We start from the raw sequence: 117,907 nt of genomic DNA, 5'->3' as shown, positions 1-117,907 counted from the left end.
GTATAATTATTACATGTCAACTAAAAATAAAAGGGAAAAAGTCAGCAGATAGAAAACTATCTTGTAAAATTACAAATAAAAGCCAACGAAAGTTTTCAAATTAAAACAAACAAAAAATTGTTTAACAAAGAAAATGCCAGTACTGATAATATCCATGTCATTATAGGGACAAATCTTTAGAGATATCCTACTTTACTGACTTATACCTTTGAAATCTGAGGAAGAAGGGCCAGGCATGGTGGCTCACGCCTGTAATCCCAGCACTTTGGGAGGCCGAAGTGGACGGATCACCTCAGATCGGGAGTTCGAAACCAGCCTGACCAACATGGTGAAACCCCGCCTCTAAAAAATAAAAAATAAATTAATTAATTAAAAAAAAATAAATCTGAGGAAGAGGTAGGGAAAAGAGACTGCTGGATAGCCCAAGGGCTGACAACAATTTTCAACATTTATAAGTTTGATGTCCATGGAGGGAAACTTTTAAGAAACAGAAACCTTCCCCCAACAAAATAAATTTAAAAAAAAAAACTGCCATTATACAAGCAGACAAATTGGTAGTCCTAAGCCACAATATTCTCCCACAAAGAACATTTTCAAATACCACTCACAATTTTGGGGAGAGTTCAGCTCCGACTGGCCTACCAGTTTTTGACTTGGGCTGTTCCAGCAAAGGCCTCTGATCTGTGTATTCTGGCCTATCCAGAAGTATCTGTTGATGCAAGTCTTCAGGGGCCTCATTCTAATAGGAAGATTTAAGAATTTCTCTATTTAGCTTTCTTAACTCACCATTTAGCTGTCACAATAAGGGACTCTTCCTTTTGATGATAATGGCAGCCCTAATTATAGCTTCATTATATTTAATAACCTGACCAAACCCAAAACATACATATAGAAGAGTTATTTGTCTACACAGAGTGAGACAGCTCTCTTCCTTCCAAATTCTGCACTGAATTAGATCAAGTTCCTCAGGAATTTCTAGAATAAGGTAGGAATATCTAATGAAATTAAAACCTGGTTAACATACTACCTCTTATGGCCAAGAGTAACAAGGACTGGATTTATCTTCCCGCCTTAAACAACTAAGAAACTGGAAAGACCTGTGATTTTCAGACACTGAAAAACAGCCAGCACAGGACTCCAATCTCCCAGAGAGAAGGAAAACAAAAACAAGGCAAGCCCTATGATTGTCACAGCTTACGGACTAGAGGCAGATTCCAGGTCATAGCACAGGGAGGAGAAATCCTAAGAGTTAAGGAAGGTCCAGGTGGCCAGAATTTGGGATAGAAATAGTTTATGTTTCCACCACCCAGACTGCCCTCATGATACAGAGGATATCTGGTAGAATCTTCAGAAGGGTGTTTTCTAGGGATAAGTTAACCCTAGACTAAAGACTGCTCTGGATCCAGACTAATAAAGCTTAAAGGCAGGTCTTTTTTTTTTTTTAACTTTTAGGTTTGGGGGTACATGTGTAGGTTTGTTATATAGGTAAATCTGTGTTACGTGGGTTTGTTGAACAGATTATTTCATCACCCAGGTACTAAGCCTAGTACCCAAGTTGTATTTTCTGCTCCTCTCCCTCCTCCCACCCTCCACCCTCAAGGAGCCCCCAGTGTCTACTGTTCCCTTCTTTGTGTTCATGAGTTCTCATTATTTAGCTCCCACTTATAAATGAGAACATGCGGTATTTGGTTTTCTGTTTCTGCATTAGTTTGCTAAGCATAATGGCCTCCAGCTCCACCCATATTCCAGCAAAAGACATGATCTCATTCTTTTTATGGCTGCATAGTATTCCATGGTGTATATGTACCACATTTTCTTTATCCAATCTATCACTGATGAGCATTTAGGTCGATTCCATGCCATTGTGACTAGTGCTGCAATGAATATTCACATGCATGTTAAAGGTAGATCTTAAAAGGAGCCAAGCGATTCCAAATAACTTGACTGTGTACCAGAATAAAATTCAACATTACATAAATGAATTCAATGCAATTCACCATGCAACAATGACATGCTGACATGGAAATGAATACAATACAATTCAGCATACCACAATATAAAATTCACAGTATCTGGCATCTAGTAAAAAAAATCATCTCTAGACATGTCAAAAAACAGAATAATATGATCAATAACTGGGAGAAAGTGCAATCAATAGAAACAGACCTAAAAATGACAGAGAGAACGGAATTCTCAAACAAGGACAGTAAAACACCTATTAAAAATATATTCCATATGTTTAAGAAAGTAGAGGAAAGCATGAACATGACGAAGAGAGAAACTGAAGGTATAAAAAGACCCAAATAGAATCTCTAGGGATAAAAAATAGTGTATTTTAAATGAAAAACACACCTAGATTAGATTAATCACCAATTAGGCAAAAATAAGTTAGATGTAGGAGGGAGGCAAGAAAAAAAACAAATAGACATCAAATTCCTCAAGAAGTGAAGGGAAAATTTTCCTTTTCAGAAATAATTCTCTCTAACCTGTCATTAAAATTCAAGGACAGTATATAGATTTAAGGTTAGTAGTAGTAGTAAGAAAGACATAGAACAATCACTGACGTTTCTTCTAAATTTAATCTTTGAAGACTGTAAACTGAGATCCCGATTGAAAGATCTGAGACAGCACTTTTCAATACAAATATAATGCAAGTCACATATGCAACTTTAAATTTTCTAGTGGTCACATCAAAAATAAAGATAAATGGGTGAAACTAATTTTAATAATATATTTTATATCTAATATATCTAAAATATAATTGTAATAGCATTAATATAAAATACTTTACTTTTTGTGTACTAAGTCTTTGAAATCCAATTTGTTCTACAGTTAGAGCACATCTCAATTCTGACTAGCCACATTTCAAGTGCTCAGTTCCCACATGTAGCTAGCGGCTAACATATTGAAAATTATGAGTCTAAGCAGATGCATTAGTCAAGGTAGTTCTGATGTAACAAACCCCCAAATCTCAGTGGCTTAACACATCAAAGACTTGTTTTCAATTCAGGTTACAGTCCAGGGAGGTCAAGAGGGAAAGGAATTGCTTCATTCAGAGACTCAGGTTTCTTCCAACCAGTAGCTCCATTGCCTCCTTTTTAGAGACTTTATAACTGGATTCTCTCCATCCAACAACCTGATGAGCAAAAAAGAGTGAGGGCATGTAAAATGTTTTAGGGTCCATGCCTAGAAGTTGTGTATATCACTTCCACCAACATTCTACTGGAATATAACTGACTTGAACTCAATCACATGAAAATCCAACTCCAAAGAGCTGGGAAACACAGAAAAGCATGTGGAAACAGTGATGCTGCCACAGCTTAGTGTTTAATGAGAGTGGGGAGGCTTTTCTGCAGATCAGAGCTGCAAAAACAGTTAATTTTTTCCTATCTGATTAGATAGAAGCCCAGCTGACCTGCACAGAAAGCACTGGCTATGAAGAATGCTTCTGTTGAACACTAAGACCCTGTGGGTTATTTTGAAACTTTCTGAGTAAGTTACTATTCTTCTATGGACTGATGTTCTTCCATATTGTTTTAGAGAAACATATAAGAATCTGCTCCCCACTCTACAATAGTGACAAAGGTGATCTCCTTGAGCTAAGAAATTTTAGAAGGAAGAAGAAGGAATATAATTTGTGAAAATCGCATATGCTCAGAGCAGCCCTGAGACTCTGAACCTCAGAAGTAAGGAGGATTTTAGAGATCTATCCCAGTCCTGTCTCTCTCTTCACTTTACAGGGCAGAAAACTATAGCCCAGAGAGAAAAGATGACCCATCCAAGATTAGAACTAATTTGATCATAATTGTAAGTCACTGGGTTATTATTTCTAGCCCTGTGTCCATCTTATTGCAACAAGTAAATGTTGACTTTCTGATGTGCATCTCAGCTAATGCTACAACAATGCTGTCTATATGTCACCTGAAAAACTCAGTGGCTAATAGCAACAAGTATTATTCTCATGATCATGAGTCTGCAGGTCAACTACAGTTTAGCTAACCCAAGCTGGGCTTGGTAGGCATGAAATGGGTCATGAAATCAATCAATCTAATTGGTTGGTTGCAACTAGCTTTAAAAAAAAAAATGGAATGGATCAGAATAGAAGGTATCAAAGTGCATGGGACTGAGTATTAGGCTAAGTGATTTTTTTCTACAATTTGAAATTTCAATTATATGCATAATGTGTAAACTAGGTCATGATGTACCATGTATTTCCTACTGTGGATTATAGACAATACAGTTTGAACGTCTTTAACATTTAGAAGTCAGGCCATAGTGGCTTATAATCCCAGTACTTTGGGAGGCTGAGGAGGGTGAAATGCTTGAGCACCAGAGTTCAAGACCAGCCTGGGCAACATAGAAAAACCCATGTCTACAAAAGATACAAAAATTAGCTGGGCATAATGGCGTGTGCCTGTACTCTCAGCTACTCAGGAGGCTGAGGTGAAAGGATCACTTGACCCCGGGAAGTCAAGACTGCAGTGAGCCATGATGGATCCACTACACTGCATCCTGAGCAACAAAGCAAGATTCTATCTCAAAAAAAAAAATAAACAAATAAATAAAGTCTTCTGAATTGGTCAGGCTAAGTATAATCTCAAGTGTGTGATAAAATTATCAAAGATTGAGAAGACTGAGTCTGCTAAAAATATTTTAAAGAATCCTTTAATTCAAGTGGATCACTATTCTCTGACCACAAATTCCCAATCTTGCATCTCTCTCCCAAACCATATTACCTTCTGTCACTAAACCCCTTCTGTTTTTTGCTCACGTAATTTAAAGTTGTTCTAGATGCTGGAGATGTATTAGTGGGTGAAGAAAATGTGTGAACTCATCATTATGACACATCTTAGGCTAAGGAATAGCTCACCAGCACTCCTCATGTCCCATCAATATTGTATCTATCTAATTTTGTTCCCACATCTGCTCAGTACACCATTCCTTTCAGGTCCCGTCTTTCCACATAGTTGATAAATGCAGAAACAAAAATTTAATTAAAAGAGCCTGATTTCAAAAATACATCCTTGTCTGGGCATGGTGGCTCACACCTGCAATCCCAGCACTTTGGGAAGCCGAGGCAGGTGGATCACCTAAGGTCAGATGTTCAAGATCAGCCTGGCCAACGTGATGAAACCCCGACTCTACTCATAATACAAAAATTAGCCGGGTATGATGGTGTGCACCTGTAATCCCAGCTGCTCAGGAGGCAGTGGCAGGAGAATCGCTTGAACCCAGGAGGCGGAGTTGCAGTGAGCTGAGATTGTACCATTGCACTCCAGCCTGGGTGACAAGAGCGAAACTCCATCTCCAAAAAAAAAAAAAGTACATTCTTAATGATTCCATTTTTATCAAGTTCTAGAACAAGCAAAACTCATCTATAGTAGAAAAAAACAGAACAGTAGCTGCCTTGGAGCAGGGCAGTGATGGAGTACAGGGACTGACTGGGAAGGGACAAGAGGAGGTTCTTGGGATAATGGAAATGCTTCACAGCTTGATAGAGCTGTGGGCCACATGGGCATATCCATTTGATGAAATTAAGCAGTTAAGATTTGTGCATTTCAATGCATGCAAATAAAAGAAATATAAAAATAACCTAGTGGGGGGGCAGGAAGTGAGGAGGTATAATAAGAAAGGCAGAATGCTGAGAGTTGTTGAAGCTGGATAATGGTACATGGATTCATTATGTCACTGTTTATTATGTGTTTGAAATTTTCGTAATAAAGTTTACAAAATTATTGCAGTTCAGGTCTTTCCAATTATGCCACTTTTATTCATGGTGGCAGCTATCATAGGACATATGAATGAGATTCAATATTCTGATCATCTTCAACAAAATCTGAATCAATAAAAAGGCAACATCTGAGAAACCCATTATAAATAGATGTTTTATCTATAAAAACCTAGGAATTTCTGAATTTGAAGATATACATATTCTATGTCTGTAAATGAAGATGTCCAATAATAGGGTACAAAATCATTTCATCTTTCCCACAATTTACAGTAACTATTTACCCCCATAAACCATTAATCAGTCAACTAAAATAGAAAATAAATTCTAATATCTTGATAACTATCACTAACAGGACCAGGTTGTTCTAGTCACTAGTTTTGTCCTTGCCTTCATTAAATTATTTGGTAGAGATCAAATGCCTCCCCCTGAGAATGTACATGCCTTACCTCTGCTCCTTTCTACTTGTCACATAAGGAGTGGAGGAGATGTGCAATTAAAATATTTCTAAGCACTGTTCTCTCACTGAAACACAATTAACCTCTGGGCTCTAGTCTCTCCATTTGGCACATAATCTCCCAGATCATATCAAGGAAAAATTTCCTGAAGTCAGCCATTTAGTGGCACTGGCAATGTAATGTTTTGGGGAAGGAAAAGTACTCATCCACTTAGGAAAATAGTTTAAAATAACTAACGGAAATTGATTCCCTCCCTTGGAAAAAAGCCCACAATCTGGCTGCAACTGCTTACAAGGACCCATGATTTTTTCAGCATTAAAGATGCTTCAGGAAGCTTATATGCTCCTCATCATCTGTACTTTCTGCACAACCAGGCCCATGTTCTCTATACCCACAATTTTTTTAAGTTCTCAGAATTCTCTGGGATTCACCTTTTGGATGCTCTCCTACCTAGGATCCATGTACCTATCATAAAAATTTTCCAGTGTGATGCATATGAAACACATTTCCTTTTAAGTAACTCCTTTCTGCTGCTTTATCCCAGAGGGCCTGTTCTTTCCCAACTTTCCTGATGTTATTGATTTTACTAATGTGTAGTTGTCCCTAAAAAATCAGCTGGGCATGGTGGTATGCACCTGTAGTCTCAGCTACTCGTGAGGCTAAGACAAGAGAATTGCTTGAACCTGGAAAGCAGAGGTTGCAGTGAGCTGAGATTGCACCACTGCACTCCAGCCTAGGTGACAGAGTCTCACTCTGTCAAAAAAAAAAAAAAAAAAAAGAAAATCAAAATTAATAAATGTAATCCATCATGTCAATGAGCTAAAGAATAATAATCATATGATCATACTGATAGATGCGGAAAAAGCAGCTGACAAAATCCAACACCCATTCATGATTAAAATCTCAGTAAATTAGGAAGAGAAAGCTAGCATCATACTTAATGATGAGAAACTGGAAGCTTTCCCACTAAGATCAGGAGTAAGAGAAGAGTATCTCCTCTCACCACTGCATTTCAACATTATACTAGAAATCTTAGTGAATTTAGTAAGACAAAAAGGGAACTAAAAGGTATACAAACTGGGCAGGAAGAAATAAAAGTATCTTTGATTAAAGATGTCTCTTCTTCCCAACTTGATCTTTAGATTCAATGCAATCCCAATCAAAAACCCAGCAAGTTATTTTGTAGATATCTACAAACTAATTCTAAAGTTTATAGTAAGAGGCAAAAGACCCAGAGTAGCCAACATAATATTGAAGGAGAACAAAGTTGGAAGACTGACACTACCTGACTTCGAGATTACTATAAAGCTAGAATAATCATGGCAGTGTGGCACTGGCAAAAGACAAAAATAGATGAGTGGAATAGAAAAGAGAGCCCAGAAATGGATCCACATAAATATAGTCAACTGATTCTGACTGATACGGTTTGGATGCTTGTCCCCTCCAAATCTCATGTTGAAATCTGATTCCCAATGTTTGAGGTGAGGCCTGGTGGGAGGTAACTGGATCATGGGGCAGATCCCTCATGGATGGCTTAGCACCATCCCCTTGGTGGTAAGTCAGCTCTTGCTCACTTAGTTCACATGAGGTCTGTTTGTTTAAAAAAGTCTGGGACCTCCCTCCTCTCTCTCTTGCCCCCTTCCTCACCATGTAATACCACCTGTTCTCCCTTTGCCTTCTACCATGATTGTAAGTCTCCTGAGACCTCACCAGAAGCAGATGCCAGCATTATGCTTTCTGTACACCCTGCAGAACCATAAGCCAATTAAACCCCTTTTCTTTATAAATTACCCAGCCTCAGGTATTACTTTAGAGTAATATAAAAACAGACTAATACATTGACAAAGAAGCAAATGCAATATAATGGAAAAAAGATGGTCTTTTCAAGAAATGGTGCTGGAACAACTGGACATCCACATGCAAAAAAATGAATCTAGACACAGACCTTACACCCTTCACAAAAAATGACTCAAAATGGGTCATATACCTAAAAGTAAAATGCAAAATTATAAAATTTCTAGAAGATAACATAGGAGAAAAATCTAGATAACCTTGGGTTTAGCAACGACTTTTAGATATAATATCAAGGCATAATCCATGAAAGAAACATTTAATAAGCTGAACTTCACTAAAATTAAAAAGTTCTGCTCTGCAAAAGACACTATCAAGAGACTGAAAAGATAAGCCACAGACCAGAAGAAAATATTTACAACAGATATATCTGGCAAAAGAATGTTACCAAAAATAAACAAAGAACTCAAACTCAACTACCAGAAAACTTGATTTAAAAATGGGCCAAAGCCCTTAATGGGCATCTCACAAAAAAACAAAAAACAAAACAAAAAAAACCAGACAGATGGCAACAAAGCATATGACAAGATATTCAATACCATATTTCATCAGGGAAAAGCAAATTGAAACGAGGTATCACTACACACCTATTAGAATGGCCAAAATCCAGAACCCTGACACCACCAAATGCTGGCAAGGACGTGGAGCAACAGCAATCTTTGCTGGCAGGAACGCAAAATAGTACAGCCACTTTGGAAGACAATTTGGCAGTTTCTCACAGAACTAAACATATTCTTAACATAGGATCCAGCAATCGTGCTCCTTGGTATTTGCCCAAAGGAGTTGAAGACATGTCTACACAAAAAATCTGTATACAATGTTTATAGCAGCTTTATTCATAATTGCCAAAACTTGGAAGCAACCACATCTTTAAGTGAATGGATTAAAAAAGCTTGGTATACATAGTGTATTTTTCAATGCTAAAAAGTAAGCCATGAAAAGATATGGAGGAAACTTAAATGCATATTAACTACATGAAAACGATCTGAAAAGGCTACTACTATATGATTCCAACCATATGATATTCTCTGGACAAGGCAAAACTATGGAGATAGTAAAAAACATCAGTGGTTACTAGGGGTTGGGGGCAGGAGAGTGGAAGGGACAAGCAGGCAGAGCACAGAGGATTTCTAATACAGTGAACACACTCTGGATACTACACTGGTGGATTCATGTCATTATACATTTGCCTAAACCCATAGAATGTACAATGAGTGAACTATAATGTAAAATATTTGGTGATAACAATATGTCAAGGTAGGTTCATGAATTATAATAAATGTAACACTTTGGTAGAGGATGCTCATGATGGGGTAGTCTATGCATGTATGTGGGAGGAGGGAGTATATGGGAAACCTCTGTTCCTCTCAATTTTGCTTGAACCTGAAACTGCTCAAAAAAATAATGTCTTAAAAAATAGTCTATCAAAAAAATAAAAACTCTATATACTCACAGAGTTCCTAAGCACAAAAAGCTCACAGTCTCCCACTATGCATACACATAAACCAGTAACTATCATACAATCATCAGCCCTGGCCCATAGGGCTGCAGGCCACTCCTCCCTTAAACAGCTCCCTTCTTTTCAATTACTACAGTTGAGTGTGGTGCATTTAAACCTCCTTTTTGACTTCAGTGCCGCAAAGACGGAGCTTCAAGTCTCAGGGTTTTTTTTTTTCCTTGATATACATTGTAGCCAAGAAGAGACACAAATCAGTAGGATTTAAACTCCATTTCTGATCTAGCTTTGTGTCTTAGGATACACGACGCAGAGATGGCCAGCACACTCAGATTCTTTGGTCACTAAGTTTCTAGTAGATTTACTGTGTTTCTGGCATCTTCAGACATCTATAAAGGAAGCGCATGATGGAAACAATGATCTGCTTTAAATGCTCTGCTCAGCCTAAGGTGAAAGCAGGGGATATGGACAGGCATCCTGAGAATCAATCAATGCTATAATTTGTCTGAAGCCAAAAAAGTTCTCTCTGACCATCATACAGAAAGAGAAATAGCACTACCTTTACTTTTAACCAATTAGACAAGATTTTGGGGGGGGCTGTAATGAATAAATCATTCTTTTCATCCCATTCCAATTGCTCCTGCTCTTTTTAGCTAATGTCAACCAAATTACTGATTAAATAATATTACTTAATATTCAGCTACTCAGTTAATAAAGAACATATAGACCAAAAGACAGTACAGATCACTTTGTATTTATTACATTACTGAACTTTTTCTAATTATAGAATTCAACTCCAAAATAAAGTAATAAATGCCTATTAAATTATTATTCACTTGCATTTTTCTCTCCTAAAATTTTAACACAGCAAAACATCTTAAAGACGTGTGAATAGGTTCAGTGCACTCTCAGTGGCTCACAATTATGAGGCAAATATCACATTTATCCATAAAAATATAAGATAAACAGATCAATATTTTAAAATATTGCTGACATAAAAGGAAAAAATAAAATACTACACTTTTACTACAATTATTTTGGTAGATGATATAACATTGTTTAAAATAATGCTCCTCTACAGAACACACGCTGTGGTTGGTATACTTGGCACATTAGCAATTGGTAACTGCTCAGCTTCTAGCTGCAGTTTCTCTAGCAGGACCCTTACTTAGGCCCACTTTCAAACCCAGAGCTCTGATCTGCCTTCCTCCACAGGGACTATTCTGGTAGGAGTCTGACCCTTCTTCCTCCACCTACTCTTAAGGCTTTTTTGTCATCCCTTATATTCCCCCAGATTCACACTCGCTGCCATTTCCATTTTCAGCAAAGATGCCTGGCACAAAATTCACAAAGCTGAGCATCTCCTCCATACCCCTTACCCCAGATGTTGTCCCTTCACTGACTAAATTATGACTATTAGGTAAAGAGAATGAGTTTACCCACAAAAATAATTCAGCCGGGCATGGTGTCTGATGCCTGTAATCCCAGCACTTTGGAAGGCTGAGGCGGGCGGATCACCTGAGGTCAGGAGTTTAAGACCAGCCTGACCAACATGGAGAAATCCCGTCTCTACTAAAACTACAAAAAAATTAGCCAGGTGTGGTGGCGCATGCCTGTAATCCCAGCTACTCAGGAGGCTGAGACAGGAGAATCACTTGAACCCAGGAGGCGAAGGGTGCGGTGAGCCAAGACTGCACCATTGCACTCCAGCCTGAGCAACAACAGCAAAACTCCATCTCAAAAAATAAATAAATAAAATAAATTCTCCTTACTTTATAGTCACAACTCCTGCAATGCAAAAATAAAGGTTGATGATGCCTGATTTATAACTCAAAACATTCAATGAGTTTAGACAGAATATATACTGCTCTGAAGTTCCTTAGAATCTATTCTTCTATTATTGTTTTTAAAATCATAAAAATATAAAAACTGTAAACATTCTACTAAACATTTCAGTAGAAACCCTGTTACCCTACTTTTCATTTAGTGGGTTCAGAAAGAACAAAAGTGATACCACATTACTTTGGACAGACCCAAAATCATGCTCCCAGCCCTAAATCTACCATTACATGTCTCCCACCCATTAGACAGCTCTGTATGCCAAGCATGTCTCTCATGACAACTGCAGCTACCACTCACAAATACATCCTGTAACGAAGCAGCAGATCTCTCTGGTAGCAGTCCATGTGCTCTCAGCATCTTACACACTTGACCTAGCCTCAGTAACTAGGCAAACACAGGGAAGTAAGGAAACAAAAAATTGGAGCACCTCCTTTGTGACATGCTGAATTCCTTTGCAAAGTGAGAAGGCACTTCCTCTCTGTCAGAGTCATAGCAGAATCAGGTAAGGGGAGAGGGATGCTGCTGACAGAGGTAGGAATAAGGAGGGAGCTGATAAGGCTAGCTACCAGAGTCCACCGCACCCCTGGAGTCAGCATACTCCGTTCATTATGACACCGCTGAGAGCCTGGGGATGAATCTCATCTATTTAAAAGGAGGAACCTATTATGCAGGAAATTCCAGTCACTTACTACTCTTGTAGCAAGATTTCAATGTATGTTTTTAAAAGAATAAAATTAACAAGATGTTATATATTTTTTAATGACTAACTTAAAATTTGAGAAAGAAAATACTGGTTTTGTTTTTAGGGAGGAATACTCTTGACACAAATGACTAATGAACTCTATCAGCTCTGAGGAATATCCGTAGCTTCTTTATCAGCTATGATTAATGAGATAACCTAAAATCAGAATTCCTGACCTGGGTGACTAAAAGTACCAATTAACCAGATTATTAACTGTAATGACTTAAAACTGTAATGACTTACCTGAACAGTCTCTGTGGTGAAGTGTCAGAAAAAGTGAAATAATAAATATTTTCCACAGCACCATAAGATTTTATAAAATAATATTTCAGTTAATATACAACCTCAATATTTTGGTCCATCATTCATATAAAGGCTTAACTTCTTTTACTGATAACGGTTCTGACAGAGGCCACACAGGCATAACTATAACATGAAAATGATATATTTTACTGAAGAACCTGTATGCTATACTTAGACAGTCTCTGCTTCAGCTATATCCATTGAGTACTAGTGGATTCAAAGGCCAGGAAAAGATGGTTTTGCCATTTATACTCTAATCACAAATTTTAATTTGCCAAAAGGACCTAAGTGGTAACTGACTAAAATATTTGTTATAACTAAAAAGTCCTTTTTGTATCTGTTTGCTTTGTTACTGTGTGCTCTTATGGGTTTTGTTTCCATATGGTATTTTGAAAATGGCTCTGAGTTTCAAAAATAAGAATAGAGTGATTTGCTTTGAATTTTAAAATAATCCAAGCGTAAAACAGACAAATTTCATAACCAAATTATCTGGAATTACGTGTAACAGTTATCTATAATAAAAAAAAAAAACACCACAGATTGGATCCCCTCAATATCCAGCATGCTCATGGATCTTCTACAACTGTTAGTGTATGCTATGCCAACTTAGTTCAACACTGATCTAAGCAAAACATAATCAAAAGTATTGACTTGCCTACCAAAAAACATACACTGCATTCCAAAGCCAAATATGAATTAGGTTTGAGATTATCAATTTCATGTCTCCCTTCAATTAATGCAGAAAACTGAGACTTGGCTTTATTACAAATTAGCTAGCACTAGAGTAAACTTGCTATAAAATTATTTATAACAAAATAAATATTTTCAGTCCCTCTACACACTAAGTGGTATATAAATCATTAGCAGTTTATAACATTAGCTTAGGTCACTTTTTGGGGGACCCAAACATACTGTACAATCCTGAGTTAAAGGTTAGGGGTACAGTTTGGGGGATCTTTCTTGACCAGGAATCAAAGAAAACATATAAACCACACTTGTAATAATCCCCGCTTTCATTAGAAGTACCATGAGTTCTTTTTTACTTTGGTAAATAAGTTTATCTATGTAAACCATTGATCTTAATGAAGTAAAATTTAGCAGAGCTTCTGCTAGGATCCCTCCATCACCTTTTGACACTGATACAACAAATAGTCAGAAAGAGTAGAGCAGGAGGATCTGAACCACAGGGCTAATATATTTGCATGAACTCGGCAATGCAGTAAGCAGGGGATGGATGGCAGCAGCTGACAGGCCAATAGCCCTTCATTGCCTACAACAAAACAAAAGTGAAAAATGATTAAATGCAATAGGAATTAAACAGACATTTCGCCAAGAAGATACACAAATGGCTAATAAGCACATGAAAAGATACTCAGTATCACTAATCACTAAGGAAACTGCAAATTGAAACCACAATGAGATACTGTACTTCATACCCATTAAGGTGGCTAATATTAAAGAAAAAAACAGATAGTAACAAGTGTTGATGAAGATGTGGAGAAACTGGAACCCTTGTACATTGCTGGTGGGAATGTAAAATGGTACAGTTGCTGTGAAAATAATATGGTGGTTTCTCAGAAAATTAAATCTAGGCCAGGTGCAGTAGTTCATGCCTGTAATCCCAGCACTTTGGGAGGCCAAGGAGAGCAGATTATTTAAGCTCAGGAGTTCCAGACCTGCCTGGGCAACATGGTGAAACCCCGTCTCTACTAAAAAATACAAAAAATTAGCTGAGCATGGTGCCACACACCTGTAATCCCAGCTACTCAGAAGGCTGAGGCACAAGAATTGCTTGAACCTGGAAGGTGGAAGTTGCAGTGAGCCTAGATCGCACCACTGCACTCCAGCATGGGCGACAAAGTAAGCCTCTGTCTCAAAAAAATTAAATTAATTAATTAAATCCATAATTACCATATAATCCAGCAATTCCACTTCAAGCAGGGACACAAACAGCGATATTTGTATAACCCTATTCATAACAGCATTATTCACCAAGAGCCAAAAAGTGGAAGTAATCCAAGTATCCATTTACAGATGAATAAACAAAATGTATCACATTCACAACATGAACTAGTATTCAAACTTAGGAAGGAAAAAATTCTGACATATGCTACAACATGGATCAACCTTGAAGACATTATGCTCAGCAAAATAAGCCTGATACAAAAGGACAAGTATAGTATGATTCCACTTACATAAAGTACCTAACGTAGTCATGTTCATAGAGACAAGAGGTAAATCGTAGTTGCCAGGAGATGGAGAAGAAGGGGAAAGGCGGAGTTAGTGTTTAATGGGTATAGTGTTCCAGTTGAGGAAGATGAAAAAGTTCTAAAGACAGATGATGGTGACAGTTGCATAACAGTGTGAATATACTCAATGCCACTTAACTATATTTTTTTTAATTGTTAAAATGGTATATTTTATGTATGTGTATATTCCAATAAAAAAATTCTTTAATATAGTCTGAAAAACACACTCATCTGAAAGACAGTGGCAACTGGAAATAAAGCTCTAAGAAATCTGATACTTGTAAGAGTTTGTGTTCCAATTGTAAGAAAGCTCCTATAAATACGGAATTGCCTTTTTGTAACTCTACGAACCTATAATGTCAACAACATGGAGTCTTAATTTCTGTTGCAGAGTCTTTAGTATAGAAGGCAGTGCAGCTTGAGATTCTGACATTTTTACATTTTGTTTCACATCATTTGCGAAGGATAACCACAGTTTGCCGAAGTCTTCACTTGAGATTTTTAATGGTCTGAAAATAATGTTTAAAATTAGATATATATCAAAAAAAGTGAAATGATTCTAAACAAATTTCAAATGCCTCATGAGAATAAAACATCATTGTAAATCTGGGTCCCATAAGATTTATGTTTTTAAACCCAAATATGCTAAAAATAATTAGTATCATCCTCTAACCTGATGAAACTACTGAAAGCAGGTAATACTATTAAGTTTAAAACGTCATTTCAATAAATCACTCAGTTCTCTCTACTAGTCATTCCAGTAAGATTTTACCAAGTAATTTCATAAATCATTCAAATATAATATGAACTTTTCTTTCATATATAATTTGAATTTGGGGATAATGGGATACTTTATCAAAGTTATGTAAAAGAATATGAATATAAAGATCTAGCACCTTAAATAAATTAGACCAAAAGAAACAATTTTCACAAATACATTTTTTAAATGGTTCAGGAGACTAAAGATCAAATAGTTAAAACTGGGTATCTCTAGGGATAGAATAACAAAGAACTTTTATATTCTACTTATATTTTTCTATAGCATTTAAGTTTTATAATAAGTATCTATTGATCTGACAAGAAAGATATTTTTCTTAAAGATACAGAGGATTTTATTAATACACACAGAACAAATGTCTGTGTTATATATACCATGCTTCTTCCGATTACTAAGGTTCGCCATGGGATACACCTCCACAATCACAGAATATAAGTTTTTTGAAGGCTGGATTTTATCTTATACAGTACCACAGACATACAGTACTCTAACAGATGGACAGTTAAGTTATTACTAAAAGATTTTAAAGAAAAGGAAAGGCTGGGTATGGTGGCCCTCACCCCTAATCCCAGCACTTTGGGAGGCCAAGGCAGACAGATCGCTTGAGCCCAAGAGTTCGAGACTAGCCTGAGCAACATGACAAAACCCTGTCTCTACAAAAAACACAAAAATTAGCTGGCATGGTGGCAGTCCCAGCTACTCAGGAGGCTCAGGTGGGAGGGTCACTTGAGCCTGGAGGTCGAGGCTGCAGAGAGTCATAAGCGTGCCATTACATTCCAGTCTGGGTGACATGGTGAGACCGTTTCAAAAAAAAAAAAAAATGAACAAAAAATTAGAGTACTGTAACATAAGTGACATGTGGAGGTTAAAAAAATATAGATATTCACTGGAATTCTGTACTCTTGGTTCAGGCAGCCTTCATTTTTTTGATGTTCAAGAACAGTACAATACATTTATAAAACAAAATTAGAGCAGATAAGATATTGTTTTCAATTACTTTGGTAACACCGCATGATACCTAGTATAATGGTAAAAACTGCATGTTTCATAAAAATTTAATAACTATGTTGAGCAATTTTCTCACAGTTCTCTAAGGCTTAACAAACAGATGTTATGAAATAATTGAATAAAATACAAATGAGATAAACTTTTTTAAAAGCCATGCAGAATCTTTGGAGTTATTTAGTTTAAATTTACTTTCTCTCACAAGTTTTTCCAGATCACCAACCAACTCCAACCTAAATTAGGTCTCATATTATAATCCCTCATTGTACCATTTATTTTCTCTTCATAGCACAATTCATAATTACATATATATTTATGTAATTGTTCCATGTCTCCTCCATAGACTAGAAATTCCTCTAAGGTAGGAAATTATGTGTAGTTTTTAACTGTTGTACTCCCTAGCATGCAGCATACTGCCTCCATCCAGAGAAGAGATCTAAAAAATAGTTGCTGAACAAACAACTTGAATTAACATTTCACAAAACATTTACCTAATGAAATCTAATAGTGATAAGTTTACAGAAAATTCCAGCTGAGTAGAATGAGTATCCATCATATGATAACTAATAAAACCAGAAAGATTTCCTTTTGTAAAAGGTTTTTCTATCTGCACACTATATTGAAAGCTTTTGGTGCTTTCTGCTTCCATTACAGGCAAACAGCATCCAGGTTGCTCAGTGACCTGCAAATAAAAGTAGTAAAAGTGTTGAAGAAGTAAGGGATCAATACAGACTATTGTAAGACTACCAATTTTCTATTTAATTCAAGTGGCACAAATCATACTAATGTGGGAAGTTAATAACAAACTACGTGATGAAGATGACCGACAACTTCACTTGAGAAAAATTCACTAGAACAGATAATGAAGAAATAATAATTATACACATGTCAAAATTATGTTAACAAATGGCATTATAGTTAAAACTCTAATTATCCTGGCTGGCCCTAGGTTTTTAAAGACAGGAGAGTTTTAAAATAATTTTAAAGAGAATTTAAAAATAAATACAAATACATGTGTCATCTGTTTTTATTCTCTACCCCCAAGCTCTGGTGGTAGAGTTAAGGCAACTGGGATCAGTTTTGTCTGGTTTTTTTTTTTTTTTTTTGAGACAAAGTCTCCCTTTGTCGCCCAGGCTGGAATGCAGTGGTACAATCTTGGCTCACTGCAACCTCTACCTCCCGGGTTCAAGCCATTCTCCTGCCTCAGCCCCCTGAGTAGCTGGGATTACAGATATCTGTAACTACGTCTGGCTAATTTTGTATTTTTAGTAGAGATGGGGTTTCACCATGTTGGCCAGGCTGATCTCAAACTCCTGACCTCGTGATCCACCTGCCTTGGCCTCCCAAAGTTCTGGGATTACAGGTGTGAGCCACCTCACCTGGCCCCAAAGGTGATTCTAATGCACATCTAGTATCAGGAACTTTTGCTCTGGTCAGTGGCACAGACCATATCCCATTCAACACATTCTAGCTCATAGAAGAATCTGGGCCAATTTTGTGGAAGGTAAATATATTGGTTAAATCCCTTTATAACTCCACCAAGGACATTCATACAATAATGTAATTAAACATACTTCCCGCAATCACAATGGCAATCTCTGTTAGAGCTGGGGAAGAAACAGAACTGATACCTGAGCACTCAGTATATAACAATAAACTGGTGAGAGAAGGAAACAATATACATATTTATTCTTCAATAACTTTACTCCTTAATGTTCCACTTTGCTAAATAATTTGAGAATTTCATTTTAGTGTTTATGACAAAAGTGAATGAGACATTTAAAGAGTACAGGAAAAGAGAACACAAAATACACACTGAAAATAAAACAATAATACCTTGAAATTTTACCTTGAAATTTTCTGCAGGAAAAATTTCTAAGTTAGCATTTTTCAATTCCAAACCACTCTTATTAGTGACTGACCAGACCATCAATAAACAATCATCTTTCCAAACTTTGTTAGAAGACACTGATATGGTTTCATTATTACAGACTTCCGTAACATCTGAGTGTATGTATTCAGTAGTTTCTTCCAAAAAAGATGAAGCTAAAGAGCTTTCTTTGGCAACTGAGGCTGCAGTAGACTGAGGAGGGTGAAAAATTTCCATGTTGTTATCAGCAAACAACGAAGGTGTAGACAGACTGCAGTTTGAGAATTTCTCAACCAAGGGCAGTTCTGTGAGTGACTCAGAATCCAAAAGTTCCGAATTGAGAGAAAATTTCTTTAACTCTTTGTCTCCTCTATCATGCAAAGTATTCAAATAATAATTGTCTTCATATGCCACGTTTGACAAAGAACTAAAGGAAAAACAGGTCATATTATGAGTAGTGGTTGTTTCACCACTTTTGGCGTCCTTGACTTTTGATTTCCTTCTGAACTTGTGAGAGACAGTATCTGATTTTCCCAGCTGCAAAAATAAAACATAATAATATAAAAAGAAACCATTCTACTAGTCATGAGTTTTAAATATTCATCTATAATTTCAAATAAGTAATATACCAATTTGCTAAGGTTCTATCTATAAAGAAAAAATTAGCAAAGAATCAGAGATTAATAAAATGTTAAGTCCTAAAATTCTGACAGCTATATAACTTTGAACTATTAGCTAAATCTTATTTCTCATAAAAAACACATGGAATCAGAAAAAGAAATAAGGTTAAAAGGTCACTCATGAACAAAAAACTTTTTAGATTTCAGAATAATACAGTATAGAACTGAACAAATTAAAAAACAGTGAGAGACTTGGCCATTTTTTGAGTTGCCATAGTTGTTCTGTAAGTCTAAGTTACTCTTGAATGCAGGGATGACCCAACCTCTGTTTTAGTCATCTATAATAATCATGATTTCATGGCCTGTGAGTTAGTAAGCAGGAAAGAAAAACTGGTTTTCCCTCAATAATTAATTGGCAGTAGCTGACTGGAACACTCAGCAGGAAAGAATTCAATAACTGACTAGTGATGTTTGCCACACATTCAGGAGATAGAACAGCAAACTTGCCATCCTTGGTCTAAACCTTCTGAAGAATGGTCTGTGAATCTATGTAAGAGAAGTGATGGTTCAAGTGTTTCCTTGCCTCACAAAGTTCTATGTAAAATCAGTACAGCAGAATGGCACTACCCTATACCTCCACCCCCCGGGGGGCTTCAAAGCTACACAGCATCCTTTACATTCTAGTTGACCAAATTCTAGTTCTCTTTTCATACCTTCTCCATCACTCTCCTCAAGCCCCAACACCTTCTTCAACTCTAAACAGATGATTTTTATCTCTCACCTCCAAATTCAGAAGTCCCCAAACAAGAACTAACATTTTATTAACACAAAAACAAGGGGGAACAAAAAAATACAAAAAATAATTCCTATTAAATAGTGGTTATTATTTAAATAGTAGTTATTTTCAGTAGTTTGGAACTCAAGTTAGATGTATATTAGAGGCCAGGCATGGTGGCTCATGTCTGGCCCAGCACTTTGAGAGGCTGAAGTGGGTGGATCACTTGAGGCTAGGAGTTCGAGACCAGCTTGGCTAACATGGTGAAACCCCATCTCTACTAAAAAAAAAACAACAACAAATTAGGCATAGTGGCATGTGCCTGTAACCCTAGCTACTCAGGAGACTGAGGTGGGAGAATCACTTGAACCTGGGAGGGGGAGGTTGCAGTGAGCTGAGATCATAACATACACTCCAGTCTGGGCAACAGAGCAAGATTCCATCTCAAAAAAAAAAAAAAAGATGTATATTAGACTGCCTGTTACGGTTCCCCGAGTTACTGATGCTTTCTATTCCTTTTTTTTTCTCTTGGTCTTTTCTGGTCTTTTTTTTTTTTGGTCTATGTTTCATTTTGAATAGTTTCTATTACTTTGTCTTCAAGTTTAATGATCTTTCTTCTACACTGTCAATCTGTTGTTATTCAGAAGCTATACAGGTCAAAGACATTGTAGTGACATCTTCGTTAAAATACTTAAAGAAAAGAAACAGTTTAGCACTGCATACTCCAAAAAAAAAAAAAAATGGCTTAAAAATGAAGGTGAGGCAGGGCCTAGTGGCTCATGCCTGTAATTCCAGCACTTTGGCAGGCCGAGGGAGGTAAATCATCTGAAGTCAGGAGTTCAAGACCATCCTGGCAAACATGGTGAAACCCGTCTCTACTAAAAATACAAAAATTAGCCAGGCACGGTGGCATGTGCCTGTAATCCCAGCTACTGGAGAGACTGAGACAGGAGAATTGCTTAAACTTGAGAGGCGGAGGCTGCAGTGAGCCAAGATTGCGCCACTGAACTCCAGCCTGGGCAACAGAGTGAGAGACGCCATCTCAAAAAAAAAAAAAAAAAAAAAGCTGAAATAAGAAGCCAAAGGTTAAAAAAAAAACAACCTTGGCCTCTACAGTGATGTAAAAAATTAACCCCAAATGGATCACAGACCTAAAAATAAAAGCTAGTTAAAACGAAATACATCAATAGAGCCTTGATGTATGTAACTGAGAACTCTAAACATAAGAAAAAACAGTAGGCAACAGGATTCCTGGAGAAAAACAGCCACTCAGAATGAGGCATGACACAGAACGAGCACCTTCAGTTAGTCCCAATCCTGTCTGCTTTGCCCTAGTATCAGAGGAAGCATCAGGGTTAAGAACTGAGAGGACACATGCTAATTTTATGTCATCATTAACTGCTCCTCTTTCTTTATGATGCCATCTCAGTTACAACACAATTCCTCATGGAATTCAGGGTCTCATTTTTCTACTCTTCAGTGATAGCTGGGTGGGAATTAGGGGGAAATATAAGGGGTAAGCCAAAATGAATTTAGAATCATTAATAGAAAAAACATCTTAATAATATTTCTGATTTCAAACTCACCACAAAAAATCTGATTATCACCCTGAATGTTCCCCTGAAAAAAAAATCTAACTGAAACCTATGCACTTGTTAAATAGGCAGGAATACTTATATCAGCAATGAAGTTCACAAATCAGGGTTCTATGAGCCTGGGTGTAATCTGACTTTGGTGTGCTCTTATTAGAGCATTCGTTGGTACTCTCTCATCACAGCCTGTCAGAACACTCAAAAACCCAAGATCAGTCACTTTGCTAATGATCTGCAAATGTCAACTCAGAAAACATTAAGATACACTAATTATTAATATTTTTAGGCTGAATTTGTTTTTTCTTAAGAGAGAATATCAGGTGTAACAGAAATAGGATCTAGACTGGTGAGTCTAGAAAAGAAAGAGACAAAAATAAACAGTATAAAGTATGGTACACCATCCTGTCTGGTACTGACAGGAACAAAGGGGAAATTTCACCCTGGGAGGAGGAGAATGAAAGAGCTGGGATGTCACTCTAATCAAAATTTTGTACAAGATAGGTTCATTAGCCGCCAAAAGGAGGATACATTCATTACATGGTATTCTCAAATGCTCAAAAACACCACCTGTCCTTCACTCCAACTTGTCATTCTTTTACTATGAAAATAATTTCTCAGTATTAAAACTTAAAAAATCACTATAATCTTAATTATCATTTTGTATAATTCCTTTCGGCCTTAGGTATAAACAAGGTATAAATAAAACTTTGTACTTTTTGTTTAATATATCATTTAAGTATTTTTTCTTTTTATAAAGCAATATTATTGATCTTTCTTAGAGTTGGAAAACGTTCTGGGAGAATACAATTTATGTCACCATTCTCCTACAGTTAGATATCTAAATTGATTACTATTTTTCACTACAAAAAAATACAATTTTGAGGAATACTTTTTACAAAGATACAGTTCAATACAGTTGAACTATTATTATTATTATTATTATTATTATTATTATTATTATTCATCCCCCTTCTCTTTGAGAACTGCCCCATCTACCCACAGGGGTGAGAGTGGCCGTGATCATATCTGTAACTTTATTTAGAGCCTGACCCTTGTCCACTGACTGGGCTAAAGAGAACACCTAACTGAAGTTGAGCCAACTGCATTTTCTCTTTCAGGAATATAAAAGGTGTGTGTCATTGGTGGTTCTAGAGCTGGGAAATGATGGAGAGTAAGAACTGGGGAAGCCACTTCTCACCATATATATAGATGACAGCCAGAAGCTTTCACAGAGCCAGTTTTTTGGTACAAACAATGACAAAGATTCTTAGAGGAATAGAACCGATTACTTACCAGGTTGACTGTACTTTCTGATCCTAGCCCAACAAATAATGATGATGCCAGCAGCTGCTTTTCTTTCTCCTCTTTAGATTGGGTAAGAACTTGAGATTGATCCTTTTTTGTTATAGCTTGATCTACATTCTCCATTATACTCTCTTGAGGAATAGGCGGAGCTCCACTTTCATCACCAGTTTTGCTTTCCTTCTTGGGAAGATAGCCTTCTTTCCCCCACAATTTCTTTATACCTTCCAGCTTCAAGCTATTTGTCCTAAGGAAGTTGATAATAAAATCAAGTCAATTTAAATAACTGCTAATAGTCACTTTCTTGAGGCATTCTTTCAAAACACATCAATGCCCATGACCTTTTAAAAACAACTGTCACATTATATTCTATACACCAGAAGTAAAACCTAGATCTCTAGATTTTATTTTAGTTATAGTCAACATCCTTCCACCCTCAAGTCAAAGGATTTGATTCAAGGCTGCAGAACTCTAGACTTAGTTACAAATGTCAGAGCATTTATTTTTCACTTAATTGCTTATATTATACAAAAATAGAACTACTTTAAATCAGTTCCTTTTCTCTACTAATTTTTCAAAAAATACCTTTAATTCTGATGGTTAAAGATGAGAAATTATTCAAATTTCTTAGCAATATGAAGGAATTAAACCTATATAAATTAAGAAAAATCCTGTTAAAAGCAAAAACATCATTCGAATGTCCTCCTATGTATAAATTTACATTTTATTTATTTATTTTAACTTTACAACCCAGGAGACATAAATTCAAGTTGCCCTGAATACATGCTCCCCATAAATTTACTTTAATCCAAAAGGTTTTTCTCACTATGCACACAAGCAACCTTTTCAACTATTATTAGGTATACTTTTATCAAAATGAAATGAGGTTTTACCTATAAAAGAAAAATGTAAGATTTTAGGAAAAAGCATGAGGCTGATGAATTTTTACATCTGAGTTGGAAAAGAATTATAGTGTTTAGGAGCCAGGTGTCCTACCCAAATGCCTAGAAAAGGCATCTAGGCAATAAGTCCAGGGTCAAATTTAGAATCCTAATGTTGTCCCAAAAGTTGCAGCCATGAATCTGGAGTGATTAACAAGTGCGGGCTAAAACAGCCAAGGATTATCTCTACTATTCTCATAAGAGAGCTATGTGTCCATTGACTAGTTTGATTGTGGTAATCATTTTACAATGTATATGTATATCAAAACATCACACAGCACACCTAAAATACATACCATTGATCACTGAACAATGGAGAGGGTTGGGACACTGACTCCTTGTGCAGTCAAAAATCCACATGTAACTTTTGACTCCTCTAAAACGTAACTACTAATGGCCTACTGTTGATTGAAAGCCTTACTAATAACACAAACAGTTAGTTAATACATAAACAGACTAATATCTATATATATTTTATGTATCCCTGACAATCTTATTGTTTCTTAATTTTTTTATATTCCTGGACTACATGGTTTGCTGGAAATTTTTTCAAATTGTCTCAAATCTGAAAAACTTTTCCCAATATATTTATTGAAGAAATCTGTGTATTATGTGAACCTACACAGTTTAAACACATACTGTTTAAGGATCAACTGTACAATTTTTATTTGGCAATTATATCTCAATAACACTGGAATTTAAAAAAAACAACAACAACTATGTGTCCTTGGCACTTGACTCATTTAAGCATCCCTGTCATGGTCCAAATTAGCATTAAAAAAATAATAATTTCTACTACAAGATGAATAGATTATGAAATGAACAAAAAGGAAGACTCAGAAATATTTCTACTAATTATTATTAGTATTGAAATTGTTGGAATCATGATCAATTTGATTTTGAGCCCAAAACGAAACAAAAACAGGTTACTACACTTCATATTGAGTGAAGAATTAATGCTATTAAGAAGTAAGTAGCTAAAGGAAAATCTGAATGTTAATTAAAAAATGTCCTTTGGGGAATTGGTTCACTCCTTCTTAATGATTTTTACTGCTGAGTACCCCGTTACAAATATCTTCATTTCCCCCTTTCTTCCTCCAGGTACCAAAAGAGTTTTCTAACGGAAAAATAAAAAAAGAAGGTATACAATAAACCTCTTAGACAGAAAAAAAAAGGTATACAATAAACCTCTTAGACAAAAACTGGTTGTACTTGCCATAAGCAGATCCAAAGTGGTCATGGGAACCACTAAAATAATCCCTACCATTTCTAGAATAGAATTCTCAAAAGAAGCACCTCTAGGAAATTCATGAATACCCACAGTAGTATTATAGTATCTTTGTACTCCCTTTAACCAAAATATTACATTCACAAAAAAAAAAAAGTCCCTAAATTTTACTAATAAATGATTTAAATATCAGTTTAATAACAACAGGTGTGGAGGCAGGGATGGAGGACAGTGGGCTGCTCCATCCAGATCCCTCTTCAGTGAAGGACTGTTGATCATCTGTTGGGAGTGCTGTCAGCTCTCAGCCCCTTCAGGGATTGCCTGAGCTGCAGAGGGCTACTTCACCCAAGATCACACCCCTTCCAAGGCAGTCTATATCCAGTGATGAATGAATGATAGTATTAAGTTCTCGTCATCCATCTTGGTCCAACACAGTACAACTCTGAAGGGTCATTTCAGCTCCAGAGCTCCCCATGGGGTCAGCAGAGGTTGTCACTGGCAATGCATTGCATCTCAACTTCTGCCCAAACCTGCTTCTTTTCCCTTCCTTCTAAAGATGTTGATCCCAATGACACTCCTAATTATTCTGCATACTAAATGCCATCACAGAATGTGCTTCCCAGGGAACTCAATACACAACTGGCAAAAAGGGGTAAAAGGTTCAAAAGGAGCCTAAAAGGATCCTCAAGCTATTTTAAAGATTTGTCTTATTTATTTCATCTGCATACATGCTTGTGATCAACACAAACATTCTGTCACGCATACATATAGACCATCTAAAAAGTAGTAAAATATGGCCAGGTGCAGTAGCACAAGCCTACAATTCCAGCACTTTGGGAGGCCGAGGCGGGTGGATCACTTGAGCCCAAGTTCAAAACCAGCCTGGCCAAATTGGTGAAACCCCACCTCTACTAAAAACATAAAAATGAGCTGGGCATGGTGGCAGACATCTGTAATCCCAGTTGCTTGGGAGGCTAAGGCATGAGAATCACTAGAACCCAGGAGGTGGAGGATGCAGTGAGCCAAGATCACACCACTGCACTCTGGTCTGGGTGACAGAAGAGACTTTTCTCAAATAATAATAAATAAATAATAAAAATAAAAAGTGGTAAACTACATAAGCAAGCAACATAAGGCCACTCATTTTATATACAAAATATGCTTCTTAATGACATGAAACATTATAAAAAGAATATTTTTAAACATGAGTCATCTTTGCCCAGATTTTGATAATACTATTATATAATACATGGTTTTCTATGGTGTGTCCTTATATTATTTTAATTCAGACCATTCAAACATAGATGTAAATCCTGACCAAGTAACTAACCCTTGAAAGATTAGTGGTGTACTTTAACTCAGCTCTAGTAATTCCCATTTGAGATAGGGTGCTGCCAGGTAAGAAATTATAAATTAGGTTACTACTTTATTCTCAGGTTGCCAGGGACTGTAAGAGAGCAACTATCTTCCCTCTAAGATGATTCACCTTGCTAATTACTAGGTTCCTCTTCTGAAATAATGTGTGAGCTAAGTTCCCCTTTGGAAGCAAATTTTAAATTCATTCCTCATCTTCCATTTCACAATAATACAGTATATATTATATAATTCCTTAGCAGTTTTCCAAAATGCCATTTCTCTGAGGGTAATATATGTATATGTATAGCATTTACAAGGCCCTGTCACATTCCCTAGATCCTAGTTAAGTACTATAGTAGCAGATGCTGTCACCTGTTACACAGGTAAAAGTGTGTAAGTTCCTTCCTGGGTTTGAAGGGTTCCTGTCTTTCCCTTGTCCCTTTGGTCCCTGTTTGGGACACTTAATTGCTGTCACCTTCATCATCAAATGCACACAAACAATAACTGCTCCCCATGCTTGGAGTACCAAAATTAAATATCTGGGAAAGAAAATAAGGAGGTTAACAGAGCAGATAAAAACATATTCTACATTCCTCATGATCCATTATTAGTATATTTCTTCTAATAAATATTTATAATATAACCATTGACAAATGTAAGGATGAACATAAGATGATTGACTTCTTAATACAGAAGAACTCAAAATTCAAATGTTATCCTTCTTAGTTGTCACTTTTGAGATTTTATCACATTTATTCCAACAATGCTGCCATTACTTAAAACATTTTTAACTCTATTAGATGCGGCTTCTTCACAAACAAGAAAGCCATTTTCATTACTTTACTCTCGCATCAGCATACTGACCAAAATTATTCAGAATGATCACAAATTTTATTTAGTAAACTCACCTCTTGGATAATGAAGACAATCACAATAATGACAATCATTATTAATAACAGCAACTACCATTTATCCATCACTCACTATAAACTGGGCTGTACTATGCACTTTATACATATCATCTCATTGTATTCACTTAATTATGTTTCTAAAGGTAACTTAATTATGTTTCCGAAATCAAAATATACCTTACAAGGATGAAATCTGGCTCCAAATAAGACATTTAAACAAACACATCACCAATTTTCAAGGTAGCTGGAAAGAAACTCTGAAAGCATTTTCAGCAAAGTATACAGCTTCCTCAGATGAGTACAGATGGTGCCTGACCTACAATAATTCAACGTAATGATTTTTTGGCTTTACAATGGTGTGAAAGCAATAAGAGTTTAGTAGAAACCATACTTCAAATTTTGAAGTTTTATCTTTTTCCAGGCTAGCAATAGATCGGGCACGGTGGCTCAAACTTGTAATCCGAGCACTTTGGGAAGCTGACATGGGTGGATTACTTGAGGCCAGAAGTTTTGAGACCAGCCTAGCCAACGTGGTGAAACCCCATCTCTACTAAAAATACAAAAAATTAGCCAGGTGTGGTGGTGGGCACCTGTAATCCCAGCTATTCAGGAGAGTAAGGCAGGAGAATCTCTTGAACCCAGAAGACAGAGGTTGCAGTGAGCCAAGTTCATGCCATTGCACTCCAGCCTAGGCAACAAGAGCAAAGCTGCGTCTCAAAAAATGGTAACAATAAAATAAAATAATAAATAGTAATAGGCCAATAATCAGCAGAACTGAGTTCTAGACATGGATCTGGTGTTTGGTGGATCACTTCTGATTTATGATATTTTCAACTTATAATGGGTTTATCAGAATATAACCCCATCATAAGTTGAAGGGCATCTGTATTATGCCTTCTTTGGATGACTGACTACATGGCTTCCTCACATGAAATCAATCACCTTATTTTATGTTCACCTCTGTATCTGTCAATGTTCCAATGAGAGAGTTACAAGATACAGTTATCATAAGAATGAGGAATGTAGAACAGTATGTTAAATATTAACCTGAATGTATAAATTCTAACATTATTACTATGTATAAAGCTTGTATACATTTTATGCTGTCTTAGACAGTAGATAAGTTCTTAAAGTATAAGAGCATACTGTACAATATAAATACTTTAAGAGCAATAAGTAGAAACCACTGAAACAACAGCCCATACAGAATTTAGCCATTTAATATAATGGCTTTCTTAGAAAGTCACAAGTGTGCCTCTCCCATTGAGAATTATCTGAAAACCACTGAAACAACACACTTCTTGAAAGCCACCCTAAAATAAGCAAATAATGACCATGATGATACAAGCCAGGAACAGAAGGCAAATGGAATGCTAAAAGACATTTAAACACTCCCACAACCTCAATTTTAATAAGAAAGGAACTTACTCTTTCAGTCCCGTCTCAGCACTATTCCCAGATATATCTGAACCAAGAGAAATGCCAGCAGGAGACTGTCGTTCAGTGAAGCCAGATGAAGAAAAGGAGAGTCCATATGGTTCAAAATTGAGAACTAGAATTTTAAAACAATAACAGAGGTTCATATTTAAAACAAAGCAAAAACTGTGAAAGTTACCAATCACTACCGAAATAATTGAAGACTGTAATCTAACAACAATTTTTAAACTCTAAGGGACTTGGAGGATGATCTAATCAAATACTTACAGTAATAATAATAAATCAGCTACCATTTGCTAAATGTCTACCATAAGTCTTCATACTACTAGGTGATCAAAGACAAACTATCCTTCATTTTTATCTTTTTACCTCCCTTAGAAGCTAAAAAAAGAACTCAATTAGGAAAGATAACTAATAAACCAGGTCTACTGAAAAGTTGCTGCTCCTGTGCAAAAATGTTTAATGAGTTATGAATGAAGAAATGACCATGTTTTACTGAACAAACTGCTCCTAGGTACCTTCTTGTACCAAATGGACTGATAGAGCCATCAATGTGAAATCTCTCTAAGATTAACTCAGAGTCTGATTCCTTTGAATCTGTAAAACCTAACGAATTCAAAAAGAGCCATGAAAATTCACATTGTTATTTTGGTAGAACAGATGCCAATTCCATTCTCCCTTTCTTTCTATGTAATAAACCCCTCAATTCTTATCTAGATCATGACCACCCAGAGACACTTCCAGACACCTCTGCCATATGACTGAGGTGTCTAACCTATGAAATCAGGCATACATTTGTTTGCAACTTTTGGAAGGAGTCATGGAAGAAAAGACCATCCTTCTTCTCCCCCTTCCTCTTCCCAGCTGGCTAGACTACAACACGATTGCTGGGGTGCAAGCAGCCATCTTGGATCATAAAGTGGAACACCAAAGATACCAGAGCAGCAAGAGAGGTGAAACTTGGGTTTTTTGATAATCATGAAGCCATCCTCAACCCTACATTGCCTACTTCTGGATTCCTTTAATGGGAGAAAGCAATAACCATCTATCTTGTATGAGGTCGCACTTTGTTTATTTATTTTTTAATAGGCTAATTCACTAAGCCTAATCTTAACTGACAAATTTTGGACAGTCTAGATTATAAAAAAGGACCTTTTTATATTAAGTGTCAAATTCTGTAATTACTATTCTCATTTTACAAATGAGAAAACTGTGGTGAAGAGTTTGTCCCAAATTACAAAAAACAGAAAGTGACAGAGCCAGATATGAACTCAGACATTCTAGCAGCAGAGCTGTACTCCCAACTATTACATGGCCTCCTCCAAAGGAAATATCACCTATTCCAAAGAATACTAAATAAATGGCCAGGTGTGGTGGCTCACGCTTGTAATCCCAGCACTTTAGGAGGTCAAGGCAGGTGGATCACAAGGTCAGGAGTTTGAGACCAGCCTGACCAATATGGTGAAACCCCGTCTCTACTAAAAATACAAAAATTAGCCGGGCATGGTGGCATGTGCCTGTACTCCCAGCTGCTCAGGAGGCTGAGGCAGAAGAATTGCTTGAACATAGGAGATGGAGATTGCAGTGAGCTATCGAGCTACTGCACTCTAGCCTGGGTGACAGAGTGAGACTCCATCTCAAAAAAAAAAAAAAAAAAGAATACTAAATAAATGCTTGTTAGTTACCTAAAAAAATGATACAGCAGAATCAATGTAAAAAATAATAATGATGGACTAATGATCAAGAGAACTTCGTTCTGGACATCGATTTGCTGTTAACTAGGTATGTGAACTAGATCTTCATTTCTTCATCTGTAAAGTGAAGAATTCAAACTATGTCAACAGTTTCCAAATGCTGATCTGATGATAAGGATCAAGCTTACTTCACTGAATCTCCCAAGGACCTTTTTATACATACAGTCAAGCTTAGAGAGATTCAGATACAGAAGGGCTCAAAAAAGTCTCATTTTTAAAAAACTCTTCGTGATTCTGATTCATAATCATGTTTGGAAACCACTTATCTAAATCTTTTTTAAGGTCTATTCCAGCTAGAATATCCTCTCATTCTAAGTTTTTTAATCATCTAGCTTAACATTTCATAGTCCATTTGATGTTGCTGTAAGACAATGCAACAGAATGGGTGATTTATAATGAACAGAAATTTATTTGGCTTATAGTTCTAAAGACTGAGATGTCCAAGAGCATGGCACTGGCATCTGGTGAGGGCCTTTGTGCTGCATCATCCCATGATGGAAGGAAGGCAGAAGGGCAAGACAGCACACGAGCAAGAGAGGGCCAAACTCACTTTTTAAATGACCCATTCCCATTATAATGATATTAATTCATTTGTGAGGGCAGAGCCCTCAAGACTTAATCACCTCTTATTAGGTCTCACCTCCCAACACTGTTTCACTGGGGATTGTTTCTGACACATGAACTTTGAAGTACACATTCAAACAACAGCATTCTGCTCCTGCCCCCATAAAATCATGTCCTTATGATGCAAAATATATTCATTCCATTCTAATAGTCTCAAAAGCCTTAACTCATTCCAGCATTAACTCCAAAGTCCAGAGACATGTAAATCAGATATGGGTGAGACTCAAAGCAAATTCCTCTCCAGCTGTGGGACTGTGAAATTAACAAGCTATGTGTTTCCAAAACACAATAGTCGGGCAAGGATAAAGTAGATGTTCCCATTCCAAAAGGGAGAAATAGGCCAGAAGAAAGGCATAAGTGGTCTCAAATAAGTCAAAACTCCAACAGAGGAATCAACATTAGGTCTTATTAATCCAGAATAATCTATTTTGACTCCACATTCCACCTTTTGGGGACACTGAAGCAGGCGTTGGACACTCAAGGCCTTAGGCAGCCCCACACCTATGACAGAGTCCTATGACTTTGGGGCTCAGTTCACCCAGCAGCTCTCAAGGGATTGGAGTCTCCTGCCTGCAACTCTCCCAGGCTGGTGCTGCAAGCTAGTAGCATCAGTTCTGTGATTTCGGGGTGACCCCACTCCCAAGGATCCACTAGACACTGCCCTAGTAGGGACTCTCTGTGATGCTTCTGATCTTGTATTTCTGCTCAGCATTGCCCTAGTAAGGGCTTTCTGTGGTGGCTCCACACCTGTGACAAGTCTCTGCCTAAGCCCCAGAAAGTCCATTACACCTTTTGAAATACTGATGGAGGACACCATGACCCCATGGCTGTGTATCTACAGAATTAGCACCACATATGCCACCAAGGTTTATGGCTTGAATCTTCTGGAGTAGCAGGTCAAGCCACACCTGGAACCACAAGAATAGGTGAAGCAACCACGGAATGCTGCACCAGAATTCGAGGAGCAGAGACTGGAGGTGGCTCTGGGCAGCAAGCCCATGAAGGGCACCCTAGTCCCACCCACCAAAAGCATTCTGCACTCCCAGAGCTCTGAGCCTGTGAAGAGAAGGGCAGCCTCTGAGATCTCTGAAATGCCTTTAGTGTTACTCTCCCAATGTCTTGATGATCTTTTCTATCTGTACTAATCACTTCAGCAGACAGTCACTTGACCAGATCCTTGGCCTGGTCTCCCAAACTATTTTCTCATTCTCTACATGGCCAGGCTGAAAATCTTCCAACTTTCTATTATGCTTCTGTTTAATTATAAATTCTATCTTTTTTTTTTTTTTTTTGAGATGGAGTCTTGCACTATTACCCTGGCTGAAGTACAGTGGTGCAATCTCGGTCACTGCAACCTCTGCCTCCCAGGTTCAAGCAATTCTCTTGCCTCAGCCTCCCGAGTATCTGGGACTACAGGCGCACATCACCATGCCCAGCTAATTTTTTGTATTTTCAGTAGAGACAGTGTTTCACTATGTTGGCCAGGCTGGTCTTGAACTCCTGACCTTGTAATCCACCCACCTCAGCCTCCCAAAGTGCTGGGATTACAGGTGTGAGCCATAGCGCCCGGTCTATAAATTCCATCTTTAAGTCATTTATTTCCTTTTATGTCTTACTGCATGCAGTTAAAAGTAGCCACACAGCTCCTTCAATATTTTGCATAGAAATTTCTTCCACCAGATTTCTAGTTCATCACTCTTAAATTCTGTCTTCCATAAAGCCCTCGAGCATGAAGAGACATAACTCATCCAAGATTTTTGCCACTTTATAAGAAAGGTAGCCTTACTGTAGTTTCCAATAGGATTTATTCCTCTTTCCAGTCTGGGATCTCATATACTTAATGAACTTAGAGATTATTAAGTATACTTAATTAACTTAGAGATTATTAAGAGACAGTGAAGTCCGTATGTCTAACAACATTCTGATCACGAACACTTAATAATCTCTAACTTTCAGATTTTCCCTACAGCTCTCCTCTTCTTCTCAGCCCTCACCAGAACTACCCTTAACATTGTTTATGGCAATCTAAGATTTTCTTAGCCTGCTCCTTTAAATTCTTTTTTTTTTTTTTTTTTTTTTTTTTGAGACGGAGTTTCGCTCTCATTACCCAGGCTGGAGTGCAATGGCGCGATCTCGGCTTACCGCAACCTCCGCCTCCCGGGTTCAGGCAATTCTCCTGCCTCAGCCTCCTGAGTAGCTGGGATTACAGGCACGCGCCACCATGCCCAGCTAATTTTTTGTATTAGTAGAGACGGGGTTTCACCATGTTGACCAGGATGGTCTCGATCTCTTGACCTAGTGATCCACCCGCCTCGGCCTCCCAAAGTGCTGGGATTACAGGCTTGAGCCACCGCGCCCGGCCTCCTTTAAATTCTTCTGCTCTACCCATTACCCAGCTTCAAAGCCATTTCCACATTTTCAGGTATTTGTAATAGCGACAGCCTCACTTCTCGGGACCAATTTTCTGTCATAGTCTATTTTATGTTGCTATAACAGAATACCACAGAATGATTAATTTATGATGAACAAAAATGTATAGCCAGGAGGTAATTTCAGCACTTTGGGAGGCCAAGGCAAGTGGATCATTTGAGGTCAGGAGTGTAAGACCAGCCCAGCCAACATGGCGAAACCCCGCCTCTACTAAAAATATAAAAATTAGCCAGGAGTGGTGATGGATGCCTGTAATCCCAACTACTCAGGAGGCTGAGGCAGAAAAATCGTTTGAACCTAGGAGGCAGAGGTTGCAGTGAGTCGAGATCATGCCTCTGCACTCCAGCCTGGGTAACAGAGCAAGACACTGTCTCAAAAAAAAAAGAAAAGAAAAATTTATTTGGCTCATGGTTCTAGAGGTCGGACTATTTAAGAGTATGGCATCAGCATTTGGCAAGGGCCTTCATGCTGCATCATGAAGAAAGCAGAAGGGCAAGAGAGTGTGAGAGCAAGAGGGCCAAATTCATTTTTATAACAACCCACTCTCATGATAAAGATATTAATCAATTCACGAAGGCTGATTCCTCATGGCCTGATCACCTCTTTACAGTCCAACCGCTGAATACCATCCCAATGGCAATTAAATTTAAATACAGTTTTGAAAAACACATTCAAACCATAGCACTTACCATCCAACAGTGGTATCTTTTTAATAGCATCTGTGACAGTGAGTCATCCAGCCACTGCATTAACACTTCCAGTAGCAGTGACTACCTCAAGAAATGTTTTCTATGCACATTAAAGATAAAGAGTTTAAACCAAGAGCAGAAAGAAACTCAAAATTAGAAGGACAAAGTTTGAAAGCAGAGAGAATAAAACAGACATGGAAAGGAACAGTATTTTGAGAGCAAGCAGAAAAAAAAAATCAATTCCGAGTCAAAAGAATTGAGACTATCATCTAAGGAAGGGCTGGAAAGGCTCAAGGTTGAGAATAAAGTTCAAACCACATTATTTTCATTCTTCAGTGAAAACTCCCCAAGACCCATATTGTGATGAATGCCTAAAAGAATAAAGATGCTGAGGAGTTAACTACATGTGCAAGAGCTCTATGCACATGTGTGGAGCAGAAGGGAAAAAAATAGTATGCAGAAAGAGCGAAGAGAAGGAAGAAGACAGCTGACTTACAACTTAGTGAATATGTAGAATTTAGCCAGATAAAGAATGAGGGCAATTCACCAAAAGAGAAAACATGAGCTGGAGGCAGAGTCCTTGGAGTTGGGAGCCGCTGAAGTATTCTAAGTAAGACATAATAAAGTATAAACTATCCTGGGCATAAGTGAATAATTCAACATTTAACCTATTTGTATCCCTTATTATTAATACTTTAGAGGTCCCGGTTATACGTACACTCATTTAGCATACTTCATACTGAAATTCTTTTACACTTTGATGACTTGGTTATATTTCTCTAACCATCCTCAGCTGTTATTAATTTTTTAAATTAGTTAAGTAATTAACTTTAGTTATCTGATTATTGTTATTTTATTTTTTGAGAGACTAACAACTTCACGTTGACATGACTTTCCAAAAGCCGTAGTTAGTAAATATTGTTTTGCCTTATTATTTCTGGTTATCTAGTGCTGGAGTTATAACACATTTGATTAACTTTTTAATAGAATAACCCACACTGATTCTGAAATGCTTTCTTTGATGGAAAATTTTAAGAAAGTTTGTTCCCCATCATCTCACCTATTTTTGGTAATTCTTAATATCTCATGGTATATTCCTGAAGTTTATTCATTTTTCTGACTAAGAGATCAAAATATCACTTATTAAAGTAACATTTAACTACTACTCTCTATAAATATTTATAGAAATCTGAAATAAGATTAGTACCAGAACAGGCTGGGTGTGGCGGCTTGAGCCTGTAATCCCAGAATTTTGGGAGGTGGAGAAGGGCAGATCACTTGAGGTCAGGAACTCGAGACCAGCCTGGGCAACAGGTGAAATGCCATCTCTACTAAAAATACAAAAATTAGCTGATACGGTGGCATTTACCAGTTGTCCCAGCTGCTCAGGAAGCTGTGGCATGAGAATCTCTGGAACCTGAGAAGTGGAGGCTGCAAAGAGCCGAGATGGTGACACTGCACTCCAGCCTGGGCAACAGAGTGAGACTCCGTCTCAAAAAAAAAAAAAATTAGTACAAAACAGATAATGGAAAGATTCCAGAATTAACTCTTTATGCATAAAATACCTATTTCCTCTACTCTTTATTTTCTGTCTTAGAGTCAATCCCAATTCTAAGATATATAATTTTATGATTTACCCCACAAGTATACTCGCTATTTCCTGTCTCATAACCAATTTCCTTTTCTATACCAGTCTATTGAAATTTCAATTTTGCTTTACAGGACTTCTGAAAAACAGATTTGGGAGGAGAGAGGAAGAATCTAGTTTGAGAACTTAATCCCATTTACAATGATGGCTCTATGGGGAAAAAAATGTACTTGGCAAAGGACTGCATAAGCTTGGAGAATTCCAGGGTTCTTATATTTGGGTCAGCAATTTAACTTATTTTAAGAAAGAAAATAAGCAGTGCCAGGAAACAGTCTCCCTATTCTATCTCCCTTTCCCTATCTAACCCTTGACTTCAGTAATGGCAAGTGGTGGCCCCCAGATACTTGAACATAAGGAAATATGACAACTGAACCAGACCTCCCACTGTGGAAACTCAGATTTTCACTCTATGTCCTGAATGTCGTAAGGCCTATATATGCAGCACAGCCGCAGGTTGGGCAATTATAATTCAAAAGTTTACTTTTTCCCCAAATATATTCTGCTAATATATAAAAAGTTAATGAAAGGAAACTGATTACACTTTGAAAGAAAGTTTAATTTTTATAGTCTATTAGTTGTCACTTTGATAAATAACATATAAAAACCCTTAGAAGAAAGGGATTGCATGGAATACATGTGCCTTCCAATCCATGAACACATGATGTGGGTTTCCATTTATTTGTGTCTTGTTCGATTTCTTTAATTAATGTTGAGTGGTTTTCATTAAACAGAACTTTCTCACCTGCTCAAGTTTATTATTAGGTATTTCGCTCCTTTTGGCGCTATCATAAATTGGGCTGTCTTCCTAATATCCTTGGCAAACAGTTTGCTTTTAGTGCATAAAAATGCAACTGATTTTTGCATGTTGACTTTGCATCCTGCAACTTTCCAGAATTTGCTGACTACTTCTAAGAGTTTTTTGATGGAATCTAACTTAGGGTTTTCTATAAAGAAAACCGTATTATCTGCAAAGAGGAACAATTTTCCTTTCCAATCTGAATACCTTTCTTTTCTCTCTTGCTTAAATACTAGCTCTGGCTAGTATTTCCAGTACTGTGTTGACTACAAAATAGAAGAGTGGGCATCCTTGCTTTTCTCCTGATCTCAGAGGAAAAGCTTTTGATTTTTCATCATACCATGTTATAATGTTAGCTGTGAGTTTATCATATATGGCCTTTATTATATTGAGATATTGCCTTCTATTCTTAGTTTATCGAGGTTTTTTTTTTTTTTTATCATGAAACGGACTTCAATTTTGTCAAACACTTTTTCTACTTTTATTGAGAATCGTATGGTTTTTATCCTTTATTCCATTAATGTGATGACACATTAATTTATTTTCAGATGTTGAACCATCCTTGGATCCCTGGAATAAATCCCACTTGATCATGGTGTATAATCCTTTTATTGAGTTCAGTTCCCTAGCATTTTGCCTTTATTCATCAGGGATATTGGCCTGCAGTTTTCTTTTCTTTTTTTTTTTTTTTTTTTTTTTTTGTGGTGGCTTTGTCTGGCTTTGGTATCAGGGTAATGCTGGTCTCATAAAATAAGTTTAGAAATGTTCTCTCCTCTTCAAATTTTTGGAAGAGGTTAACAAGAATTGACATTCTCTCTCTCTTTTTCTTTTTTTTTTTTGTAGAGATGGGGTCAAGCTATGTTGCCCAGGCTGGTCTCAAACTCCTGGCTTCAAGTGATCCTCCTGCCATTGCCTCCCAAATTGCTGGGACCACAGGCATGAGCCACTATGCCCAGCCCCAATATTAATTCATTAAGCATTTGGTAGAATTCACCAATGAAGAACCACTAGAGACCATGAATACTCAAATTAATCTTGAGAACAAAGAGCAAAACTGAAGGCATCACACTTAATGATTTCAAAATATATTACAAACCTACAATAATCAAAACAGCATACTACTGGCATAAAGACAGATATAGAGACAGAACAGAGGGTCCAGAAATAAACCCAAGCATTTATGATCAACAGATTTTGAACAAGGACACCAAGAATACGCAACAGAGAAAGGGTAGTCTTCTCAACAAACAGCATTGGGAAAACCAAATATGCACATGCAGAAGAATAAAATGGAACCTTTATCTTACACCATACATAAAAATTGACTCAAAATGAATTCAGGACTTAACTGTAAGACCCAAAACTGTAAAACTCATAGAAGAAACATAAGGGAAAAGCTGCTTTATGACACTGGTCTTTACAATGATTTCATGGATATGACACCAAAAGTACAGGTAGCAAAAACAAAAATAAACAAATGGCAATACATCAAATTAAAAAACTTCTGCATAGCAAAGAAAACACTCAATAGAGTGAAAAGGCAACATATGGAATGGGAGAAAATATTTGCAAATCACATATCTGGTAAGGGTTAACCTCCAAAATATAGTAATCCTATGACTCAATAGTTTAAAAAAAAAAAACAACAACTAATATAGCCTGATTAAAAAATAGGCCAATAACTTGAATAAACATTTCTCCAAATAAAGACATACACATGGCCAACACATATATGAAAAAATGCTCAGTGTCACCATTAGCAAGAAAATACAAACCAAAACCATAATAAGGCATCACCTTGTACCTGTCAGGATGGTGATTATCAAAGAAAAGAAAACATAACATGTGTCAGCAAGGCTGTGAAGAAGTTAGAACCCTTACCCATTGTTGATGGGAATGCAAAATGGTGCAGCCACTGTGGAAAGCAGTACAAAGGTTCCTCAAAAAAATAAAAATACAGGCAGTGCCTGGTAGCTCATGCCTATAATCCCAGTGCTTTGCAATGTAAAGGGAGGAGGATCACTTGAGCTCAAGAGTTTGAGACCAGCCTGGGCAGCATTAGGGAGACTCTGTCTCTACACAAAATTAAAAGTAAACCAGGCATAGTAGCATGTACTTGTAATCCTAGATACTCAGGAGCCTAAGGCAGTAGGATCACTTGAGTCCAAGAGTTCAAGGCTACAACTATGATCATTCCACTGCACTCCAGCCTAGGTAACAGAATGAGACCCTGTCAAAAAAAGAAATAGCCTAGCACAGTGGCTCACACCCGTAATCCTAGCACTTTAGGAGGCCAAGACTGGTGGATTTCCTGAGGTGAGGAGTTTGAAACCAGCCTGGCCAACATGGCAAAACCCCATCTCTACTAAAAATACAAAAATTAGCCGGGTATAGTGGCTCATGCTTGTTCTCCCAGCTACCCAGGAGGCTGAGGCAGAAGAACTGCTTGAGTCCGGGAGGCAGAGGTTTCAGTGAGCTGAGATCACACCACTGCACTCCAGCCTGGCTGGAGCAATACTCTGTCTCTAAATAAATAAATAAAAATACAAGTACTATATGCTCCAACAGTCTCACTTCTGAGTGGGCATTTATGCCAAATAGTTGAAATCAGGATCCATAAAAGATATTATTACTCCCATGTTCACTGCAGCAGTATTCACAATAGCCAAGATGTGAAAACAACTAAAATGCTCATCAGTAAGTGAATGGATAAAGAAGATGTCATATACATATACAATGGAATACTATTAAGCCTTGAAAATGAAGAAAATTCTGCAATATATAACAACATGGATAAAGCTTAAGGATATTATGCTAAGTGAGATAAGGCACAAAAAAATATTGCATGGGTCCACTTTTATGAGGTACCTAAAAGGTCAAATTCATAGAATTGAGGAATGGAATGGTGGCTGCCAGAGGCTAAGAGGAGAGAGAAATGGGGATTTACCAATCAATGGGCATAGAGTTTTAGTTAAATGAGATGAGTAAGTGCTAGAGATCTGCTGTACAACATTTTGTCTATAGTCAATCATAACATATTATACACTTAAAAATTTGTTAAGAGGGGACACCTCCAGGAAAGGTTCTTAATCACAATAAAATAAAATAATAAAAAAAATTTTAAAGTTAAAAAAGGCAAAAAAGAGCAAATGCTTCTGAAAAAAGAGAACATCAAGTAATGTTCCTAACTTTCTGGTCTCATTCTAGGATCAACAGTTTAGTTGTTGTCTTAACTATATATGTCTAGCACAGAGACTGGAAAATAAGTACTCAAAAAGTAATTAAAAGGTAAATAGAAAAAAAAATCTTTCAGCATTCAACTTTTGAGTATTGACATTGTGAACTCATAAACAGATAATATATTAACTGATCTCCCTTTATTCATATGCATATTTCCTTTCTACCATCCAAGTAACTCAAGGTTTCCCCTTTACCAAAATCATGTCAGAAGTATTTTCCTAACAGGCTGCATTTCTTTTTTAAATTTTATTTTATTTTATTATTTTATTATTTTTTCAAGACGGGGTTTCACCATAATGGTCAGGCTGGTCTCAAACTCGTAACCTCAAGTAATCTGCCTGTCTCAGCCTCCCGAAGTGCTGGGATTACAGGCATGAGCCACCGCGCCCGGCTGGGCTGCATTTCTTAAGCACAAAGTTACTCTTTCCTTTATTAACTGTTTCTAACTTAAATCATCAGGTATTTTGTTGAACAAAGAATTCTAATACACTTAAGAAATATTAGACTGCTCACAGCCATGCAGCTGTGTCCTGTGTGAGAGAAACATCCCCATGGTGCTACCCTCAGAAGACACGCCCACCCCACCCCTAAGGCCAGCCAAGCAGCCATGTACCCACATCTCAAGCCTAAGAAACAGCACCCCCATAGGCTGCTCTTGGCAGATGTGTCCCAAGGCAGGCTAAGCAACTACATGCCCATGCTCCCAGTCAGAGTAACAGTTCCATGGCCCCAACCTGAGTGAGCCAGACCCCAAGTTGGCTGACTTACTGTGTACATGCACATATCCATGACTTGAGAAACAGCCTGGGAAGCCCACCCTTTGCAAAGCCACACCACTATCACCACAAACTGAGTCTGGGCCACTGAGAAACTCTCAAATACCACTAGTGTAGATTACAGGTAAAGAAACTACATGGTCAGGCATGGCAGCTCATGCCTGTAATCCCAGCACTTTGGGAGGCTGAGGTGGGCAGATCATCTGAGGTCAAGAGTTTTAGACCAGCCTGACCAATATGGTGAAACCATGTCTCTACTGAAAATACAAAATTACCCGGGCATGGTGGCATGTATCTGTCGTCCCAGCTACTCAGAAAGCTGAGATGGAAGAATTGCTTGTAGTGGGCCAAGATTGTGCCACTGCACTCCAGCCTGGGCAAGAGAGCAAGACAAGAAAGAAAGAAAGACAGAAAAACAGAAAGAAAAGAAAGAAAGGAAACAAACTAACTACATGAAGACTACACTACATGTCCACCTAGAACCAAGGCCAATGTACCCTACTGAACTTATACTCCAAGACCCATTTATACAAATAATTCTTTCCCTTCAAACTCCACTACATAAAATTGAAAGAGTCAGCTTTTCCACCAGATTCATACAAATCAACATAGGGACAAATCAACAATGAAAAAAAGAAACATTACCACAAAAGCAAAATAATAAATTTCTAGTAACAGACCCCCAATCATAAGGAAATACATGAAATTCCAGAAAAAAGGATTCAAAATAAGAGTTTTAAGGAAACTCAGTGAGATACAAAAGAATACAGACAGACAATTCAAAGAAATCAGGAAAACAATACATTATTTGAACAAGAAATTCAACAAAGAGGTATCATAAAAAAGAACCAAACAGAAATCCTAAAGCTGAAGAATTCAATAAATGAAATAAAATATATAAGCAAGAGCTTCAACAACACATTAGAAAGCAGAAGAAATCATTTCTGAAATTGAAGACAGGTCTTTTGAAATAACAGAAGACAAAAAAAAAGAAAAAAATTTTTTAAAAATGAAGAAAGCCTACAGGATTTATGGGACACCATTAAGCAAACAAATATTTGTATTATGGGCACTCCAGAAGGAGAAGAAAAGGGAAATTGTGAAGAAAACAATTAATGAAATGATAGCAAGAAACTTGCCAAGTCTTGGAAGAAAGAACATCCTAGTCCAGGAAGCTCAAAGAACCTAAATAGATTCAACCCCAAGCAGGTCCTTTTCAAGGCACATTTTAATTAAATTGTCAAAAGTCAAAGACAAAGAATTTTGAAAGCAGCAACAGAAAAGCATCAAGTCACATATAAGGGAATCCCTATTAGACTAACAGCTGATTTCTCACCAGAAACCTTACAGGCCAGGAGTAAAGGGGATGATATATTCAAAGTACTAAAAAAGAAAAAGAAAAAATAGTCAGCACGAATATCATACCCAGCAAAGCTATCCTTCAGAAATAAAGGGGAAATAAGATCTTTCACAGACAAGTAAAATCAGGGAATTCATTACCATTAGACCACCCTTTCATGAAATGCTCAAGGGAGTCTGGAAGTGAAAAGACAATAACTACCCAAGACAATAACTACCATTATGAAAACATTCAAAACTATAAAACTTACTGGCAGAGCGGATACACAAATGAGAAAAAGAAAGAAATCAAACTTTATCACTAAAGAAAACCACCCAACTGCAAAAATAAACAACGAGAGGAAGTAAGTAACAAAGCATATGCAAAACACCCAGAAAACAATCAATAAAATGATAGCAGCAAATCCTCGCCCATCGATAATAACCTTGAATGCAAATGGATCAAATTCTACCACTTAAAAGACAGAGAATGACAGCCTGGATTTTAAGAAAACAAGACTCAACAATATACTACCTACAAGAAACTCACCTCACCTGTAAAGACACACACAGACTGAAAGTGAGGGGATGGAAAAAGATATTCTAGACAAATAGAAATCAAAAGTGAGCAGAAGTCACTATACTAATAACAAACAAAACAGACTTTAAGTCAAAAGCTGTAAAAGGACACAAAGAAAGACACTGTATAATAAAGGGATCATAGCACTGAAATGTCCTTGAAAAAAAAAGAAAAAAGAAAGAAAGGGATTAATTCATAAAAAGAATATAACAATTATAATATATATGTACCCAACACCAGAGCATCCAAATATATAAAGCAAATATTAGACCTAAAGGGAGAGAGAAACCCTGATTTGGTTATAGTTGGGGGCTTCAAAACACTGCACTCTCAGCATTGAACAAATTATCTAGCACCTCAATGTTTATTGCAGAGCACTATTCAAAGTAGCCAAGATATGGAATCAACATAACATGGAATCAGCCTAGGTATCCAACAACAGATGAATAGATAAAGAAAATGATGTGGTATATATACAAAGTGAAATACTATTCAGCCATAAAAACATATGAAATCCTGTCATTCATGGCAACATGGATGAAACTGAAGGACATTATATTAAGTGAGGAACAGAAAACACCACATATTCTCTCTCATATGTGGAAGCTAAAGAAAGTTGATCTCATAAAAGTAAAAATTAGAATAGAGGACACTAGGGGCTGGGAAGGGTAGGGGGAAGGGAAGAATAGAGAGATTTGTTAAAGGATAAAAAATTATAGCTACATAGAAGAAATAAGTTCTAGTGTTCTACACCACTATAGAATTACTATAGTTAACAAAAACATTAGTCTCAAAAACTAGAAGGATATTGAACATTCCTAACACAAAGAAATGATAAATGTTTGAGATATGGATATGCTATTTACTCTGATCTGAACACTATACATGGATCGAAACATCATTATATTCCCCATGAATATAATTATTTGTCAATTAAGAAAATAAAATTTGGCCGGGCGCGGTGGCTCACGCCTGTAATCCCAGCACTTTGGGAGGCCGAGGTGGGTGGATCACGAGGTCAAGAGATCGAGACCATCCTGGTCAACATGGTGAAACCCCGTCTCTACTAAAGATACAAAAAATTAGCTGGGCATGGTGGCGCGTGCCTGTAATCCCAGCTACTCAGGAGGCTGAGGCAGGAGAATTGCCTGAACCCAGGAGGCGGAGGTTGCGGTGAGCCGAGATCGCGCCATTGCACTCCAGCCTGGGTAACAAGAGCGAAACTCCGTCTCAAAAAAAAAAAAAAAAAAAAAAAAAGAAAATAAAATTTAAAAATAAATAAATAAATAAATAAATAAATACAAGCCTGCTCAGAATAAAAATGAAGCTCACTAGTCCATAATAACCAGGGTTGTTTTCTGAAACTTTCCACAGATATGCTACACTAATATGTGTCAGCCTACCAGCACAATAAACAACATGATACTCCCACCTTCAAGTTCTTCCATGTAGCCATAAAAAAGAATGAGCTCATATCTTTTGAAGGGACATGGATGGAGCTGGAGGACATCCTTAGCAAACTAATGCAGGAACAGAAAACCAAACACCGCATGTTCTCACTTGGAAGTGGGAGCTAAATGATGAAAACACATGGACACACAAAGGGAAACAACACATGCTGGGGCCTTTCAGAGGGTGGAGGATGAGGATCAGGAAACCTAATGGGTACTAAGCTTAATACCTGGGTGATGAAATAAGCTGTACAACAAACCCCCATGACACAATTTTACCTATGTAAAAACCCTGCTCTTGTACCCCCGAACTTAAAAGTTTAAATTCAAAAAAAAGAAAAAAGTTTCCCATAAAGATCATTATTATGTTACCCAAAAAAGTTCTTCAAAATTCGTAGCCAGGCACGGTGGCTCACGCCTGTAATCCCAGCACTTTGAGAGGCCAAACCAGGCGGATCACTTGAGGCCAGAAGTTTGAAAACAGACTGGCCAACAGGGTGAAACTCCATCTCTACTAAAAATACAAAAACTAGCTGGGTGTGGTGGTACCCGCCTGTAATTCCAGCCACTTGGGAGACTGAGGCACAAGAATCGCTTCAGCCTGAAAGGCCAAGGTTGTGGTAAGCCCAGATTGCGTCACGGCACTGCAGCCTGGGTGACAGAGCAAGACTCTTGTCTCAAAAACAAAAATATTCCAGTATGACTACAGTATCTTAGGTATTTGTGTATAGAGAGCCTATGCCTTTAGGAATACCTCTAGGCTAACTTTATTTTTTCCTCTGGGTATCTGAAAACCTAGTCAGGGCAAACAAATCACAAGTAAATCATTAAAGAGGAATAATAGAAAGTAAATATCTTTATTTATTTACTTACATGACTATAATATTAAAAAATTACCTCCCTACACTCTAGCTTATCATAAATCCATGAAAAATTACCTTTTTCCTGAGAAAGGTTTTCCTCCTGGCGTTGGTGGTGAGGTTTGTAAGGCGCTGCACCCTGACTGAGTCCTTCGGCCACAAAACCATCCAGAAAAGATAAAGAAGCATCTACCTATAATAAAATTAAGCAAAAATTAGGAATTAAATAAATGTATCCTAAGTAGATTATATAGTCACATAAATAATTTTAGCCCATATATATTTTTTAAAATTCTAAATGAGAAACAAAAACTACAATTCTAAAAATGCCACCACAGCCAGGCGCAGTGACTCATGACTGTAATCCAAGCACTGTGGGAGGCCGAGATGGGCGCATCATTTGAGGCCAGGAGTTTAAGAGCAGCCTAACCAACGAGGTGAAACCCCATCTCCACTAAAAATAAAAAAAATTAAAAATTAGCCAGGTGTGGTGTCATGTGTCTGTAGTCCCAGCATAGCCACCACCTGGGAGGCTGCAGCAGAACTGCTTGAACCAGGAGGCAGAGGTTGCAGTGAGCCAAGATTGTGCCACTGCACTCCAGCCTGGGTGACAGAACAAGACCCTGTCTCAAAAAATGAATGAATGAATGAATAAATAAATGAAAATGTTACCCAACTCTCTACCTTTCTGAAACATCTATAATCAGATCACCTGGCTAAGAAGCTAACAACATAAATCATTTGCACTTATTATTAATTTCACTGCAGTGCAGAATATATTTTTGAGCACCGAATACGTTATGGCATCCTATTGGGTTCTATAATTGAGATGAAGACAGAGTTCCTACCCTCAGCAGAACTGTAACCCACCAGAAGAAACAGACATATATACTATAAGTTATGGTGACTGTATTGGTTTCCTGCTGCAGAGGGCTAAAATCAAGGCTTTGGCAGGGCTGGATCCTTCTGGATGTACCAAGGGAATCCATTCCTTGTTTCTTCCAGCTTTTAGAGACTGCCAGCATTCCTTGACTTGTGGCCCACATCATTCCAATCTCTGCTTCTGTTGTTACTTTGCCTTCTCCTATGTAATCTCTTGCTTCACTTTTATAAGGATCCTTGTGATTATATCATGCCTAGCTACATAATCTAGGATAACTGCCCCATCACAAAATATTTAACTTCATCACATCTACAAAGTTCCCTTTAACGTTTAAGGTAACAAGCACAAATCCCAGAGATTAAGACATGGACATCTTTTGAGGGCCATTATTCAGCCTCCCACAGTGCCTTTGATTTAATTATCCTAATAAAACTGAAAATGCTTTTTCACAAATCTATGGAAAATTACTTAATTGCAGCAGAAAAAGTATTGAGAATATTTTTTAATGAATAAATAAGAGATGAAGAAAGAATGAGAGGGAAAGGAGAAAAGAAGATGAACAAAAATGATAGATAAACAAGTGGATAGAGCAGTGATGACCTCAGAAACCAAAGACTTGCCTCTACTGATTTAGCCAAATATATACAAATAGCTCAGATAATTTAGAATAGCAAATAATTCTCAAACATAAAAATAGCACCTCACCCTCTGAATTTGGAAAGGTTTTGCTTGAATAAGATTCTTGGGCCAGGTGCCGTGGCTGATGCCTGTAATTCCAGCACTCTGGGAGGCCGAGGAGGGTGGATCACCTGAGGTCAGGAGTTCGAGACCAGCCTGGCCAACATGATAAAACCCCATCTCTACTAAAATACAAAAATTAGCCAGGTGTGGTGGTGGACACCTATAATCCCAACTACTCGGGAGGTTGAGACAGGGGAATCACTTGAACCTGGGGGAGGCAGAAGTTGCAGTGAGCTGAGATTGTGCCATTACACTCCAGCCTGGGTGACAAGAGTGAAACTCCATCTCAAAAAAAAAAAAAGACTCTTGAGATGAAGCTATGTCAAAATCATTATCTTTTATTGGAGAAAAAGGGAAGTGTAGTTACTCCCTATGTAATACTATGTGTGGCATGTTCACTCATCATTTCAATAAACATCTCTGGAATGCTTACCAAATACTAAAGCAAGGCTGCTGCCCTTGAGGAACTACTAAAAGATCTAATGAAGAAATGTTTAAAATGAATATAAGCCATGAAAATCTGAGTCAAAATTAGTAGAAATATTACCAATTTTTTTTCTCTTTCTCAACTAATTTGAATAATTCTAAGTGCCTTTGAAAGTTTTCTAATTTACACCTGAGGGAGACTATGGTATGAAATAAAGACAGTGAGTATTAAATAAGAATTTTAGGTTAAAAAGGGTGGTGGCAGAAACTAGGTGGGAACCAAAAGGTGGGTGATCAGGCTCCAAAATAGTAAAGATTTTAACAAGTAGATGGACAAAATAAAAGGGAAAACCACTTTTTTTAGATTCTCAAATAGAGGAGAAATAAAATGACACAGAATTTCAAAGGAGATTAAAAATAAAAGAAGATAGACAAACTTGTGGAGTATCCTGAAAAGTGGCATGCCCAGGGACAGTATAAAAGCTCTGAGAACCCTCCTCCATAGCTTGCCCTATGCATCTCCTTCCTCTGTACCCTTTGCAATATAGTTTATAATAAACCAGTAAGCTAACACAAATCAAGGAGAAAGTGTGGAATAATGCTAATGGGATACTGCCCAATTCATGAATCACTACTAAAAATCAATTTGTGGCCGGGCGCGGTGGCTCACGCCTGTAATCCCAGCACTTTGGGAGACCAAGCAGGGCAGATCATGAGGTCAAGAGATCGAGACCATCCTGGCCAACATGGTGAAACCCCATCTCTACTAAAAAAATACAAAAATTAGCTGGGCATGGTGGCATGCACCTGTAGTCCCAGCTACTCGGGAGGCTGAGGCAGGAGAATTGCTTGAACCCGGGAGGCGGAGGTTGCAGTGAGCCGAGATCGCGAAACTGCACTCCAGCCTGGCACCTGGCAACAGAGCAAGACTATGTCTCAAAAAAAAAAAAAAAAGAAAAGAAAATCAATTTGTGTGCACACCAGTGTTGCTACCACCAGCATCTGCACGTGCCACCGCTGGAGGCCCAAGGTCTGGCATACCCAAGCCTGCCAATGCCAGGACCCATACAAACTGCCCAGGGATCTGACAACCAGTATGCCCAGCTAACCACTGCTACCAGCAGTGCACAAGAATCAACCTCCCTAATGTTCTGTCCTCAGCAAAGCCTTTCTACAGCCTCCCCTGACAAACACACCCTAAGCCACTGTATATGTCCATTTTTGCATTGGTATAAGAAACACTTGAGACTGGGTAATTTATAAAGAGAATAGGTTTAATTAGCTCACAGATTTGCAGGCTGTACAGGAAGCATGATGCTGGCATCTGTTCAGCTTCTGGTAAGGCCTCAGGAAGCTTTTACTTATGGAGGAAGGTAAAGCAGAAGCAAGCACATCACATGGTGAAAGCAGGAGCAAGAGAGAGAGAGAGTACGGTGTGTGGGGGGTGGGGGGAGGTGGTACACTTTACAACAACCAGATCTCTCAAGAACTCACTCTCCATCACAAGGACAGCAGCAAGCCATGAGGTATCTGCCCTTATGACCCAAACAACTTCTACTAGGCCCTACCTCCAATAATGGGGATGACAATTCAATGTGAGATTTGGGCAGGACATCCAAACAACATCACCACTGAGGAATTCACAGACATCACTGATTTTGATTATAGCTGAAGAAATAATTTGGAAACTATACTACTGTGCCCATCCAGAATCAAAGCCCAAGCACCTTATTAACCAACAGCATAGATACATCTATAGGGAGAGGGCTTTCCCTACTAAAGGGAATCCATAAACTTAGAATCAACTGCTATTATACCAGATACACATATTTCAATGTGAGGAAACAAGAAAAATTAAAAAAACAAAGAAACATGACACCTCCAAAGGCACAATAACTCTCCACTGACAGATCCAAAAAAAAAGAAAATTTATAAAATACCTGTAAAAAAACCTCAAAATAATGATCTTAAGGAAACTCAAAAGATACAAGAGAACACAAATAAAACAAAAATAAATCAAGAAAATAATTCATGATCCGAATGAGAAATTCAAAGAGAGGTCGATATCATAAATAAGAAACAAATAGAACTCCTAGAACTAAAGAATTCAATGAATGAAATAAAAAATATAACCAAGAGCTTCAACAATAGACTAGATTGAGAAGGGAGGATTTCCAAATTTGAGAACATGTCTTTGAAATAAACCAGACAAAAATAAATAAATAAAACAGAGTAAAGAAAGCATACGTGACATATAAGACACCATGAAGCAAACTAATATTTGAATTTGGGGAGTTTAAGGACAAAATGGGCAAAGGCACAGAAAACCTAATTGAAAATAATAGCTAAAAACTTCTCAAGTCTTGCAAGAGATACAGACAACAATACACAGGAAGCTCAAAGACCCTCAAAGAGATTTAACCTGGCCACGGTGGCTCACGCCTATAATCCCAGCACTTTGGGAGGCTGAGGTGGGGGGATCACCTGAGGTCAGGAGTTTGAGACCAGCCTGACCGACATAGAGAAACCCTATCTCTACTAAAAAATAAAAAATTAGCTGGGCATGGTGGTGCATGCCTGTAATCCCAGCTACTTGGAAGGCTAAGCCAGGAGAATCGCTTGAACCCAAGAGGCAGAGGTTGCAGTGAGCTGAGATCGCACCATTGCACTCCAACCTGGGCAACAAGAATGAAACTCCATCTCAAAAAAAAAAAGAGAGATTCAACCTAAAAAGATCTTCACCAAAGCACATTACACTCAAACTGTCAAAAGCCAAATTACAAAGAGAGAATTCTAAAAACAACAAGAGAAAAGTATCAAGTCACACATTAAAGAGTATCCCTATCAGACTAATAGAGGATTTCTTAGCAGAAATCTTATTTTATAGGCAAGGAAAAATGGGATGATATACTCAAAGTGCTGGGGGAAGAAAAAAACTGCAAGGTAAGTAAGTATCCTATACACAGCATAAAGGAGAAAGAAAGTCTTCCTTAGACAGGTAAAAACTAAGGGAATTCATCCCCACTAGACCAACCCTAAAAGAAATGTTTGAGGGAATCTTATGTCTGGGAGTAAAAAGGTATCTACCAACATGAAAACACATGAAAGTATAAAACTCACTGGTAAAGTAGATATACAAATGAGAAAGAGAAAGGAATCAAATATTATCATCACACAAAAAAAATCCATACAGGGAAACAATTAAAAAAGGAAGAAAGGGGAGAGGGGTGGAGGAGGAAAAAAATATATAAAACAATCAACAAAATGACAGGAGTAAATCCTCACCTATCCATAACAACCTTTAACTAAAACAGTTTAAATTACCCAATTAAAATATATAAGCTGGCTGAACAGATAACAAAACAAGATCCACCTATATGCTGCCTATAAGAAACTCACTCACCTGTAAAGACACACATAGACTCAAAGTGTAGGGATAAATAAGAATAACCATGCAAACAGAAACCAAAAGCATGCAAGAGTAGCTAATGTTACATCAGACAAAATAGAATTGGAAAAAAAAACATAAGGGAGACAAGAAATGTCATTATATAATGATGAAGGGATCAATTCACCAAAAGCATACAACATTTGTAAATACATATGCACCCAACACTGAAGCAAATACATATAAAGTAAATATTATTAGATACTCAGATACATAAAGCAAATATTACTAAAGCTCAAGAGAGAGAGAGAGAACCCCATACAATCATAGTTGGAAACATCACTTTCAGATTAAGACAGATCATCTAGACAAAAATCAACAATGAAGCATCAAACTTAATTTGCATTCTAGACCAAATGGACCTAACATATTTACAGAACATTTTATTCAACAGCTGCAGAATACACATTCTTCTCATCAACACATGGAACATTCTCCGGGACAGACCATATGTCACACCACAAAAAGTCTCAACAAATTTGAAAAAATTAAAATCATAGCAAGTATCTTCTCAAACTGCACATAATAAAACTAGAAATCAATGATAAGAGGTACTTTGGAAACTAAACAAATATCTGAAAATTAAACAACATATTCCTGAGTGACCATCAGGTCAGTGAAGAAATCAGGAAGGAAATTTAAAAATTTCTTGACTCTAATAAAAATGGAACCTCAAACACAACATACCCAAACCTATGTAATACAGCAAATAACAGTGTTAAGAGGGAAGTTTATAGCAATAAACACCTACATCAAAAAAGCAGAAAGATTTCAAACAAATAACCTTATGATGCCCCTCAAGGAACTAGAAAGGATGAACAAACCAAATTCAACATTAGTAGAAGGAAATAAATAATAAAGATCAGACCAACCAGAAATAAACAAAATGGAGACTTAAAATAAGATACAAAAAAAAAAATCAATAAAACAAAAAGTTGGTTATCTTGAACAATAAACAAAATTGATAAACTGCTAGCTATACTAATAAAGAAAAAAAGAGAAAAGATTCAAATAACTAAAACCAGGAAAAAAAAAAAAGGAGACATTGCAATGGCTACCACAGAAATACAAAAGATTATTAGAGACTATTATAAACAACTGACTAACAAACTGGAAAACCTGATGGAAATAAATAAATTCCTGGACACATCTATCAAGATTCCACAAGGAAAAAATAGAAAACCTGAATGAATAACAATATTGAATCAGTAACAGTAAATCTCCCAACAGAGAAAAGCTTACCAGATGGCTTTACTGCTGAATTCCAGCAAATATAAAGAAGAACTAACCAACTCTACTTAAACTAGTCCAAAAATATTGAAGAGGACATTCTTCCTAACTCATTCTATGTGGCCACCAGCATTACCCTGATACCAAAACTAGACAGGGACAAAACAACAACAAATTACAAGCCGATATCCCAGTTGAACAAAGATACAAAAATTCTCAACAGAAATCTAGAAAACTGAATCCAAAAACATATCAAAAAAAAATATACTATGATCAAGTAGAATTTACTAGAAAACTAAATCCAAAAACACATCAAAAAGATAATACACTATGATCACGTAGAATTTTCCCAGAAATGCCAGGATAGTTCAACATACACAAATCAATAAATGTGACACTTCACATCAAAAGAATGAAGGACAAAAACCATATGATTATCTCAATAGATACAGAGAAATCATTTGGTAGAATCCAACATCCTATCATGATAAAAACTCACAAGAAATTGAGCATAGAAAAAACATAACTCAACATCATAAAACCCATATACGACAAACCCAAAGTCAATATCACAATGAATAAGGAAAACCTGAAAGCACTTCCTCTAAGAATTGGAAAAGGGCAAGGATGCCCACTTTCATCACTCCTATTCGACAAAGTCCTGGCCAGAGCAATTGGGCAAAAGAAAGAAGTGCATCTAAATTGGAAAAGAGGAAGTCAAATTGTACCTTTTTGCAGATGACATGATCTTATATATAGAAAAACCTAAAGACTTCAACAAAAAGTTCCTAGAACTAATAAAAGAATTTAGTAAAGATTCAGGATACAAAATCAACATACAAAAATCAGTAGCATTTCTATACACCAATAACAAACTAGCCAAAAAAAAAAAAAATACTTGGAATAAATTTAACCAAGGAGGTAGAACATCTCCACAAGGAAAACCACAAAACACTTAAAAAAGAAATGAAGAGGATACAGACAAATGGAAATATATCCCATGCTCATGGATCACAAGAATATTGTTAAAATGATCATACTACTCAAAGCAATCTACAGAATCAATGTACTATCAAAATACCAATGACAATCTTCACAGAAATAGAAAAAACAACCTTAAAATTTGTAGAGAACCACATGAGACTCTGAATAGTCAATGCAATACTAAGCAAAAAGAACAAAGCTGGAGGCATCACACTACCTAATTCCAAAATATACTAAAGCTGTAGTAACCAAAATAGCATGGTATTGGTATAAAAACAGACATACAAACCAATAGAACAGCAGACAGATCCAGAAAAAAACTGTGTATTTATGACTGACTGATTTTTGGTAGAAGTGCCAAGAATATATATTGGGGAAATGATATCCTCTTCAATAAATAGTGTTGAAAAGCCTTGGTACCAACATGCAGAATAATGAAACAAGATCCCTATCTCTCACCATATAAAAAAATCAACTCATAGTAAATTAAATAATTTAATGTAAGATCAAAAACTATACAACTACTAGAAGTAAACTTAGAGGAAATGCTTCAGGACATGTGTCAAGGCAAAGATTTGTGTCTAAGACTTCAAAAGCACAGGCAAAAAAGGCAAAAATGACAAATGGGACTGTATTAAGGTAAAAAAAACGTATGCATAACAAACGATACACTCAACAGAGTGAAGAAACAATCTGTAGAATGGGAAAAAATATTTACAAACAAGGGACTAATATCCAGAATATGTAAGGAATTCAACTCAACAGCAAAAATACAAATAATCCCATTAAAAGGTGAGCAAAGATCATTAACAGATATTTCTTAAAAGAAGATATACAAATGGCCAACAAGTAAACAAAAAAATGCTCAACATCACTAATCATCAGGGAGATGCAAATTAAAACCACTGTGAGGTATTATCTCATCTCAGTTACAATGGCTATTATCAAGTAGATAAAAAATAATAAATATTGCCAAGGATACAGAAAAAAAGGAAGCTCATGCACTAACAGTAGGAATGTAAATTAAGATAGCCATTATAGAAAACAGCACGGAGATTTAAAAAATACAAATAAAAATTGAACTACCATACAAACCCACCATTGGGTATTTATCCAATGGAAATGAAATAATTATTTCAAAGGTATACCTGCACCCCCATGTTCAATGCAGCACTATTCACAACAGCCAAAATATGGAATCAACCTAAGTGTCCACCAGTGGACACATGGATAAAGAAAATGTGGTATATATACACAATGGAATATTATTCAGCCAAATAATATTCTAGCAACATGGATGGGACTTACTTCACTATGAAGTAAAACAAGCATGGCACAAAAAGTCAAATATCAGATGTTCTTATGCATATGTGGAAGTTAAAAATGTGCATCTCATGGAGGTAGAGAATAGAATGGTTAAAGAAGTTGGGAAGGATGAGGGGAAGGGAAGAAGAATGGTTGGTTAATGGTTAGTAACATGTCTAGATAAGAGGATTAAGTTCTAGTATATGACAGCACAGTAGGGTGACTATAATAATAATTGTATATTATTTGTATATTTCAGAATAACTAAAGAGAAGATCTGAAATGTTCCCAAGACAATGAAATAATAAATGTTTGAGGTGATGGATATCCTAAATACTCTGATTTATGTATTACATATTCTATGCATGTATCAAAGTATCATTTGTACTCCAGATATGTATGTTAAAGTCAACAAATAAAAGAAATTCTTGAATTATTCTATTAAAAGAGACTGTCACAGGATATAAATATCTTCACTGCAGTTCTCCAGAAAAGACACTCTTCTTCCTATTTAGAATCAGTACTGAATGGAAGCTCTTAAATTCTCTGTCATACTAATGTAAGAAAAAACTCGAAAGTTCACCTTAAATGCTACAGAAACCATATTTTGATATATTCCTGATATGTCACAAATGCAAAATTACTCTGTTTAATGATGACACAATTTTTAAAAAGATAGAACACCAATGTCTTACCACCAAGTCTTCACAACTCCTGTCAACTGGAAGCAAGCTCTTCATAAGTTCCACATTCTCATGCAAATGTTTTAATTCAAATGCATGTTGTCTCATACAAGTATCCAAAGATATTGTAAATTCCTGGATTAATCTCTCAACTGTATTAGAAGAGTGTGCCTGAGGTGTCAATTTGGTCACAGCAGCAATTAACCAGGCTTTTGTTTCTGAAGACACAGAGTCATTGATAAGTAACTTGTAGAGCTTAGCTATAACTTCCTCTGGCGTTTCCTTATCTAAGAGGTAGGAATATTCCCCTAATACCTGTAAATAAAACAAAGAGATATTTACATAAAAATGTCAAGGTATATGGTAAACTATACTCAAATCTAAACAGAGAAACTTATATAAAAATGTCAAGGTATACGGTAAACTATACTCAAATCTAAACAAAGTGCCTATTGCTAGAGTGAATTTAAAGTAGATTAAACATCCTCTCATGGTGAAAAAATTATTACATAAAGATACAACCGCATATTTTAGATTCAAAATCATACCAAGAATTCAAAATGGCTTTCCACATCATTGTCATTAACAATATATAAAGCAGCATACCTTTACAAGTTTCTGAACTAGAGTTGGTTGTTGGTTTTTATAAGCACTATCATATTCTGTTATTATTTTACAGTAAGCATTTAAGTTCTCACATAATGATGGTTCTTACTACACGTAAGAGGCACCTCAGGTGTTTCATAAAAATACAGATTTCTAGGCTCTACCCCCAGATATTCTGATTTAGTATGTCTGTGGTCCCCAAGGATATACATGTGAATAAGCATCAGCTGATTCTTATGTAGACAGTCCACAGAAGAGACTTGAAGAAATGCCTATTGGCTGGGCACGGTGGCTGATGCCTATAATCCCAGCACTTTGGGAAGCTGAGGTGGGCAAATCATCTGAGGTCAGGAGTTCAAAACCAGCCTGGCCAACATGGTGAAATGCCATCTCTACTAAAAAAAAATTAGCCAGGTGTGGTGGCACATGCCTGTAATCCCAGCTACTCGGGAAGCTGAGGCAGAAGAATCACTCGAACCTGGGAGGCAGATGTTGCAATGAGCTGAGATCACACCACTGCACTCCAGCCTAGAGAAGAGGGCAAGACTCCATCTCAAAACAAAAAACAACACTTATCTACACATCCAACTTAGGTAACATACAATCCTGTAAGTGAAAGAACTTGACAGGGACAGGAGGCAGAGAAATTCTAGGCAAAAAAGGGCAGGGTCCCTGGCGAAGCCCCACCCTCAAGCCAAAAAGCCTGAGATCACCACCCAAAGTGAGAACTTATAGCGCTATTTTCCCATTCAAATGTTGCCTTTTCCTAAACCACCCATGGCCCTGCCCTGCCCCATCCTGTACCTATGAAGACCCCAAACTCAGCCAGCATAGAGGAAGAAGCAGCTGGATGTCATAGAGAAGTAGCTTGACTTCAGAAGGACAGCTTGACGGCGTAACTTCAAAGAAGAATCCAGCCACAGACAGCTGGACTTCCAGAGAAAATTACCTTCCCTGCCCTGGTCCCCATGTCAGCTCCCCTTCCTGCTGAGAGCCCCTTTCACCGGCAATAAAATCCCCCACATTTACCATCCTTTAACTCATTCATGCAACCTCATTTTTACTGAAGAAGACAAGAGCTCAGGAGTGAGTGCAGATAAAAAAGGGCCCACTGAGATGTTAACACCTAAGCCATCTCTGATGGAAGAGCTAAAAGAGCACTGTAACATGCTCACTGGATTGTGGGGAGTCATGGGTATTCCCTACTAGATGCTGCCATGGGGCCACACAGTTTTGCTCCAGCCAGAGCCCAAAAGCACTCACTCTGGCACCCACTCACCTGCAATGCTTACCTTCCCTCAAGGGGTTGAGAGCTACAGGATGAGTAAGTGAAGCATCCTGTCTCAAGGCCCACAAAAGGGTCAAGGGAAATTTCCTGTTTCAGTATCATTAATAAACTGATAATTCAGGAAGTGTGAAATCTTTCTGATATGGTTTGGCTCTGCGTCCCCAACCCAAATCTCACCTTGAATTGTAATAATCCCCACATGTCAAGGGCATGACCAGGTGGAAATAACTGAATCATGGGGGCAGTTTCCCCTATGCTGTTCTTGATAGTGAGTTCTCACAAGATCTGATGGTTTATGAGGGGCTTCCCCCTTCACTTGGCTTCGTTCTCTCTCCTACTGCCCTGTGAAGAGGTGCCTTCTGCCATGATTCTAAGTTTCCTGAGGCCTACCCATCCATATGGAACTGTGAGCCAATTAAATTTCTTCTTTATAAATTACCCAGTCTTGGATATTTCTTCATAGCAGCATGAGAACAGATTAATACACTTTCCTAAGTGGTGTTTATGAAATAATTTCATGTCTTTGGTATAATGTTGGTACCAGCAAGAAAAGAAAAGAGGGAGGCTGAGTGATAGGCAAGGGAAAATGCAGAGCTAGTAAGAAGGAAGGAAGGAAAAAGAAATAGGACTAATGAGTTCAATCCTTAAACAGTATAATTTTTAGGGTGGTTTTATAAAAGATGGAAGGTAGCTCCAGAAGAGCAGGTAACATGAATCCCAGTTCAAAAATCAGTAGTAATGGACGTCTGCATCTGGGAAGATGGAGAAGACGTTTTTATCCCTATTCTTCCTACTAAGTACATCTAAAAACCCTGGATATTATATGTAAAACATACAGCAGACTATCTGTTGTCTCATTTACCCCAGACTGGATGTGGAGAGCCAGAAACCCAGAAATGCCAATGGGTACAGACAAAAAGCCCCAAGATGAGCCTGCCCCCTAGTCAATAAGCCAAAAGGACAGAAAACTTTCAGACAATAACCCTCTTACTCCAGCCAAGCACCACACGGAAAAATCTGCAGCCCCACCCATACTAGCAAAGGCAGAGTGGAGAATCAAGACTTCCACCCACACCAGGGTATAAGAGGTTCCCCAAACTCCCCACCAGGCAACAGAGAAGCCTGAGTGGGGAGTCAGGACTTTCATCACCACTGAGCTGTAGAGAGGCCTACTCTCCCACAGTGTCAGTGGAGATTGGGCAGGGAGCCTGCACTTTAACTCCACCAAGGAGAAATGCAGTGCCCCTGCCTTTCTCTGATGGGAGTGTGTCAGTGGAAGCCAGGTAGAGTCAGGATTTTCCCCACTATTCAGCAAGCCACCCCCTCATAGTGTCAATGTAGGCCATAGAACTGAAGATCTCAATACCCTTCTCTCAATAGTTAATAGGACTACACAAAGAATCAGCGAGTATATAAATCACACTGCCACGTATGCACCTATGCAACAATCTTGCATGTTCTTCACATGTACCCCAAAACCTAAAATGCAATAAAAAAATTAAAAAAAAATACTGAATTAACAAAAAATGAATAAAAATGCTTATCTCTACAACTCAAGAAAAAAAAAAAGAAATTTTTTTTAAGAAAATTGAATTTGTGATTTAATAACTCCCCCAAAAATCTACAAATCCAGATGGTTTCACTGGAAAATTCTACCAAATTTTTAAAGCAGCATTAACAGCAATTTTATACAAACTCTTCCAGAAAATAGGAGGGCACATTCCCAAGTCATTCTATGAAACAAGTATTACCTTGATACCAAAACTGGAGTACCACAAAAATGACAACTACAGACCAACAGCCCTCATGACACTAGATAAAATTCAAGAACACTCCAAGAACTATTAAGTTAGTTCAGCAAGACTGTAGGATACAAGATAAAAATACAAAACCATTATATTTGTATATACAGTTGGCCCTCTGCATCTAAAGAGGATTGGTTTCAGGATTCCCTGTGGATGCCCGAATCCCAAAATAGTACTGATCCCAACTGCTATCAATTGGAGCACACTTCTGTTCACATCTTCCACTACTCACAAATTTAATGTCTTTTCCATCTTAACTAAGAATTCATCATGCACTGTAACCATAACTTTTGTAGTGTAAGGTATGACAGCAAAACTAACGTGATTTTTTTTCCTTCTTCACAATTCCACAGAGAGAATTTCTCTTCTTACTGTAGAACTTTACAACCTCAGCATACGATTTTTTTCTTTCCTCATTAAGTCAAGAACTTTCACCTTTTCACTTAAAGGAAGTACTTTTATAGTTTTTCTTTGGCATACCCAAATTGCCAGCATCACAACTCTTGTGCTGTGGGGCCATGATTAAGTAAATAAAGGTTACTAGAATATAAGCACTGCAATAATGCTACAGTTGATCTGAAAACCTAGACATCTACTAAGTGACTAACAGGCAGTAGTATATATACCATGAATATACTGGACAAAGGAATGGTTCAGGTCCCAGGTGGCACAGAGCAGGATGAACCAGGATCGCTCAAGAGTTCATCACGCTACTCAGGATGACACATAATCTTAAAGTTAGGAATTGTTGATTTCTGGAATTTTCCATTTAATATTTTCAGACCATGACTGGCCATAGGTAACTAAAACTGCAGAAAGCAAAACTACAGATAAGGCGGGGGGGTCAACTGTACATGACCTGTATGCTGCAGAAAGAAAAGACAATCTAAATTAAGTGGAGTGACATGCCACATTCATGAACAAAAAAAAGCAACGGCCACCAAAACCAATAAATTCAGGAAGGATCATCAACACTAAAGCCATAAGTAAAGAAAGCCTCATAGAATCACCACACAAATTAGTTATAAATTACAAAAAGGAAAGATATCCTTATAATGCAAAGATATGGAGGTCACCATCTTTTTTTTAATCCCTTTGGTTGAGACTAGGTCTCACTTTGTTGCCCAAGTTGATCTCAAACTCTGGCTTCAAGCAATCTTCCCGCCCCCCATAATGATGGGATGACAGGCATGAGCCACCTCACCAGGCTACCATCTTAACCCAAACTTATAAACTTACAATCACCAATAAGTGAACAAACTGACATTATATACATCCTGATATGATGTAGCAGGAAATACACAACATTGCTTATGTAGTATTCTCACTAAAAATGTTTAACCTGAACAAAAATAATCAGATATCTAGAACGTAGGACCTTCTATAAATTAACAGTAGTCATCCAAAACAAACAAAAAAATCAATGTCCTAAAAACCCAAATAAAGTGGGGTTCATTATAAATTAAAAGAGCTAAAGAGACATAAGTAAAGGCAATTTGTGAGCCTCAACTGGACCTGGGCCTGAAAGGAGGAGAATAATAGCCCTAAGAGACATTTTTTGGTACAACTTGATAAATCAGAGTATGGATAGTATATTAGGTGACATTAACAAATTACTATTTACATTTCTTAGGTGTGATAACGGTTTAATAGTTATGTCATTCACAGAAGATTCATGTTGAGGTTTTAGGGGTGAAATGTCACAGTGTATGCAATTCAATTCTAAACAGCTCAGAAAAACAAACTGTATATAGGTAGACCTAGATATACCTATAGATGCAGACATGGTAAAACAAATGTAATTAAAAATATTTAACTGGGCCAGGTGTGGTGGCTCATACCTGTAACCTCAGCACTTTGGGAGGCCGAGACAGGTGGATCACCTGAGGTCAAGAGTGACCAGCCTGGCAAACATGGCGAAACCCAATCTCTATTAAAAATACAAAAATTAGCCAGGTGCGGTGGCACACGCCTGTAATCCCCGCTACTCGGGAGGCCGAGACAGGAGAATTGCTTGAATCCAGGAGGCAGAGGTTAGAGTGAGCTAAGATTGCACCACTGCACTCCAGCCTGGGCGACAGAGCAAGACTCTGCCTCAAAAAAAAAAAAAAAAAATTAACTGAAAAAGCTAAATTAAAAGCATATTTATTATCTTAGTCTTTTAACTTCTCTGCAAACGAGAAAAGAAAAAAATTTTATGTAAAAAAATCTGGATAAAATTTAAGCTAACATGCTAACATTTGGCAATACTATAAAATATTAAAATATGCATACCATATCACTTCTCTAAATCTCCCCTAAAGAAACACTTGCCTATATGCACAAGAAAGAATACATAAAGGTGATTGTGCGTACGCAATTACATGTGATTATATTACATAAAATTGTGACCTTTGTCTTGTAAAAGAACTGATCTCCACTACTGGCTTTTGATGAAGCAGGCAGCCCTGTTGGGAGGCCACATGGCAAGAAACTGAAGGCAGTTCTAGCAGCTAAGGACAGCCTACAGTTATTAGTATGAAAGCAAAACCCTCAGTCACAAAAACTCAGCCACAGGAAAATGAATTCGGCCAAAAACCACACATGAGCTTGAAAGTGGATTATTTACCAGTCAAGCTTCAGGTGAGACAACAGCCCCAGCCAACACTTTGATTGCAACCCTCTGAGTCCCTAAGCACAGAACCCAGCTAAGCCATGCCTAGACTCCTGACCCACAGAAACCATGAGATAATGAATTTGTATTGTCTTAAGCCACTAAGTTTGTGGTAACATTGTTATGCAGCATAAGAAAACAAGCCTATCAATGACAGACTGGATAAAGAAAATGTAGTATACATATACCATGGAATACTATGCAGGCATAAAAAGGATCAAGATCATGTCCTTTGCAGGGACATGGATGAAGCTGTAAGCCATTATCCTCAGCAAACTACCGCAGGAACAGAAAACCAAACACCACATGTTCTCGTAAGTGGGAGCTGAACAATGAGAACACAGGGCACAGGGAGGGGAACAACACATACCAAGGTCTGTCAAGGAGGGTGGTGGAGGTGGAGAGCTTTATGAAAAAGAGCTAACGCATGCCGGGCTTAATACCTAGGTGATGTGTTGACAGGTGCAGCAAACCACCATGGTACACATTTACCTAGGTAACAAACCTACACATCCTGCACATGTACCCTAGACTTAAAAAATAAAAGAAAGAAGAAAAAGAAAAACAAAAGTTAATGATATAAGCATTCAGCACTGTGCCTGGTACCTTGAAAATGCTTCTTAAAGATGAACGTCTTTCTTTTTGTTTAAAATAATTTACTGTATAAATTTTTAAAAATAAAACTAATATATTACAGAAAAATGAGTATTCAAATATTCAAACATGGACTCACATAAAAAACACAACAAAAACATTGTAAACACAAACAGAAATTAAGTAAATACCCATATTTAAAAGACCAGACAAGTGAGATGGCACAGAGAAAAAACGAAGAATTAAATAGTTAAGTGACTGATGGAGGCCATTTGAAAAACTGACAGCTGAAGGAGTTAGCTGAGTAGAAGTGAATAGTTTCTTTTTTTTTTTTAGATGGAGTCTCGTTCTGTAGCCCAGGCTGGAGTGCAGTGGCGTGATCTTGGCTCACTGCAACCTCCGCCTCCCGGGTACTGGTTCAAGCAATTCTCCTATCTCAGCCTCCCAAGTAGCTAGGATTACAGGCACAAGCCACCATGTCCAGCTAATTTTTGTATTTTTTTTTAGTAGAGCTGGGGGTTTCACCATGTTGGCCAGTCTGGTCTTGAACTCCTGACCTCGTGATCCATCTGCCTTGGCCTCCGCCTCCCAAAGTGCTAGGATTACAGGCGTAAGCCACCACACCCAGCCCAGTGAATAGTTTCTGAAGGAAATATGTTAACATTTGGTTTGTAGAAAAAATGTTATAAAAGTTTATGATTTAATGTACTTTGCTCACCCAACTCATAACTTGAAGAAATCTCTGCGGATAGAACACATTTTCCACATCTAGTAAAGTGAGATAAGACTGAACTGCATAGAGTCTTAACTGCTGATCTTCCGTTTCATCATCAAAACCTACAAAGAAATTGATACACCATTTTAATTTCCACTAACTTCCCTACTCTGTAATAAAAACATTTAACTTTAAAATGTTTACTGTAGAGAATGTAATAGTCTACCAACCTTCTGCTAGTAGTCTCAGAAAGTTATTAGGAATATCAGGATGCATTACATCTCCTCCTACTGAAAACACAGCATTCATTGTCTGAATAAACCATGCATTATCAGGAGCATATGTGTCCACAGTGTTAAGAACAAGTACACTTCCAAATGCTACCTATTAAAAATTACCCTTCTGTAGCAACCTTTTAAAAAATAACCCCAATTCATCCTAGTATGGCACTTTTATCTTTAACCTTTGCCATAAATTTTTCTATACCCCAGTTTTATGTAAAGTACTCAGTAAAAGCTTATTTAATAAACTTAATAAACTGAGTTTATGCCACTTTAGCATCACGCTTGCACAGAATAGTCATCCAATAAATAAATGTGAAATAACCAAAAGAAACAAACCAGCTAACTAGATACAAATAACAGAAAATTATATACACTTAAAAGAAGCTAAATATTGTGGTATGTCTACTTGAACAAGTTGTTTAGCCTCTTTTCTAATCTGTTCCCCATCAGTTTTTGTTTTTTTTTTTGAGACAGAGTTTCGCTCTTGTTATCCAGGCTGGAGTGCAATGGCGTGATCTCGGCTCACCACAACCTCTGCCTCCTGGGTTCAGGCAATTCTCCTGCCTCAGCCTCCCGAGTAGCTGGGATTACAGGCAAGTGCCACCATGCCCAGTTAATTTTTGTATTTTCAGTAGAGATGGGGTTTCACCATGTTGACCAGGATGGTCTCGATCTCTTGACCTCGTGATCCACCCGCCTCGGCCTCCTAAAGTGCTGGGATTACAGGCGTGAGCCACCATGCCCGGCCCAGTTTTAAAGTTCTATCATTCTGCTGGCCAGAATTACAGCACTGATTAAGTCAAAACTATACTTAAGCAATTTCCAATATAATTTGATTAACAGTATCCACCCACTATTTTTTAGAATTATACAATAACATGTCTAAAAGAATGGAATATCCTTATGACCTGTAAAGTTCTTCTGACTTTTAAGAAACAAATATGAAGAAGAGTAACACGTTAATGGAGTTCCCAACTACTTATTTGTGATTAAGTAATCACTTAATTTCCAGCAAAATCACTTAATTTCCAGCATAAAACAATAAAGTATAAGTTTTAGCATTCTGACCACTCCCACACACCTTCCACTTTCCCCCAAAAGCAAGAACTTTTACTCAGAAATCAAGGTAGAAGTAGAAACAAAGCAGGACGTAAAGAGGAATAAAGAGGATAAAGTTTCTATCTTCCTGCCCAAAATACTGACTATACGAGTAACAGAAACAAGGGAAAAAAGCCATGTCCTAAGAAGTCTACACAAATTCCTTTTTCTGACAAGAGACTTGAAAATCAGGTATAAAATTACTGCTGAGTCTCTGAACTCAACTTGCAAGTGACCATACCTACACCAATCATCTTGAAGTCACTGTGTAACTATTTTAAGACTCATGGTCCAAATAAAGGATATTTCTCAGCCAGCTCTGCTATTTTGCCAACCAAATTGACGATGACATACTCTTCTTTGCTCTGATGTAAATATTCAAGCATTTTCTGGACAATAACTGTTACATTCTGTGCATTAGTAATTCTGTAAAGAAGTTCCAGAGTCTATTTAAAGAAGAGAAATTAAAAATAATGTTGTAAAACTATGCATAACATCAATAAGTACAGTAAAATACAGACTGATCATACAGTTGATTGGTAGTCACTTAAAAGGTAAGAAATGCAAATTTTAATGAAAAGCTTAAGAAAGGTAAAACTATTGTCAAACAATGAATTATGATCAATTCCAATGTCTATAAGCTTTCTACTGAGATAATCACAATCTGACATCTCTACATGACAGAACACTTAAAGACTAAAAAGTTAAAATACAACACATATATATTTTCTAAATACATAACAGCTCTTAAATATATATTACTGACAGCTATGAGTGTATACATATATGTATGCAAGTGTATGTATGTGTGTATAAATCTAGTCTTGGAAACTATTTCCCACACTATAGAAGACAGCAGACTATTTCCCAAACAACAGAAAACAGCACTTGAGTGGGTTAGGTAATCAAAGGCAAACAGCTTCTGTTTGGATGGACAAAGGTTGGTGGCCCAAATACTTCAAAGCCTAGCAAAGCCTACGTTCAAAATCTGTCATCAAGGAAGAACCGTTTTATAGCTACCTTTTTTTTTTTTGAGCCAGGGTCTTGCTCTGTCACCCAGGCTGGAGTGCACTGGCACAATCTCAGTTCAGTGCAACCCCTGCCTCCTGGGCTCAAGCAATCCTCCCACCTCAGACTTCCAAGTAGGTGGGACTACAGGCACGTGCCACCACACCCAGCTAATTTTTTGGTACTTTGTAGAGATGGGGTTCCATCATATTGTCCAGGCTGGTCTTGAACAAGCTCAAAGGATCCTCCCACCTTGGTCTCCCAAAGTGTTGTGATTACAGGCATGAGCCACTGTGCATGGCCTGCACCTACTTTCTTTCTTTTCTTTTCTTTTTCTTTTTCTTTTCTTTTCTTTTTTTTTTTTTCTGAGATGGAGTCTCACTCTGTAGCCCAGACTGGTGTGCAGTGGCACGATCTCAGCTTGCCACCAAGCCTGGCTAATTTTTGCATTTTTAGTAGAGATGGGGTTTCACCATGTTGAACAGGCTGGTCTCAAACTCCTGACCTCAGGTGATCTGTCCACCTCAGCCTCCCAAAGTGCTGGGATTACAGGTGTGAGCCACAGTGCCCAACTGCTACAGCTACTTTCTAAAAGGTATAAGGAATATACCTCTTACTGCTTCAAATATTATGAAGACCAATATCAGAGTAAACTCCTACTTGCATGGCTTTCCACAGCTCTAGATTAAGGTTTTAAAAATATAACTCTCAGAAATCAATATGAGTCCAAAGGCAATACTAAGCAAGCATCATTTATTGGTGTTCTAGGATCAGCAATATTAGCTGCAACACAATCTCCACATATTTGTCAAACTTCCTCAATATATTTAGGGTTCTTTCTAATTTTTCAATCCTTACAGCCAGGACTTCAGTACAAAAGATAACATATTTTGAAAGCTTTTCTTTTAAAAAAAAAACAACTGCTTTAATGTGTAAACGCCACTTAAATCTAAAAATATGTAGGCCACCCCATCAACAGTTTTCAACCTATGGAGCTGCTTCAGACATGCTCCCTGTGGATTCCAAATAAAGTTATATAGTTTTAGATAATATACATCAAATTTATTTCCTGTTCTCTGACCATGAAATATGGCATTTCCAGAACTGAATGGAGTACAGTGTTACAAACTATACTGCCAGAGGTCTTTTCTATTCAGATTTTGTAGCTCCTTCTCATCTTCTCTCTTCCTGTAATATGAGAGAGGTAATAAAAGCTGGTAAAAGGGAATCCTATCCCAAGCAACAGCTCACCAAACACCCAAGGACCAAAGTTCTTGCCATATCATTTGACAGAGGTTAGAAGTGACAACAGCATTGAGGAAACAGTACTTTAGCGCCTTCTTTGGGCGCCAAAGATACTCACTATCTCCCCAAAGAATTCAAATCACTTTTCTCACTGCAGGTAATGGACCAAATAGATCAACTTTCATAATTTTAAAAGTCATCTATTTTCCCTTTGACTCTCGCTTTTAAGTGAAAGTATAATCATTAAATACAATAATATTACAAACCCTCTATCTGTGGTTTTGTTTCCCATGCCTTCAGTTACCCATAGTCAACCACAGTACAAAATATTAAATGAAAAATTCCAGAAATCAATAATTCATAAGTTTTAAATTGCATGCCTTTCTGGGTAGCATGATAAAATCTTGCACCACCCTACTCCATCTGGGACATGAATCATCCCTTTGTACCTACAGTGTATATGCTGCCTGCTCGTTAGTCACTAAGTAGCCACCTTGTTTATCAGATTGAAAATATATAAATATATATATGGTTCAATACTATCTGTGGGTTCAGGCATCCACTGGGGGTATTAGAACATATTTCCATAAATAAGTGAGGACTACCATATAGCAATAAAAAAAAAACTGTACCTAAGTCAACTTTGTTCAACTTAGTACTCAACTATACAAAGGAAATGCATGCTCTGTATCTGTTAAAGTAGAATGGTCATATGATTATTTGTTATTGTCTCTTGGAGCCTTCTTATTTTTCTAGGATGTCTACACAGAAATTAGTACATCCGCAAACTGTCCAGATCCAAGGCATGTAACAATTTTCAGACTACTAAAAATATTAAATAAATAAATATGTATGTGAAGGCAAACTTTTTAAAAAATGTGTTTCAAAAATACCTTTTAAAATGTAAAATTTGTAAACTTCAAAAATTATAGTTGTTTAATGCAAGTGTTCTCTCAATAAACTCTCCTATTCTTAACTCATTGCTTTTAAGATATTTAGATGTTTAGTAGATTCTCTTTTTTTTAAGAATGTAATCATGTCCTTTGCAGCAACATGGATGCAGCTGGAAGCCATTATCCTAAGTGAATTAATGCAAAAACAGAAAATCAAATATCGCTTATTCTCACTTATAAGTGGGAACTGAACAATGGATATATACATGGACATAACAATAAAACAATAGACCCTTGGGACTCCAAAAGCAGGCAGGGATGGCAGGAAGGGAAAGGAATGGGTTGAAAAACTACCTACTCAGTACTATGTTCACTATTTGGGCAACGGGTTCAACAGAAGCCCAAATCCCAGCATTACACAATATGTCCATGTAATAAACCTGCGTATGTACCTCCTAAATCCGAAATTTTTAAAACATTCTTTTAAAAAGTATTCTTTTAAATATTTTAAAAATTAAATATTCTAAAAAATTAAATATTCTTTTAAATATTTTTTAGAAATAAAATTATTCTTTTTAAAGATTTACTATTTTTAGAAACAGAAAATTTTTTACTCTTAACTAGGTCCCATATGCCATTTTAAATGAAGATGCTCAATGATTTCTTCCATAAGAATTAAAAGAAATATTTATATAGACAACCAAGTAGACACCCAAGTAGAAGAAAATTTACAAAAAAAATTAGAAAGAAGTATAAGTGATATATATAATTATATATAATATACACAATATGTATTATAGATAAGTAATATATAATATATGCTATGTATATTATATATAATATATATTGACATATATGATAATATTATTTTTCTTTCCAAGAAGTTAAAATCATTTTATGAATATCTTCATTAATTATTTCAATATTTCTATTTGGCAGGGAATTAACTAATTTTATAGATATAAAAGAGAATAATGATAAATCATCAATTAACATAAACTGCATCTTAAATTGTACAATAACAGCAGTACGCCTTAAATTGTACTAATAGGAAGACCTAGGACCAGAATTCAGTCTCCTATTGGTTCGATGCTCAGACCAAAATGATATTAATGAACCCACACAGATGACTGGACCTAATTCCTCCAACTCATAATTTAAAGACATTCTTGTGGACACTGACATAGTACTTTTTAGAAAAGTTACTTAAAGTTTAGTAAAAAGAATTAAATATGCCAGATGCAGTGGTTCAAGCCTGTAATCTCAGCATTTTGGGAGGCCAAGGCAGACAGATCACATAAGGTCAGGAGTTCAAGATCAGCCTGGCCAACGTGGTGAAATCCCATCTCTGCTAAAAACACAAAAATTAGCCATGCCTGGTGGTGCACACCTATAATCCTAGCTACTCAGGAGGCTAAGGCAGGAGAATCACTTGAACCCAGAAGGCAGAGGTTGCAGTGAGCTGAGATCGCGCCACTGCACTCCAGCCTAGGTGATGGAGTGAGACTCTGTCTCAAAATAAAAAAATAAACAAAGAATTAAATACACTCAAAAGTCAAAATATACACTCAAAAGTCCACACAAGCACACATACACACTGCCCACTACTTTAACTCTCTACAGAATGCCAACAAAATGTTTACAATTTTAACACTTCACACATACTATTCAAAATACCAGTTTACCTCTCTTTTAATAATGGGATCAGGATGATCTAAACATTCAATTATTGTCATCTGGTGTTGAAGAGCCAGAGTAGGATCCTGTTGGATAACATAAGTAAGAGCCTTCAGTCCTAAAAACAAAGACACATTATACAAAGTGAAATGAAACAAACACATAGCAAATTTCAAAAGCTATCTCTGTAATTTCTGTCAAAAGAACCAATCAGCTTACCTAAATATTTTAGATTTATTTTAGGTGACAGGACAAATTTTCCAATGCACTTGGCAGCCTTCTCAAGTAATTCCGATTTAGGATAAATGGAATAGACTGTATGCACACATTCAAACAAAATAGCTAGAGAAAGAAAAATAAAAATGGCAGGTGTCATGGTAAGATATAACAAAAGAACATACTTGTGTAGAACTTGAAATGAAACTAATTGGAAAGTCCATTTTAGTCAAAAATCTTAATTTATGAAATTTTCACAGAAACAAACGCTACTGTTTTCAGGCTTACACAGTTACTAGGATTAGGTTACCACAATACAATTTTTTAAAATTATATTTACTGATAATAATGATGCATTTATTCATGTAACAAGTATTTACTGAACACCTCCTATGTGCCAGGCATGGTTTCAGTATTATGAATATAGCAGTGAAGAAAACAGATGGGAAAAAAAAAACCTGCCCTCAAGGAGCTCACATTCTAATGGAAATATAAATAATACATTCATTATTCCTGTATAAAAATATATTTCCCACACTCCTTTAATGCTTTAAAATGCTTTATTCTCAAATAGCTTCTACCACTTAAATGCCAAAATTGTATATGTAGTTTATTTCAGCATAGTTTATTTCAACATAATCATTTTATAGGATGATCCAATATTTATTTCAAAGATACGGTCACTACTCATAAATCTTTAAACTTCTTCTTTAAAATAACCTCAAAGCATATAAAACAATCTACTGGACATCCTGATAGAATTCAAATTTTATTTTCTGATACAGTCAAAAGTCTGATAACTATGACAGATGATCAAAGTGAATGATCAAAATGGACACTAAAGTTTTTTTCAAATTCTTTGAAAAAGCATGAGTCAAGGAATTGGAGCTCTGCCATAGTTAAAGAAAAATCACTAAGAGACCATTAAGTCCTTTATGGGCTAAGGAATCACAGTATCAGAAGTGTGAACAGTTAGGGTACAGAATCAATACTTAAAAACTGTTCCAGTACAAGCTGAAGCATATCAAGTGTTCTGATACAATCACTCCTTCTCTGTTTCCAAAAGCTTAAAACATAACCAGACATTCTTTTTATGTACAAAATATATTCTGAATATTCAAGTAGCTATGTTTTACACTGTTACCTATCAATTAATGCACAAATAAATTTTATGGAAAAAACTTCCATAAACCTTTTACTTTTTCTTAAATTCACATAGAAAGAAAAAAAAAAAGACAAAAATTTAAAACCACTTCCGTAACAGAGACAGAAAAAAAGAAATATTAATTTTTTTCTTTAAGAAAGGAACAGACTTTAAAGGAAAAACTACAGAGTAAGTTATCTGAACCTAAAGATACTTTGTATATACAGATGCTATGCTATAAAATGTCTTTGTGCTGTGAAAAAAAGTTGGTTTTATGATTTGTGAACTAAACAAACTAAACAAAGAGGGGCTTAGTCAATCAACTAATAAGATAAGGCAGGAATGGAAAGAATTCCACTAAATCCAGCCTTCAGCCTATTTTTATAGGCCTGTGAACTAAGAATAATTTTTACATTTTTAAAAGGCTATAAAAAACAAAACAAAAAACAAAGGAAAATATGCAACAGAAACCTCCATGACCTGAAAAGCCTAAAATTGTTTACTATCTGGCCCTCTTTTCAGAAAAAGTTTGCTGAACTGTTAACTACCATGACAGTCCTAAGATTTCAAATGATGATATTCCATTTTCCATCATAACTCATACATTTTTCATTACAGTTTTCTACCATTAAGAATTCTCTTGCTATCAAATTGTTTTACTAACAAAAGCTGGCTATTACTCAACCAAAATTTAAATGTTTATATTTAGATGCTCATAAGGTTTCTGAGATGCTAATATGGGAAAAAAATAATAGTTCAAAAATTGCACTTATTATTCGTCTCTTTAGGCATAATTGAGCTGAAAATGAATTTAATGGATTTGTAAATTATTTTCTCACCTAGAGCTAAGTCCTTTTATTCTCCAACTCTGCAAATATCTGAGTATAAGTTCATAACTGAAAGAGCTGCCACTCTGCTGTCTCCTCTCTGTGGAGGTGAACTAAAATACAACTGAGAATTTTTTCTTTTTTGAGATGGAGTATGCAACCTCCATCTCCCAGGTTCAAGTGATTCTCCTGCCTCAGCCTCCAAGTAGCTGGCAGTATAGGCGTGTACCAATATGACCAGCTAATTTTTGTATTTTTAGTAGAGATGGGGTTTCACCATGATGGCCAGGCTGGTTTTGAACTCCTGACCTCAAGTGATCCACCCAACACAGCCGCCCAAAGTGCTGGGATTACAGGCATGAGCCACCATGCCTGGCCACACAGTGGCTCATGCCTGTAATCCCAGCACTTCGGGACTAAACTTAAAAACACAACACAGAACTTGGTTACTCTTTAGTACTCTTGGTTATCCTCTTAGTACTAATTCAAATACTACAAAGTAAATATTATTAAATTAAAAATTAATAACGTTCTACCATTCATGACACTGCAGTTTCATCATAGGTATTTTGGGTTGGATTATGTACGCTCAAATAAAACGTGAAGTTCTTCTGACACCTTATCCCTCAGAAGAGTTTACTTTCACTTTAATTAAGTTAAATAAGTATCTACTGCCACTATTCTGGCAGGAGAGAGGGGGGTATCACCCAGTGAGAATGGAATCCAGGCTCTCTATTCTGCCTCCTTTGATACCTGGGGATGGAGAGGCTCCTGGTTATTGTTGAGGGGAGTATCCACTGATTCTACCCTGCCCGGGAGAAAGAGGGGTACCTCATTACCGCTCCCTTTGTGGCCTCCAGTGACACCATGAGGGAGTGGCCTCATTATCGCTGATCGGGGTGGAAGTTCCAACTGTCCACCAGGTTTTCTCTAACACCTCCATCTCTGAACCCTGGCCACAAAGAGGGAAAGGGTAGCTCATTACTCCCTACTCCCAGATGGGTAAAATCCAGACTTCCCAAGTCACCTCCACTGACAGTGTAAGAAAGGAGCCTTCCTTATCATCTGGCACCAATGAAATTCCAGCTTCCTCTTGGGCTTCTGTCACCACTCTCAGGGGGGTCAGGAAGGGTGTTTTGGGGCACCTCTTTATACCTGGTGAGGATGGAAATCCTAGCTTTTCACTTAGCCTTTGCCAGAGGGGATGGGTCCACAGTTTTTTCCTGTGTAGTGCTTGGATGGAACAGAGGCATTACTGTCTAAAAGTTTTCTACCTTGCTAATTTTTTTCTTTTTGGTCCTTTGGTGAGAGAGGGCAGGCTTTTCTTGGGGTGTTTTTATCTGTGTCTGTTGGCATTTCCAGACTGCTGGCTCTTCAGTATCCAGTCTGGGGTAACTGAGGCAAAAAGAAAATCCAGGGTACACACCACTACGTCTGTTTCTTTCCTTGTGTCGTGAGGTCTCTAACCAGCCTGATTTTTTTCTCCACTTTCTTGAGTCTTATGTTTCTTATACATAGTATCCAAGGGTTTTAGGTGAAGTTAGTGAGAAAAAAAAAAAGGGAAAAGTACTTCTACCTACCTACTTTTGATGGTTTTCTCCTTCGTACTCCATTTTATACAATTTTCAATTTACTAATTTACTAAAAATTACATTCTCATGCTATCAGTACCTTATCCAGAAAGCCTGCCATACCTTCAGATTTATAAAGTCCAAACTCATTTGGCTGTCATGAGAGGTCCTACACAATATGGCCCTTCCACTGCTCCCCACCATGAATTATCCTTTCAGAATGGTGAGACATTGTTCTCTGAAACTGTATTTAAACAGCCCCATGTCTACACCTTCTCTCATGTTCTCTCTACCTAAAAGCCCCTTCAACCTCCCTTCTGCCTATCTAAATCTTACCTACCTTTCAGGGTCCTATCGAATCAATAAATGTGTGCCCTCAGGCCCTTAATAATCTCTACTTCCTCTGAACTCCTATAATACTTATTCCCTGAATCATCCCTTCACATTCTGCCTTACACTGGTATTAAGCTTTCATGAACAAGTTATCTTTCCACTATATTATAAACTTCTTAAAGAGAGAGGTTACAAATACTTTTTCATACCCTATACACCACTTTATATAATGCCTGGCACATAGCAGATACTCAATAAATGTCTTTAATGTAATTTATTTCTTGATTAGACACTAAATTGTAATAATAGAGCTTCCATAAAAATAGGATATAGAAAGAATTAATACTGAAACCCACTTGGATAACTCATAAAGTAAATAACTTTATCTTCCTTTAATTCAATTAAAGCATATTACTTATTAACAAAGTGCCAGCTACTGAGATATGCTGGTTAATAAGAGAGACACTGTCCCTGCCCTTATGAGGTTTACAATTAAAATTAATATTCTTAAGCAGTAAAATATCTATATCAGGATTGCTAGAGAATACTCTACCACTGATATAATCAATATAAGTTATAAACTATATCAATACAGATATAGGGAAAAGCTTCACCATGAAAAGCTAAACAAAGGAAATGAAACAATAGAAACTATGAGGTTTCTGTAGCAAGGTGAAACACTGCTGATGTTGGTTCAAGCAATTTTTTTTTTGAAGACAGAGTCTTGCTCTGTAGCCCAGGCTGGAGTGCCATGTTGTGATCTCAGCTTACTGCAACCTCTGTCTCCTGGGTCTCAGTTCAAGCAATTCTCCTGCCTCAGCTTCCCGAGTAGCTGGGATTACAGGAATGTGCCACCATGCCCAGCTAATATTTGTATTTTTAGTAGAGACGGGATTTCACTATGTTGGCCAGGCTGGTCTTGAACTCGAACTCCTGACCTAGTGATCTGCCCGCCTCAGCCTCCCAAGGTGCTAGGATTACAGGTGTGAGCCACTGCACTCCGCCAAGCAATCTTAATAAAAAGGTCCTACTGAAAATATTAAAAGACATTTTCTCAGATATACAGTATTCTCCAAATCAAAAGGAACAGGTAACAGTGGTTATCCCCCGGAAAGGGAACTGGGTGGTGGGTGTTAAGGGTGGAAAGGACACTTACTGTTCATTGTATACCCTTTTGTACCTTTTGAATTTTGACCCATGTGCATATATTACCTATTCAAAAAAATAAAAAAATTAAAGCTGAAATGTCAATTTAAAAAAAAAAAACTTTCTGCAAGGAAAAAAAAAAGCAGATTTTTAACTGAATTTTAAGCAGAATTTCTTGAAAGACTTTCAAATCCTTAAACTGGGCACTGGTTATGTTACAAACAAAGCATTTTAACTTACTTTAACTTACTGGAAAAATTCTGACACTTTTCTAGATCTTCTCAGAACATTACCTGCTTCAGTAAGGGTCAGCCACATCTGTGGCTCCTTACTCTCACTGCATAGCAGAAACCTATATAATATCAACTGTTTATTATACTTACATACTCATAAGGACAAGGCCTGTGTCTACCTTATTCTTCCCTTTACCTCCCACACTTAGCATGGGGAAATACATTAAGTCAATCAACTCTTTCCTCAGTCCACACCTAGTTTAAAACAAAATCAAGTTTTTGTTTCACAGGCACTCAATAAATGCTGGCTGAACAAATTAATAAAGCATACTTATTGCCTTAATTACCATTCATATATGCAAAACATAAATCTATCCTTCAAAGTTTACTATAACAATTTACTACCATGTGCATTATTTTTCTTATATTAGTCTCATACACACAATCCTTTCTCCTTATTCGAACTGCATCTTTGTCAAGTACTTTTTATTTCAGTTAAACTAATTCAAATTCTGTACTCCAGTCTAACCTATGCTTCTACAACCATTGTTCTTAAAGATCCACAGGTTAGGCCGGGTGCGGTGGCTCACGCTTGTAATCCCAGCACTTTGGGAGGCTGAGGCGGGTGGATCACGAGGTCAAGAGATCGAGACCATCCTGGCCAACATGGTGAAACCCTGTCTCTACTAAAAATACAAAAAATTAGCCAGACGTGGTGGCACATGCCTGTAATCCCAGCTACTTGGGAGGCTGAGACAGGAGAATCGCTTGAACCCAGGAGCCAGAGGTTGCGGTGAGCCAAGAATGCGCCATTGCACTCCAGCCTGGGCAACAAGAGAGAAACTCCGTCTCAAAAAAAAAAAAAAAAAGATCCACAGTTAACTAACTGAAAGAAAAAGTAATGCTTTTCATCTCCTACTTCATGGTATTTTGCCAGATTAAGAAATGACTTCTCATTTGAGTTACACCTCTCAGTGCCTACTGCTTTCTTCCAGAGCATGCAAAATTCAAACTATTCTACTTCTACATTTTAAATAGCTCCAAAAATCTCAATTTCCTCACTGAGCTCTCTCAGGCTGATCAAAAAGAATAGCTCCTCCCTCTGGCTGTTAAAATTGGAAGTTTTTTTGGTTACTTTCTCAGTTTTCTCCCCTCTTCCCCCAACTTACTCTTATCTCCTATTACTAATTTTTAAATTGTCTCTCTACAAAATAGTACACTATTATTCTACATCTATATATTCCTATCTATATCCTATTCATCCTTCAGATGTCTTCACAGATATTACTTTCTCAGGAAAACCTTCTTTTTTTTTTTTTTTTTTTTTTTTGAGACAGAATTTCGCTCTTGGTGCCCAGGATGGAGTGCAATGGCGCGATCTCGGCTCACCGCAACCCCCGCCTCCTGGGTTCAGGCAATTCTCCTGCCTCAGCCTCCTGAGTAGCTGGGATTACAGCATGCGCCACCATGCCCAGCTAATTTTTTGTATTTTTAGTAGAGAGGGGGTTTCACCATGTTGACCAGGATGGTCTCGATCTCTTGACCTCGTGATCCGCCCGCCTCAGTCTCCCAAAGTACTGGGATTACAGGCGTGAGCCACCGTGCTCGGCCCGAAAACCTTCTTTATTCTTCCCCTCACCTAAGACTAGCTGCTATATTCTACCACACCCTACAATTCTCTTTTGTAATACTAACAACATCTATCGCTATCCATTCATCTAGTTTATAAGCCCCATAATAATGTTTTATTCACTGCTGTATTCTTTTTTTTTTTAGATGGATTTCGCTCTTAGTGCCCAGGCTGGAGTGCAATGGCATGATCTCAGCTCCCTGCAATCTCCGACTCCCAGGTTCAAGCGATTCTGCTGCCTCAGTCTCCTGAGTAGCTGGGAACACAGGCATGCTCCACCACAACCGGCTAATTTTGTATTTTTAGTAGAGGCAGCATTTATCCATGTTACTCAGGCTGGTCTTGAACCCCCAACCTCGGGTGATCTGCCCCACCTTGGCCTCCCAAAGTGCTAGGATTACAGGCATAAGCCACCACACCCAGCCTTCACTGCTGTATTCTAATTATCTGGCATAGGGCCTGACAAATAACAGAAATTTAATAAGATATCTGACAACTAGTCAATTCCTTTATTTTAGAACTGTCTTTGAATACTGTAAATTTTTACCAAGTATGGAACAATCTATGGAGTTATCTTCACAATCAGTTAGATACTTGATATGTGTTTTCAATACAGACAATTATAATAATAAACTTAGGTCAAAACTTAGAACATTCCATGAGTTCAAATTACTCCTATCTATATCAGTAATTAAATGCTTACATTGAAAAAATAATAACCCAAAGAACTATCTTAAAATCAATGTACAAAATTCCACTGGAATTTATAGTATTCTAACACAGATATAACTGCAAACTAAAAAACACTGTCAGCCATTAGAGTAACATTTACATATATTACCTACCATATGTGACATTGTGATTTAACTCGGCTCTTCGTAGGGATTCATCAAGAACATCATACATTAATTCACTTGTCCTGTTTAAAAGATATTTTATTTGCAGTAGATTTATAGTATTCTAACCCAATAAAACATAGTTTTTCAAACTTCTCTTTAAAACTGAGGATCTACAGAAGAGAAGTGAAAGAAATTCATTTTATGATGAAGTTATAGAAATTTCACTTCTTAAAAGATCTGCTCTTTTTCATGAGCTGAACTTCCTACTTTATCAAAGTTGACTAGTTAGCCAATGAGATATGTATGTCAATCAACTCTTTCCTCACTGTGCCTAGTTTACAAACCAAGTTTTTATTTGGTTGGACACACTACATTTTATGATTTCCTTTCAACAGAATATTTCTATCTAAGTTACTCTAGTAACACTTCATATATCCATATTCCAGTTAGTATATTATCTGTATTTTAACCAAATACTATTAAAAAGTATTCAAATACTAGTCTTTCCTTGAGCACAAACCAGGTTCTTCAGAAAGAAAATTTTTACTTACATTTACATAAAATATAAAAAAAGATATATTGTGGGTTTGTACCATTCATATGTCTTTATGGTCACTGATTACCGTAACAATAACTGTGACGAGGTAGATACTGTAAAAAAAAAAAAAAAAGTGCAGTGCTTATGGAGCCCTAGCACTCTGCCTCCACACTTGTTAGAGAAACAAACTCTCCAAGAAGCCAGTGTGAAAAAACTATAGCTTCTCAGCTGGTATTTTGCATGTTTTACAAATTCAAAAAGCACTAACAGAAAAAAAAAATACCAGCAACATAGGATATGTCAGTGGTCTTGCAGAGAAACTGTGTCATAAAATAAACAACAATATCAAAATACTTTGGGCTATATAACATTATATCTCTTTCAAAAAATGTTTTTTCCAAATATACAGCTAGAAAGTTCAATGTTAAGTGCATGTATTTTTAATCTGTCTTAACTGAAGTATAAACATCCAATAATAGGAATCCAGAACCACATTCTAAATCCTTTGTTTTATTGTATAAACATTTCTTCCTCAGAAGATAACCATACAGCAGATATTATCAATTCTTCCCTGCCACCCCCCTCCCAAAAATTCGGTAATATTGTACCTAGATTATAGTTTCTCAATTTTAAAAGCTAATATCTGGCATGAGTCATAATTAACCACATGAAATAAAGAAACATTTGTGAAAAAGATCAAGCTAAATGCTAATCATCTAAGAAGCACAATGCTACAAAACACAAGAAAGTATTCAAAGAGATATAAAAGACCATAAATATAACAGACCTTTCCAGTAAATTGGTTTTTTCAATTAAATACTTTAGAATATGGTTATAACTTAATTTTTTACTTTGCTACATTAATAATGTCCTACAAAATATAAGATTTATGATAAAATCTCATTAGAGTTGGTACAAAAAAGAGAAAACATTCTAATGTTCCATAATATTATAAGAAAGTTCCACTCTATTCATAACTCAGCCTAATTACTAGTCACCTGAGTGCTGTGAAGGTAAGGACTAGCTTACTCATCTCTGTGTGTATGTATTATCCAAATTTATCCACAAAGGCAAGAAAAAGGAAGATAGTTGATAAATTTAATAAATAAATTCACTGAATGCCTCTCAAGTTACTGCCTGATAATAATGGATGGCATTAAGTCTTTTTAGACAAGTAAGATCTGATGCATTAATATAAAATTCATGGTTTTAAAACATAATTCCAGTCATCTCCAACTACAGCTCCATGTTAGGATAGGGTGACATGATATAAAATAAAATATAATTAAGACAATGATTTCTAATGTGTGTGCCTGCTCCATCACCTTAGGTTTTTACTCCAAGTTTCAATCAGGAGTTGAGATTCATAAACACATAAAAAAGTAACACTGTAATACCAAGAGTGAAGTAGCTCAATTACTGCTAGTCAGGAGCTCACAGGCAAATGGATTCTGAGATGAAGTTGATTTCTGGGAGCAAAAGCCTAAAGAATGGTCCCTTTGTAAAGCTAGGATAAAGAGTCAGAATACAAAGGTACCCTACTACATAAAAGGGAAACAATATTCCTAAAATCAGAACACTAATTAGCAAACATTTTCTTAAGACAGAAACATATCAGGAACTCTAGCGAAGGTCCTTGCTCTCAAGGGAACTAAAATCTTAAGACTTGCTCTCAAGCAATTCAGAAACAGTTTTTTAAATAAAAATATGTATGTACACATGCAAATGCACACATGTGCACCCACACAGAGAATGAGAATGATACAATCAATGCAAATAAATTAAGGATTCTAGGTGCAGGGTATAAGGGAGCTCCTTGTACTGTCCTTGGAACTTTGAAAGTTTGTCAGTTTGAAAAAGTATGGCAAAATTGAGGCCGGTGCGGTGGCTCATGCCTATAATCCCAGCACTTTGGAAGGCTGAGGCGGGTGGATCACCTGAGGTCAGGAGTTCGAGACTAGCCTGGCCAACATGGTAAACCCATTTCTATTAAAAATATAAAAATTAACTGGGCATGGTGGCACACGCCTGTATCCCAGCTACTTGGGAGACTGAGGTGGGAAAATCTCTTGAATCTGAGAGACGGAGGTTGCAGTGAGCCAAGATCTTGCCACCGCACTCCAGCCTAGGTGACGGAGCAAGACTTAGTCTCAGGAAAAAAAAAGGCAAAATTGAAAAAAGAAAATATATACACACACACATATATATAGTTGGAAACATACACGTGAAAAGTTTAAGTTTTTGGCTAAAAGAATAATTAAGGGGTCAGGCCAGTGGCTCACGCCTGTAATCCCAGCACTTTGGGAGGCCGAGGCGGGTGGATCACGAGGTCAAGAGATCGAGACCATCCTGGTCAACATGGTGAAACCTCGTCTCTACTAAAAATACAAAAAATTAGCTGGGCATGGTGGCGCGTGCCTGTAATCCCAGCTACTCATGAGGCTGAGGCAGGAGAATTGCCTGAACCCAGGAGGCGGAGGTTGCAGTGAGCCGAGATCGCACCACTGCACTCCATCCTGGGTAACAAGAGCGAAACTCCGTCTCAAAAAAAAAAAAAAAAAGAATAATTAAGGTAAATGAATTAAAAAGGTGACACACTCACATCCAGCTAGTGACAAACTATAGCCCACAGGCCTAATCTGGCCAGATGCCTAGTTTTGTATGGCTTCAAGCTAAGAAGAGATTTTATATTTTGAAATAGTTGGAAAAAAATTAAAAGAATAATACTTCATGATGTTCCAATTATATGAGATTCAAGTTTTAATGTCCATAAAAAGGCTTCTTTTAAATACAGCCTTGCTCACTCATTTATGTTCTATCTGTGGCTGCTTTCATGCTATAATAGCAGAGTTGAATACATGCAAAAGACAACATATGGCCCACAAAGCCTAAAATATTTATTATCTGGCCCTTTGCAGAAAAAGTTACCTGACCCCTGAACTAGAACAATCACGAAAGCTTCACAGAGGAGATGGTATTTCATAGGTACCTTTCATGAAGGGTAAAATTAGGATAAGGAGAGAGCCAGGATTATCCCAGCAACCTGAAAGCATTTATGTGCTTCTTACAATGGCTAATTTTATCACTATTAAGCCAATTAAACACTGGAAGAATCTGGTTTATCATTAAACCACTAGGTAACTAAAGTCTAAGCCTATCTTCTGATATGGGGTCATTAAGCAAACTTACTGAGAATAGTTTACCTTTGATCATCTTTTCCTAGAAGTCCTAGTATTCTCAAGAGCTGAATTTGTAACCATGGTGCTGGCACACTGTGGTAATTGAAATCTACTGGGAGCTTTCCTCCAACTACTTGCTTCAAAATGGTTACAAAACTCCCAGTCAAGTCTTTATATCCAGACGAATTCTCCTACATCCACCCCCCCAAAAAAAAAAAAACTTTGTTAGTAATGTCTTATTAAATATAGATAGAGCTGGGTGAAATGTCATATAGAACCTAACTTAATACATGCTTAAGTTTATGTTCATATTTAATGAAAGTACTCTAATACGTATAATTTCTTCCATGATAAAATTCCTCTGGCTAATGAACCAAAGCTGAATCAACCCAGAAAAGTTTCCACCATTCCCTACATTTTCCCACATACAGTTTAATCACATTTCAAAAGTTCTTATAATTATATCTTAGATAGAATCCTTAATAGCCAATACCAGCAATTAAAACAAAAAGTAAAAAGAAATGGCATACTGCAAAAGGACAGTAATACCTCTGCTTTGGATGAAAATCAAGGCCTGTTTGCAATCTCTGAACTCTGTTTCCAAAAGACTTCACATGCAAATGAGTTAAATTCGTTCTGGGTAGAAGAGCACAGCCAAGACTATTTAAACATTAAAAGTCCCCAAAATCAGTATGCCTGCCAATTAAAAATTAATTAGCCATTCAGTACCTAAAAATATTTGTTTCTGAAGGAGTATGCCTTGATTATCTATCTGAGTAATCTTTTGGACTGGGGAAATTAGATACATACTCCTTAAAAGAAACATTAGATTCTTTATTCTAATATTCTAAATTTTTATTATGTATCAAGGGCAAATTTTTAAAAGGGAAATAAGGTTCTTTCAAATTTTACAAAATGTTAGGGAAAAAATAAAATTTACTATTGAATATCTATTTAAACTGTACTATTTTAAAACACAATACATAAAAAACAATATAACTTTTAATGAGTTCAACAGTATATTTTATTTTGTTATAATAGGTGCCATGAAATTTGTTGCAAATATGTATATTTGAACACAAATGGTTTCAGGCAATACGCTAAGGCTGAATTAGTATAAATCCATCATTGCCATTGAGAAAAGTGTTTTACTATAGCATTCAATCCTTTTTCCTCATATGGTACGGTTATCAATATATGGAGTCAACACTACAGTCTGTAGCTTGCACAACCCCCACTGATTCTCCTTATTTCTATAAACTGTTATGCATCCCACGAAGCTATATAAAAGAGAATTACTCCTTGAGAAAACACAAATCTGCAAACTTAAGACAACTTACATAGCTACCATTTTCCCATACCTGTTTAGTAACATCAAAAAATTTTAGGCACTAAAAAAAAAAACTAATCCTGTAATGTGCCTACAACTCATGTTATCAACAACTTGCAAAATTACCAATTAAAAATAAATAATGAAATCATAAAATGTTAACTAAGCATTTTACCAAAATAACAAAGTTTCCTTTTAATTCCATAACTGTATTTTTCTAATGGTAACTACTCAGTACTTGCTAAAACCTCCAACTTACCTTAATCATTCTAAGGTATATATGCAAGGAAGCAGCCATGACTCCAACATCTCTGTCACAAAGTGCTTTCCGAAACTTAATATGAATATGTTGTACTTGATTAGGAGCAATGAGATGGAATTTGTATAATGCCAGAACAGCTTTTCTTCGTATAATCTCCCTGAAGACAAAAAATGAAATCTAAACAAGACAATCTGAATCTTCGAGTATTTACTTTGAAAGATTATGGGCCAGCTGATTTCAAAATACTGACTCATTATCTTAATCTACAAAGAAAGAGAGAATCATACATTTGCCATTATTTTCTAATATACAAAATTATAAAAGTGATTACCTCTAAGAAGTAAGGTCTCAAAACTTTAACTGCCCATATTATATATGTATCCAGTTAGGGAATTTTTTTTTTGTAACAAGCATATAATACTTTTGAGATACAAAAAAAACAAGAAAAATAAATTTTATTTTTAAAAGACATATCTCTAAAAATTAAAAAAAGTCAACAGTAAGTTTAAGTAAGTAATAGGTAATTTCAGCTAGTAATATTAAAGTCTCTTTATTAATATTAAAAAATCTTTGGCCTGTAATCCCAGCACTTTGGGAGGCCAAGGTGGATGGATCACTTGAAGACAGGAGTTAAAAATGATCCTGGCCAACATGGCGAAATGCTGTTTTTCCTACAAATACAAAAATTAGCCAGGTGTGGTAGTGCACACCTGTAGTCTCAGCTACTTGGGTAACTGAGGCACAAGAATCGCTTGAACCTGGGAGGCAGAAGTTGCAGTGAGCCAAGATGGTGCCACCATACTACAGTCTGGGTGACAGAGCAAGACTGTCTCAAAAAAAGAGAAAGAAAAGAAAAAACTCATTAACATTTTCATTCTAAAATAGCTTTCTATTTTATTTTTATTATTATTTTTTTAATCACTGGATAGCAGACTCCAAATACTCTGGAGGACAGAGGGAAGGAATACAAGGACACACATGGAATAAAAAGATGTTACTCCTTGCCTTGCCTGGTTAATCTGTTTCAAAACCTAATGATCATAAAGAGGAAAAGTATATACTAGTCTTGTACTTCATCTGTAGCAGATTACTAGCACACAGAAATAAAAATAAAGAAATGCCATCCTATGTTCATGATGTAGTTTCCAAGGAAGCTTCTTCCTTGTTAATTGTCTATTTCTACATATCTCTTATTTGCAGACTATGCTGGCAGGGCTCAGAACAGCAGCAAACATCACAAAAGTGAATTATTTACTTTTAGGGTTCCTTAACAGATACTTCTATTATAGAATTTCAAGACTCAATGCAATCTTTTGTGGAAACTCAAAAACAACTTTTATAAGATTCTTAATAAATGGTCATAGAAATTCCATTAATAAACAACTCTTATCTTCCTAGGCAAGCTATGCCATGATGGAAAACTATTTTCACAAAAAGAAAAAAAAAAGGAAAGCCAGATTAACGACAGATTTACTATTAGTATTAATACTGTAGTGAATGCAAGCCACATCCCAATGTATTGTCATTGGGTGTTAACTGACATTAATTCTGTGAAAGAATAGGTAAATGAGGTGAGGAAAAAAGAAACACAAACTCAGAATAGGCCCAGGAATCCACAGGCCTGGCCTCAAGTGGTGGTAGGTACTTACAGAAGATAAGAGACCTAGATTCAGGCTGTGGGGTTGCTATGCTGAAATACAGTGTGGGACTCAAAAGTTGAATTTGAGCCTTGTTTCACATATTCTTTGTGACATCTACTGGCTTACCTATACCTCTGCCCCATATTCTTCAGCTCTTTACTCCCAAGCATGGGGCTAAGTATGGCCATAACTGCAGAAGCAGAGTTTCAAAAAGTCTAAACTCTAGCCAGGACTTTAAATTAGACCAAATAGGAAGCAATAAAGAAAAAAATGAAAAGGGACCTTTCAATTCTCAGAGGGATCTGATACAAACTGTCGGTAAGTAAAGTCACCACAAAAGTGGTGGTAAGCAAAAGTTAACTAAAAATATGCTGCTGCTATAATTAGATTACCATAAAAATATCTTTTAAAAAGCTAATATTGGCCAGGTGCAGTGGCTCAGCCTGTAATCCCAGCACTTTGGGAGGCCGAGGCGGGAGGATCACAAGGTCAGGAGTTCGAGACCAGCCTGGCCAACCTAGTGAAATGCTGTCTCTACCAAAAGAAATACAAAAATTAGCTGGGCAGGGTGGCATGCACCTGTAATCCCAGCTACTCTGGAGGCTGAGGCAGAATTGCTTGAACCCAGGAGGTGGAGGTTGCAGTGAGCCGAGATCGTGTCACTGTACTTCAGCCTGGTCCACAGAGCAAAACACTCTGTCTCAAAAAAGAAAAAGTTAATATTTTATTTCTTTTTTAATTGTCTATAATTATCCTTTGTTCTAAACACAGATATGACATATAATACATAAAAAGTCTGAAAGATCTATGAAGCTATTCTATAATTCTTAGTAAAAGCTATCATTTTAGCTGGAAGATTCATGATCCAATATTTCTTAAAGAATACAATCTGTAAGACAACATTTTGCAATCTTAGAACGTTAAAAATACTGACTTGGCTGGGCTTGGTGGCTCCCAGCACTTCAGGAGGCCAAGGTGGGGCGGATCACCTGAGGTTGGGAGTTCGAGACCAGCCTGACTAACATGGAGAAATCCCATCTCTACCAAAAATACAAAATTAAAAGGAGGTGGTGGTGCATGCCTGTAATCCCAGCTACTTGGGAGGCTGAGGAAGGAGAATCACTTGAACCCGAGAGGCAGAGGTTGCGGTGAGCTGAGATCGCACCATGGCACTCCAGCCTGGGCAACAAGAGCAAAACTCCGTCTCAGAAAAAAAAACAAAAAGCAACTGACTTAAAGCATATAAATGTTCTATGAGTAACAAAAAAAATCTTTATCAAGAATATATAACTGACATACCATAATCACAAAAGAGAATGACTGGAAACCTTTTCCAACTTTTATGACATAAAGGGGTTTAATCAAAAATAAAATATTAATAAATATGGTGAACAAGTAAGTCAACCTGATAAGGAAACAGTTAAGGACACTTACAAGAGAAGATTAGCAAAATACTACAAGGTAAATTAAGTTTATTTGGATACATTCTACTGTAAAATGGAATTTAAATGCTGGGGTTTTGATAGAAAAAGCATCTTTCCACTACACTGAAGCTTTGCATTCACAACACTTGCACAATCTCCATATGTTTTTCATTATTTCACTTTATCCCCAAAACAACTTTGGGAGAACTAAGGAGCTTCAACCAACCCCATATAGCCAAGGAAAAACTGCTCATTAGTGGTAGAACTGGGAGGAAAGCCAAGGATTCCTGGACACTAGGCCTCACTGTCTCTTTTAAATTTAGAAAGCTGTCTTCCATTTCCCTAAACCCACATAAAAATAAAGATGATCCTACTGAAGATTTTTGTATTATTTCTAGCACTCAAAGAATAATCTCTATCCTGGTAGCACTGAAGTTATAATAAATTTTCTGGTATAAACTTCTATTTTGAAATATATGGTATAGACACCTATCCCAAAAGAATTAACTTACTTAGAATGTTGAAGTTTATCTTCTATTAACGGAAGAACAGCTGGAATCATTTCTCGGGGGAAAATCTGGCTAACAACTGTAAGTGCCATACACACTTCTACTAGGTTAGTGCTCTGCAGGTCCTGACAAAACATTAAACAAAGAAAACATTCAGTGTAAATACTGGAACTAGGAATGGCAAATTAAACACTGTAATGGTCCTATATACTTAGTAATTTTGTGCTATTTATAATTAATTCGTATATCCAGACTTACGGAATATTTTATTGGAATGCTATTTGTTTTATTTGCCTTAATAGAGTCGGTAGAGAAATAAAGCCAAAAAGCAACTGATATAAAATTTCTGATACAAGCCAAAGTAGCCTCCTTTATTACAGCCTTTAAAACTTTTCTAAATCAATAATAAAACAATTTTATGAATTTTTCTTATCAATCAACAATAATATGAGTGTAAGTTTAAATGGAAGTGATTCTGGAATATTCACAATAAAATGCATACATTCATATATACTTATCTGTGCATATGGTTTATAAACCATTCTAATAGAACCTAAAAATATGTTTTCTAAGTTTGGAAAAAATTTAACCTACCAGTAACCTTAATATAGTATATGACTTAAAGTTCAGAAGATAGTGTTCTCTCTTTCTCGTGTATCAAAAAACTGACACAAGATAAAAAGCTCAACAACTCAATTACATCTCATTATCTTTTTGATTTAGAAATTTAACAGAAAATACTGTGAGTGTGAATTGTTTCTGTTATCTCTACATTTCAGTTACTTGGTTACATCTTATTCTTTTTTTACATGACTTTAAATTTTAAAGACTTCAATTCCTCAGTTTATCTCCCATTAGGACAGATCCTAGAAAAAAAGATAACAGCATGGAAAGTATACCAAAACTAAAAGCTTAGAGCCCTGGACTCTAATTCTAACTCTGTGTTTTAAAATGAAATTATAACAAGAGCAGCAGCTACTATTTCACATAGTGTTTCATTTAATCCTCACAACTCTGTCAGTTCTATTATTTAACTACATTTTATAAATGCAGAAACTGATTTAAAAGATTTTTCTAAGCCCATTCTGCAAGCCCACTTTCTTCTAATATTATCTAATTAAATATGATTGAGGAGAAATGTCAGAGGCTGGCCAGAATTATGACTTCATATTAACCAAAATAAAATACAATACCTTTACAACTGTATTCACGAGGAGAAGCAATAATTCATGACTTTCATGTAGAAATAAGGAAACAGCCAAATAACCTATGAAAATTGAGGGAAAAGTCTCATTACTACCTACCAAAAATAGACTTTTCACAAGAAGTTAAACAAAGCAGTCCTGTAAGTATCAAAGATACAAGTTACAAGTAAATATAAAAACAAACTGTAAAATATAAGGTTTTTAACCTTATGTCTCTTACTGAAGATTTTTAACCTTCAGTAGAGAAGATTTCAGGTATTCTTCACTATGAAATCTTCCAGAATTATGTATTTCATAGGATATTCCAGAAATTGAATAGACGCTATGTGTATCAACTCAAAATCTTGTAAATGACACTGAGAAAATATGCCTTCTCTCTTTTGTGCAATCCTTACATTATCAATCAAAGCATTATCTATTTTATAAATGCTATTTTATATTGAAACATAATTCAAAACAAATCACTACAGTAAAAAAAAAAAAATCTAATCACTACAGTGAATAGTGAGTTACTAGCTCTTTGTATTGAGTGAGCTAGCTACCTAATGCCAACCCACATGATATAAATCATATATTAAATACATTAAGACACACACACAATACCTTATTTTCTCAATTGAAAGAATAACAGTTATTCAGGAAAGAAACACTATCTGCTACATTAAAGGTACTCATTGGCTTAAATAAGCATTTTTACTGCAATAATATTAAAACATTTTAAAAGTACATTTTAATATTGAGGAAATATATTAACACTATGACAAATGCCATGTACACGGAATCTAGATTCTCCAAGGAATTTTCTCAGTCACCCTTCATATTGATAATAACACTTTAATTAGACAGTCACTATGGGTCAAGTACTTTATAAGCATTACTTTGTTTAATCCTCTCAACCACCCTATGAGATAGGCGTTATTATCCCAATACAATAATGAGACCCAAAAAAGGGCAATTTCCCAAGGTCCACACCTATCACATGGTGGAGCCAGAACTCAAACCCAGACAGTTGAAGTCAGTCCACATTTTAAACCCCCATGTTTTACTGCCTCTCCATATAGTCTATCATAAGACCTGATTCCCTGACTCCACACTCATTGATTTTCATTTTCCTCAATTCTTTCCACCCTTTCATCAGGGATTCTAATGTTAACTATACCCATCATCACCCAGTATCCATGCTGTTTGTGTCCACCATAAACATGAGAAAATAGAAATTTCCTATTCTCACAACCAAGAGGTGGCAGCATGACCAGTTCCAACACCTTCACTATAAGTCAGAGGAACAGAGCTATTACTCCTGCAATCGTAATAGATGAAAAAATCTGACTCCGGCCAAGAACGAGATTAGGAAAATCCCAGAAAGCATTTGTTTTGTTTTGTTTTCTGAGACTGAGTCTCACTCCGTCACTCAGGCTGGAAGGCAGTAGCACAATGAAAACTCACTGCAGCCTCTACCTTCCAAGCTCAAGTGATCCTCCACCTCAGCCTCCCAAGTAGCTGGGACCACAGGTGTGCACCATCACACTGACTTTTTTTTTTTTTTTATTTGTAGAGCAGGGTCTCACTATGTTACCCAGGCTGGTCTCAAAATCCCACACTCAAGCAATCCCTCCCACCTCAGCCTCCCAAAGTGCTGGGATTACAGGAGTGAGCCACCACACCAGGGTCCCCAGAAAGCATTAAAAAGAGAGACTGTCTTATTAGATTGCTGATAAATCACCTGTTTAGCTAAGGTATCACACATTCCCAAAACACCAATATTAAGGTCAACAAACTAATCCAAAGACCATCTCAATGAAACCTTAATTCTTTCTTTTACAAATAATATCCCAACTGTTTCAACAATCAGAAAGCGGGAAAAAACACTGGGACTCAAAATATGAGAAAAATTTCAGGGAAACAAAGAATAACAACTATGATTATAGATTATATTTGGTATGACTAAGAATGAGGTATACAAGCTTTGAGTATATAAATTTGGGCTCTGGCTCCATTTATCTGCTCCTTGACTTATGCTTATATGCTCTGTAAGTTACTTGACTTTTCTGAGCCTCCGTCTTATCTTTCACATGAAGATGAATACTGGCCAGACACTTAACAGGCATTTATGCCTGTAATCCCAGCACTTTGGGAGGCTGAGGCGGGCAGATCACTTGAAGTCAGGAGTTTGAGACCAGCATGGCCAACACAGCGAGAAACTCTGTCTCTACTAAGAACACAAAAATCAGCCAGACATGGTAGCACTTGCCTGTAATCTCAGCTACTTGGGAAGCTGAGGCACAAGAATTGTTTGAACCTGGGAGGCAAAGGTTGCAGTGAGCCAAAGCTGCACTTCAGCCTGGGTGACAGAGCAAGACTCTGTCTCAAAAAAAAAAAAAAAAAAAAAAAAAAAGGTAAAATGAAGATAAATACTATCTTAGAAGATAAAGCACTTAACATAATACTTAACTTTATGGGCAGTGAAGTTTATTTATTCATGCCTACAATTCCAGCACTTTGGGAGGCCAAGACAGGAGGACTGCTTGTGGCCAGAAGTTTGAGACCAGCCTGGCTAACAAAGCAAGACTCTACCTCTAAAAAAAATTATAATTTTTTTAGAAAAGAAACGTATTTATTCAAAAGTATTTATACAAAAAAAATAAGAAATTCTGACCAGGCACAGTGAGTGGCTCACAACTGTAATCCCAGCACTCTGGAAAGCCAAGGTAGGTGGATCACCTGAGGTCAGGAGTTCAAGACCACCCTGGCCAATATGGCAAAAACCCCCGATCTACTAAAAATACAAAAATTAGCTGGGTGTGGTGGCAGGTGCCTGTAATCCTACCTAATGAGGAGGCTGAGTCAGGAGAATTGCTTGAACCTGGGAGGCAGAGGTTGCAGTGAGCCAAGATCATGCCATTGCACTCTACCCTGGGAGACAAGAACAAAACTCCACCTCAAAAAAAAAAAAAGACATTCTGCATCAGAGAAAGCACCAAAGCTGGCCTTAAATTTCAGAAGAGTGGGTGAGACAACAGTACCAAAGCGAAGACATATAGAAGGCATAAATTATATATATACATATTTTTTTTTTTGAGACACATTCTCACTGTGTTGCCCAGGCTGGAATGCAGTGGCACGATCTCAGCTTACCACAACCTCCACCTCCCAGGTTCAAGCAATCCTCTGACCCCAGCCTCCCAAATAGCTGGGACAACAGGCATGTACCACCACACCCGGCTAATTTTTGTATTCTTAGTAGAGAAGGGGGCTCACCACCCTGGCCAGGCTAGTCTCAAACTCCTAATGTCAAGTGATCTGCCTGCCTAAGCCTTTCAAAGTGTTGGCATTACAGGCATTAGGCATCACGCCCAGCCCCATAAATTATATCTTTAAAAAATGATTTCCATTCAATAACACACATTAAAAACATCTGACGTCTGCAGATACATGTCACTCTAACTGGCAAGAAGTATTTTCCTAAAGATCATGAGTCTCAGTAAAAATGACTCTGAGATCCCCTTTAAGATAAGCTTCTGTAATTATAAAATGATACAGTTACAAGGTTATTAATTATAACTTTATTTATTAAGACAGGGTCTCACTCTTTTGCCCCACAAGAAATATTTTCCTAAAGATCATGAGCCTCAATAAAAATGACTCTGAGACCCCCTTTAAGATAAGCATCTGTAACTATAAAATTATAGTTACAAGCTTATTAATTACAACTTTATTTATTTATTTGAGACACAAGGTCTCACTCTGTCACCCAGGCTGGAGTGCAGTGGCATGATCTCGGCTCACCGCAAACTCCGCCTTCAAACTCTGCCTTTCAGGGTCAAGTATTTCTCATGCCTCAGCCTCCCCAGTAGCTGGGACTACAGGCACGCATCACCATGCCCAGCTGCCTTTTGAATTTTTAGTAGAGAAGTAGAGACAGGGTTTCACCATGTTTGCCAGGCTGGTCTTGACTAACCTCAGGTGATCTGCCCACCTTGGCTGGGATTACAGGCATTAGCCACTGTACCCGGCCTATACTGAAACTATAACTATTAATTTCTGTTTGTCTCTGTCCTCTCCCCTGCCACTGCAGGGATCCTTAAAGTGGAAGCAACATAAGTTACTCATGTATAAGCTTAACTGCAGTATCTAGCATACAGTGGGCACTCAGTGTATCGATTCCATGAATATTGAATAAATTTTATAAACAGGCAATCCCTAAGAAGATTTTCCAGTCAGAAATATTTTTCCTAATCAAGCCAAAATTTCACTATTGTAGGTTAATTTCTTTGGAACTGTCTTCCAGAGTCTTTAACAAAATAGATACCTCTAAGAAGAGTATCAATGTTATTTCAACTGCTGTGAGCAAGTACATAAAGCAAGTAAGAGAAAATGGCCCAAAGTTGAAGGAAAACATTAAAAAGGAAAGAAATAGAGAAATAGAAAAGTAAAAGAAATGAGATGTAAGGTAAGATGGGAGGGAGGCAAAGAAATATCAGACTTTTGCCTAAAATCTGCCATCACTGACTCCTGTTATGGCTGAATTGTAAACATTTCCCAATGTATTCACATCTAACATGTTTTTCCTTAGAAATGAAAAGAATGAAGCTGGTTTTTACTTTTCTCAAAATGCTCAACAATGGTTGAAATTTCCTTTTTGCTGTTTTTCTTCTTTTATCAAAACCAAACAAAAGAAGAGAAAAAACACTACAAATACAGTCTTTCAGAAGCTAAAAGAACATCACCATTAGAAAGACTTCAGACACACGAAAATTCTAACAGGATTTTCCAGGTTTGGGATGACAACTGAAAACAGTGAATATGACTGGAAGAGCTTAAATTCCGTATTTGCATAATGTTTAAGAGAAATCAAAGTTTTAAGAAAAACAAATTACTAATAAAAACTAATTTAAAAGCTTTAAAAAAAATTCCTCCTTTTAGGGAGCTTAAAATTAGTTCAGGAGCCAAGACATTAATATATGAAAAGATAACAATAAAAGGTAACAGATGGTAGGAGCCACCTGTGTGATCATAGAAGAATTAAAATTTGATTTGGAATATGGAGAGACACAGAGAATGCTAGAGGGCATTCTACTTGGAGGAAAGAATATAACAAGTTTGGCTGGGCATGGTGGTTCATATCTGTAATCCCAGCACTTTGGGAGGCCGAGGCAGGTGGATCACAAGGTCAGGAGTTCAAGACCAGGCTGGCCAACATGGTTAAACCCCAACTTTACTAAAAATACAAAAATTAGCTGGCTGTGGTGGCAGGCGCCTGTAATCCCAGCTACTAAGGAGGTTAAGGCAGGATAATTTCTTGAACCTGGGAGGCAGAGGTTGCAGTGAGCTGAGATCGAGCCACTGCACTCCAGCCTGGGTGACAAAGCAAGACTCTGTCTCGGGGGAAAAAAAAAAGAATATAACAAGTTTAAAAGACCAAAGATACAATGCAAGATGAGATTTAAAAAAAGAAATTTAGGCTGGGCGCGGTGGCTCACACCCGTAATCCCAGCACTTTGGGAGGCCCAGGCGGGCGGATCACCTGAGGTCAGGAGTTTGAGACCAGACTGACCAACATGGTGAAACCCCGTATTAAAAAAAAAAAAAAAAATTAAAAAAAAAGATTGAAGAGTGTTTTGGGTGGAGTGGGGTTCCACAAGTGGAATATTATGTGCATTCAGTCTCAGAATCTTTACCAAGACATCTGTCACTTCCACCCCATCATCATCTGATAAGACAGATCAATATAATTTATGAATAATGCTAGTCCTAAACGACATGACATCAACTTCTCTGAATAAAGAACATGTTCTTCCCTTTAGTATTCTAAAATGCTTCCTTCTTGAGATTCTGTATAAAGCTGAATCTTTATGAATAGAAGATTTAATTGCCTAAAAGAATTTTTCCTTACAGCCCTAAAGGTTGACTACAGAAAGAAATTTTTTGAAAAGTTACTGCTAATTCTCATAGCTACCATTTGAGAGGCTAAGAACAAGGTAGTTAAAATTACTCTAGTAAATTTCAGTTTTATTCTATAAAGAAACATTTCTGGCCATTAAACGAATAAGGTTAAACAGACTTCTTAGTATCAGCTCTATTGCTCAGGCACAGTGGCTCACGTCTAAAATCCCAATACTTTGGGAGCCTGAGGTGGGCGGATCACCTGAGGTCAGAAGTTTGAGACCAGCCTGGCCAACATGGTGAAACCCCATCTTTACTAAAAATACAAAAATTAGCCAGGTGTAGTGGTGGACACCTGTAATCCCAGCTACTCGGGAGGCTAAGGCAGGAGAATTCCTTGAACCCAGGAGGCAGAGGTTGCAGTGAGCCAAGATCGAGCCACTGCAGTCTAGCCTGGACAGCAGAGTGAGACTCCATCTCAAAAAAAAAAAAAGAAATTATAATACAGTATTCTAAAAACATACATAGACCTGCCATCATTCATTTTGTATAATAATTGGAACTTCAAGGACAACATAAAAGTATGAAAGTCTTAAACACATACATACCTACTCTTTTTTCTAAGAGGTTTCCTTGTTGGGCTAACTTGATAGCATGAATATAGCCAAAGGAAGCATCATATCCAAGCATTTCGCAATATATAAGTCTCACCATACATTCCTTCATCATTTTCTGAAAAGCAAAATACCCAGTAACTATATAAATGAATTGAATGTTTAGATTGTTTTACTATGTTCTCATAACTTAACAGGAGAATCCTTTAATCCTGGCACAGAAGAAATAATATATATCACAAACTAATCATGTAATATCAGACTTTATAAATAAAAATTGCTTCCAATCTCACCAACAGTATTACTTTTAGTAAAATTATTTCACTACTTTGTTAGTGGCACTACTATAAAATAAATCATCTATACTATTTCTATGTGCCCCTAGTGAAAAATATGGTTATAATGTGATACATAGGGTCTTCAGACACGATTTCATCCACAGTCCTCTTACTTGGCTTCTAAAATACAGCACATCATTTTAGTAGACTTTGTCAAATGAAAACATCCATAAAATTTCCACAAGTTGGTAATAATTTCTGTAACAAAAATATTTTTCACATTGAAAAATCAAATTGCACCTAGATTTTCTTCAGAATTATCGTGCTAAGCATAATATGGAATAGTTTGCTTTATAGGCACTCTTTTTTAATAACTCACAATTATAAACTGAGGGACATGATTTCATGAATGGTATAGCTATTGCAATAATACTTAGTTTTTTAATGGGGGCTTTTAATATCTGCAATGTAAGCCAAAAATTTTTAACAGATGCTAAAAATTTTTTATCACTAATATTTGCATTCTCAATATTTACGGTAAATTTTAATCAGAAATAAAAAATATAAATAAAGTGTGTTTCAAAATAAAGAAAAGCTCATACTTTTTTTTTTTTTTTTTTTTTGAGACGGAGTCTTGCTCTGTCACCCAGGCTGGAGTACAGTGGTGAGATCTCGGCTCACCACAGCCTCCACCTCCCGGGTTCAAGCGATTCTCGTTCAGCCTCTCAAGTAGCTGGGATCACAGGCATACATCACCACGCCCAGCTAATTTTTGTATATTTAATAGAGACAGGGTTTCACCATGTTGGCCAGGCTGGTCTCAAATTCCTGACCTCAAATGATCCGGTCTCCTCAGCCTCCCAAATTGCTGGGATTCTAGGCATGTACCACCACACTCAGCCACACAGACTATTTTAATATGTTAAAATTAATTAGGGTTAGCATATTACAGGATTATTAAATCACAAAATGCTAAGGAAACAGTGAAAATGAATATTTTAAAGCAAGGATAGTAATGTTTAATGTAAATATGAAGAGTTTAAAGAGAAATCATAGGAAAATCTCTTTTTTTTTTTTTTTTGAGACAGAGTTTCACTGTTGTTACCCAGACTGGAGTGCAATGGCGCGATCTCGGCTCACCTCAACCTCCGCCTCCTGGGTTCAAGCAATTCTCCTGCCTCAGCCTCCCGAGTAGCTGGGACTACAGGCGCGCACCACCATGCCCAGCTAATTTTTGTATTTTTAGTAGAGACGGGGTTTCACCTTGTTGACCAGGATGGTCTCGATCTCTTGACCTCATGATCCACCCTCCTCGGCCTCCCAAAGTGCTGGGATTATAGGCGTGAGCCACCGCGCCCGGCCCGGAAAATCTTAAGGGAATGAGATTTAAGTCAGGTCACTTGTGCTTAAAGCAGTAAAAGTTAATTCATTAACCCATTAATTAAGACTACAAAATACTGACTGGGCACAGTGACTGTCTCCTGTAATCCCAGCACTTTAGGAGGTCATGGTGGGCAGATCACCTGAGATAAGGAGTTCGAGACCAGCCTGGCCAACACGGTGAAACCCCATTTCTACTAAAAAACTACAAAAATTAGCTAAGTATGGTGGCTCGAGCCTGTAATCCCAGCTACTCGGGAGGCTGAGGCAAGAGAATCACTTGAATCTGGGAGGTGGAGGTTGCAGTGAGCCAAGATTCCGCCACAGCACTACAGCCTGAGCAACAGAGCAAGACTCCATCCCCCACCCCCGCCCAAAAAGATTACAAAATACTGAGAAAACAAATAAAAGATACCGGAAGTCCCTCTTCAGACTTCTACATTAATTAGGAGTGAAAGCATTCATTTAAACCATTAAGTTTCAACCCTAGATTTGTAACATTTTATCTCAGAGTTTTTCAAAAGTCATTAGGAACTTTATCTAAGTAAGATTTGCATCTCATACGTTTATTTTTAGAGATGAAAGTGCATTCCCCAATGCAGGAATTCTCTTTACAATTTCTCTGACTGTCAACCTTTACAAGAACACCTCTGGGACAGACTATTCTACAAGATATGCACAGAGTTGGAGGCCTAAGTGTTATAAAACCTTCCTTTCAAACTCTGCCTTCCTAATTTCTACCTATTTATCTTAGTTCTGCCCAACTTTAGGTTTCTGCCTTGGAACAAGGAAAACTATATACCAATGCCAATCTAAGAAAATGGAAATCTAACATACAAAAACCATCACTGTTTAACGTCTCTATCTAGAATAATATGCTAGAAGCATAATGATTTTATACATAGCCACACAGACACACATAGGTGTATACACACAAACATACATGTACATATATGCACAAGGATATATCAGATTATGTTTTGAGCTTTATTTGCCACATACCATTATTATGACCACGAACAAAAATATATTCATTCTCTCAGACTTTACAAGTGTTATTCAAATTCTCGATCATGTACGTATGTAAAATGATCACCCTGATATTTCACTAGCTAGGAGGAAAAACATTCCCACAGTGGCTTGTATACAGAAGGCACTCACCAAATATTTGCTGAAGAAATGTTGCTTGGAACAAAATCTCATTTAAAAAAAAAAATCAGGTCAGGCATAGTGGCTCATGCCTGTAATCCTAGCACTTTGATTTGGGAGGTGGGTGGGTCACTTGAGGTCAGGAGTTTAAGACCAACCAGCTCCACATGGTGAAACCTCAACTCTACTAAAAATACAAAAACTAACCAGGTGTGGTGGTAGGCACCTGTAGTCCCAGTTACTCGGCAGGCTGAGGCATGAGAATCTCTTGAACCCAGGAGGCAGAGTGCAGTGGTGACTGCACTCCAGCCTGGGCAACAGAGCAAGATTCTCTCTCAAAAAAATAACAATAATAATCAAACTGGGTCTTAATCGAACTATGCTGGGACAGCCCCACAGTGTCCTGCATAATAATGAATGACTATTCATTAAACAATTGCTGAATATTGTTTGAAAAATCAAATTATATAGAACAAAGTTTAAAAACAACTAGGTCTTAAATAATAAAATTAGATATATCTACAATATATCAATTCAGGTCTGAAAATATGTTGATAGCCCAACCTTTTCCAAGTGTATAACATTAAAAGCATCAGCTCAGCACTAGAGTCCCAAGAGTATCTCCACATTTATGTAATCATCATCACATTAACTCTGACTTGACACAGGCAAACCTTGTTCTGGTGCAAACCAGTCAACAATAAAAGGCTACAGTTAACATCTGAGTTGCTACCGTCTATAATTCATTTTGACTGTGATAAATTAAATTTTAGCAACCGATCATCAGTTAGATGCCACTATTGAGTCCACAGTAGACTAGATTTCAAATTCAAATGTGTTGGCACTGACTATGCAAACCTACCAGTGTTGTAGTAGGAGCAGAAACAGTCGCTTTCAGACTACTCAGTTCCTGCTGGATTAATTTTTCTTCTTCCTGGGAAAGTGAAAATATTTAAATGCTTGATTAACTGTCTTTTAAAACTGTAACAGCATTTATCTAAAGGGAAAAATATAATTTACAATACTTTTAATTAAAAAGAAACATTATTTTAAAGGAGAGTTATAAATATTACACACTTACAATCTAAAGGCATTTCTCCAAACCTCAGAACTGTCCCTGAAGAGAATAAATATTTCCAGGCTAACCCACCCTTCCTCTTTTCTTTACTCAGTTACTTCCCCTTAATGGCAGAATGGCAGAAAATAGGTTTTTAAAAAATAAAGGTGAGGCCGGGCATAGTGACTCAAGCCTGTAATCCAAGCACTTTAGAGGCCAAGGCGGGCGGATCACCTGAGGTTGGGAGTTCAAGACCACTTGACCAACATGGTGAGACCCCATCTTTTAAAAATAAATAAATAAAAATAAAGGTGGAGGCCGGGCCTGGAGGCTCATGCTTGTAATCCCAGCACTTTGGGAGGCTGAGGGGGTTGGATCACTTGAGGTAGGTCAGGAGTTTGAGACCAGTCTGGCCAACATGGCAAAACCCCGTCTCTACTAAAAAATACAAACATTAGCTGGGCAGCCTATAATCCCAGCTACTCGGGAGGCTGAGGCAGGGGCAGGAGAATCTCTTGAACCAGGGAGGTGAAAGTTGCAGTGAGCCGAGATTGTACCACTACACTCCAGCCTGGCAAGACATCATCTCAAAAAACAAATTAAATTAAAGGTGGAAAGAGAGTAGAAATTCTCCATGTATTGGCCCAAGAAAAGAGTCTCATCTCACATATTCCCCTTAGAAGTAAAGTCTTCATGGAATCGAAAAATAGGGTAAGAAAGCAGAAAGAGAAATCGGACTTTTTCCCTTAAACTACATTCTTCTTCCCTGTCTTTTCCTCATTCCCCAAATCCTTTCCATCACTTCGTATCTCAGACACATACCAATGTGGTCACTTCTACTGTCTGCATTGTATGTTACCTCCCTAAGCACTTAAAAAATTGGTCCCTTTTTTTTTTTTTTTTTTTGGCTACTATCACGCTACCTTTAAATTACACTCTAAATTATATGTTCATCAGGAGGCTATTTAAAAGTCATTAATGAAATACTGATCCACATGGATCCCTATCTACAGTTTCAAAATGCTATTTAAGACCAAAAATAACTTTTTAAAAAATTTATTGAGCATCCCATAAAAATTAGCAAAGGACAAAAACCTTAAGAAAAACAACATTGGCCGGGGGCTGTGGCTCACAACTGTAATCCCAGCACTTTGGGAGACCAAGGCGGGTGGATCACCTGAGGTCAGGAATTGGAGATCAGCCTGGCCAACATGGTGAAACCCCATGGTGTGCACCTGTAATCCCAGCTACTCAGGAGGCTGAGGCAGGACCATCGCTTGAATCCGGGAGACGGAAGTTGCAGTGAACTGAGATCATGCCACTGCACTCCAGCCTGGGGGACAAGAGCAAAATCCCGTCTCAAAAAAAAAAAAAGCCCACAAAATAATGATTCTGGAATGTGAAGCAGGTTCTCTCTGGATAGCATCATCTTATTTGAGCTGCCAAAAAAACGATTTTTTTTTAACCTTCAGAGCACTTTCTTTTCTGTCTTTCCTTCTCTTTTCGCATTTATATCGCATTGTAGTCATGCTTATACTTGTCTTAAGCCCAAAACCAATGACCAATTTCTTGGGAAAAGGGAATGTGTTTAATCCTATTTTCCTGTGTCTAGCACATAACCTTGTTCCATAAACATCTGTTGAACAAATAATGACATTAACATGTGCTCTTTTTAAGATATAAACTTGAAGGTGTCAATCTGTATACTACAAAATCCATGCAATCATCAAGCGCCTAAGAGGGTGTGGCACTATGGTTCATGCCTGTAATCTCAGCACTTTGGGAGGCCGAAGCGGTCAGATCACTTGAGATCTGGAGTTCGAGACCAGCCTGGCCAACGTGGTGAAACCCCGTATCTACTAAAAATACGAATATTAGCTAGGCGCAGTGGCACGCGCCTGTAATCCCAGCTACTTGGGAGGCTGAGGCAGAAGAATCGCTTGAACCCGGGAGGCGGAGGCTCCACTGAGTCCAGATCGTGCCATTGCGCTCCAGCCTGGGAGACAGAGCAAGACTCAGTCACTAAATAAAAAAAATTTTAAAGCCTGTGAGAGCTTAAGAACTTTTATAACTGCTCAAAGCACATTTGAGGCAGAGACTTAGCAAATTTTACATTTTGGGACCATAACGCTTTTTCTTTGCCCAACACGTGTTCTAACCCAAGAACCTCAAGCTCCCCAAAGATATTCAACAGGAAGAGCAGATGGCAGGATCTGTTCAGGTATGTGACATCTGAACTGTTGTTCAGTTGAAGGGACAGGGGTAGAGAAGGAAATTGAGAAGAGGAAAAAAACTTTGTGGATGCTAAATAACGTCTGACACCTTAGCACTGGGTATTTTCAAACGCTTGTCATCTCACCCAATCCTCGGGAAAAAAACCTATGAATTTTATGAATTATGTATCAGTACTTTTCCACGCCAACGCTGAGAAAATACAGGGAGGATCAGAGGTTGCAGAGATCTGCCTCAGATCAAAGAGTCAGTATCAGAGCCAACTGTGGAAACTCGGCCTCCCTGCTGTCAATCCCAGCAGGAAAGTGAAGCTTCCAGACAGAAGAAAGGACGAACCGACACAGCAGTCCCTGAACCCCGCCGGAGGGCTGACCCCGGAGGTCCTGGAGTCTCGCCGCCCAGCCAGGGCCTCCTGGCGCGGGGGCCTCACTCCAACGTCCCTGAGTTCCCCGGCCGGCAGGCACCTACGTGCTTGGAGGTGAGGGCGGTGATACCGCGGACGAGGCTGCCCAGCCGCGAGGAGAAGGACGCCTTGGCGGCCGAGGGCCCACCACCGGGCTGGTTCTGCAGGAAGAGTCCCGGCAGCGCGGTCAGCGTCTTCTCCACTATGTCGCTCATCGCCACCGCCGCCCGCGATGCCGTAGCAGCCCGGCTTCATGTCCGGACGCCGCTGCCAGCCCGGCCTCCGTAGGCACTTCCTGTTTTTTGAATAAGAAATCTTTATTTGCGTCCTGCATGAACAAGCCCAGTGTCGTTCTCGCGAGGAGCCACCAGAGGGCGCAAGAGACCGCAGGGACGGAAAAGGCCGCTCGCCCGAGATTGCGCGCGGAAGTGGACCTCATTTCTCGCGAAGGAGCAGCGGCTCCAGGATCCCCCACAACTGTGAGTCCACTTGAGGAAGCCGCCAGGTGCCTGGCCCTGTTAAGCATTGCCTCCCAGGATCTCGCTTTCCCGCTAGCCGCCTCCGCGTTGCCCAAGACCCCGTCAGGAGTTGCGTCTCCCTGGCCGCGCCTTTTTTGGGACGTCCCTGTCCCCTCAGCCGCCCCTCACTGTCCCCGGACCGCGCGCCACCCGCCCGCCTCCCACAGGCTGTTTCACGCGGGTCCCCGGCGCCGCACGAGGCTCCTGCTCTGGCGACTGTTGGGACACCCAAGGTGTTGAGTGACAGGGCGGCTGTCCTGAGGGTTAGGCGTGCCAGGTTCAGAGCCCGCCGCGGGCCGAGGACTCGCGGCCACTATCGCTTCCCGTCTGCCCATCTTCTCCTGGGATTTGGAGAGGCGGACGGGGCGAGTGGTCAGCGGCCACCTTTGCCGACTCCTCCTCAGCAGGTCTCAGTTGAAAGTCCTGGGGCCGACTTCCCTGCCCCGGCAGGCAAGGACGGGTCTCCACGTCTCACCCTCTCACAGCGCTCAGTTCTTTTCCACTTTGGAACAATCACAGTTGCCACTACGTAAACAGTTCCCCATAGAGTATCTTATTCATAGTTATTGCCCAGCTTTTACGTAGAACAGAATCTGGTACAGTGGTTCTCAAAATGTGGTCTCGTGACCTCTGAGGGTCCCTGAGACCCTCTAGGGAATTCACAAAGTCAAAACAATACTGATAACGTTTCTTACGTGTTATTTGCCATTTTCACCCTCATTCTGTTGGAAGTGTACAGAGTTCTCAAGAGGTTAGATGGCAGTTGACTAGCTGGTGACATGTATGCTGGACTATTCTTGTGTTTTCTAGAATTTTCTAAGGTAGGTTTAGGGCATAAATGTGCGCAGTTTGACCTCAGTACTCCTAGTGTGTTCTTAGGGCGTAAGTTAGATAGGTGGTCATAGCCTCCCTTCAAGGGGAACAAATTTGATAAATAGAACAAAGCAGCACAAAGTGCACAGACCATTTCCCAGGCTCCTGGGTAGAAAACCTTTCAGCAAAGGAGTAGAAGAGCAGAAACGAAAATCCCCAAATTCTCACAAGCGAGAAACCCATGATCAGTGTCCCTGGGCTGAATTATACTCATTGTAATAGTAAAAAACACACCGTTAGGTGAAGATTTAAGATATCAGTAAGACATGCAGTGTCTATACTAGCATGTAAAACCACAGCGCACATGGTGCCAGAAAACCACTGAGAACATATTTAATAGCAACACCTCGTCTCCCCACTTAATGAATGATCATGTGAGACTCCTATAAAGGAAGTTTCCCAGTGTCACTGCATGCTGTCTCACCTTTCAGCAGCCTGCTCTGATCCGCTGTCAGGATGTACTGTAGCTTTGCAGTAAAGTCTCTTGCTTGCTTCTTCTTTGGACTCGCTCTCAAATTATTTTGCCCCACAAAGTCCAGAACCTGAACGAGCCCACCAGCTACACTTAAAAGCTGTAACCTCCGTGTCACCTAATAAATGAGGTTTTTTTTTGAAATCCTGAAGTTGTTCGAATACCTATATGGGAACATAAGAAAAAAGTTTCTTGGCTTGTCTTGCAAGAGTATTTTTTAATTTATTGAGAACATTTTAAAATATTTAAACTCTATCCAAAAGGGATACTTTATTTATTTATTTATTTATTTATTTGAGACAGAGTCTCCCTCTGTCACCCATGCTGGAGTGCAGTTGGCGAGCTCTCTGCTCACTGCCGCCTCCTCCTCCCTGGTTCCAGCAATTCTTTGTGCCTCAGCCTTCTGAGTAGCTGGAACTGCAGGTGCGCACCACCATGCCCAGCTAATTTTTATATTTTTAGTGGAAAAGGGGTTTCACCGTTTTGGCCAGGCTAGTCTCAAACTCCTCACCTCAGGTGATCCGCCCACCTCAGCCTCCCAAAGTGCTGGGATTACAACCATTAGCCACTATGCCCAGCAAGAAAGGGATACTCTTTATAATTTAATATTTTATCAGCCAGGTGTGGTGATTTATGCCTGTAATTCTAGCACTTTGGGAGGCCGAGGCAGGCAGATTGCTTGAGCAATCTGAGTTTCAGACTAGCCTGGCCAACATGGTGAAATACAAAAAATTAGCCAAGCATGGTGGCGGGCGCCTGTAGTCACAGCTACTCCAGAGGCTGAGGCAGGAGAATTGCTTGAACCTAAGAGGCAGAGGTTGCAGTGAGCCGAGATCAGCCACTGCACTCCAGCCTGGGTGACAGAGCAAGACTCTATCTCTCCCCCGAAAAAAAAGAAAAAAAAAAAACAGGAATTTAATACTTGATCTTTAACTTTTGTTTTATATATAGTTTTTTTTTAATTTTTAGGCTTAAAAAGGAGAGACTATGACACTGAATATAGGAAAAAATAAAAAATAAAATAATAATTTTAAAAAAGGAGGGGAGACTAGAAGATTCGCTTTCTAACCTTCCCACATGTAAAGATGCTGAAAAATATGATGCTGACATTAGTATCAGAATTCGCTGACTCAGGCAAAGGGAGAAATCTAGTTGAAACTATAAATAACAAAGGAAAGTACAACAAAAGCATTTTTTCTTTCCCTTGGCGTTAGAGATATTAATAACTTGCCTTATTTTATCTCATTCAACAGAACATTTTCAAATACTATTATGGTGCCAGTCAAGTTGAGGCACTGTTTTCAGACCAGTCACAATTTAAAAGAAAAGGAATTGAATATTTTCAACATAGACGTGACATGCTTTATAAAAGCCAAAGCTTTTGTATTACTGTCTTCAAAGTAGGAATGAAAAATCTGAAGCATCTTACTTCAGTAGATTTTTATATGTGAAATTATTATATTGCATTCTTTGGAGAAGGACATGCGATACCTAAAAGTCTAATAAAGCCTTGTTCGTTTACCAAAATGCCTGCTAGATGATAATCAGTAACAGAGATCATGGGAATACTACTTTCCAAAGATGCAGTAACTCTCACTAAATTAGTAATTTAGTTGGAGACCAGGCGTGGTGGCTCACGCCTGTAATCCCACTGTTTTGGGAGGCCAAGGCAGATCACTTGAGATCAGGAGCTTGAGACTAACCTGGCCAACTGGTGAAACCCTGTCTCTACTAAAAATACAAAAAAAATTAGCTAGGTGTGATGGTGCATGCCTGTAATCCCAGCTATTTGGGAGGCTGAGGCTGGAGAATCACTTGTACCTGAGAGGCAGAGGTTACAGTGAGTTGAGATGGTGCCACAGCACTCCAACTTGGACAACAGAGTAAGACTCTGTCTCAAAAAAAAAAAAAAAAAAAAAAGCAGTTTAGTTGCAAACACAAAGACTAATGTCTCTTCTTCAGAGTTATAATTCCTTTAAAATGGACATAATTATACATGTAGCTGGACTTGCTGCTTTGCTTATATCCATCCAATGTAAGCAGCAACTAATTCTTGAAGATCTTCTTTTACATAAATCTTGACAAGAAACATAAGTGGTGCTGAAATAATGTATTGAACCACTTCTTTAAATCTTGTAGTTTATCCTGATATAACAATATACTGACATTTTTTTTAAAGCCAGTGTCACCTAAGAATATCCTTTATGTAGCAGTGAAGTTATCATGAAAATGAAAAAAGTTAAAAAATAAAAATAAAAAAACTAAAAATAAAAATAAAAGAATATCCTTAATGAAGCAGTAAGAATTCTTAATTTTATTAAATCTCAATCCTTGAGTGCACTTTTAAAAAAATTTTTTTTGTGACAAAATGGGAAGTACTCATAGAGTACAACCTCATAAAGTATAAACTCATAAATCCTGATGCATAGCTGAGGTAAGATATTTAAGTACTTGTATCATTGTTTGACTTGAAAGCTGAACCAACTTTTTTTTTTAATTGTACTTTAGCTTCTGGGGTACATGTACAGATCATGCAGGATTGTTGCATAGCTACACATGGCAATGTGGTTTGCTGCCTCCATCCCCCCATCACCTACATCTGGCATTTCTCCCCATGTTATCCCTCCCCTACCTCCCCACTGCTCCCACTCTCCTTCCCTTGGCCCCCCCACAAACAGACCGCAATGTGTGATGCTCCCCTCCCTGTGTCCGTGTGTTCTTATTGTTCAACACCTGCCTATGAGTGAGAACATGCGGTGTTTGATTTTCTGTTCTTGTGTCAGTTTGCTGAGAATGATGGTTTCCAGATTCATCTGTGTCCCTACAAAGGACACAAACTCATCATTTTTATGGCTGCATAGTATTCCATGGTGTATATGTGCCACATTTTCCTTGTCCAGTCTATCTTCGATGGGCATTTGGGTTGGTTCCAGGTCTTTGCTATTGTAAACAGTGCCGCTACGAACGTATGTGTGCATTTGTCTTTATAGTAGAACAATTTATTTATTTATTTATTTATTTTTTTAGTGAAAGCAAGTTTATTAGAGAATTAAAAAAACAAAGAAATGGCTACTTCATAGACAAAGCAGCCTGCCCTTTTTTTAATGGAGTTATTTGTTTTTTGCTTGTTTGGTTAAATTCCTTATAGATTCTGGATATGAGACCCTTGTTGGATGCATAATTTGTGAATATTTTCTCCCATTCTGTAGGTTGTCTGTTTACTCTGTTAGTTAGTTTCTTTAGCAGTATAGAAGCTCATTAGTTTAATTAAGTCCCACCTGTCTATTTTTGCTTTTATTGTGGTTGTTTTTGGGGACTTAGTTATAAATTCTTTGCCAAGGCTGATGTCCAGAATGGTATTTCCTAGATTTTTTTCTAAGATTATAGATTTGAGAATCTTACTTTTAAGTCTTTATTCCTTTAGTTAATTTTTGTATATGGTGAAAGATAAAGGGGTCTAGTTTCATTCTTCTGCATGTGGCTAGCTAGTTATCCCAACAGTCATTTATTGAATAGACAGTCCTTTAGCCATTGCCTGTTATTGTTGACTTTGTTGAAAATCAGATGGTTGCAGTGGGTTTAGTTTTGGGTTCTGTATCCTGTTCTATTGGTGTGTGATTGTTTTCATATCAGGTACCATGCTGTTTTGTTTACCATAACCTTGTAGTACAGTTTGAAGTTGAATAATGTGGTACTTCTGGCTTTGTTCTTTTTGTTTAGGATGGCTTTGGGTATTTGGGCTCTTTTTTGGTTCCATATGAATTTTAGAATTGTTTTTTCTGCTTTTGTGAAAAATGACATTGGTAGTTTGATAAGGAATTGTTATGAATCTGCATATTGCTTTGGGCATTGTAGCCATTTTAATGATATTGATTCTTCCAGTTCATAAGCGTGCAATGTTTTTCCATTTGTTTTTGTTGTCTGTGATTTCTTTCAGCAGTGTTTGGTAGTTCTCCTTGTAGAGATCTTTTATCTCCTTGGTTAGATGTATTCCTAAGTATTTTTTTTATGTGAGTGTGGCTATTATCAATAGGATTGCATTTTTAATTTGGCTGTCTCCTTGAATGTTATTGGTATATATTAAATGTTACTGAATTTTGTACATTGATTTTGTATCCTGAAACTTTACTGACGTTGTTTGTCAGTTCTGGGAGCCTTTTGGTAGAGTCTTTAAGGTTATTTCTACATATATATAATCATCATCAGTGAAGACTGATAATTTGACTTCTTTTCCTATTTGGATACATTTTTATCTTTGTCTTGCCTGATCGCTCTGGCCAGAACTTCAGTACTATAGGTCTGGTGAGTATGTGTGTAGCATTCTTTTCTTAAGTGGAATGCTTCCAGCCTTTGCCTGTTGAGTATGATGTTGGCTTTGGGTTTGTCATAGATTGGCTCTTATTATTTTGAGATATGTTCCAAACTATGTCAAAGCCTAGTGTGTTGATGTTTATATCGTGAAGAGATGTGGGATTCTATTGGAAGCTTTTTCTGTGTCATTTGAGACGATCATATGGTTTTTGTTTTTAATTCTGTTTATGTGGTGAATTACATTTATTGGTTTGCATATGTTGAATCAGCCCTGTATCCCAAAAATAAAGCCCAGTTGATTGTGTTGAATTAACTTTTTGATATGCTACTAGATTCGATTTGCTAGTATTTTGTTGAAGATTTTTGTTCTATGTTCATCAGGAATATTGGCCTGTAGTTTTCTCTTTTTTTTGGTTGTGTCTTTGACAGATTTTATCAGAGTGTTGCTTGTTTTGTAGAAAGTGTGTTAGGGAGGATTCTTTTCTCCTTAATTTTTTGGTAAGTTTCGTTAGGATTGGACCAACTCTTCTTGTATATCTGATAGAATTTGGCTGTAATGCCGCATGGTCCAGGACTCTTTTTGGTTGATAGGTTTTTAAATTGCTGATTCAGTTTTGGAGCTTGATATTAGTCCATTGAGAGTTTTGATTTCTTCCTGATACAGTCTTGAGAGGCTGTGTGTTTCCAGGAATTTATCCATTTCCTCTAGATTTTCCAGTTTATATGCATGGAAGTGTTCCTAACAGTCTCTGAGGATCTTTTGTATTTCCATGGGATCCACTGTAATGTCACCTTTCTTGTTTTTGATTGCGCTTATTTGGGTCTTCTCTTTCTTTTTTCCTTGTTAATCTAGCTAGCAGTCCATCAGTCTTGTTTATTGAAAAGTTCTCTTTTGAAGAGGGAAAGAGACTTGGAAAAAGAAGCAGAGTTATTAGTTCCTCAGCCCAAGATAAAAATCCCAGTTTGCTTAATTCCTGGGTTAGTGCTGTTTTCATAACCTCAGGTTACCTAATTGACATCACTCCAGGAGGATAAACAGATTGAGGGCCTGAATGATCCACAAGCAATTTGTGTAATCAATCATGGATAGTTGTCTAGACAGAAAGGCATGTCTGTATTTAAGCACTGGAATTTGAGGTAATAAAATTAAAAGCCATGGGCTTTAATGAGTACGTTTCTTAATCTAATAATGCCATAAATTGACTTGACCAGCACAGTTGATAAAACTCAGTGATTCAAAACCTCCTTAATCTCCATCTCCTTTGATTAATTTGGAACATATTTACTGTTATCAGTTCTGTGTTAATATTGGTTATGTTTTTTAGTAAATCTTATTTCCATTATTGTTTCAGGCTAGCACAAATAAGCCATGTATCAATTTGTCTTTATCTTGTCCTCTGATGCTTTCTTGTTCCTTGTATTCTTTCATCACTATGCCAGTTCCATTAATACAGTTTCCTCAGTATATTTCATTAATAAAGGTCGCTATATCCTTTTATCCATTTGACAAACATTTACTGGGAACCTACTTATTAGCACATATGTACAGGAGAACAAAAAATTAAGATATAGTGCCTTCCCCCAAGAGATTCACAATAATAAATAACTACAATGCAACAATTTATGTTTTGTATATAAAGGTATGTATAAAATACTGTTAGAAAGAAGCAGATTGTTCTACTTGAAGAGTTTGGGGAGACTTAGGAAAAAATAGTAAAAACAGATTGAGGGAGTGGAGGGTAATATTGGTTAAAGAAAGAATGTTAGTGTTTTAGAAATAGGTCGTGAATACTATTAAGTATTCTGTGCTGGCTAGAGCAGAGTAGGAGGTTATGACAGATGAGGATGAAAATTTTGACACTTTATAATGAATGTTGTCATAGAATGTTTTTAATATGATGAGATTTGCATTTTAAAAATAGTACTTTGGTAGTATAGCGGTGGATGGTTTAGGCAGGAGTGTCTAATCTTTTGACTTCCCTGGGCCACATTGGAAGAAGAAGAATTGTCTTGAGTCACACATAAAATGCACTAGCATTAATGATAGCTGGTGAGCTTTAAAAAAAAAAAAATCACAAAAAGAGTTCCATTATGTTTTAAGAAGGTTTAAAGAATTGTGTTTTGCCGCATTTAAAGCCATCCTGGGCCTCAGGCTGGACAAGCTTGGTTTAGATTGAAGAGGCATTTGGGCTGTGAGACTTGGTTTTTACAGTCGTTTTCTTTTTTTTTTTTTTTAAGACAAAATTTCACTCTTGTTGCCCAGGCTGGAGTGCAATGGTGCGATCTCGGCTCACTGCAACCTCCACCTCCCAGGCTCAAGCAATTTTCCTGTCTCAGCCTCACAAGGAACTGGGATTACAGGCATATGCTACCACATGCCTGCAATTTTGTATTTTTAGTAGAGATGGGGTTTCCCCATGTTGGCAGGCTGGTCTCGAACTCCTGACCTCAGGTGATCTACCCACCTCTGGCCTCCCAAAGTGCTGGGATTACAGGCGTGAGCCACTGCGCCCAACCATTACAGTCTTCTATGGATGATAATGTTCCAGTCTTTAAAGATGATAGTGTGTCGGTTTTCTAATAGGGAGCCAGTAGAAACAGAATTTAGAGACAGATTGGTTTTTTTTTTTTGCACCAAGTAAGAGTTCTTTTATTAGACTTGGACACTATGCACTCTATTTCCTTAGAGGTTCCGATTAACAAAATTTGAGGTAGGGCCCCGAGTAAAGTTGACATACAAAACAGATAAACCACTCTTGCCCTTAAGGTACATGTAATAAGAAAGCCAGATAAATGGGTTCAAATTGCATATACAATTAAAGGGATGTAAAGGAGTGGTGATTAGTAAAGAAAATACTTGGGAAACAAATTTGACTTTGAGAAAGGGTTTAATGAAAGCAATGCCTACAGGTTAGATGAGGGCCCTGAGAAGACTGAAAACTGGTGCCCACTGAATCCAGGTGAATCCAGGTGAATCCAGGCTGCACAAGGATTCCTTTTTTTTTTTTTTTTTTTGCATTTTAGGTTTTGGAGTACATGTGAAAAACATGCAAGGTTGTTGCATAGGTGCATACGTGGCAGTGTGATTTGCTGCCTTCCTCCCCTTCACCTATATCTGGCATTTCTCCCCATGCTATCCCTCCCCCAACTCCCCACCCCCCCATTGTCCCCCCTACTCCCCACCAACAGACCCCCGTGTATTGTGCTCCCCTCCCTGTGTCCATGTGTTCTCCTTGTTCAACACCCGCCTGTGAGTGAGAACATGTGGTGTTTGATTTTGTGTTCTTGTGTCAGTTTGCTGAGAATGATGGTTTCCAGGTTCATCCATGTCTCTACAAAGGACGCGAACTCCTCATTTTTAATGGCTGCATAATATTCCATGGTGTATATGTGCCACATTTTTCCTGTCCAGTCTATCATCGATGGGCATTTGGGTTGGTTCCAGGTCTTTGCTATTGTAAACTGTGCTGCAATGAACATTCGTGTGCATGTGTCCTTATAGTAGAACGATCTATAATCCTTTGGATGTATGCCCAGCAATGGGATTGCTGGGTCAAATGGAATTTCCATTTCTAGGTCCTTGAGGAATCGCCACACTGTTTTCCACAATGGTTGAACCAATTCACACTCCCACCAACAGTGTAAAAGCACTCCTATTTCTCCACATCCTCTCCAGCATCTGTTGTCTCCAGATTTTTTAATGATCGCCATTCTAACTGGCATGAGATGGTATCTCAATGTAGTTTTGATTTGCATTTCTCTAATGACCAATGATGATGAACATTTTTTCATATGTTTGTTGGCCTCATGTATGTCTTCTTTTGTAAAGTATCTGTTCATATCCTTCGCCCATTTTTGAATGGGCTTGTTTGTTTTCTTCTTGTAAATCTTTTTTAGCTCGTTGTAAATTCTGGATATCAGCCCTTTGTCAGACGGGTAGGCTGCAAAAATTTTTTCCCATTCTGTTGGTTGCCGATTCACTCTATTGACTATTTCTTTTGCTGTGCAGAAGCTGTGGAGTTTGATTAGATCCCATTTGTCTATTTTGGCTTTTGTTGCCAATGCTTTTGGTGTTTTGGCCATAAAGTCCTTGCCTACGCCTATGTCCTGAATGGTTTTGCCTAGGTTTCCTTCTAGTGTTTTTATGGTGTTAGGTCTTATGTTTAAGTCTTCAATCCATCTGGAGTCAATTTTAGTGTAAGGTGTCAGGAAGGGGTCGAGTTTCTGCTTTCTGCATATGGCTAGCCAGTTTTCCCAACACCACTTATTGAACAGGGAATCCTTTCCCCATTGCCTGCCTCTATCAGGTTTGTCAAAGATCGGGTGGTTGTAGATATGCTGTGTCGCCTCCGACGCCTCTGTTCTGTTCCATTGGTCCACATCTCTGTTTTGGTACCAGTACCATGCTGTTTTGATTACTGTAGCCTTGTAGTATAGTTTGATGTCCGGTAGTGTGATGCCTCCCACTTTGTTCTTTTTGCTTAGAATTGACTTGGCTATGCGGGCTCTCTTTTGGTTCCATATGAAGTTTAAGGTGGTTTTTTTCCAGTTCTGTGAAGAAGGTCATTGGTAGCTTGATGGGGATAGAGTTGAATCTGTAAATTACTTTGGGCAGTATGGCCATTTTCACGATATTAATTCTTCCTAACCATGAACATGGAATGTTTCTCCATCTGTTTGTGTCCTCTCTTATTTCGTTGAGCAGTGGTTTGTAGTTCTCCTTGAAGAGGTCCTTTACGTTCCTTGTTAGTTGTATTCCGAGGTATTTTACTCTCTTTGTAGCAATTGTGAATGGCAGTTCGCTCTTGATTTGGCTCTCTTTAAGTCTGTTATTGGTGTATAGGAATGCTTATGATTTTTGCACACTGATTTTGTATCCTGAGACTTTGCTGAAGTTGCCCATCAGTTTCAGGAGATTTTGGGCTGAGATGATAGGGTCTTCTAGATATACAATCATGTTGTCTGCAAATAGAGACAATTTGACTTCTTCCTTTCCCAACTGAACACCCTTTATTTCTTTTTCTTGCCTGATTGCTCTGGCTAGAACTTCCAGTACTATATTGAATAGGAGTGGTGAGAGAGGGCATCCTTGTCTAGTGCCCGATTTCAAAGGGAATGCTTCCAGCCTTTGCCCATTCAGTATGACATTGGGTGTCGATTTGTCATAAATAGCTTTTATCATTTTGAGGTACGTTCGTCGATACCTAGTTTCTTGAGAGTTTTTAGCATAAAGGGCTGTTGAATTTTGTCGAAGGCCTTCTCTGCATCAATTGAGATAATCATGTGGTTTTTGTCTTTGGTTCTGTTTATATGGTGAATTACATTTATAGACTTGCGTATATTGAACCAGCCTTGCATCCCCGGGATGAATCCTACTTGATCATGGTGGATAAGCTTTTTGATGTGCTGTTGCAATCGGCTTGCCGGTATTTTATTGAAGATTTTTGCATCTATGTTCATCATGGTTATTGGCCTGTAGTTTTCTTTTCTTGTTGAGTCTCTGCCAGGTTTTGGTACCAGGATGATGTTGGTCTCATAAAATGATTTGGGAAGGACTCCCTCCTTTTGGATTATTTGGAATAGTTTCAGTAGGAATGGCACCAGTTCCTCTTTGTATGTCTGGTAGAATTCGGCTGTGAACCCATCTGGACCTGGGCCTTTTCTGGGTCGTAGGTTCTTAATTGCTGCCTCGACTTCAGACCTTGTTATTGGTCTATTCAGGGTTTCGACTTCTTCCTGGTTTAGGCATGGGAGGAGGCTACTGTCCAGGAATTTATCCATTTCTTCCAGGTTTTCTAGTTTATGTGCATAGAGTTGTTTGTAATAATCTCTGATGATGGTTTGAATTTCTGTGTAATCTGTGGTGATATCCCCTTTATCAATTTTTATTGCATCTATTTGGTTACTCTCTCTTTTCTTTTTTATTAGTCTGGCTAGTGGTCTGTCTATTTTGTTGATCTTTTCAAAAAACCAGCTCCTGGATTTATTGATTTTTTGAAGGGTTTTTCGTGTCTCTATCTCCTTCAATTCTGCTTTGATCTTAGTTATTTCTTGTCTTCTGCTAGGTTTTGAGTTTTTTTGATCTTGCTCCTCTAGCTCTTTCAATTTTGATGATAGGGTGTCAATTTTAGATCTCTCCTTTCTTCTCACGTGGGCTCTTACTGCTATATATTTTCCTCTAGAGACTGCTTTAAATGTGTCCCAGAGATTCTGGTATGTGGTGTCTTCGTTCTCGTTGGTTTTGAAGAACATCTTTATTTCTGCCTTCATTTCAGTGTTTATCCAGTCAACATTCAGGAGAAAGTTGTTCAATTTCCATGAGGCTGTGCGGTTCTGGGTTGGCTTCTGAATTCTGAGTTCTAACTTGATTGCACTGTGGTCTGAGAGACTGTTTGTTATGGTTTCCGTTCTTTTGCATTTGCTTAGGAGTGATTTACTTCCAATTATGTGGTCAATTTTAGAGTAGGTGTGATGTGGTGCTGAGAAGAATGTATATTCTGTGGATTTGGGGTGGAGAGTTCTGTAAATGTCTATTAGGTTTGCTTGGTCCAGGTCTGAGTTCAAGTCCTGGATATCCTTGTTAATTTTCTGTCTCATTGATCTGTCTAATATTGACAATGGTGTGTTGAAGTCTCCCACTATTATTGTGTGGGAGTCTAGGTCTCTTTGTAAGTCTTTAAGAACTTGCCTTATGTATCTGGGTGCTCCTGTATTAGGTGCATATATATTTAGGATCATTAGCTCTTCTTGTTGCATTGATCCTTTTACCATTATGTAATGTCCTTCTTTGTCTCTTTTGATCTTTGTTGCTTTAAAGTCTATTTTATCAGAGATGAGAATTGCAACTCCTGCTTTTTTTTGCTCTCCATTTGCTTGGTAAATCTTCCTCCATCCCTTTATTTTGAGCCTTTGTGTATCCTTGCATGTGTGGTGGGTTTCCTGGATACAGCACACTGATGGGTTTTGGCTTTTTATCTAATTTGCCAGTCTGTGTCTTTTGATTGGGGCATTTAGTCCGTTTACATTTAGGGTTAATATTGTTATGTGTGAATTTGATACTGTCATTTTGATGCTAGCTGGCTGTTTTTCCCATTGGTTGATGCAGATTCTTCATTGTGTTGATGCTCTTTACCATTTCGTGCGTTTTTGGAGTGGCCGGTACTGGTTGTTCTTTTATATGTGTAGTGCCTCCTTCAGGAGCTCTTGTAAAGCTGGTCTGGTGGTGATGAAATCTCTGAGTGCTTGCTTGTTCACAAAGGATTTTATTTTTCCTTCACTTATGAAGCTTAGTTTGGCTGGATATGAAATTCTGGGTTTAAAGTTCTTTTCTTTAAGGATGTTGAATATCGGCCCCCACTCTCTTCTGGCCTGCAGGGTTTCTGCTGAGAGATCTGCTATGAGTCTGATGGGCTTCCCTTTGTGGGTAACCCGACCTTTCTCTCTGGCTGCCCTTAGTATTTTCTCCTTCATTTCAACCCTGGTGAATCTGATGATTATGTGCCTTGGGTTGCTCTTCTAGAGGAATATCTTTGTGGTGTTCTCTGTATTTCCTGGACTTGAATATTGGCCTGCCTTGCTAGGTTGGGGAAGTTTTCCTGGATAATATCCTGAAGAGTATTTTCCAGCTTGGATGCATTCTCTTCATCACATTCAGGTACACCTATCAAACGTAGATTAGGTCTTTTCACATAGTCCCATATTTCTTGTTGACTCTGTTCATTCCTTTTTACCCTGTTTTCTCTAATCTTACCTTCTCTTTTTATTTCATTGAGTTGATCTTCGACCTCTGATATCCTTTCTTCTGCTTGGTAAATTCGGCTGTTGAAACTTGTGCATGCTTTGCGAAGTTCTCGTGTTGTGTTTTTCAGCTCCATCAATTCGCTCATATTCCTCTCTAAGTTGTCCATTCTCGTTAACATTTTGTCAAGTCTTTTTTCAAGGTTCTTAGTTTCTTTGCATTGGGTTAGAACATGTTCTTTTAGCTCACGGAAGTTTCTTATTATCCACTTTCTGAAAGCTTATTCTGTCATTTCATCACACTCATTCTCCATCCAGTCTTGTTCCCTTGCTGGTGAGGAGTTGTGCTCCCTTGTAGGAGGAGAGGTGTTCTGGTTTTGGGTGTTTTCATCCTTTTTGCGCTGGTTTCTTCCCATCTTTGTGGATTTATCCACCTATCGACTTTGTAGTTGCTGTCTTTCTGATTTTGGTAATTTTAAGTCTGCAGTAGCTGAACTCATAAACCCCCTTTTCTTCCCCCCAGGTGTTCTGTCCCAGGGAGTTAGGGCTTTATGATTTTCCACTGTCTTGCAACTGTTTTCCCTGCCCACAAGGTGGCAGCCTAGTCACACTCAGCCTGCAGAGGCTTCGTTGAGCTGCTGTGGGCTCCGCCCAGCTTCCGTGTGAACTTCCCTGCAGTGCTGTTTATATGGGTGTAGTTAGAACTGCTTCCGCTATGCTGGCCCACCCCTGTAGTGACATAATCTCTGTAGTGGTGGGTTGTCTTGGTTACTGCAAATTGCCCTGGGAACTGCAGGGTGTTTCCTGATGGGGGACACTCCTCCTCCACAGAGCTGGACCGTCCCAGGTTCAGCCGTGTTTCCGGTGGCGCCCTCTCTGCCCGGGAATCTCTTGGCTTGACTCCCTGCCTCAGCTCCCCTTGCTGGCCCAGAGGGGACCCAGTCTCGCTCACTCTGCACAAGGAGCTGCTGCTCCCTGCCCCAGGTGCAGGCTGAGCGGCCGCACCAGTCCAACCAGCAGCGCTGGCAACCCGTGGAGCTCCTCCACCTGTGAATCTCCTGGTCTGTGGGCAGTAAAAATCCGCTGCCCTGTGAGCCGCTGCGTCAGCCGAAACAGTAGCTCTGAGATTCATGGTGCGCCCATGCCCAGGAGTCTCCTGGCTTGACTCCCTGCTTCAGCTCCCCTTGCTGGCTTAGAGGGGACTCAGTCTCTCTCGCTCTGCTCAAGAAGCTGCTGCCCCCCGCCCCAGGGCATAGGCCGAGCGGCCGCGCCGGTCAGACCAGTGGCGCTGGCGACCCGTGGGGCTCCTCCTCCTGTGAATCTCCTGGTCTGTGGGCAGTAAAAATCCGTCTGTAAATGCGGCGTCCACTCACCCTCTGCGCCTTCTCTCGGAGCTGCGATCCCGACTTCCTCCTAATCGGCCATCTTGGATCAACTCCAGTAGAACAATTTATAATCCTTTGAGTATATACCCAGTAATGGGATTACTGGGTCAAATGGAATTTCTATTGCTTTTTTTTTCTTTTTTTGAGACGGAGTCTTAATCTGTCACCAGGCTGAAGTGCAGTGGCACATCTCAGCTCACTGCAGTCTCCACTTCCCGTGTTCAAGAAATTCTCCTGCCTCAGCCTCCCGAGTACCTGGGATTACAGGTATGCACCACCACACCCAGCTAATTTTTTGTATTTTTACTAGAGAAAGGGTTTCACCATGTTGGCCAGGATGGTCTTGATCTGACCTCATGATACGCCCGCCTCAGTCTCCCAAAGTACTGGGGTTACAGGCATGAGCCACTGAGCCTGGCCTGGAATTTCTGCGTCCTTGAGGAAGCGCCACACTGTCTTCCACAATGGTTGAACTAATTTACACTCCCACCAACAGCGTAAAAGTTCCTATTTCTCCACATTCTCTCCAGCATCTTTTGTCTCCAGATTTTTTAATGATTGCCATTCTAACTGGCATGAAGTGGTATCTCATTGTGGTTTTGATTTGCATTTCTCTAATAATCAGTGATGATGAGCATTTTTTCATATGTTTGTTGGCTTCATACATGTCTTCTTTTGAAAAACCAACATGTGCGTAAAAATAGAAAAAAAAAGGAAAGTGTCTGTTCATATCCTTCGCCCACTTTTGGATGCGTTTGTTTGTTTTTTTCTTGTAAATCTGTTTTGGTTCTTTGTAGATTCTGGATACTAGCCCTTTGTCAGATGAGTAGATGGCAAAAATTTTTTCCCATTCTGTTGGTTGTGGGTTCACTCTAATGATTGTTTCTTTTGCTGTACAGAAGCTCTGGAGTTTAATTAGGTCCCATTTGTCTATTTTGGCTTTTGTTGCCAATGCTTTTGGTGTTTTAGTCATTAAGTCCTTGCCTATGTCTGTGTCCTGAATGGTTATGCCTAGGTTTTCTTCTAGGGATTTTATGGTGTTAGGTCTTATGTTTAAGACTTTAATCCATCTGGAGTTAATTTTAGTGTAAGGTGTCAGGAAGGGGTCCAGTTTCTGCTTTCTGCACATGGCTAGCCAGTTTTCCCAACATCATTTATTAAACAGGTAATCCTTTCCCCATTGCTTTTTTTTTGTCAAGTTTGTCAAAGATCAGATGGTTGTAGATGTGTGGCATTGCCTCCAAGGCCACTTTTCTGTTCCATTGGTCTATATCTTATCTCTGTTTTGGTACCAGTACCATGCTGTTTTGATTACTGTAGCCTTGTAGTATAGTTTGAAATCAGGCAGCATGATGCCTCTCCTTTGTTCTTTTTGCTTAGGATTGTCTTGGCTATGCGGGCTCTCTTTTGGTTCCATACGAAGTTTAAGGTGTTTTTTTCCAGTTCTGTGAAGAAGATCATAGGTAGCTTAATGGAGGTAGCGTTGAATCTATAAATTACTTTGGGCAGTATGGCCATTTTCACAATATTGATTCTTCCTAACCATGAGCATGCAATGTTTCTCCATCTGTTTTTGTCTTCTCTTATTTCCTTGGGCAGTGGTTTGTAGTTCTCCTTGAAGAAGTCCTTCACATCCCTTGTTGTATTCCTATGTATTTTATTCTCTTTGTAGCAATTGTGAATGGGAGTTCACTCATGATTTGGCTCTCTGTTAGTCTGTTATTGGTGTATGGAAATGCTTGTGATTTCTGCACATTGATTTTGTACCCTGAGACCTTGCTGAAGTTGCTTATCAGTTTAAGGAGATTTTGGGCTGAGATGATAGGGTCTTCAAAATATACAATCATGTCGTCTGCAAATAGAGACAATTTGACTTCCTCCTTTACTAATTGAATACCCTTTTTTTTTTTCTTGCTTAATTGCTCTGGCTAGAACTTCCAATTCTATATTGAATACGAGTGTTGAGAGAGGGCATCCTTATTTGGTGCCAGATTTCAAAGGGAATGCTTCCAGTTTTTGCCCATTCAGTATGATATTGGCTGTAGGTTTGTCATAAATAGCTTTTATTATTTTGAGATATGTTCCTTCAATACCTAGTTTATTGAGAGTTTTTAGCATAAAGGGCTGTTGAATTTTGTGAAAGGCCTTCTCTGCATCTATTGAGAAAATCATGTGGTTTTTGTCTTTGGTTCTGTTTATGTGGTGGGTTACGTTTATAGACTTGAGTGTGTTGAACCAGCCTTGCATCCCCGGGATGAAGCCTACTTGATCATGATGGATAAGCTTTTTGATGTGCAGTTGCAATCAGTTTGCCAGTATTTTATTGAAGATTTTTACGTCGATGTTTATCATGGATATTGGCCTAAAGTTTTCTTTTTTTGTTGAGTCTCTGCCAGGTTTTGGTATCAGGATGATGTTGGCCTCATAAAATGATTTGGGAAGGATTCCCTCTTTTTGGATTGTTTGGAATAGTTTCAGAAGGAATGGTACCAGCTCCTCTTTGTATGTCTGGTAGAATTCAGCTGTGAAACTGTTTGGACCTGGACTTTTTTTGGTTAGCAGGCTATTAATTGCTGCCTCAACTACAGCCCTTGTTATTGGTCTGTTCAAGGTTTCAGTTTCTTCCTGGTTTAGGCTTGGGAGGGTGCAAGTGTCCAGGAATTTATCCATTTCTTCCAGGTTTACTGGTGTTTGTGCATAGAGTTGTTTGTAGGAATCTCTGATGGTAGTTTGGATTTCTGTGGAATTGGTGGTGATATCCCCTTTTCATTTTTTATTTAAGCTATTTGATTCTTCTCCCTTTTTATTTTTATTAATCTGGCTAGCAGTCTATTTTGTTGAACTTTTCAAAAAATCAGCTCCTGGATTTATTGATTATTTGAAGGGTTTTTGTGTCTCTATCTTCTTCAGTTCTGCTCTGATCTTAGTTATTGCTTGTCTTCTGCTAGCTTTTGAGTTTTTTTGATCTCGTTCCTCTAGCTCTTTCAATTTTGATGATAGGGTGTCGATTTTAGATCTTTCCTCATTTCTCTGGTGGGCATTTATTGCTATAAATTTTCTTCTAGACACTGCTTTAAATGTGTCCGAGAGATTCTGGTACATTGTATCTTCATTCTTGTTGGTTTCAGAGAACATTTTTATTTCTGCCTTCATTTCATTGTTAATCCAGTTGACATTCAGGAGCAGGTTGTTCGGTTTCCATGAAGTTGTGTGGTTCTGAGTTGGTTTCTTAATTCTGACTGAGTTCTAATTTGATTGCTCTGTGGTCTGAGAGACTGTTACGATTTCCATTCTTTTGCATTTGCTTAGGAGTGATTTATTTCCAATTATGTGGTCAATTTTAGAGTAGGTGCAATCCAGTGCTGAGAAGAATGTATATTCTGTGGATTTGGG

General features: G+C 37.8%; 1 protein-coding gene across 3 annotated transcripts; it reads right to left on the bottom strand.

The window, feature by feature from the left end:
* Nucleotides 1–1,219: 1,219 nt before the first annotated feature.
* AP4E1 (adaptor related protein complex 4 subunit epsilon 1) lies at nucleotides 1,220–99,511 on the bottom strand. Of its 3 annotated transcripts, XM_064365673.1 has the most exons (22): nucleotides 99,284–99,449; nucleotides 96,389–96,460; nucleotides 92,714–92,837; nucleotides 86,211–86,284; nucleotides 85,021–85,142; nucleotides 81,442–81,601; nucleotides 79,877–80,043; nucleotides 76,142–76,215; nucleotides 68,416–68,538; nucleotides 68,205–68,314; nucleotides 63,680–63,819; nucleotides 62,222–62,334; nucleotides 61,995–62,113; nucleotides 54,343–54,645; nucleotides 44,709–44,823; nucleotides 28,436–28,559; nucleotides 22,563–22,818; nucleotides 18,262–18,819; nucleotides 16,904–17,094; nucleotides 14,981–15,138; nucleotides 13,508–13,650; nucleotides 1,220–3,136 (listed from the first exon to the last, which is right to left on the bottom strand). In XM_064365673.1, the coding sequence occupies exons 1-22, from the start codon at nucleotides 99,431–99,433 to the stop codon at nucleotides 3,053–3,055; spliced, it is 3,480 nt and encodes a 1,159-aa protein (XP_064221743.1). In that variant the 5' UTR covers nucleotides 99,434–99,449; the 3' UTR covers nucleotides 1,220–3,052. The 3 variants fall into 3 exon arrangements, with proteins under 3 accessions (XP_064221743.1, XP_064221744.1, XP_012297801.2); XM_012442378.2 differs by lacking the exon at nucleotides 1,220–3,136 and having other exon boundaries at nucleotides 10,227–13,650; nucleotides 99,284–99,511; XM_064365674.1 differs by lacking the exons at nucleotides 92,714–92,837; nucleotides 96,389–96,460; nucleotides 99,284–99,449 and adding an exon at nucleotides 89,050–89,152.
* Between the last annotated feature and the right edge of the window lie 18,396 nt (nucleotides 99,512–117,907).

Source organism: Aotus nancymaae, unplaced genomic scaffold (genome assembly GCF_030222135.1).
Source record: "Aotus nancymaae isolate 86718 unplaced genomic scaffold, 86718_ANA_hifiasm-v0.15.2.pri h1tg000062l, whole genome shotgun sequence".
NCBI lineage: Eukaryota > Metazoa > Chordata > Mammalia > Primates > Aotidae > Aotus > Aotus nancymaae.
The sequence above is the reverse complement of the archived record's forward strand: the minus strand, read 5'-3'. Positions and strand labels throughout refer to the sequence as shown.

Bases quoted from the DNA above. Each gene is read 5' to 3' on its own strand.
- AP4E1 (XM_064365673.1), bottom strand. From the start codon at position 99,433: ATGAGCGACATAGTGGAGAAGACGCTGACCGCGCTGCCGGGACTCTTC. The intron at 92,838-96,388 runs GTAGGTTTGCAT...TTTGCTTTTCAG, and splicing joins CTGCTCCTACTACAACACTG to AAAATGATGAAGGAATGTAT. The intron at 15,139-16,903 runs GTAAATGTTTTG...CATTATTTTCAG, and splicing joins TCACTATTAGATTTCATTAG to ACCATTAAAAATCTCAAGTG.